General features: G+C 34.3%; 2 protein-coding genes across 3 annotated transcripts; both read left to right on the forward strand.

The window, feature by feature from the left end:
* Positions 1–31,205: 31,205 nt before the first annotated feature.
* LOC128986888 (neurexin-3) lies at positions 31,206–109,097 on the forward strand. The gene is made up of 23 exons (XM_054407487.1): positions 31,206–31,341; positions 76,726–76,875; positions 87,069–87,229; positions 88,451–88,477; positions 89,663–89,821; positions 90,049–90,201; positions 91,411–91,518; positions 92,740–92,941; positions 93,370–93,555; positions 93,679–93,822; positions 94,228–94,445; positions 94,841–94,949; positions 95,909–96,109; positions 97,941–98,167; positions 98,662–98,878; positions 99,158–99,316; positions 100,025–100,144; positions 101,881–102,059; positions 102,740–102,911; positions 103,825–104,063; positions 104,716–104,830; positions 105,377–105,565; positions 107,327–109,097. Exons 2-23 carry the CDS (start codon positions 76,833–76,835, stop codon positions 107,905–107,907), a joined length of 3,909 nt encoding a protein of 1,302 aa, XP_054263462.1. The 5' UTR covers positions 31,206–31,341; positions 76,726–76,832; the 3' UTR covers positions 107,908–109,097.
* A 4,677-nt stretch (positions 109,098–113,774) lies between these two features.
* LOC128982971 (uncharacterized) lies at positions 113,775–121,556 on the forward strand. Of its 2 annotated transcripts, XM_054402085.1 has the most exons (4): positions 113,775–113,912; positions 116,835–116,923; positions 118,214–118,344; positions 119,425–121,556. In XM_054402085.1, exons 3-4 carry the CDS (start codon positions 118,244–118,246, stop codon positions 121,490–121,492), a joined length of 2,169 nt encoding a protein of 722 aa, XP_054258060.1. In that variant the 5' UTR covers positions 113,775–113,912; positions 116,835–116,923; positions 118,214–118,243; the 3' UTR covers positions 121,493–121,556. The 2 variants fall into 2 exon arrangements, with proteins under 2 accessions (XP_054258060.1, XP_054258061.1); XM_054402086.1 differs by lacking the exons at positions 113,775–113,912; positions 116,835–116,923 and adding an exon at positions 117,224–117,243.
* The last annotated feature ends 2,185 nt before the right edge of the window (positions 121,557–123,741 follow it).

Here is a 123,741-nt window from a genome sequence, read left to right on the forward strand (position 1 = left end):
CACAGAAGGAGAAGAACCTTCTTGGACTTAATGAATAACAGATTATACTGTATTATTTGTATAGTCCAAGAAGGTTCTTAGAAGTATCTTCGAATAAAAATGTACATAATTTACAGTTCATAGCCGATTCATATGAACCAGTTACACAAAATATGCATTTGTTTATCAAGGGATTTATTTACTAACAATAGGCCTACATCCTATCTATTAATAGGCAAGCATGTGTCTTAAAGAACTTTTTCCAGGTCGTTTGCATCGCAGGGAAAATCTACGCATACTGTTAGAAACATATTTCCCTGTATATGTACAAAATCACTTTATAAATTAAAATAGGCTCAAAAATAAGAACAAAAAATTAATTTAAAACTAAAGAAACTATCATGAGTTTTACGGGTTGCCATCCTGATGACAAAATAACAACGAACCCCAAAAAGAAGATAAAAACAAATGGAAGAAATTCCAATCACATGTTTTATTTACAGCGTGGTGTGAAAATATCTGTACATTACATATTTCTGACAAATAAATAAAAGGTTGAAATACCTGGTTGTCGCCTTGTGGTCCAAATTATTGTCCTAGTGGATTACAGGATTATGTACATTTCAGTGCGAGCGCCATAGTCAGATCCGTATAAGAACTAGTAATTTAAACGGATCCGACTATGGCGCACGCACCGAAATATACATAATCCTGTAATCCACTAGGACAATACTTTGGACCACAAAGCGACAATCAGGTATTTTAATCTTTTATTTATTTGTCAATGTGTTGGTCCGGAAACACCACAACAAACAATGAATACATAATTTTTTTCGAGTTTTCATATTTAAATATTTATACTGGACCACCTCTAGTCTATAAGTATAAAAGAGGATGTTTGTATATTTGTTTGGCAGTGATAAACTCAGACACCGCTGAACCGATTGCCACGAAACTTGGTACATACGTGTAGAATTTCATGGAATAGGTTTATACACCATCAATTTCGTGATCCGTCCAATCGGCTCCGCCCCAGTAGCTCTGGAGTTTCCCATGTTAACCTTATGAGAAATGGAATTAATGAATCTTAACAGCTGTTTCAATTAAACAAGTTGGTTCTGTTCTATGATGCTCAATACCATTAAAGTTACAAGGATTACCAACAGGGTGCAGCACTATTATTTCTTTTACATTTATGACAACAGCTAATTTGCAACCAAAAGGTGAGTGAGCGTAGCGAACGAACTTCAACCTGGAGGCGAGTTAGCGTAGTGAACGAGCTAACCTGAAGGCAAGTGAGCGTAGCGAACGAGCTAACCTGAAGGCAAGTGAGCGCAGCGAACGAGCTCCAACCTAAAGGTGAGTGAGCGTAGCGAACGAACTTCAACCAGGACGTGATTGAGCCGAATAGAAAGACCAAAAATATTGTCTACCCACTAGCATTAATATAAGAGCAATAATAAAGAATCAGTTATCCTTTGTACTACATATATGTGTTTCATTAGTTGTCGTACGTATTTTAATTTAGTTATAAGCACTTCATATACAATAAGACAATTAAATGTTACGGTACTTAAATTATAAATAGTCAAAGGCAAGACAACGTCTGCCGGGTTCAGCTAGTACTTTATAAACGAATTGACTTAAGTGACAAAAAACAGTGTAAATCTCCCAACAATTTATAAGACTATATTATTTATGAAAGAAGATGAGAAAACATATATTTTATTTCAAAGAATAACAAGCTGTGGCTAAAATATGTACAATACTGTACATAAATTAATTTAACAATATAACATATATTGGTAGAGGCTGATATTGGTTGGCTCTCAAGGCGTCCGTACATATTTTCAATTAACGACAAGATGCGCCTCGGCCGTCTGGCTCCTTTATTGAGCAGAAAGCTACGAGGGCGATGACTAATTTCCAGCCCGCCAATATCCCGGCTCATTGGAAGCAGGGGATTTCTCACTAGCAGAATACAAAGTAGATGTAATAATCTTGGAAGCACAATTTGGGTTCAATCAAATTTTATTGAGCGACCCAATTTAATTTTATAACGCAATAATCTTCTTACCGAGCTATCCCTTTCCGGAACCGTGCTTTTATAACCTTCAATCATAATTATTGCTTAAAGCTCACACAAGTATTATATGGTGGATCTTTGAAAACTAGTCTATTACATTAAAGATACTTTTTTATCAATGCATACTCTTAGTTAAATGTGGTAAAAGTGTTTGACAGTAACAAGGTAATTTAAGCCACTATACTGTATATAAATAAAAGTGGTAGATAAACTATTAACTGTTATGTTGTTGAGATATTTATCGTTACTTACTACTCAATATTTTGTCATTATTAGTGTTTCATCCACTGCTGAAAATACAATAATTCATTTTATGTCAAACAAATACATAACTGTCTTGATTTATTAATTCTGAGTATAACGCTGCCTATTATAAAGATGAATTTACAATGAATCTCAAATGTTAAATGATTAACACAGACTTTAAAAAGTAGTTTTACACTTACTATAAGGGTTGGCAATAAAACAGAAAAGTGTTAAAATGGAAGAAGTGCAGTTGATTGTTCTACAAGTGTTGTAATAATCCCAGCATGGCTTATCCTACTCAGTAACTAACACCAACAAGTAAAGCATTTCTTCATACTCCTTGCTTGTCTCTTAAAATGTGTAAACTAAACCTGTGCGAATTTATTGAAGTAAGTTATATTTGTAAACTAGAACCGTTTTGGTGTTTATATTTTTTTTAACAATTTATAAATGTACAGTAATACAGTAAGGGGTTTCTTTGTAACATACTTTATCACCCGTCTTCGTCCTACTTAACCGATTTTTACTATCAAGGTGTCATTGTAAAGCTTATGATCTAACAGAGTGTCGAATGGTAAAGAAGAAGGCCATTTATGGCTTCGCCCCCTAAAGTGTGATGTTTTTTTTTAAGATTCAGAGTTTGCTTTCAAAACTTCAGTGATGCTGACCAACTTTCTTTTTAACAGTTTGAATGTGAATTGAAATTTGAACAAATGATCCTTTATTTGAATTTTTAACCACAGTCAAAAAGTAAACAAGAGAAAAAACAGTTCATGAAAATTAAAATACTTTTTTATAACTGCAACCTGATTGAGATAGGTAAATCAATCGTAGTATATCAAAGATAGAAACTTAATTTAGTGTAAATTAGTGGTTTAATTCACCTAATAACTAACTCAAACAAACACAATCCTTGACCAGTAAAATGTTATTGCAATATTCGTTTTGCCTCTGAGTCGAACCCTATAAAAAAGCTCAATTCGCGCACGGCTTCCCTTGTGTTTATTGTAAATATGCTTTATGATAACAAAAATATCTCACATTCAATACTAATTCCGAATATGACGCAGTTTATAAAAAGAGTGTACAGAAACGACGGTGGTAACATCGGCAGTGGTCCATGTGGTGATGTGGTAGTTGAATCTGAACTGCCCACTCAAGGATATTGGAACGGTCCAGAGCCCCATAGTCCGGTCATTATAGCTTTTACAACATCGAGGGAAACAGCTATTGTCCGTGTAATATCAATTACCTGAAGTGAGGCCACACAAATGCAATTATTTTTATCAAATCTCACAAAGTTATTAAAATTAGTTCGAAGTATATTTGTTCTTTTTTAACACTTTACAATCATGGAGGAAAGTTTCCTATTGGGGTGTAGTTGTTTGTATGGTGTAACTATTCTAAAAATATTGTTTAAGTTTTTATGTTCATACTGTTATTACAGTAAAATTAATTATTATAGACAATCTAAAACCAGTTAATTATTTAAAGGTTCTTATTTTATTTATATCTAAATCCAGTTTATGGCTCGCATTAATATCTAAAGGTTGCTTGTTCAACTCAGGTGAATCCCTATTAATTCTACCTCGTTTCCATTAGTCCTACAAATATTTTAAATAATTGTTCAATTCCGCATTTACAAAAATAATAACCATTTCTGTCAAATAATTAATGGCGCTAAGTAACAGCAGAGTGATAATGGATGGTAAAATTCATGTTTTAACCGGATCTTCACCAAAATCCTATGGAAAGTAACGATTGAACAACAAAAATTCACAAAAAAAACTAAATGTATTTTTTACTGTTTGGTTGGATTGCTGAAGGCTATAAACGCGATGGAAGGACCCGCTTGAAAAATAAACACCAATCTGTTATACACATGATAATGTTTTTCTAAACTCGCAGCATAACATAAAATATTATAAAGTCATTGCTCTAAAAATAAAACTTGTTATTTCAGTAATAAAATAATACAACATCCGCTAAACCGTGTTTATTCGTGGTTTTTCTGTATAAAAACATTTACCCATAGAGTTGTTTTGTTTATATAGAATTCAAAGCACTCTCATCAATAAAGCCATAATTTAGTTTTCAATGTGAAAATATTCAAACAATTTTGTCCATTAAAACAGTTTAACGTTGAATCTTGACATGTTGGCAGAATTGCAAGACCATGCAATGATTCTAGATAGCTTAAATTTCCCATCCGTCAAAATGAGTTATCTTTGTGATCGTTGATAGTTGTTTAGAAAAATTAGGTGTTTAAGAAGATGTTGAAGCTTCTGCGCGAGTTTCTATTTACCTACGTCGATGGACAAAAACAATCTTCGATTAGCATTTTGGGACAGTTAGTTAATAGTATTTAATCGGAAAATTATTAAACAGCTTGATTCTTTAACGGCTGGTTTTGTTGGATCTTACTAGATGTGAAGGTAACATCACCTTTAGGGAAGTAGGGTTGGAGAGAGTCATAAAAGTGTAATATATCTCGTAGAAAGGGGCCGGTGCGAGTGTTTCTATGATATATGGAGCCACATATTAGTTCCGATAATGTTAAGTTAACTTTCTACACCGTTCCTTCCATTGGAAAATTAACAACTCACAAATAACACTCAGTAGATTTGCTTTTTTGTAAATATCTTATAATAAAAATCATTAAATGACTGTAATTCTAATCACGTTAACTTATATTTCATTGTAACATAAACAAATAAACAGCGTACACTATTTTATTCGGTTTTTGTTGAAGGATCTAAGCATACAGTAGTTTTTTTCCGCACTTATTGTGACATTTTACATAGAAATTAGTGGACTTTTATTATTGATGTGTTTACAGTCAGTGTGCTGTATGATCTTTAATTTTTAATCTTGAAATTGGGTGAGTGTTGGAATACTGAGCATCAGTAGAGTAAAAACATTGACTATTGGATAGTCAAAGGTAAAATGTAGCCCTCTGTAAAAATGACTTAAAATGAAATATTTCCCATAATATACCAACGTAAAAACAAATCCGCATTTTATTTGAACCGCTTTCTGTATAGGTATTGATAAAAAAAAATAATGTTTAACTTATACCCGCTAGTTGTGTACACGAATTTTAAAATGTTCAAAAGCATCTTCGTCGACTACAATGTAAGATGGCGCTGTTGCAGCGTGCGAGTCTTTGAACATGTTATCTACAGTCGGTCTCTGGGGAAATAACCACAAAACTCCATCTGCATTTATCTCCCGCCATGTCCTGCGATTTGTATGCCTGAAACGCTCTGTTAGGAGATGATGGTTTAACATGATTGGTGTTGGAGCAAGTCTTCCAAGAAGAATGGGTTTCAGGAAATCCATTTCAGTTTCACTTTACAACAAAGTTAAGTTTATACGTTCAAGGATATTTGATTTCTGTAATATAGATATTTTGAATGGTTCAAAATCTGAACAATACGAAACATAATTTTACAGATTGATTAGTGTTTGATAGTGCAAGATACTAAAACACTAAAGCATTGATAAAAATGCATTAAAGAATTAAGAAGAATATTTATTCAAATATGGGTTGGATAGAAAAAATTACTACACATGACTTATCATTCATGCTTAACACTTTTTGAATAATGTTTAATTTTTTTTGCATGTTAAATTCGGTGTTTTTTTTATAAACTAAAAAAAAAACTGGGGAATCATGTTTAATAAACTTTGAAATAGATATATGCGTTAATTTAAACGTCGTTTAATATCCTCAAATGAAGAAGGATTTTACACATATCGTCTGTAAATCATCTTGTGAATATTTATAGCCAAAAAGCAATTTCGATATTGTATAATATATGACGGACTACGGAATATATGAAGGTCCAAAGGGTCGGACTACCTCCTCCTATAAATCACCTCTATCTAATATAATAGTAAGTTGTTTATTGAGATATGGTTGTTCCTTTTTAGCCTTACTTTTTACACTTCAACAAACAATCAACCTATCCAACAACGGAAAATTAATGTAATCTAAATAAGAATATAAAATACCAAAAGTTATAAAACTGTAAACCAAGATTATACCTATGTAATATTTTTTGGAGGAGGTGTTAGAACAATGTAAGTTAGTTCACGAGTAGTCATAATCAAGTATTAAACTTGATCAGTTAACTTGTTTGAAATATATTGTTTTGTGTTCAGGAAGGGATCTACCACAGTTTTAATTGGTTGGTGATAGCTACCCTTTAATAATATTGTACATATCTATGTTTGTAAAGAGCATAAATACTTTTTCGTCATACTGCAGCAAAAACAACCTTTATTAATGCATGCGTTGCGGGTCTAAAGTAGTATTTTTACTCTTTAGGGAGTAAAAATCATTTTTATTCTCTAGGGAGTAAAAATCATTTTAAGTCTCTAGGGAGTAAAAATCATTTTTAGTCTCTAGGGAGTAAACTTCAGATCACTATTAATATTCAGATCGTTATTAATCAAGTAAATGTAGGTAATCAGGTAAATGTAGCATAAATTATAATCGTAAATGTCCAATTTCGTGATTTGCCAAATGCCCAACTCATCCTACTACTCCAATTCATTTGTAAATTGATCAGTATCAAGACCAATATCATTACAGTTAGTTGAAAACCCACACAAATCGGAACTCTTGTGAAAGCCAATGTCGGAGACTCTGTGAAAGGTAACCGAAGGCGTGAAATAAACTGCTCCAAGACGAGAGCACTCTTGCTGATTGATAGAGAACAATAGAGGCTCCACTGTGCAGACAACAAATAAGAACCGACAAATGCTACTTCTTTCAACAGATAATTAATATGATTAAACCTTTGAGGAGCTGCTCTCTCATTCTAAATGGTACTCAAGTCCGAGGAAAAAATAAGTAAATACAGTTTTTGCAGTTCATCACGCCGTGGTTCATTTAGAAATTGAAAAACAGTAAAATGTTGCTTTCGCTGCTACTGTTTACATTGAAGATTGACATTAACGTATTGAATTGTCTCAGATTTTCTTTGAGTTTGTTATTAAAAATGAACAAAATATAAAAATTAAGATAACAATTGAAAAAGGTCTAAAATATAAATAACGCATATATATATATATATTACTATACAATAATTATGTACATATATATAAATAAACAATTGTCTATATATACAAATAAATATTGTAATTATATAAAATACAAAATTGATAATTTATTTCCAAATTAATTCCAAAATAATAAACCGAAAATTTATTGTTCACATACATGACTGGATTTGGACTGGATTGTAACTGGAATTACGTGGACGTAACTTGATTCAAGTATACACGTAAATACGATTCATACGGAAAACATCCAAAATATGAGAAGGAATATGTTGTATTTTTCACTTAATAGTGTAATGACTCAAAATTCAATGTTTATAAATATAGTCCTTATTTAAATTCCAAACTCAATCTTGTTATATTTTCAATATTTATTCATGTTCATTGTTAATATTAATAAAACCATATTGTCTCAACATATAAATAATTTATAATCAAAATTTATTCATTGGCTTATCCAAAATTATTATTCAAAACAATTCCTCCATTTAAAATACAGTGCATCTGGGTTTAAGATTACAAGTAAATTTCAACCATGTTTTTATTGATGTGAACCCCATAACTTGAAATGATTTACAACAATGAATAAGACAGAGCAGTTAAGGTATCCAAGAAGAACACACAGAATCTATTATTTGTGAAATAATTTGTGAAATTATAAAATAAAGTATTGGCAAAATATCCAAATTAGCCGAAGAAAGAAGAATTTAGGCCTACCTTATTAAGAAGAAAATTATTATTACAGAAGATTGGTGAGAACATTCCATTTATTCATTTATTAACCCAGACTATAGACTCCTCAAGCATCCATTTGGACCCAACTTACCTCCATTCATCAAAATCAAAATCCTTCCCATTTATTGTTTCTAAAAGATTATTAAGTTCATAACTTACCGTACTTATTGAAAATTTAAATTGGGCATAAACAAAATCTTTTAATTCAGCCAGCACGAATCCCCACCCCTGAACAATTTTTGTAACCTTATTTTAATCATTTATGTAAATTACCATTAAACGTTGTACTTTAAAACCTCTGTCCTCGTAATTATTATTGTTTAAACTGAGATAAGATTAGAATAACACAATATTTAGAGGTTTATTTCAATAGATATTTCAATTGATGTCTCATGTGCATCTTTACTGTGCTGCTAAGGTTGCTATAACCTTTGACAACAATATACAAGTATTAATATACTTCTGTATCCAATAGTCAATGGTTCAACCAAACGGATATTTCAAATTTCAGCATATTGTGTAGAAAATACTCGACCGCCTACTACAAGCTGACATAAAACTTTAACTACCAAACCTATAACACATGATAAACTTTAAAAGTTTTTGTATCACACCATGTCACATAAAAGGCAATGTACAATGGCGACGAGCAAGTTTAGGAAGCCCCGCCATCCTAGTGTTGACAAGGCAGTCATAAATCTGCACTATGCTGAAGATAATCTAATGTTTTGATCTTACGGGATATTGGGTTTGAACAACGTTTCAAGTCTAAAGCGCTCAACGTCAAGTTCTTATAAGAATGTCAAAACTTATTGAAGGTGTTATATTGAATATATTGCAGCATGAAGAGTGGAAGGAACTGTAACATTTATCTTGGATGATTCCTAGAGATTAGGTACTACAATGTAACCAATGTATTGTGCGCGTTGGAACACTGTGTAGTTCGAAGATAATAGATCGTTCGTGTCATTTTAGTTTTTAAATACATAAGTAGTAAACTTAAAATGGTTTAAAATACCTGCATATAGTAATCCTTTGTTGCTGATTTAGGCAACAAAGGATAATCAATTTGCCTAAATCAGCAACAAAGGATTACTATATGCAGGTATTTTAAACCATTTTAAGTATAATACAGTAATCCGGAGGCTAAACAACTATTTTTTAAAATAAGTAGTAAGTGTCTGTAGTATATATTTTAATTTAATTTTAGGGTACTAAATTTATCCTAAATTGAGAGTGCAGTTAGAATCAACTCAGATAATCAAGATTTGTTTCAGTTTTTTATTGGATTTCTGTTTTATCAATTGGTCTCAACACTAAACTGAAATATATGAAACAAAATGAGATTTTAACTTTAATGCACTTTTTGTTAGTAGACTCAGTTTTATTTTTCTTGTTTCTAGTGAATATGTGTTTTAATACAAAAAGATCCAATTTTGTAATGTACAATTTTATTTTTACCAAAATTTACATACAGTGACTACGCTATTATCATAGTTCTCATGGTAAGACCTGGGACCGGAACCGATTTACTTTTTCGTTGTAACTATCCCATTTTTACCCTTAAAATTTTATTTTTAAATTTCTTTCTAAACCATTTTGTATAGCCTAAAACAAAAAATTAGTATCCTATATTGAAGTGTTGTTTTATGATAAATTAATAAACATGATGAAAAGTAAAAAAAAAACTTAAAAAAATAAAAATTCCCACGTTATTCTTATGGAGAGTAAGTAAACTGTTGTAGTTTGATTGTTTAAGCATCTATTTTGATCACATTTGATTTTTTTTTTCATTTTATACGATTCATTTCATACATTGATCTATTGACAAGAACCCACTTTATTACCTTCCCAGTAGCAGCAAACCAAATTACTCATTAAACCTAATCTTATAAAAAAAATACTACATCTGACAATTTATAGGTAATATTTTAGTGCAAATCAAATCAGGTAAATAAATGGAAATTCACACAGTCTGCAGTTTGCTGCGGCGGGGTCATTATCGATTATTTTAAATCTGTTATACGACATATATCTTGAATAGCGTACCTAAGTGGCAATTTTGGACGGAACTTCACTCATGAAGTGAAGGTTTTATGTGTACATGAAATACTTTATGTGTGATTGTATTGTAATAAAATTTCCAGATTGTATTTTTGGATTGTAGGAAATAATGAAGACGGTTATAAATATTAAGTAAGTATATAACCATATATAGACACACGTAGTCATTTGGGTGACAACTTTCTTAGTTTTAGCCCTACAATAAGCTACAAAAGGAAGAAGTAAAGCCAATACTGTATTAGTTTGGCAAAGTAGCTGTAGAGTAATGGCACTCGACAGAAGGACCGCGACAGTTGGATCAACCATTAAATTCGCCACTACAACTGTGACCAATCAAAGTTGTCCAAGTTTGTCTGCGCGGAGTATAGAGTCATGTTGTACCTCAACTGACAAAACGTAGCCAACTTATGGCTCAAATTATTTCACAGACACATTTTCTAAACCGTTTTTATGTCAATTATAAACACGCTTTTTGTAATTTTGAGTGGATTGGAGTAAAGTTTATAAGATTTTACCAATTTATGTGCCACTAAACTAGAGGGTATAAATTGTAAATGTGCTTTATTTATGTTGCGCTTTTTTATTAATTTGACTTAATCGTTTGGTATGAGTAATAATACCACTAATTGTAATAAATGTTCCAAAATGGTAAAGTTGTAATAATACGTTGAACTGTATATTACTAACCAATCGTGACCCGTGAAATTAAACGATATTGGATTTGAAAGTACTCTGATCACTTGAATTCTGTGAACTGTTATCATTCACATCTTAATAAAGTAATCTTTAGACAACTTTTACATCTACTCGTTACATTTCCAAAAAAGATAATCTATAGCTATAGTTAAGGATAATCATCATATTATATTTGTTCTGTAGTTTATGTATTAGAACATTCATTCGTTGTATTCATTATACATTGCAAGCACCGTGAATGCAAAACAAAGTACTCTGGTACATAAATATACTCTTGACTCCTGAGCAAAACTGTGCTGAACTGAACTTGCAACGCTTTATACAGATTTGTGACTCCCAAAAGAGTTGTATACAAGTCCTAGTCCAGCCCCTAGAACCTACTGAGATATAGTTTACATTCTTTGTCATTATAAATCTTGTTACAATTATTCTTTATACTAAAAAATAAACGCTAGTAAAAGTTAAATTAACTAAATAGATTTTAATGGATATTTCGAGGTTATATAGTTCTTTAAGATTGATATCTTAGCAGAGGATTGCAGATTCGAAGTTAAAATGGTTGTATAGTTTGGTTTTACACAAGTAACATTTTGCCCTATATTTATTTCACAATTTAATTGTTGATTTCAATTTAATAAAATTGGGCTGTTAATATTAAATATAATTTGGAATTATTCCGTACAAAAATATAATGTTTGTTGATAATCACTAAACTATACAACTTAAATAAAAATACACTCATTAAAAGATTTCTATTTTCATTCATATTTCAAGTCGAAAGTACTAGCTACTAACCTAATGCATATAACCTATTCCTATACTAACCTATTCCTTAGAAATAATATCTTAAACCATTGCGTTTGTTTCTTGTTGTCACATCGATGTTTGATCCAGATTGTAAATTATATTAGACCCCAAATCTTAACTTTTCTAAGTTTAAGTTTTTTTTTTAGTTATTAAAACAATCTCACGAGCAATAAACATGAATAACATTAATATGTAACGAGATTGAGATGAGTGCAGCGATGTTGTCGCGACTTGACAACATTCAATATCTGAGTTGTGACGTGTTTATGTAATCATAGATAAAAGGAGTATAGACACAGATACCCCACGAGATAGGGAAGTCGCGTACGCTGTATTTGAGCAAGTGCAGTCGCTGTTTCGGCGCTTCAGGCCCGCAGCGTTGCCAATTCGTGCAGCGCAGGGACGGCGGAAACTCCCAGATTCCCACGGAGTGAGAGAGACAGAATGAATGTGGCGGCGCATCGTACGTAGCGGCCACAGCGGCCCTCTCTACAGTTGACACTACACCTGATACGACTTATGTCCATAGCATCTCAACTACTCACTCCGAATATTAATATGAAATCGATTAAGTTCATTGTTTAATTTATATTTCAACCTGCATACGAGAAATATGACTTTGTTACTTTAAGTACCAGGGGAGTTTATGTTGATTGTAAAAGCAATATAAAGAAAACTCAAGTATTTAACAACTAATTTTGGATTTCATTATTCAAGTTCCAGTGTAATTTCAATTAATTATTAATACAGCTGTCCCCACTATAAATCAAACTGTATCATTCGGTTAGTGAAAAATCTATATGAAATATAAATATTGATAAGAATTTAACCCATTTTAGAATTTGAGCATTAAAACCAGAGCTTAATCATGAATATTTGTAATTTTGTTTGCGATATCAAAACATTTGGGTATAAACAACAAACAAAATACAAAGTTTTCAATTTAATTTCAATTTTACTTTAACCGTACCATTAATGGAACAGTTTAGACAGACTTCTTTACAGTATATATATGAGCAACAACAAAAGATGAGTATTTAAGAAAAAATCACGTCAAAGTACAAGAAAATGTACAAACAAATAACAAACAAAATAATTGAAAACCAAACCATTAATAACAATTTATGTACAAATAAAATATGAAGTAAACAATAAACAATGAAAAATATTTGTTACAGTCTTAACAACGAGTCATTTAAATGAACTATGAATTCTAACATATATTTACATAAAAATTGCGTAGAATCTGTACCCGCATTGAAACAGCTTAATTTGTATGACTTATTTACAGGATATTATAGACAACAAAGAAAATAATTGTTAAATTAATAAAGTAAAAATACTTTAAAACATAATAACAAGTAAAATAACTGAAAATTAAACACGCAATAATTGTAAAACAATAGTGGGCCTATTTACAAATTAGCAACAAAGTAAACAATGTGAAACATTTAAAATATTGAATTCAATGAAAATGGTGTACCTACTTTCATAATATTACATGATTTTTTTATTTTTAATAATAAAACTTGACATGTTATATTAAAAAAAACATACACTATGAAGAAACTGCTAACATTAAACTGATTTTGTTGTTACGAGGCATACAATTATATACATTACAGTCACAAATACACTATACATTAGATAACACCTTTACCTTGCTCAAAGCACTTGTCTTAAATTCTGTAGATATCCACTTGCACTGTTTGTGGATAAGGACACGAAACATATGGTAGAGGATGAAATCTTCTCGCCCGATGCAGTTTGAACAAGTGAGAGAATCTAATGAAACCATCGATTTTGACAATCGAACGAGCCTCTTGACAAGATGGAGTTTGTGACCTATTTTATGGAACCTTTTTTTGTAGAGTTTCAAACATGGGTCTACAACGTATTGTAGACTTTCGGAAGGTGAAAAGAGGCCGCTGGAAATGTCAATTTTCACATTAGAAAATGAACGGTTCAGCAACAACAGTTCTCTTTTATTTTTTAATTCCGAATCTACGTCGCACATTTTCTTAAGACAATCGTTGCACTTGAACTTTTTGTAGTAACAGTGAGCGAGATAACCGGTGAAATATACTTGAGAGCACTTTTCCAAAGTAACTATGTTGTTTTCAATCAATGCTGGACCCTCATCTCTTGAATCAAATGAATCTGCCGAACTTGCATCGATGTTGCTTTCCTCGGACATAATGGAGGGGTTTCCTTGAACTGCTTCACCTGAAATAGACAAATTTTTAAATTTATGCTTAAAATCAGTCGTTAATACTACTTCATAATCAGTCATTTATGAATCAGTCAGTTTCATTTAAACAGTCGTTAAAATAGTGTGTGATTATCCTTGGTACTCACTAGGCTTTCAACTTTAAAACCTGTATTACTATGTATCAACTTTAAATACAGGTTGTTCCAGAACTGTCCACAAATAGTTTTATGATTGTTTAATGGAAGATTCTGAACAAAATTCTCTATTGCCTATAAGTAGCTTATAAGTTGCTATCTTTTACGTGCTTATAACGCAACGTGGGAAAGCAAAGTGGTATTTAAGGTGTAGTTTCAACATGGCTTTGCAAGGTCTTGGTTCAAAGCTCACCACAACTAATTTAATTTTCTCTGCTCTTCTGCTTTTTAATAAAGGTTACAATAAGTGGACCAAACACATTGCAATTCATCTTAAATAACTAACATAGAACTGGAAGTGATTGACATGAAATACAAAAAAGTTAAGTTCCCGAAGCTAGATGAGCCTTTTAAGTAATTCTCATGTTATTATATTATTAGTGTGAATTCAGTACGCACGTTTTTAAATTTTAATTTTTTATTTAAAACCCATAATCGAAAAGCAGTTAAATGGTCTAAATGCTTTAAGGTAGTAACTTAATCCTCAGAGATTAAAAATTACAAACAATTTTCTACATTTTTACAACGTTTAATATAGGGTCTATTTATGGTTTCTAATTATAATAATATTTCTAAAAATGGTCTTACCTTCATTTACAACTGCATTGCCAATTTCAAGTAGCTCGTCAAGATCGGGGTCGTAAGATGTGCTTTTTGGTGGTTCCATCAGTTGTTTGAGTGTCGATATTCTTATTGACCCTCTGAAAACTCTAACGGTGGGGTTTTTATTGAATCCCCCCCTCTGTCTGATACTTGAAAACAAGTTCTCCAGAGGATCCTGATTTAGTCTTGATGTCAGGAGGAACTGACAATCCTCGTACTCAAAAAGTTGCAAAATAGCTTGTATTGTTAATCTAAATCCTCGAAAGCAAGGAGGTTCAGGATGAGTTGATTTAATCTTCTTTAGGCTCTTGAAGATTTTCATCCCTCCTTCTAAGACGTCTCTTATATATGGGTCATTTTTGTTCAAAGCACATGTAGCGGGATTTGGAGTTTTGCGTTTTTTGCTGTTCAATGCATCAAACAAATTGTTTATATCTGAAATAAAATCTGCAGTGTTCGAAGCTGTTGATGATCTTATTTCTCCGGTGGCAACAGCAGTTTTCAGAGCGGCGCTTGTCGTGTGGCTGAAAACTTGTGCTGCCAGGGAAACTGATAGTTTTTGAAAACTGTTTGGCCAAATGTGAGCAGCGGATAGTTGGTGAGCAGCTCTAGTAGTTCCGCTTGATGTCTCGATCTTGTATAGTTCTCTGATGTCTGAAAATGATATCTGCTTGCCATCTAAAATGAAGTCATGAGTGATGAGGTTGTTCCGGAGTGATTTTAATAAATGAGGAGAGTCATAGAGTGCAAAAATCTTTTCACCTTTACTGTTGAGGAAAAACGGCTTGTTTTCTGTTATATGTAATTTTTGATAGGCGGATACGTTTGAAGAACATTGGTCACATACAACGGCCTTAACATTTAAATCTGCTTTCTGTAAATAGTCAACTGTTTGTAAAATCAGGTCCTTTATCTCTCCAGCTGCCAGCCCTCGTTCGGTGACGAAGTACGCAACGGGCAATTTCCAGTGATAGTACAGTCCTCGCACCATAAAAACAGCTGCCTGTTTTGCGATTTCTGGCCCACGATTTAAACGCCCTGTGTCTTGAAAACCTTCAATGAAGTCATATTTTCGGGAATACTCTAAGCCCTTTTTGATGTACATCTCATCGAACATTAAAACTACGTCTCGTTCCATACTAGTCATAGTGGAAGCCTTTATCTGTATTTGGCCAAGAACAGTCGAGTTGAATCCCGGCCGAAATAGTTCGTTGCTACCAAGCCAACGTTGAATTGTGGATTGTCCTGGAAGGACTATTCTTTGTCTTAAGAATTTATAAGTGGACGGGGACTTTAAATAAAGAGCTGTGCTTAGTTTTCTTTCTTCTTTGCTCCACGATTGCCTGTTTTTGTGTAGTTGCATATTACACAGCACAGCAGCATCTTTAGTTTTGAACATATTAGTTTTCAATAGCCATGTTCTTTTTCTTGAATCAATAAATCTTTTTTTAAGTCTAGATAGTTCTGATGTTTTTGAAGCTAACTTACGTCTACATTGTTTATATTTACTTTCAAATTTTCGAGTCGGAGTCAAATTTGAAAATAGACTTCTCTTTAGCCGTACCAATCTGGTGCGATCCGGCCGATTAGTTGGCGACGCCTGATCAATCCAGTTTCTTACGGATGGAGATTGCTGCACTGTAAATTTGGAAGAAGATGTGCTAACATCAGGTGAAGCACGTGGCTCGATTGCCCTCCGATTCTCATACGTCTGCATTCTCCCTCTGTGTACTAATCGATTGACTGATTCATTTGGTTCTTGGACACTGTCACCAGTGTTTTCTCTTGTGCTTGCACATGATGGCGTTGAGCATTCTGAAGCAGAGTACTGCAATGGAATTGCGTTTCTCACTAATCTACCACTAGGCAAAATGTCTTCTTTTCGAAAATGTTCCTCACATATTTTTTTGTTTTTATACAATCTAGAAGGTGACAGTCCGATAAGATTTATATTTCCTGAAAATAAATACAATATTTGTGCAATATAAATGACCACTAAGACGCGCTAACATCCAGAGTGTAAATTAAATATGAAAGTTATTATTGTATTATTGTTTATTTACTGATTATATTTATTGTTACACTGTAATAAGCAATCTAAATTTGTTGGCGATTTTTTTAGAATAAAACTATTTTAGTTTATACACTTTCTCCTGTTATTGTGAACTTGTTTACCTTTTTCACCTATAAATAAATGTATGCAAGTCTCTCCTTTATGTGTTGCCAAACCATTCATCCGTTCGCCAACATTCGATTGTTTCATCAGAACAACAACATATATTTTTATATAGACAACAACAGTCACGCTTTTAAAGTAGAGTCAACATTGATATAAAAAACAATAAATACAACAAATATTCACGTGGGAACAATAGAAAAGTGATAGAATGTACCATAGGTATTGTAATAAGATAAATTTGTTAATATTTAATATTTATAGACAAGAGTAGCAATAAAATAATTTAAACAATAATGCTAACAACCAAAGGTACACAAATGTTTATTGAAAACTTGCTTAAAGAAATCGTGCGTGGTTTGGTCTAGTTTTTTTATGTAATTTTAAGTACAATTTAAATTTATGAACCGTATGGATAAAAATTACAAATTTGAAAATTATAGTTGGTATATAAAAGAACCGATGAAGAACTACTATTGGACATTTTCCAACGGCGGTCTCGTTCTCGCACCTCTCAGCTCATAAGGGTAAGTGTGCGTGAAGGGGGTGACTGACCGGGTGTCCAGGGACTGATATACAGTTGTCGCAGTTAGTCTGGGCGCGCTGACCCTTGTGTACTAAACCGTCCCTTACGCCAAAGCCATGAGACAGCGCTGAGGCGCTGAACAACCCTAGAGAGCCGTGTGGGCCAGATGTTTTTTGGAAATGAGCAATAAACACCCCTCTACACCCCCCGCCATAGCGCGGCCGCGCGCCCAGGCTGGCTGCGACTACTGTACTTTGCTAAATAAAATAGATTAATTGTACTGTCATTTCACCTGACCTTGAGTCACTAGCCTCACCACTATACTATTATGCTTTCGCTTTCATCATTCATGCCCACCTACATAAGGGTGTCCCTTCATGCGTCTTCATTCATACCAAAGATAATTAACAACTGCAATAGCTCTATCACCAGGTTAGGAGTGTTATGACCCTACTTGGAGGGTAGGGATGGATGACAAACACAGAGCAGTTTACGTTTGAAAGCAAAATGCATATATTAAACTAAACATACAATATTATAACACCCAACATGTAATATTAGGTTAAGCTGTTGGATATATAACAATAGTGGTTTTCATTACTAGTCTTGAAAGTGACTTATTGCGGTGAGTGTTTTCGCAGTGATGAAAATAACATTAATTACCTATATACAAACTATACTATCTTAATTGAAAGTAGATAAATCCCTTATTACATTCACTCAAACATGTTCTACGGATAATATCAATAGAAGTATTTTAAATACAAAACTATTGATATTACGAAATAGCCTTGCAAACTATATAATTAAAACATAAAACCAAATACAGAAGGTATCAAAAAGAAAAGAACATGTAGGACAAAGAAAATTGATACCCAATAATTATGCTTTGAGTTCGTAAACTATATCCAAACTATGATTTGCTTAATTATTTATTTGGCTAAAATAATTTACTTACCGCAACTTCTTACCCACTCTTGAGAGAGGTGTTTAGGAAATCTGAACATTCGCAAGTCCTTTTTCTTCTTATACGAATTCTTGCACTTTCTGTAACTACAAACTGTCGTAGTCGTTCTCTCCATGTCGACGTTAACTGAATTACTGAATGGCACAACTGACGAAGAAAGTGTACAGCAGCGCGGCGGTGGTCGTGCCAATAAACATTTTTTGTCTAAGGGTAGAGTTGGAGCTTGTCGGCAAGACTGTGGCGATAAACACTCGTTTCTACCAAGAAAATCCTAATACATTTTTAGGAAGTTAGCAATGTTTGTTTTTCAGTATTTTTACCAAATTCTATTTGGCATGTGCACTAGTAATGTCAGCTATAACACAAATTACCACCCTTAATGTAATTTGGTGTATAGCTTTAACTATACTGCAAATTTAACGGCAAATTTACATAATTTGAGTAGATGCTAATTTTGATTTCCACAGGACATTCCAGTTCATAAATATATAACATTTCCTATAACTTGTTATATAAAGTAATTATTCTGCATATTTTCTAACGCATATAGGCTACAATGTTAAATTAATTATTGTAAGCGTAAAATAATTCCCTTAATAATCTCATGATTATCACACAATGGCTAAATTTTTATAAATTATTTAGCTATGAAGAGAAAACTCATTTCATTTAAGCTCTAGGACGCAGAGTGAAGTGTTCGTGCACTGTATACTGTAGCGTATAGCCTGTGACGGGTGCGAGGGCAGGGAATCTCTCCCAGCCGGCTGAGTTGGCCGGTCGACCGACTGAGTTGCACGACATGGCAACCGCGCTTAGTCGGTTTCGAGACTAGCGCCGCCTAGGATCTAGTCGGTTTTTGGGCGAAAAATTGTTAACACATATTAGCATTGCGTGGGGTATCTGTGTCTATACTCCTTTTATCTATGATGTAATCTAATCCTCGCTGTCAAACATGATATTGGTTTCAGACTGTATCCCTCTGCTGCTTTGTGCCTGTTGCAACGTCTTCCGACTAAACGATTTGAAGAAAATACACTCCAGCAAAACTTCCTCATTTTAAATTCTTTAAAATACAAAAAATAGTAATGCTAGTCTTTTTAAAGTAGCCACAAATGTCAATAGGCGTGAAACATTCATAGTAGTGCTAAAAGTGAAGAATTTCTGTATTTTCTTTTTGATGTTTTTACTTTGCGAGGAAATAAGGAAGATGGACAGAACGTTATGTTTCTAAATTTTTTTATGAACTAGAGATGAAACTGCTATCACATCTGATATAATTATGAAATATTTCACTTTCTAATGGAACAAATCTGCTGACCTAAGATATTTCAACTACCAGTTTAATGAGTACTAAACTATACATAAATCCTATATGAATAATACTTAGTAAATTAATTAAGTATCAATCATTGTTTATAAATACGAATAGAGTAAAGAATAGTGTAATTCATGTTCTAAAAAATTTCTAAGATATAAACTTTGCAATGACATGCCTTGTCTCGCATCTATATAAACAAAAAACATATGAATATAAAATATAAGTGGATTTTACTAGCTTCAGAACCGTAATATTCATACATTCAATACAAATGGTAATCATATTCAGAACAGATAGCTGTGTTTTGAAAACTATTTGTGTACTACGTTACAATTTTAACGTTGCTATTTTACAGGTACCAAGAAAGATGGGTTTTGTAAATTAATTAATGTAATTAATTAATCTGAAGTTTTCAACAGACAAATCAATAATTCAACTTGATGGAGTTTTTATTTTTTATAGTAATATTGATTAACACTGTCTTAGTTCGTCAATTGAAGCAGAAACCCCTCTGCCAAAGATTGGGGTTTCACGTTTCAGTGTGAACGTTCAGTTTGTTCTACGTATTCACCTCTCGACAAACCGCGCAGGTTCGTTCACCAACCAAACTGCTTGAGTTCGCCTCCTGAATACTAAGGAGCCTCATGTCTGGAACGCTTACAACTGATTTTCAATTCTGTACCTCTCAATATTATCAGAAACTAAGTAGAAAAATGAAACAGTTAGTTGTATTGTATATGCAAGACAATAATATACCACTAATAATATCCAAGCAAGTTGTTGACTCGAAACAGCCTTTAAGAGAACGCTCTGTTGGATATAAAGGAGGACTTATCATACTTTGTAAGGAAATTAAAATATGTATATTTTCATCGTATAGTTCTTAATATTACCCAAACTTTCAATAGTTTAATGAGCTCTTCAAATTTGATGAAGTGCTCTTCAAAAATATTCCTTCACAAAATATATCTTAATTAATCTCAATGTATCTTAATTATACATCTTAATGCTCAGCAAAATACTCATCTTATTTTTTACATTTTACTGCAAAGAATTAACCTCTTTAACACTGAATTGGGTAAAGAAATAATTGGTATATCTTGAAGTGGTGTTCACGATAAGGTAAATGCCAATGCAAAACGCTTCTTAAATGCAATTCTATAAAATGCGTTCTCGGTATACTGGTTACTAAACAGAATTTAAAATCCATGTATTACAATGCTAAAGTGGTTCTTCTGCTTGATCTAAAAAAAATAAAAAATCTAATTGGTGTGAAGTGACTCCACTGTTGACTTACTTGTGGTTAAGATACGAGCATTGCGTTAGAGCTCAAACATTGGCTACGACTAATGAAAAATTTTAATATAAACCCAAAATAATCAGCCATATCACTCATCGTGACTGGTGGTTGCACTGATTTTGTTTCATTGTAGTTGATCGTAAATGCAAATCCGTTAAGAAGGACGAATGACGTATCCTCAGCATGACAAAAACTACTCTTACATAGTGTTGGAAAAGCACCATGTTCATAATATATAAAGTCAAATTGTAACTGTTACAAGTCAACAATGTTTGATAAGTCGCGGTCTGACATATTGTCAAATGGGATTGTTGAATAAAAGTTGTTTTATTGACATAAAGATAGAATCCGAATTTTAGGTAAACAAGTCATTGAATGTTAGAGTATAAATCAATAACATTATATGACACCTAATGTACAATCTAATACAACAGCTAGTAGAATATAAATTAGTTTGTGCAGTATGTTTGACATTTCAGTCCATACCGAAACTTTAAAGTGGACTATCGATATTCGATAAATTTTCGGCTTTGCCTCGCCAATGCTAATGCTTATGATACCACTGATCTATACATACATGATTGTTCACAATAGGCTTAACTCAACCGGAAATTCAATTAGACAAAGAGGGGTTATTTTACAGGAAATTGGTTACAAACAATTTACAGTCTTTGCAAAAAATTAGATTGTATGATAGAAAGTGAATTTTCTAACATATAGAATAGAATATAGAATAGTCCTAACAAATAATTGCCGGTTAAAAACTTGATTAAATGATAATCTTGAACAAATGATAATATATTAGAATCAATTCAGATTTGTATACTTTATTATTATTAATTCAATTAATAATAAACTATTGGTATTAGAAAACATATTTGCTAATGTTTGCAGAATATTGCTGATGCCAAACTCAAATCTAATAGTCTCTTGGTCTAATATTCCAATATATTGGAATCTAATATTCCAAGTGATTCTGATCCGTACACTGTACAGTCATGTATAACTCCACAGCCTTGTGAATGGTTGTATATGGTTTATAACTAGGCGTATCCTCCCATTATAAACAAGATGATTGCACTCTGTAGTCTCTATTCACACTGTAAGAGTGTGCAGTAATGCCAGTAATTGGTCCGGTAGTTAGTGTTGAAGGTGAGATAAAGAGCAAAGCCATTGTTGATCGACCTGCAATGCGGAGTGCACCATTGTAAGATAAAACCTGCTAGAGGAACACTTATTACATTACAATTATCCTATCTGCCCACAAAACACAATACACACAACACTACACACTATATACACTACACACTATACACTACACACGGGTGTACTATGGATGGTCATGATGTTACCTAGCTTCGGCTGTTTGTTTTCAATCATCGGACGTATGAATAATAAGTAATAATATAGTCAATACCCATGCACGTAACTACTGTCTCTCATATTTCTTTTTTTGTCCTAGGACGTTAGGCACGAGCCCAGAATTGTTTTTCACATTACTTCAGGCTAGACCTAGGGGTTACGGCATTATCACTTATAATCTTAAAATCCAATGTTGAATTGGTGGGATTTGAACCCGGGGCCCCAGGAACCGGAGTCCCGCGCTCTAACCACTAGACCAGCTCACTCCCCCACCACTCGTAAATAGTTTAAGTGCTTTCACGATATTTATATTAAAAAATTAACTTTCGATTCAATGAAATAAATTTTTACATTTTTAGAATTAATAAGCTTAAAACTCCATTATACTTATAATCTTAAAATTTAAAAAGATAAAATAAACACAATTGTCTATATTTAAATCACAGATATTTTAGTCTTAACCTAACATAAAACTTAGCAGACTATTTGATCACGTTTAAAGAACTCATTAGTCCTTTAACAAGTTTGAGATTAAAGCCACAAGGTTCTTTCAAAGTCATTTAACGGTACAAGGATTTGACTTGAGGATGGATCCTAATTATTTATTTAGTACTTGAGTTAGTTATTTAATATTTGTTTTGAAACAAAATTACTGTTTGACGTTTACTGTATCCTACTTTGAGGTACATACCTTTTTCGTGTGTTATGAATACGCATGTATGTTTTTTTCTCAAAACAAAACCATTTTTATTTTACTTAAGATTAATCAGACAATGATAAAATCATTTTCGACTGTTAAAAGACTCAGTGTCTGCAAACAAAGGTTTTAAATAGTGAGATAAGCCTCACACTTGATATTTGTCTGAAATAGTATATAAAACAACACGACTTGGTTACATGATGAAATAGCATTCAGAGTGAATATTTTACATGGCGTTTGTAGACATTGTTGAATATGATAACTATGATAAGGGATTCTTACGTAATAATATTTTTTTCCGGTTCGGTGGCATATTTTAGTGGTTGTGGATGTGCCGGTAATCGAACCCTGCCCTCCTGCACCGGAGTCCTTTACGCTAATTACTAGGCAAACAAGTTATCAACACACCCATATTATCTCCTGCTGCATGTATCGTTCTGAAGTTAAATGTCGGACAAGAGAATGGAGCGTGGCTCTATTTGAAGGGAAATCAATATTTAATCTTTCCTAGAATCGTAGATGAAATAAAATAGCTTTTCCAAGCATAGAAAAGCTATTTTATTACTTCAATACTATTTTATTACTTCAATTTCATAGAAAATTCTAGTTATTACTTCTAGCAAGAAGTATAACTTTGAATTGGTCTACTACTTGATTCTTTTTATACTTAGTGATCAATGTTATAGGATTAAAATGCAAAATTCTTATCTTCAATTCATACAATTTTCAATTCATGTTAACTTCAAAAAATATTTGACTTAAATTAACCTTTTACTCTTAAACCCCCCTACTCTTACTCTTTCACAGTTCATTCCCGTTGCAGAACATTAAAATGCCACTTTTACTTATCAATGTATAAGTAAGTTCTGGACTTAGCAGATTGGTTTGATACTCTGTGTTAACATAATTATGCCGTGAGTTTAGTCACGTTTTCTGTGGTTTAGTATAGTTGAATTCTACACTTCATAAACTGTAAAAGAAGTTATTATTGGTCCTCCTTGGTTTACATTGGCAGAAATGATTGGGAGATTTAAAGTTAATACCATAGTTGGAAATGTAATGCAGAATATTCCATATGTTTCCATATGACGTAAATATTAATGCCCAAGCTCATGAAGAAGAGAAGTCTGCAGTCGACGGCTTCAAAGTAATTAGCCCTGGTAAATATTCAATTGAAGCCCAGCGGCCCTGCTGTTCCACGGCAAACCACCTTTTGTGACGTACCTTTCATCCCACTGCATTCACTCTTTCTTCCTAAAATATAGCCTTATAATCAAGTAAATGTAAAGGTTGACCTTGTATTGTTGCTGTTATGTGTATTTTTAGACAATACACATTATGATGACCGCTTTATATTAGGACAATTATTTTTAAACGTAAACTAATTTAACACATGGTGAGCTTGGAGGATATCCTATTCAGTACATATCAATTTGAAATCTGCAAGTAAACGCTTAGCTATATCTTAGATAATATTGCATCCTAAATACAAATTGATCTGATAAAGGTATTATTTTCATGGAAGTTATGGGTAAAGATGGTAACTAATATAATTGTATAACATCTTTACATACCCATAGTAAAGAATGAATCTGTTTCTCTTAACACACAGCTTTATTCATACACTTCACCTTATATTTTCCGTTTTAACTAGCCATACTAACACTGTCTGGTAAAGACGTTTCAAACCGCGGTGCGTAAATGAGATCCTTCGTCAAGTTCCTCACCTCATTCAGAGCTCAGGCGTGATTTAAAGCTTTACATTATATTTAAGGTTTCCCGTTGAAAAGTTCTGCGTCTACAATCTATAGCCTCCTCACCTGCTCGTACCGTGGTGAACACAATAGCAATTGATGGTATGAGTGGTTTGATGGTTATTGATATCATTATAACCGTGCGAATTCCTAAATAGCAAAACCTTGTATTGGAAGCAAATACGAGGAGTGAAAATGTGATTTTTTTCTGGAAAACAATGACCTTCAACCGCAATTCTAATATTCTGCGAGAAGAGACAAGTAAAATAACGATAAACAGGATCAAAAGATCCTGCTTGTTGTGTATCCTGGAGTCGTGGCACTACGCCAGCCACTAGTCGTCAGACATTCATGTTATTCATGACAATAAATGTTTTATTGAACACAACGAATTTATCTAACGTAAAGATTTTCAAATCGTTAACTACTACGAAACTTCAAAGATTCTTAGAGTAGGTCGGATATTTTTTGAAACAAATGTTCAAAAACGTATTTTCCTAGTAATCCGACAAAGTTGGCTTCCTTGCACAGAAGTACAGAAAGCCTTATTTTGGCGCATAGTTTTTACTTTGGCGCACATCGGTATTCCAACCGGCGAGTTGGGGTCTCAGTTGGTAGCGTCACGGTCTTTGGGCCTAAGGCAGCGATGTCGTGGGTTCGAATTCTGGCCACTGCCGTAAAAATTTTATCAGTACAGCCACAGCCACCTCTAATACACACAGCTCACCTTTGTACTGTACCGGCTCACCCCTTGCTTTGCTGGATACGTTCCGCACGAGAAGTTAGTCTATATGGACGGGCAAATGCAAGGTTAAAAGAGGAAAAAACAAACAACATAAAACAGCATGCCTTTATTATGCACGTAATCCGTGAACGCTTGAAAATGATTTGGCAACAATTAAAGATATTAAGACTACGATCAGCTGGCGGAGCGTTTCCCATTTCGCTCAATGTCTGGATTTAACCTACCTAAAAACGTTTTGGACAGTGTTTGAAATACTAATTATTTATATGATTTATAGTAACTGTAGGGAAAATATAATTTGTAACACAAGTGCAAGTGCCACTTCGCCCACTTTCACAAATACACTTCACACCAACACAAATAACTATACTTAACTTTTCTCTGATGTTAAAATAAAAAATAATAACAATAAAAAAAACACGCGTTAACGTTATGTATCGGTTTTAACGGATTGATAATGCTCAGACATACGAGGAAAGTATATATTAGATAAACGTCAGATCACAACGTGAACCACACGTTTGAAGGTACCTACAGTAATCGTAATCTGAGACCGAACTGATGGGAATTTCAGCCAGACAATCGCGCCGAGCCTCGGGCAAGCCTGATATTGTGTTTCTAGATTACTCTCAGATCACTAGCCTCTCAAATCCCAGCGTAGAAGTCTCATGACCTGTTAGCCTTACCGTTATCATCAACTGGATAATGCTACCATTAAACTAATGGAAATATTTGTATTTAATCCAGTAAGATAAGTAGCCTAATGGATTAAGCAAATTAATCGCATTCTTTGTCAACAAAGACGACGAAAGTATATCATGTTCAAACTTCATGCGCCAATCTTTGACAGTAATACAATCTGTTTCTTATTTCGGGTGTTTAAACTTTAACATATTTCTTTCAGTAATGTAATAGGGATTTATTTTATGAATCTTGATTTTACTGTAAAATTGAACGTTTAGTCATACAAAAGTGATTATGGGTTTTGAAGTTGGCCAAAACTGATTGCACAGTGATTCTTTGGTACTATTTTTATAAAGCTTAAGTCCCACTCAAACAAATATAACCAAGAACAGATGAGCACCCATTAAAAGGGGAATAAAATGCTTCCAGTCTATAAGGTTACTAACTGGCTCTTGTTCATGGATAAACTAAATAAACCATTAGGATTTGTATTTTTCGAAAATCTAAGATATAAATCAAATGAATGTGTATTATATGTACTCTATGAGAAAATGCTTCTTATACTTTTGAGTTAGATCCTCACTAAGACTGTTTGATATGTCATGCATTATCTTAACTCAGTAGCACACGAATTTCTTCTTCTAAAAATATGATTTATATTAAAATTGTGTACGAAATACGCGCAAACGTGTGTATGTAAACACTGTATTACTGTTTCATTATATCTGTTTTTAGGCAAAGGAGTTTTAAGTAGCCAAAGGTGTTATTTTCACGCTCAACTTGCTAATGCCTTTGACTACGCGGAGGTTGGGGTCAGGATATGTTGCTTATCCGGAGCCGGCTCTAACGCCTGTCCAAGCTTTCAACCCCGTCCTTCTATGATGCTAATACAACAGTTTGATACGTATCCAAACACTTAAAATAATGTATTAATCCATTAAGATTCATGCAAATATTTCTAATTGTTAGAATTAGCTTGGTTTTACTTTGACTCAGCCTGTGTTTTATTTTTAATTATCAGTAAAAAACGTGACAAACTTACAGATAAACGTATTTATCTTTAACCTTGGAAAAAATAAGGATAATATGTCAGTACTCATTTACTTAACATTGCTGTTAACCACTATTTATTTACACTGTTTGTTATTTCTAACTGCCAAATTTTTATACTTAAAGAAACCAAATTTAACATTTTTTCAACATTTTATTTTTTTTTTTCATGAAAAATTATCTTTTGTCTACTTTGCGTTACAGTAATAATAATTATTTTGCTGCTATTCAATTCACGTTGTCAACGATAACATTTAATGTGTAAGAATAGGAAAAGCATAATACTAAATAAATAGCAAAATAAATAAATAGCATAGGAATGGGTGCATTTGAATTTTTATCTAGTTATTGTATAAAGTGTCTAAAATGATCACTTTACTTCAGTCTAAAAGTTTACTTTATTTTTCATTAAGTTTTCTATTACAGATCCGTTTAGAATTCACACACTACAAAATAATACGTTTCTAGAATGCATATATCTGCCCTCAACACGAGATTATTCAAATGCAATTTGTAAATGCAAATATCGATTGAGAAATACATGTGATGCTACTGACACATATGTGGTAGAATTTCAAAAGCCAAGAATTTTATTGAAAACACTTTGTATCTCGCTATTGTTACAGATGAATAATATAAAATGTGTTCAAACATATAGTGATAATATTTACAGTGAGTTGTATTCTGAACTTACTAAACGTTCAATTTGTTTGTTCATCGAACAATATAATTACAATCTTAGACTAGTGTCTAACCACTCGTAACAGTAGCTGGTGATTTTGTGAAGAGCAAAATTTTCTCTGCTAATTGATCATTCCTAACAAACTTACAATACAGTTTGGGAACATCAAAACTGAAATGATCGTTACTGATTAGCTTTAACTTTTAGGTAAAAACTCTTATGAACTAATTTTTTTAACATATGTTATATGACCAAGCCCCCGTTACTCGTAACCTTCCTTTTACTCTCATTTATAACACGTTTATTTCCTCAAATAGTTTAATTATCCTAGAATATTCGCGTTCCTAAACGTTGTAAGATATTAGCCGTTACAGTATAATACGCTTTAAAATTACCATAAAATTTAATTAACCGCATGCCCCATCTGACAGTTTTAAAACGATTTAGCAAAGGTTTAACTCTCAGAATCAAAGGAATCAGAGTGTTGAGTAATCTAATGAAAAGTCAATGTTTTAATAATAGGCTTTTGTTAGTAGGCGTGAAATTAATGGAACAATAAAAGTAGTGAGGATTTAAAGGAAGAATATTTTCGCCTCTGAAGCAATAGAACGAGTCTTGAATACAAAGATCTCCGGTCTGGCCTAGATTCTCGGAGTTCCAAGGTGACTATAACTTGAATAATAAATACCTCAATCGCTCCTAAACTTCAGGAACCTTTTGTTGACTTCCATGCAAATATTTAAATAAAACACCTCCACGCCTGTATAAAATGTTCTTGGAGGTCAAGTGTCAAATTATTTGAGTTTAGCGTTGTACTTTTTCTTGTCATGAGCCCAAACCATTAGGCCTACTTCAAATTTATGATCAAATTTATACAGTGTGTAAATTAAGTCTTGGAACAAATTGTATTTTTTAAACCGAAATAGATAGAAATATTCTGTTTGTGGCGAAGATTGTTAAAAAGGTTCCGCAATTTTGTATATAAAAAAAAATTTACCCCCTTTAACAGGATAGGGGGCAGGAGCTGACTTATTTTTTTCAAATAGCAACCCCTATTGAGTGACCCCTCATTTTGAAGGATTTGTCAAAGAAACACAATGACGCAAACCCGAGGAAAATATCTCACCCCTAGCCAAAATGGCAGGTATTCCAAAATTTGATTTAACGTATGTGAAAAAGCACCAATTTCAAATATGGAAAGAAATCTGTATTTTTAAAACCGAATAGATAGAAATATTATGTTTGTGGAATAGATTGTTAACATAGGCTCCACAATTTTTAACATCAACAATATTTTTTAACCCCTATAACAGGGTAGGGGGTGGGGGTGATTTATTATTTTTTATGACAACCCCTATTGAGTGACCCATCATTTTGAAGGTTTTGTCAAAAGAAACACAATGACGCAAACCCAAAATAGGTTTTTCATCCCTAGCCTAAATGACGGGTATTCAAAAATTAGATTTATGTGAAAAATCGCCCATTTTGAAATACCTATCATTTTGGCTAGGGGTAATATGTCCACCTCGGGTTTGCGTCATTGTGTTTCTTTTGACAAGCCCTTCAAAATGAGGGGGTCACTCAATCGGGGTTGCTATTTAAACCCCTGAGCATGAATCTTCGCCACAAACAGAATATTTCTATCTATTACGGTTTAAAAAATACAGATTTGTTTCAAGACTTAATTTACACACTGTATATCGAATTCATTGTGTTCGTGTTTGTCTGCAAGCACGATAGCTGGGTTTAAGATAATCAGAATTTGAATTTCATGAGATTTTAAATAAGTATGCAAACCTATATTATTCGAAGGAGCTGTTGACGTTGGGAATAGCCTTTATTTTTATTTTTGGCCATCTTATAAATACAATTTAACAAGATACTTTTTACCAATACAACCAGTTTAAGTGGAGAAGTTAATTATTGAATTACATTTTTATTCTGTATCCGTTAGTTATTAAGATATTACAAAATGACACCTTCGTTGGTCAAACGAAGAAAAAATGTATTGCTATACCTTATATTAATTTTTTTATGATGTCCGACGAAATACAGAAGACCTACCTACTAGATTAGCATTAACCTTATCAACATGGAGGCATCTGCACCGACAGTGTTCCGATCTGTCTCATGGTACTGGAGATTATTGATAGATTTATCATGTTGCAGGGTATCCGAGGTAACAAAACGGACGCATGTGAAAAGCATGACCCTTGTCAACATGGCGGCATCTGCATCTCCACAAACAGTGGGCTGATCAGTCTCATGGTACTGGAGTTTATTGAGAGATTTATCATGTTGCAGGGTATCCGAGGAAACACAACGGACGCATGTGAAGAGCATGACCCTTGTCAACATGGCGGCATCTGCATCTCCACAAACAGTGGGCTGATCAGTCTCATGGTACTGGAGATTATTGAGAGATTTATCATGTTGCAGGGTATCCGAGGAAACACAACGGACGCATGTGAAGAGCATGACCCTTGTCAACATAGCGGCATCTGCATCTCCACAAACAGTGGGCTGACCAGTCTCATGGTACTGGAGATTATTGAGAGATTTATCATGTTGCAGGGTATCCGAGGAAACACAACGGACGCATGTGAAGAGCATGACCCTTGTCAACATGGCGGCATCTGCATCTCCACAAACAGTGGGCTGATCAGTCTCATGGTACTGGAGTTTATTGAGAGATTTATCATGTTGCAGGGTATCCGAGGAAACACAACGGACGCATGTGAAGAGCATGACCCTTGTCAACATCGCAGCATCTGCATCTCCACAAACAGTGGGCTGATCAGTCTCATGGTACTGGAGATTATTGAGAGATTTATCATGTTGCAGGGTATCCGAGGAAACACAACGGACGCATGTGAAGAGCATGACCCTTGTCAACATAGCGGCATCTGCATCTCCACAAACAGTGGGCTGATCAGTCTCATGGTACTGGAGATTATTGAGAGATTTATCATGTTGCAGGGTATCCGAGGAAACACAACGGACGCATGTGAAGAGCATGACCCTTGTCAACATGGCGGCATCTGCATCTCCACAAACAGTGGGCTGATCAGTCTCATGGTACTGGAGATTATTGAGAGATTTATCATGTTGCAGGGTATCCGAGGAAACACAACGGACGCATGTGAAGAGCATGACCCTTGTCAACATGGCGGCATCTGCATCTCCACAAACAGTGGGCTGATCAGTCTCATGGTACTGGAGATTATTGAGAGATTTATCATGTTGCAGGGTATCCGAGGAAACACAACGGACGCATGTGAAGAGCATGACCCTTGTCAACATGGTGGCATCTGCATCTCCACAGACAGTGGGCCGATCTGCGAGTGTCGAAACCTAGACTACGAGGGAATCTTTTGTGAAAAAGGTAACACTGCGTTTCATTTGTATAAAAAACTTACATACTTATGTAAAAATTGCATACATACTAAACACATTAAATGTGTCTAGTAAGTATTATGATGCTGTGCGTTTAGGTCTAGAAACCGTTGTTGCCTCGTTTAACCATTATAGTCTCGTATTCAATGAGAACTGTCTCAGTGTTTGATGAATCTTGACAACAGCTAAAAGGTTAACCACTTGCGTAGATTTGTGTAATTTGAACGAAATTATAAGTCAGAAATGTTCTTTTGCTGTCTGATTTTAAGAGATGGCACATAATTCTTCATTCTATTTTAAGATCTTTAAACTATCAAAGAAAGTTGTTTGTAACCAAAATGTTTGATACCCACTACCTTAAATTCATCCTTTACGGATAAGTAGTTTTACTGTCAATAAAACAAGTGCAGTAAAATACTGTACTGACTTAAAAGTGTTAGATTTTAGTTAAGTTCTCCTGAGAGTTTAAATGCCCATTAACTTTCAACATTTTCTAATCCAACTACTGTAGGCCGACTGTCACTGCACTTAACACTTTATGGACTATAGAATGCAAATAGTTGCAATCTTCGGGGATTATCTGGGAGCTCGTTTGCAACGAAAAAATTAAATCATCTTTACAAGAGCGTAAAGCCATTACGCTGGCGTTCGATAGCTTAAATTAACTGAAACAATCCGATTAACAGATGAGATTAATTTAGCTTACAACCCTGGTTGGTAACACAATGTCTGCGTTTTGAACTGCCTCGTGATTCTAGAAATAGTTTGATTTTAATACATTTTCTATTTAATTTGAATATCTTGATAAGTAGTATTTCTTTACTTTAAATAGCTATGGACAGTTTGTTTTTAATGTTCATTACTACAATTTTCATTACTAATAGACCGTAATAATGAAGAATATTTAAATCCAATCGGAAATTTTACCCGGATAGCTCAGCATGTATTATCCAAACACTAAAATATCCATGAAGATTTTAAGCCTTGAGGCAGTCATGAATATGAACTGTGAAACAACAGTGGGAAATGTGTTTTAACTATACCTCCTTTAAACTCAAGAGTTTTCCAGGAAATAATATGGTGTGGTTCAAAACGAATTCACGTTCTGAATAAGAAAACTGGGAGATTAATTTATTATTCACCGAATGAACGTGCTATACGTATGTACAAGTTTAAATAAATGGGATGAAATGATAGTTATATATAAACCCAACCACTTAACGCAATTTTTCCTGGTCAGAGGCTGTTATTCATAATTATCTGTTTCCATATCTAAAAAAAATAATTGTTATTATATTTTTCAACATCAAGCTTCATTAAACAAGTTTATTGTATTTAAACGCAATTTAAGTTTGTTGAAGTTGATTTAAATTTAAATACTCCCGGCTTATCAATGCAAACGTGACAGCGCCTCGCGGGACCATCAACTGAAGAAGAAAACTCGACGTCTCCATCAGTTGATAAGTGATCTTCTGGGGAATTGCAGTGTTAATTCAGTTAATTGATTTTTAATATCAGGAATCTGTAATGTAGTAACAAATATTTTGAATTCGATTGAGTTATTACGTTTTAATAAAATAAGTAAAAAATCTGTTAGCATAAAAAGGTGTGATGAAACCATAATAGTGTAAGGATTTCATAAACTGAACTGAGAAGGACATAATGTGAAAGGACTAAGAAATGGTTTAGGTAATGTAACGTTAGTAAGTTAAGTTAGTACCACACGAAAGTTTCTTCTTCCATAATATCGAGTAACATTATGTTAAATGTTAAATTACAAAACTAAAATTAGCTTAAAATTGTTACTAAAATATTTAAGAATAATGGGAGATAATGAGTAAAAAATGTACAGTAAAAGATAACTTAGTTGGAAAGAATAATAACAAAAAGAAGAATGGATAAAACAAAAGGTATGTGAGAGGTACAAGGTGGTGAAAATAGAGGGGTGTGGTGGAAGTAGCGAAATGTTACGTTATAATAAAACTGAGGTGAAGCCGTTGAGGTTTCTTGTGATAATTATATTTATGTCAGGGTGGATTAACTTTTCCACATCATTGTATCCTGTATCCAATATTAAAGTAAGTTTGACGTTTTAGATAGATATTTTATTTTATTTTGATACTTAATAATATTTTTTAATTTTCATTCTTTTTAACTAGTGAACCCGTGCGGCTCAACGCGCCGCAAAATAAGACATGAATTTAGAAAACAAATTGGTCGTGTTATATATTGACTCTATGTCGAAAATAGAATACAGTACAACTTTTTCCATACAGCCTTAGAAAAAAGCAGTCCAGCCATATTCTAGCTGTATGTATCTTATATTGAGTAAATTTATACTTCGGTGTCATACCGACCACACCAACAAATCGACTTCCAAACAATTAGTTTAAACAACAAAATCTTCCTAACCTAACCTAACCTAATCTGAACAAACCCCTTTTTAAAAATAAACACTAAAACAAACAATTTAATCACAAAACTACTTGCTTGAATATTACGTTTTTAGTAGTAAAGCCATCTTCAGGAATATTACCAGTTTACCGGTTTACCGGTAAAGGTAAGCCGTTTTACCAAATTACCGGATTATCAGTTATACCATTTTACTGGTTTACCGGTTCACCGGGTTACCGGGCTACCAAATTACCGGGTTGCCGGTTTACTGGTTTATCGGTATACCGGGTTACCCGTTTACCAGATTACCAGTTTACCGGTAAAGTTTCTATCTATCTAGTTCTATAAAGAAATAAAACAACTGTAATGTATTTTGTTAAGTATTATATTTGAAAGCCGTCTAAGCTTTTTATTGGTGAAATTAAACTACAAAAACAAGTAGGGCAACTTAAATTTTTATTTAAAATTTTCAGCTTTTTCAAATTCTTTATCGTAACTCACCTACTAACCATATCGTTCTTAAAGTAAAAAAATAAAAATGTTCGCCTGGTTTTTGCAAAAAAGTTAATACTAAAACCTAAATTTCTAGAAATTATATTATAACAATAATTAAAGGTCTTAATGAAAAAATGTTTCCGAGATGATCTTTCAGCCACAGTGGTGTTCTTCTCTCCCTGGGGGACAATCAATCGTCTGCTGCTGCGTATGATCTGCTAAATATATTCACATTACTGTACTTGGTGATAAACTTAACAGATACATCATCTGGTGTTATAAAATTATTATGTACTACTAATGTAAAAAAAACAACATATAATGTTCTAGTAAAAAATATATGAACATTTAATAATTACTAAGATTATGGTGGTATTTTGTAATACAAACATTACATAAAGCGGAAAGAACTTGATCTAAGGAACAAGTTACCCAATATATACCATACGGACCAGTTGAAAATATATTTTTACCACACTACGATGTTTTAGCTGTTTTACAAATGATAATTGGAGGCTGAAAGCTACGTATTGCTGTCCATGCCACTTGATATCGTCTTTTAGGGACCGAGCAGGTTTTTGCGGCCCTAGGGCCGAAAATTAGCTGTTTGCTTGGTTATTTAAAACATTAATTTTCTATATTTAATAAACAAGCTATATCCATGCATTGCAATGTAAAATACATGTTTTATTGTCACCGCTGCTTAGCAACTATTTACTATTTTTACTGATTCATCTAAATACTTCACATAACCTGAAAGTTGCAGTTGTATTGACTGTTAGAGTGCATGTGCATATTGTATATATTTTCTCAATTTTGTATAGTGTAGGGAAAGATAGCGTTCGTACCACGGGCCGGAAGGGTAGGCAGATCTCGATCTTTTCAAAAAAAGAAGCTCTCGTCTCGAACTTAAACAATTTTCTCGAACCGGCAAAACGCAATTTTTGGCCCTAGGTACGAAATATACTATTATAAACATTAGATTTATGACGTTAAATTATCGCTAATAGTATATTTAGTTTTAATCACTGATTTCAATTTAAAAGGCCACAATCATTTAAAAAATAAGTGTTTCAATTGCTAAATCATATTTTTGTAGGATGGTTTAGCTTCAAATGTTGCAGGTTATCCACACAGTCTTTTTATTTACAAATACCTCGCCTTTATTTCCGTAATTTCCTTGCTAGAAAATATTCAAACTAAGCGAAAAATTTTTATTTCTTATCATATATTTTTCTATAATTAAACATGGAATCCTATAAATTCATATTGGAACACAAACAAAGAAATCGTACTGTACAGTATATTTATATTCAATGGTGTTGATATAATAATCAACACTGGCACCGACAGTGACATTTGGTTTAACACCTCCCTGATCATTTTTACTTGTAATCTTCACTTTTAAAACGCCTTTATAAAGCGTTCATAGCCGTCCTTTACGACAGCCATTAGCCGTTACAATCCAACGAAGCCCATTAGAGGCTGCTTATTACATTATTCATATCCGAAGCTTCTCGCAAAACGATACGTTTGTAAAACGATATTTTGAAAATGTTCTGTTTGTATTTTTGGTCTAAACGATACAATTTAAGTAGGCTATTTCCTATGTTTTACTAAGGAGAAATAAAACTCTAAATTTTTTCTACATTTTAAACATAAAAAATTCTCAAAACATAAATATTTGTTATACATCTTTTTTGGAGCAGGAAATCCAAGAGAATGCTACCAGTAGAAACCAGTTAACCTTCTCTACGAACTTTCCAATTCACCAGTAATGTCATATATGTTTCAATCATGACAGCAATTTGATTAAGTCTAGTTTTAGGTTTGCAAATTAATCGTGTTCAAATTATACAATTTACATTGATATTCAAACCTGAATATACCGCACACCGTATTTCACCATTGTCCACAATGCATTCCTCCTTGTTAGTTTTAATTACTCTGGAATGTAACTTTTATAGAAAAAGCTCCCTAAAACTAAATGGAACCTAATCTATTGGTAAATTGGAAAACAAGAAATTGTAACTTACTTAGACTCAAGTTGTTTAAAATATCATTAGATGTTGATATTTCCCACTTTACAATCATTATTATTTATTGAGTATTTTTTCACTGCTACAATCCATTGAGTTTACTTATTTGTTGTTTTGGTTTATGAAGTGGTAAAATTCGCTTCCAATGTTTTTCAGCTTTATCGGAATCAACACTACTTGGATTGAAAAAAAAAAATCAAAAAATAATAATATTATTTTAACGTGTCTTTGTATTTGTAAATTGATTATTTTGACTGTAAACTAAAATGTTTCAAAGAAAATTGGTTTGGACATGTTTTAAGTAAGGCATATTTGAGATAAATCAGTGTTTAAACACAAACTAGCGATAAGCCATCGAACTCAGCGCGAACAGCAAAGGTCACAGGTAGGAGATCGATTAGGGAGACTTCGCCTTGGGGCTCCTTCAACTTTAAAATCATGCTTGGTGCCTTGGAAACGTTGCATGTATTGACTCCTCTCTTTAACAGGTTATGGAAATGGAAATGGTGTTAACAGGGTTTAGAAATTGACTAGAAAACACATGGCTTCATATAAAATTCCAAAACCAGTAAATTTTTCCCATTTCTAAAACCAGCTATGTCCAACAGTTAAATATTTGTTATAAAAAAAACTAATTACCTGTGATTATAAAGCACTATATAAATCTAAAAACGTGATTTTTTAAATGATTTTAGAAGAAAAAATCATAAGAATATCTTTATTACTATACCTATAATTTATCAGTTTTTTATGAATACTGGAAAGTTGTGAAAATAGAAATAACAGGTTTTGGAATTTGGCTAGATCTTTGACTGTGAAGTCTAGAAATAGATCAAACGCCAGGGGGACGAGGCCTTGAAGGAAATTACATTATATATTACAATTCGCAGGTGCGCTAGATCATTAAGCTTTAAAATTATACATCTTAAACTGTAATACGAGCTATGTGTGTTTGAATGTCTGTCTGCAATATATCTCGAAATCCAGCGGCTAGGATTTCGACTAAATTTCGAAAATAAGGACTTATGGCCCTAAAAACGTGATTAAACAGGCACTATCTCAGGAAAATTCTTATTTCGCTACACAGCTTATTTGAAAAACTAAACCTTTAAGATTGACCTTATAGGTTGTCAAGTAACTGTGTTAATTGAACAAAATAACAAGGGAAAAGTAAACAAAAGACTACTATGTTACAAGTGTTACAGTAACAAGCCATCCACAGTATACTAGCAAATTACAAAATACATTACAAAGAGGAAAACATCAGTTGTTACTATTGACCATAGATTACTAATAGCCATTATTTGTTGTGTTAAGTTGACTGACTTTTTAGCATGATGTAGAATTTCTCATTGTAAATCATACGGAATCTAACTCAATAAAACAACTAATTAAAAAAACACATTTAAATAAAGAGTAGAATTGATACGAATGTAGAAATGGCAAAAGTTAAACGAAAGTGTTAACGATCAGCATTAGGCGCCATCTTGGAGGTGGTATTTGAGGTAAGCGGATACGTTTAATTAACAATAAACAGAGTAAGACATAACTTTGGATAGCTCTGCTTGTTTATCTGTTAAAGTTACTTTCATTTTGACTTTTTATCTGATCAAATGTAAAAACCTAAACTTTCTTTATCTATCTGATACTTAACTACACGGAAATATTTACAATTAATTTCAAAATATTAAAATCATAAAGAAAGATGTTTATAATACATGAATAAAATAGTATATTTCGTACCTAGGGCCGAAAATGAGGTTTTGCTGGCTCGAGATAGTTTTTAAGTTCGAGACGAAGTCGAGAACTTAAATCGATCGAGGGCTGCAAAACCATTTCGGTCCGTGGTACGAACGCTATTTTTCACCACACTATACCCTATTACCACTATTCACCACTATAATAATGCACACTGATAGTCAACACAACTACAACTTTAAGGTTATGTGAAGAAATAATTTGAGGAGTCAGCAAAAATAAAAATAAATAGTTGCTAGGCAACGGTGACAATAACACAATTATATTGCAATGCTATGGATTTTGATTGTGTATTTAAAAAGCATTCATAAGTAAGCGGACAGCTGATTTTGCGGCCCCGGCCTGTAAAAACCTGCTCGGTCCCCAAATTACGATGACAGCTGGCATGGCCAGCAAAACGTAACTTTCAGCCATCAATCAACGTATGCAATACAGCCAAAAACATCATAGTGTGGTGAAAAATCTATATACGTAATACATTACCTCCGCTTTTCAGTTATCCAATTCAATCGATTTTTAAGGTGGCATTGTAAAGCTTATGATCTAGCAAAGTGATGAACGGTAACTAAAATCGCTGTTTCCACTAGGGCATCGTCCCATTAGAGTTTGATTTTTTTAGAGTTTGCTAAAAAATATTCAGTAATACCATTGACTATACACAGAAATACTTACTAACTTTTTTTATAACAGCTTGAATGTAAATTAAAATGTGAACAGCTTATCTTTCAGTTGAATGTTTAACCACGGTCATATTTGAAACAAGAGACAAACCACTTTATGAAAATGAATTTTAAATAGGCTATGTTTCTTACTATAATAATCTGATAGAGGTATGTATATCACTACGCCAGAGTTTGCTTAGTAGACCGCTTTACTCCTGGCAAGAAATCTTTGACGAGCCTCTGATTTTTGTAAATAATACCGCCATACCCGCCATTGTTGCTTAGTTGTATATATATGTTTTGTGTTTAAATGTTTTTAATGTAAATAAGACGCAATCAATCCAACTTTGTTGGTCAAAGATGAAGCAACCAAGTATCAAGTATCAAGTATCACTCTTTATTATTGAAGATCTAAAAGCAATTATTTTTTTTTACATCAACAGTTTTATTTGCCTAATTAAATTGGTTTTCGATTTTCGTTTTGCTTAGAAATGGAACCCTGTAGGGGTTCCAAAAAATCCAAAAATATATATACAAGATGCTATTTGTGCGCAAAATTCGCTTTATTATAATCGCATCTTTTATATATATATTAATAAAGGAAATAAAGACATTAATTCCAATATTTTATAGTTATAGTCTTAGTAATTTAATCTCTGAATAGTTACAATTGTTACAATTATACATCAGTTGTCAATTATAAAAAATAATAACATTTCATAAAAACATACACAATATATCTTACAAAACCTTTATTCTCTTTAAATCTTCTGGCAGTAAAACTAAATCATCAATTACATGATGGTAAGAAAATGTAATGCAGTAAAAGTTTAAAGTGAAGCTGAAACCAGAACATTCTTGAGTTACCCGTCAAAACACAGACGTAATACATTTCGAAAATTCTTACTATCTTAGCCCTGTGGACTAAAATACTCCCACATTATTTGTGCATGGTAGAAACTATCCATTCCAGTTTAAGTAGAGCAAATTTCCTTCTGCCAGATTCTGGTTTTTAACCAAAGACTAAACGTTAAAGCATAGGTCTTTAACTATACAAACAGAAGATTCCACAAATACATCTGCTTGTATTTTATATACATTGCTGCAATGTGTTCAATCTTATGAAATGTTTTTAAGAGTGTCCTTGGAACTGAGGCAGTGGAAAACTGGCTCGAAGCACAAGTTGCATTAGAGTGTCATCCAATGAAAGGCTAACTAATGACCCTTGATCCGTGATTCGCTGTCAATGCCCTGCTCTTGCTGCTTCTTTGCTGTGTCCTCTGACAAACTTCACTTACACTCTAGTCAACTATTTCTTCATAAAAAGAAAACTGTTTTGATATTTATCAAGAATTGCTTACATTGATTTAAAGCCAACCTGTTGCAATTTGATAGTGCAATTCTTGGTATAGATTCTTAAGATGGATTTTTACTTTGTTCAGGCACAATAGATGTAAACATTATTTTTAACTAATCTCTTAAAAGAAGGTAAACAAATTAAAATTATTGGTCTTTTACAATAATAGCTGTGCAGGGATGTTGTCGTAAGTGTCCAGGAATAGTATGGAATTCTTGATGGTACTATGTTTTATTGAGGGAGCGAGCTGGTTTAATTGTAGAGCTCGGGGCTTCAGAGCCCAAGGTCCTGGGTCAAATCCCGCCAATCACTAATGGGTTTTATCTATGTGATGAAGCCACGACCCTCTAGGACTAGTCTAAAGTAATGTGTAAAACAGTTCCAGGCTAGAACCTGGCCTATAAAATGGACCTATATTAAATAGTTAGCAACAGTTTCGTATTCTTTTTGTAACCTAGTACGGCAGGTATTATAAAAATTGTTGGGAACACACTTTGTACCTACATCAAGTTATGTACAACAAATTCTACATAAGTTTGGTACAAATTTGGGGTCGTTAATTGTGGAATTTAAATCCATCATTCAATTAAGTTATGTCAAATTTTATAAAAGCACGTTCGTCGATTCCAATTCGTGACTATGGACCGTTCTCGTAGTATTGGTTATTTACTGTCTCGCTGGAGAGTTTGTCCTTTATGGATCTGTGAAAGAGATTAGATTAATTCCTTGAAATAAGATATTTCTGTTTAATTGACTGAAAGTTACTTTAATTGAGTTTAGCCTATGTTTTCTTACTAATGAATTTAACATGAGGTTTAACGTAATATGACCATGACATAATTGTACAAAACAAGTTGATGAAATGGAAAATACATTTAATAGGATTAGCTAGGAATGTGTCGAGGTGGTATTTAAGACTAAGCTACACAGTATGATTTACTTAAGTGTCACGAGCATTGCTATGAAAGGCCATATAATTCTCTGTGCGGTTTCTTGAGCTAAAAGCAGCTTCAGGCAGTTTGTCCTAACAAGATACAGGGACGGGTTCGTTTGTCCTTGTCAACCCTAATAAGGGGATGACTCTGCAAGAAATAGCCAACATTTCCTACCACATCTGACATGCCAACTGTTAAACTGTTGATTTCCCTCCAACTTAAATCTGTTGTCAATAATGATCCAAACATTATGTAAAAATCCAGCAGCATGCAAAACTGAGAGCTTCAATAAGCTATCGTGTGACAAAAGTATGGCGACTGTGACAACAAGTCTATTAGTAAAATAAACCTGTAAAACTTGTTTAAAAATTCCAATGTAATCTTGTTGTTGGAAATTGACAGCGATAATTGCTGTAAAGGGGGAGGATAAACTTGGTTTGTTTCGGGGATCGTATTTGAATCCTCTTAGTCATTCTCTCTGAGCACCAATTTGAGTTATCAAAGATGTTTGCTCTGCATGTATAGGATTAGTCTTTACAACAATCAAATCCAATTAATTGTTACTTTCACAAATGCCACAACTATTAATTAATATGTTAATCAAATAACTTCTTTGTTACAAAACGCTGCGCTCTTTTATGTGAGCATTGATTAAAAGCCTTTCAAAAGCCCCATTGTGTATAATATTCTAATCTTATTCAAAGACACATTCAATATATTAGTAGTGGTTGGTGCAGCTTGTTAGGATCATATTATTTGGACTATTGAATGAGAACTGATAAATTTGTGTAAACGTTCACCAAATACTTACTCAAAGTTTACTTTCATGCATGTATGACTACTGATTAACCAGAACGTTTTCAAACTATTCTTTCTTTTATTTTGCGTTCCACTACCACAATAATGCTGCACAACCTATTAAACACACAATATTAAACACAGTAAAAATTACACTGTTAAACATACATTTATCATTGTTTTGATATAAAAAATATTTATTTTTTCATTACACTAATTTGTGTTCATTTTTCTTGGATGTAGTCTTGTAAAACGGCTTACAACTACCACACTATACTCCAGTTTGTTTTGGTGAAAAAAACATGGATTCACACATATACTTCAGTACATAAGTGAAGGCCTTCAAGCAAGCTCGTACTGACAAGAGATCTCGACAGATAATTAACAAACTGTTCGAGATATATAGAGCAATCTTGGTCATCGTGATATTGATCAGGCTTGCCGAGCACTTCGTCAGCGCTAATATCCTTAGTCCGACTCAACTTGGTTTGGTAAACACAATCTAACAAAACATCTGGGCTTTGTAACTAACTTTCAGTGAAAATAATGTTGAATCGCCGTTGTAGCTTTTGCGAAATAAATAAACATCAGTACCCGTGATCAATTATCAGAAACAATGTCCTTGGGTACTGTCAATAATGATTGGTAAAATTGATCAGAGTTAAATAAATAACAGGATAATATACAATTGATGGTTAATTGAATATGCTTATAAAACAGATTACTGTATTAAGAATAAATTTACAATATATGAGATATGGTGATTTTAGTGATACGTGACCGCTTTCAGCATGCGCTCCACCTAACCTCCAGAGGTCACGTATCCCTAAAATCGCCATATCTTAAGTTAACACTCATCCAATCTTAAAAACTAAGGTGTCAATCGATTTGTATTTAAATTGCCTTAAAAAAGTTATCTTTGTAAAATTTTTGTAAAATCAACGGTTTTCGAGTTATTTAAGAAACAAAATTTTAAAAGGCCGCCATTTTGTTTTATGAATTGGAAAAATCGTCATAATTTGTTGGTAGTCGTCATAATCTAGTTGTCATAAATGTTAGTGCAAAGTTTCAATTTAGTATAATTAACCATTCTTTAGAAACAAATTAATAACTGAAAAAAACTAAATGGCAGCTGTGTGAGTAACTAAGGACTTCCGGACAATTTAAATATGATATTTAGGTATGTTTCTTACCCAGGAGCAATGCCCTAAAATAATGGTAGAGAGTTCCGGGACACCCTGTATAATTGTATACAGGGTGTCCCGGAACTCTCTACCAATATTTTAGGGCATTGTTCCTGGGTAAGAAACATGTCTAAATATCATATTTAAATTGTCCGGAAGTCCTTATTTACTCAGATAGCCACCATTTTGTTTTTTTTCACTTATTAATTTTTTTCTGAAGATTGGTTAAACATACGAAGTTGAAACTTTGCAGAAACATTTATGACAACTAGACAAAGCTACCAACAAATTATGACGATTTTTCAAATTCATAAAACAAAATGGCGGCTGTTTAAAATTTTGTTTCTTAAATTACTCGAAAACCGTTGATGTTACAAAAGTTTTACAAGAATAACTTTTTTAAGGCAATCATATTACAAATCGATCGACACCTTAACCTTTAAGATCGGACAAGTATTAACTGAGATATGGCAGTTTTAGTGATACGTGACCGCCGGATATTAGTTGCAGCGCATGCTGAAAGCGGTCACGTATCACTAAAACTGCCATATCTAATTTATAAATCATTAAAGGTGGCATCTGAATTAGTGGAGCAAAGTAACCCCTGTTGACGGTAATTTAAGAAACAAAATTTTAAACAGCCGCCATTTTGTTTTATGAATTTGAAAAATCGTCATAATTTTTTTGTAGCTTTGTCTAGTTGTCATAAATGTTTGTGCAAAGTTTCAACTTCGTATGTTTAACCAATCTTCAGAAACAAATTAATAAGTGAAAAAAACAAAATGGCGGCTATCTGAGTAAATAAGGACTTCCGGACAATTTAAATATGATATTTGGATATGTTTCTTACCCAGGAACAATGCCCTAAAATATTGGTAGAGAGTTCCGGGACACCATGTATACAAATGGCAGAAATTAGATATTAGACATACTATTTATAACAGATACACCAAGTAAAATGTGTACTTTTAGATGATTTATTCTGTATAATTGTCGTGATAATAACTTGATAAGGCATGATATGAATTAAGATTGACTCGTGATAAGATATGATGATGCAAATAATGCATCATAGTTTGCTCTGAAGCAGAACCAATCAGTAAACAGGCCAGGAAGACATCAGAAACAGTTTAAGGAAAGCCATGTTTCGTAGTTATCCTTGAGTCGTGGCTGTTTTATTCAACCCTTATTTCTCCCATAAGCCCTTGCAACAATTTTCATTTAAAAATATAACCTTCAATCATAGAACAAATCATTTGAAAATGGGTGTACAGAGTCTAGGTACGTTTTTTTTAAGACTGTATGTTTTAAAATAAATTAATGAAATACAATTTTTTATCTGCTGTATCCTTTAGTTTAGACTTGTTATATCGATACGGACATTTTGAACACATTTAAATAACATTACTGATAAAATGGGAAGTAGAGTAATGTAGCTGCTTGACTAAAAACAAAACTAATATTTGTAGCATATAACAAAATATTTAATTAAAGTGTTCAATTTTCTACCAAAATATCATGATTCTAAAATACATATTTTTTATTTTACAAGGAAAATACAGAAATTAGTTGAAATGCGGATAGCTTGGCATATTCCAGAAAGCGGCAGTCTCCAATCGTATCCTGTAGCTAGAGCTGGAGATTTTGCTGTGACGAGTGTGGTAAGAATATTTAACAAACACCAGGCAACTAAAATCTTTGACTAAAATGATTATTCTTGTCAAATATATCCCTTCATTTATCAAAGCCTTTACCGTCCTCCGTGTGTATTCGCCCTCGTAGAATTTATTCGCCTTAAATTTATATTTCAATTGCTGATATTACAGTTCATAAAGATAAATTATAATTGACTAGCTGTACCCGCGGGCTTCGCCCCGTTTAACTTCATAAGTATTCGCATGGCTCATTCACGTCCTGGTTGAAGTTCGTTCGCTACGCTCACTCACCTTTAGGTTGGAGCTCGTTCGCTGCGCTCACTTGCCTTCAGGTTAGCTCGTTCGCTACGCTAACTCGCCTCCAGGTTGAAGTTCGTTCGCTACGCTCACTCACCTTTTGGTTGGAAATTAGCTGTTGTCATATATTTAAAAAAAATTAATAGTGCTGCACCCTGTTGGTAATCCTTTTAACTTTTATGCTATTGAATATCATAGAACAGAACCAACTTGTTTAATTGAAACAGCTGTTAAGATTCATTAATTCATTTTAAATATGAAAAATCATAAGATTAACATGGGGAACTACAGAGCCACTGGGGCGGAGCCCGAAAGGGTTTTTGAGATAAGAATATGCTTTAATGTTAATCGGGAATGTGAGCTATCATCATGCCAAATTTCAGCCCAATCCGTCCAGTAGTTTATGCGTGATTGAGCAACACACACACAAACACACACACAAACATACACACAAACATACACACAAACTCACAAACTTTCAGATTTATAATATTAGTAAGATGTTCCACTAGTCACAAAATGAGTCTACAGTAATCCAAATCTGAGAGTTCCTGTGATACATAATATACTTTAATAAACATTGCTCGAACGAATAATCAGCAAGAATCGTGTCTACCTGTATCATCAGTATTTTAATAACGGGTTTATTTCGGTGGAAAGAGGAATGTAATAACATGAAAGAATGCTAGATATTCTCTTTTTATAATGATTAATATCCAAACTGAACTTCTTGAATAATCATATCTGACAAGAATTTAATGTAAATATCGTAAAATTAAGTTTGAATATGTAAGCATACAATTGAAATATATCATGTCGTTCTAGTTACCGGTTAACAATGATTTTGGAAAATGTTAGGAAATAGAAAAGAAAAAGAAGGAGAAATCGAACAGATCGTCGACTCAACTCACGTTTACCAGCAGAGCTCAGCTTCCGACGCACAGACACAGATTGCAGTATCATTGATCCGTTTACAGCATGTAACCTATCTAAACCCACATTCTTGTAAAGTAAAACACGGAGAACAAATAGAAAGATAAAAGTCGAGATATTCTCAGAACAGCTCACGTAAAAAAGAGAAACTCAGCTTTTGACAAAAGGGACTCACACTGTTTTAAAACTGATATTACAACGTTTAAAATATAAATGTTTGTATGTAGCGTGCGTTACCTTGCGAAATGAAGTTTACTGTAAGAATAAAGGGATACAACCAACAGTATATCGACAACACAGCTGATGTTATGATATGCAGTGCTCAGCTTTTGACTCACGGACACTGATCAATTAGGTAGAGTCCAACGTATCAATACACCTGTACACTAGACATAGAGAATTAAAAGGACGAGTAAAAAGCATGTATCGTCAACGGAGCTTAGATTTTTACACAGAGGCAAACATTTCTAACAATTACAGCGTATACCATTTAATAAAGCTTAGACCCAGAAAAAATGAAGAGGAAGGAAGATAACACATGGACAGAATTTTCGTTTCATTTATTCGGCGAATAATATTTAACAGTGGAAAAAATATTTCTAAGCGAAAAATGGTTTCAAACGTTAATTGCTACTTCAAACGTGCTAATTAATTTACTACGGTATGTATGAGTAATATAAAATATTACAATATATTTTAGGTATAAAAACTTAAAACAAAACGTTTGTAAAATGTTTTTGTTACATTTTTAGCTGGATCAAACAATGAAATAGTTCAGAATGGCATGCAAAACAATAAACGATTATTTATTCAGAACTTAAACCCACACGAATCACATAACCAAAGCCACCAGCGTTTACAGATTTGAACTACCTACGCGAACGATATATCTCCTACGCGATGAACAAATATCATCATGGCACTGGTTTATATATGCAACACCACTTGTATATCGAAAATATCCACTTTTTCAGATTGACCAAGACGTCAGCAAACATTTTTGTATCTTATACATAAATGTTGAATACGATAAAATAAGAATATGCTTTTAATTGGTATTACAACGGAAATACTCTACATTGAATAAATTTCCATCTAGAAGGAGATAATGTTGATCAGTATTTTCTTTTATAACGTTGATGACAAGGAAAGCATTTTGAATAATTTCTATTGGAATGAGAATGCCTAAGGTTTAACCACTTTTCAATTTCAATAACTTTTTATTTCACAGCATATCATTGTTTGGATTCTATTCAGGATTGAACAACTTATAATGGAAACAATTTTTCCATAGATTGGCCCCAAAAAGAAAACACGCCAGTTTATCAAAAGGGGCAGGTTTAAAAGATTATTAAAAGATACAGCTTAGATTATATTCCTTTATAAAGTATACGTGCGACTTATTATGTAGCTCGCAGAACAGCTATGCAACAGCTGGTACTGGATACAAAGGCACTAACTTGCCTCTCTGGTCTGTAATTTGACAGTTCCTTACCAGAGACTTGTGTGATTAAGGTTATTAAACTTGCCAAAGTAGATTTTCAAATTGATGACCTAATTAAAGACTACACGCATTGTTCAGTTAATTGGTTTACTGTATGTATCGGTTAACTTGATCTTTTGATCTCGCCAGCATAGCAAGTATTGCGTTACTAACCTTGGTTGAGGGCTAGATCGTATATTTAATTGGTTGTTGTTAATTGGTTTGACGGTTCAGCTATCACTTGATATCGCCAACACTCCACAGTTAGTTGACCTTAACTAAATACTGTTAATTAGTTGTTCTTAATTGGATTGACGGTTCAGCTATCACTTGATATCGCCAACACTCCACAGTTAGTTGACCTTAACTAAATACTGTTAATTAGTTGTTCTTAATTGGTTTGACGGTTCAGCTATCACTTGATATCGCCAACACTCCACAGTTAGTTGACCTTAACTAAATACAGTTAATTAGTTGTTCTTAATTGGATTGCCGGTTCAACTATGACTCGATACATCCAACACTCCACAATTATACGACTAATTTTAGTTAGCCTAGACTAGATCATTAAAAGGTAATTGGCTGTTGATAATTGGATTGTCATTTCAGCTATCACTCGATTTATCCAACACTCCTCAACTATATGACTAGTTTTAGTTGGTCTAGACTAGATCATATAGTTAATTAGTTGTCGTTAATTGGATTGGCGGTTCACTCTCATTCGATCTATCCAACACTCCTCAACTTTACAACTAGTTTTATTTGGACTGGACTAGATCATATGGTTAATTAGTAGTAGTTAATTAGTTGTTGTTAATTGGTTTGAAGGTTCACTCTCATTCGATATATCCAAAACTCCTGAACTTTACAACTAGTTTTAGTTGGCCTGGACTAGATTACATAGGTAGTTAATTAGTTGTTGTTTATTGGTTTAACGGTTCACTCTCACTCGTTTTATCCAACACTCCTCAACTTTACAACTAGTTTTAGTTGGCCTAGACTGGATCATATAGTTAATTAGTTGTTGTTTATTGGTTTGGCGGTTCACTCTCATTCGATATATCCAAAACTCCTGAACTTTACAACTAGTTTTAGTTGGCCTGGACTAGATCACATAGGTAGTTAATTAGTTGTTGTTTATTGGCTTAACGGTTCACTCTCACTCGTTTTATCCAACACTCCTCAACTTTACAACTAGTTTTAGTTGGCCTAGACTGGATCATATAGTTAATTAGTTGTTGTTTATTGGTTTGGCGGTTCACTCTCATTTGACACACCTATATATCCAACACCCCTCAACTTAAAATAGTTTTAGTTGGCCTGGACTAGATCATATATTTAATAAGTTGTTGTTAATTGGTTTGACTGTTCGGCTATCACTCGATATATACAAAACTCCACGTATTACGTTTATATCCTTGTAGATATTTACACTCGATGATTAACTTCATTGTGGTAGATTCGTTGTGTTTAAATATGGATAAAATAAATTAATATATTGTATCTTACAGATAAATCTTTTATTGCATCGTAATTTCACAAAAAAATGATGTTCCATTCTTAAGTTGTTTGGTGAGCTTCTCATCTGACCGGTGTTCTGAATGCAGTTTGAAGATAATATGATAATATTATTAGCTTAGTAGACATTATTTTTGTTACTCCTATGAACATATTAACTTGTTTAAACCCCATTTGTTAACATGTTTCATAAAATAAAATACATAATATCATACAACATGTTAAATCTATGGCTACTTGTCTCTAGTATAGCTTATCCCTAAACTACCAAACCACTAAACTTCCAAATAATAAATTTCAACAAATCATGCTCTAATATTAACTTTAATGTTATATATCTCTGTAAAAGTTGACTCCAGGCATGAGAAACGCTTAAAAAGATAAGAAAGATCTAATTTTCCCCTTAGCTGTTGTGATCTACCTTTAATCAGCATCTAGATAAAATGTAATTTCCGTTGTGACCTGTACATAACTACAGCTCTTTAAAACGTCAGGTTTTTTTAGAAGAGATGTAAATTATAATATTTAAGAAGCAAGTATAAATGTTTTATGTAGTTTAGGTTACGAACCATTGTCGATTTATAATTAATATTAGAGTATAGGATAGAAGTCTGGGGATTATAAAAGGAACAACATTCTAAATTATAGTAGTCAGTGTAAGAAAATTACAGCAGCCTTGCACTATGACAAGCACTTTAATATCAGCTCAGTTTAAATTAAAAATAATAGTTTATTTTTTTATTGATCCGTCCGAATTACGTTTATTTTTAATATCCTATCCTATGCTTTAATATGAGCTATGTCTGTCTGTCTGTCTGTCTGTAATAAATCACGAAATCCAGGAAGGATTTTCACTGAATGTTGGAATTAGGGACTGATAGCCCTAAAAACGTGATTTTTGAGAGCCACTACCTCAGCAAAATTCTTATTTCACTACACAATTCATTTGAAAATTTAAAAACTTAACATTGGCCTTATGTGTTGCTAAGTAACTATGTTTGTTGAACAAAATAACAAGGAAAAGTAAACAAAAGAAGTCACTACTCACATGTGTTTATAACAAGCCACCCGGGCTTATCCCAACTCCGCGCGGTGGTCAAAAATATGTCAAAAACCGACTGTCCAACTCCGCACGGTGGTCACTTCGGGTCCCTCGTGACACATGTCCAACTCCGCGCAGTGGTCAATTTTGGGTGACGCTGTGAGTTTGTATTTGAAATTTGAAATGGTTATACATGTACATAATTTAGAACTGTACGAAAACACAGTAACTAATATAATAAAGTTAATTACTACAAAATAGAATACTTATGTTTCATTTGAATTTACCTATCATTAACAAGGTAACCTAACCTAGCCTAACCTAACCTAACCTAGCCTAACCAAACTTAACATGTCACATGAATAAAGTAGCTATGAACAAATAAAAGTGAAACATCACTTTAGTGACAAACGGTATGTATATAGAATAATTTATAATAAACATCATATGTCATACGAAAGCACAACAAGGTAGCGTAGAGATTAGATGTGGCCACCGCGCGGAGTTATACACTAAAGTGACCACCACGCGGAGTTGGACTGGACCCTTCAGGGGCCATAAAACTTTTCCTCTCCTTAGTTTTGACCACCGTGTGGAGTTGGGCAATCCCCAGCCACCCACATTATACTAGCAAATTACAAAATGCAGTAAAAAGGGAAACACATCAGTTGTAACTATTAAGCAAAGATTAAGATTTCACTGAAGATTACTCGATATAGGGGAAAATAGTTCCGATCAAATAGTGATTATTTTACTTATGCATCTCCCACCAAAACTTAATCCCAGAAATACTGAGGCATTCCGAGTAAACTAAATACATCTGGGGGTTTTAATTGGTATACAAAAACTATTACAGTATGCTAAATCCCAAGGAAAAAGTAGTATTGAAAAAGCAAAAAATCTTTGTTACAAGTCATTTTAAAATTAATATGATTTTTTATCCTATTTTCATCTGCTGACTTAAGTGAGGGTAAAAGTTGAACAACGGGTTTCAATGACTAGAGGGGAGAAACATTCTGTTCGAGTAGCACTTAAAATTAAGCTAGATCAAAAAATGTATCTTATTTTTGTTTACAGTAATTGTATGCTTTTACATTACAAAGTTGTTATTATTTCAGTGATTGCCAACATTTGTTCATTTTGTTTTAAATATCTGGCTATGGTTTGTATCAAAAATGTTTTCAGTAAATTATAAAGTGTTTGTTTACAATGTTGTTTTATTTTAACTGTTAAACCCAATTAACTACAACCGAGCTCGGTCCCCCGGTACTTATGTTCTTACTAAACTATGAAACTACACAATTTACTCCTCGAGTAATAAGACTCATTTTAATCGCGACTTCCGTCGCTGATTGTATCGGTTTTTTCCCATTTTAAAGTGTGGCCGGCCTAGCACGTATTATAAATGTTTCTTGTGCTTTTAAATATTAACTTTAGGCTACATGTCTACGTTTGTTCATTGATGAAGACGTCAGTCAGATTCTACAAACTATTATTTTGATGAAATAAAACTGTTGTGCTACTTCCCAACTTAAAGTTATATCTTGTATAATCTACCTGAAGTAATTGAACTATTGAAACTAATTCCAAATTAATCCAACTATGCGCATTCTAGACGGAATGAAGCAACTCCTAAAACTTGTCGCCAACTTGTAGCCGATTAATAGAATCAACAGTCAATAGCAGCATCCAAGCTAAGTTGTTAAACTACTCGACTTGTAGCTTATAGGTTTTAGTACAATAAAAAAATCATAGATTTAAATTGGGCCTAAAAAAAGAATCTTCCAGTCGTAGTAAAAGAAATATCGCCATCTGCTTCGTTCTACACAATTCATTTTCGCCATTGTATGTTGTTGGAATGTTTGAATGAATACATTTCTGAAAACACATTTAAGGCACTTATCATAAGAATCTTTCTGGAGAAGCTCTATATATCCATCTATGTGATCTATATTCTACATATTACAAATATGGGTTTCCTTGTAACATCCCTTTCTAGCCGTCCTACTTAATCGGTTTTTACGATTGAAATCTTATTATGTAGCGCACCTGAGATAGTAATTAAACAGTTAATTTCCTTTAGGGCTTCGCCCCTTCACGTTTAATTTATTTCTAGAGTCTAGAGTCGATTTTCAGAGATGAAGTTTTTCTGACCGACTTTCTTTATAACGGGTTGAATTTATAGTATTTAGAGTTTAGAGTTATTTAGAATTTAAAGTTGATAATATAGTATTTTAAAGTGTAGGGCCGTTTATGTATCAACTTGATATCTGAATTATCTTAATGGGTTTCAGTTTCAATGTTCAAATAGATTCATAAGTTGAACAAACGGTAACTGTTCAACAATGCAAGTGTTCACCTTTTCACGCTGTTTATTGTTGATTTATTAATGACAGTTGAAGGTAAAAATCAATATGGACTATATTCCGGCCTAGCCCGGTGTTCGAGGGCACCAAAAATAGACACGTGGTGAAATGAGATGTATAATTTGTCTAATCACCACTCTACCAGACACAGTTAGGCGTGGAGAGGCCCAGTGACAATAATAGTTGCTGAGATATTTATGCAAGCAACGGCAAATTAAGATAATTCCACGGAATAAATGTTGTAGCTCCTGTTAGTTATCTGCACGCTAACATCTCAACCGCAGCACGCTACTGTACAATATACCCAGTATACCCACTATACCTAGTATACCCACTATACCTAGTATACCCATCGTCAATGAGACCTACCAACAGTGAACCGTTCTCCTCATAGCATCGGTCGGGACAAACAGTTCTTGCTGGTTTTATTTATTAACCTTTATTAAATTAAATAGTGTAATTTACAATTACATGTATTTATTTTTGCATGTAAAATAAACTCATGGCAAATAACTGTATTACTTTTCCAATGAACAAAGAGCAGTTTAAGGGTTTTCTTTGGAAAAATTATTATAAACAACACAGAGACTTGGCGAATGTCGTGCGGGGAAGCCCCTTGAATGGATGGACTCTTTTTTACACAACAAAAGCTTCAACTAAATATCAAGAAGTCTTCTAAAAATAAGCTACGAGCTCGTATTGGTTAAACTATTTTAGAACCAGCAGTACTATTAACTTGATTTTACTTTTATAAAAACAAATATGGTGACGAAATATATATAGATTCTACTGAGGTTGGTTTGTTTGAGAACGTACAGTAACATTTGGGTAAAATTGTATAATACTTTAAAAAAAACTCACAGAAATCCTTACAAAATTGTTCATAATTAATTATCCAAAACGAATTAATTTTCAAAAGTTGTGCCGTATAAACATATTTATAACATGGTATATATATTTTGGGGAATTCCGTGAATTGAGTTAAACTTCAGGCCTCGGCACTCATGTCACGTCATAATTGTAATAATCCTCTTTTGTGCCCCCAACAATCGCTTGATATTGCCCACATAAAAGATGTGGTTAAGCAAAATATTTTATACTATTTAGTGTTCTGTTTCAGCGCTAAAAAGTGCAAATACATTTTGTTAAATATTTTTAACCCAACTTCAGAATTTGGCATGTTATATTTTGACATATAACACCATTATATGGTGGAACTAACTGGATTCAGAGTTTAAGACTGGATGATATTAATATTCCTGAGCCCAGATAAATTAGTGTTAGTGCTCCGCCCACTTTTCAATGAACTGGTACTTATAAGATATTCAGAATAATCTTTTCGAAATATTTTTTCCTTGAAATAAAACGCTCACACAATTAATTAGGCCTACACACAAAGTAAAAACACAAAGACAAAACACGCCACGATGGCTTTCATGAGGAAGTAAGAAGGTTATCACAGTTGCTGGATCAGCAAAACTTATATCTTTTCGTCATAACATGCATATAACATTTTTAATCCACTTAAATATTTTTGGTATATAGCGTTTGTTTTAAAATATCTCATTTAAAGTCATACTAAGAACACGTTTTATTGTCAATATTAATATTTAATTTATCATAATCAAAATTTACTACCCACAGAATTGCTTATACAAGTACGTAGTTTGATTTATCTATAGTGATCCCATACAACACACAATAGAAATATAACAAAGATAATATTCTATTAAAGTGAAGTCGTGAGTTTGAGTAAAAAAACCTCAAAGATATCTATTAATCTTTCCATTAACATGTAATCGTATTGAGAGGAAATTGAATGCAACAATCACAGATTTTGGAAGAGACGAAGTTGGTTTGTTCCGGCGTTTGCCGGGTAAATCCTCTTAGCAGTTCGCGGTGCAGTAATTTAGTCCTAAATGTTTTTAATTTTGCGTTAATAGCTTTTAAATCGTTTTTAATGTCGTTTGAATGTCTTTTGAAATGAAGATCTTAAACATTGTATTTTCAGCTAAAGAGATGTAAAACATGTTATGACAAGTTACGAATTATTTGAATAATTAAATGGCATATTGATTAAGGTGTGTATATTTTTGAATACTATTATTATACTATTATTATACTTAACAACTTGACTCACTTTAAGTAATACAAATTAATAGACAATTTGTTTAAAAGATTGTAAATTACTGTTAAATGTGTAAACTAAAAAGTTTATCTAATGTCAAAGTTTGTCAACAGCACTAGAAATTGTACATAAAAGTTACTATAGTGTTCTGTATTGGTGTTCAATAACAATGCAACTTGAACTTGTAACAAGACTTGTGGCGACACTTCAGCGCTTGTTGGGCACGACCTCACAAACTTACCTGCGACCTCTTGTTAGCTATGTTCTGTCATGAACAAAACGTGAACACATGCTACCTCACAAATACCTATATGTGCTGGTATGACCCCACAAACTTACCTGCGACCTCTTGTTAGCTATGTTCTGACATGAACAAAACGTGAACACATACTACCTCACAAATACCTATATGTGCAGGTATGACCCCACAAACTTACCTGCGACCTCTTGTTAGATATGTTCTGACATGAACAAAACGTGAACACATACTACCTCACAAATACCTATATGTGCAGGTATGACCCCACAAACTTACCTGCGACCTCTTGTTAGATATGTTCTCATATGAACAAAACGTGAACACATACTACCTCACAAATACCTATATGTACCTGTATGTAGTTATGACCCCACAAACTTACCTGCGACCTCTTGTTAGCTATATTGTGGGGTCTTGACTGGAATTAACCCAGCTAGATCCACATTTAATAAATATCGTGCTGATTCCACTACCCAATAGCACTCACGTAAACCCTGCCCAGCGTAAGCCAGCTTTGATAAGTCGTGAATAAATTCATTAACTACATTTTTATTTAATTTTAACTACCCCTCGCCATTGAAACTCGCCTGCAGCAACTTGCCCTAAACATGATATCGATAATTGTAAAGTTAATTTAGTTACATCAGTTAATTTATTGTTGGTTGAACCTGCCCTAATTTAGAAAAGATACCCCTTACCCCCTTTATCCCCCAAAAGATTACAATTAATTAGACATTATCGGTACTTTACCAACTGTTGACCAAGGATCAGGACCTCCTTCTTCTTCGGCAACGGATCTCAGACAAACCTGCTTGCCGGCGGTTCGTCTTTTCCGGTTGGAGCGCTAGTCTCGGTCCGACTAGAGCTGTCTGCCTGCCTTTGGATCAGCCGATGGGGTTGACTCTTACCTCAATATATATAATTATTGGCGGTGATGTGGGTTACTCCCACAGCTCTCCCCCGCTCCCCAAAAAAAGGAGCTGGAGCTAGCATGCTGGACCTGGAACTTCTGGTTAAAAGGGGGCAAAAAATTAGTGTTTGGGGTTTTGGTAGGCAAGGCTGCTGCCATGGCTACACTAGACTGCAGTTCCAGTGTTGGCAATTTACTTAGTTGGCGGGGCTTAAACAGTTTATTATAAATATACAAATAGGATAGTAATCCATAAACAAGTAAATAAATATCAATAACAAATAACAATGAATAAATAGTTTGAATTATAACAATGCGATGAAACATATAATTCTTAAAGGTGTATGATCCTGTAGGGCGCTTTTATGTAGGTTCGCTGCCCTAAGGTTAGCATGTTGATCGCATAACTGACTTAATCTACTTAAAACTACCGGTTTGAAGATGAGAGATGTGTTTGTGTAAGGATTGGTGTGTTAGTGTTGGTGAGCGTGTATCCTCAAACTATTTCGAAGTAGGTTGAGGGGAACAATCCGCTCTTCCCCACGGTCATTAGCCCCTGAACTGCGCTAAAAGATGAAAAAAGTTAAAAAAAAAAACTAGGCACAGTTCACGGTCTAAAAGAAAATAAAATAATTTTAAATATGCGCAAAAAATGAATTTACTCTAAAACCAATGACGTGGAGGAGAGCTGCAGCTCAGGTTGTAATGGGCGATCGCTAAACCCTGCCGCCTTCTGAAGGGCGTGCCTACGCGAAACACGACCTTAGTCACAGTTGGCGACAGGTGCAGGCTCCATCACAACCCTGTGTGTGTATGTGTGTGCTACGGAGTGAAAAATTGTACAGTATGGACTAACCTAACTTAATCTAATATCACCAGCTGAGAGGGTTCATGAGATGCGTGAGTTTTTGATTTAACGGGTGGGTGGGGGTTTAATTGATGTGGTCGTTCGTGGAAGTCCCTGATTCGGGTGAAAATAGTGCTTGAGCTGAGAGACATGAGCTCGCCTCACAACCTTTCCTGTCTTTGGATCCATTAAAATTACTGTGACAGGTGACGTGTATGCCTGTATAATAGCGGGTTGTGACCAGAGTGGAAGCAATTTAGCATTGATTTTGTTGATTGCCTTGCTCTGGTGGTGTAGTCTAAACATGACCCAATCGCCTATCTTGAAGGATGGGGGGTGTCTTCCCTGATTGTATTGTCTTTCGCGGGCTTCTCGTGCTTTAGTTAAATTTTGGTGCGCTTGTACCCATTTGTCCCTGGTTGTTTGGGGGTTTGTGTTGTAATTTAGTAATTGGTCCAAATCCCAGTTTAGTTCTAATGGATGATTGATCTGAAAACTTAAAAAAAGGTCTGCTGGGGAATATCCGGTGCTTGAGTGTTTGGCTGAATTAAAGGCTATCTGGAAAAGATGGATATTTTGGTCCCAATCAGTTTGATGATCTGAGTGATAAATTCGAATGGCTATTTTGATATTCTTGTTCACTCGCTCGGCATGGCTTGGGTTTGGATAGTATGGAGTGGTGGTTATGTGGCGGATCCCTAACTGAAGACACATGTCTGAAAATTCTTTAGATGTAAAAGACGAAACGTTGTCTGACACCAGATATTTTGGGAAGCCGAAGTAAGCAAAGAGGCCTGAGCGTAGAAGTGAAACTGTGGTTGCTGACGTTGTGTTCTTGGCCGGAAGAAAAATTGCAAATTTTGAAAATGAATCGACAATTGTGAGAAGGTATTTATTTCCTTTCTTGGAACGTGGTAATGGACCAATGTGATCTATGAAAATTTTTTCAAATGGTCTTGTCGGTACTTCGGAGGATAAGAGTCCTGCTCTAGAATTTAGGGCTTGCTTAGATCGTTGGCAGAAGGTGCAGGTTTTGACCATGTCGGTTATGGTTTCCTTAAGGGTTGGGGACCAAAAATGCTGCTCGATTCGAGACCAAGTCTTTTTGATGCCTAAGTGAGCTGTGGTTGGGGCTAGATGATAATATTTAAAGAGAAGTGGTATTAATCGGTCTGGAATAACTACTCTGGGTTTGGTTTGGCTTGGAAATTTGTGTGTCAGTACGTTGTCTACCATTGAATAGTTTGGTGGTGGTTTTTTTCCTTTCAATGACTTAATGATTTGTTGTGTAACTGTGTCTTCTGACTGATGTTCCCTAATATCTTTAAAAGCGTCTGGTATTTTAAATAAAACATTGATTTGATGTGGGTGATCTGATGTGGGTGAACAAGCTACGGGTGATGTGATTGGGGGTGGACAAGCTACGGGTGATGTGATTGAGGGTGGGCCTTCCTCGAACATGCGAGAGAGACAGTCGGCTACTACGTTGTCTTTTCCCTTAATATGATAAACTGTGAATTGGAATGAATTGATTAGTGTGATCCAACGTGCGATCTTGCCTACCTGTCTAGGATGGTTCAAAAGCCAGGTTAGTGCGTTAGAATCTGTATATAACTCAAAATGTCTGTGTTCTAAATATACACGGAATTTCTCGAGGAAGTGAGTTATGGCAAGCGCCTCTAACTCGAAGGCACTATAATTTTTCTCGTGTATGTTTGTGGGACGTGAACCATATACCACTGGCAGAAGTGCATCGTCGTACCTTTGGGACACTATTCCACTAATGCTAGTTCTACTGGCATCTGTATGCAAGACAAAGGGCAGATCAAAATTTGGCATCTTAAGGACTGTAGCCGAAGTTAAAGATTGTTTCAATGAATTGAAGGCCGTTTCCTGCTCTTTTCCCCAAGTGAACTTTTCACCCTTCTTTTTGAGTTTGTTTAAAGGAGCTGATATTTCGGAGTAATTGGGGATAAATTTAGAATAGAAGGCGGTCATACCTAAAAATCTGGACAACTGTTTGAGTGTTCTAGGGGTTGGAAATTCATCTATGGGTTTGGTTCTAGTGTTGCTAATTGATAGGGAGTTGTTTTTGATTTGATGACCTAAAAATTCGATTTCCTGCGAAGCTATCACCATTTTTCCGGGATTGACTGTGAGACCTGCTCGTTCGAGGCGACGAAGTACCTCTTGGATGTGCTGAACATGTTGTTCAAAGGAGTCTGAATAGATTACTAAATCATCGAAAAAAGAAAAAACATATTTAAATTTGATATCACCTAATACTTTGTTCATCAAATCGTTGAGTACCATAGAACCGTTGGCCAGTCCAAAAGGGACATAATTAAATTCATATTGGGCCCAAGGGACCACAAAAGCTGTCAAGGGCTTTGACTCTTCATCGAGGGGTATTTGGTTGTACGCTGAATTGAGGTCTAAAAGAGTAAACCATTTGGCCTTACCTAAATACTGGAATGCCGTTTCAACTGTGGGGGTAGGGACTGCTTCTAGGGATAACCCATTATTTAAGGCTTTGTAATTGACGACCATTCTCGTTTTCCCTCCTTTTTTGGGAACTGTAAATGCGGGAGCTGCGAAAGGTGAAGTGGATTCCCTAATAACGTTGTTTTTTAAAAGCTCGTCGATATGTTGTCTTAAAATTTCTGCTTTTGGTGGTGAAAATTGGTATGGGCGGGACTTGGCTTGATGACCTGGTTTCATGTTTATATGGTAATTGATGAGATTGGTTCTTCCTAATTTCTTGGTTACCGTATTGGGGAACTGCTCAATTAAATTCTTAAGTTTGCGAATTTGATCGTTTGTGAGATTGTCACCAAAGGTTGGGCCTATTGGTTGTTGTTTGATTTCCTGTGGTGAATCCTCGCCGAGTGTTAATATAAGAGGTTGGGTGTATGGGAAAATGATGGTTTGCTTTGCTATGTTTATTACTGCTTTTGTATATTTCAAAAAATCTACGCCTAAAATAACTTTGACTGGTAATGTTTCGGCGATGTAAAAGGGAAATGTCCATGAGAGGTATTGAATTTTAAAGTGAAGATTGACCTTGAATTGAAATTTTAAAGAGCTTGACGACGCTGTTGTGGCTGAAGTGGAAACTTTAATTGGCGGACCTGTAACCACTCCTTTTATTGCCTTAATGATGTCAAAAAATTCTTTAGAGATAATTGAGCATGATGCTCCGGTGTCTACTAAAGCCTGTGATATTTGATGCTGAAATTTTAGAGAGACAAAGGCTGATTTATTTAATTTGGCTTTGAGGTTGTTGTTACTATTGTTGGGTTGGGTGGTTTTTTGTTGTTGGGGTGTGCTAGTGTTGGTAGAGGTTGAGGCCTGAAGGGCTTTAGTTTGTGGTATGGCAGACTGAATGGTCCGGAGAGATGCGCTGCCTAATGACCTCCCCTGGTGGAGTTTAAATTCCGCTTACTATCAGAGGAAGATGGTTGATTTTCACGATTGGGCTAACAGGCTTGCTGACAGGGGGGCCACATCAAGTAAATCCTGAATTGAAGTGATAGGCTTAAGGCCTGCAAAGGTTGTTCGTGTTTGCTGATTAATACCTCTAAAAATGGTTTGAAAAATTTCCTGTTCAGGGGTGCTAGGAGACAAAATGGTGTGCAGGGTTTGAATGTCTTTAACAAAATCGGCTAAGTGTTCCCGTTGGTGCTGACGCCTATATAAATTTTGGTTCTTGAGTTCTCTCAGAGTGTCCGAGGTGAAAAAATTCTCCCTAATGCTATGTAGTGTTTGGGGCCATGAAAGATTTTGTGCGATCGCTGTCATCCAGAATTCTCTGAAACGGTTCGACGTATAAGGCATTATGTTCATTATGATGTATCTATCTTTGACGAGATTTAATTGTATGATTTGGTGTAGCTTCTTAAGGAAAGTGACCAATTCGCGAGTATCAGCGCCGGAAATTCTGGGAAGCTCCTTTAGCAACTCCGTGACGTATGGCGGACAACTAAAATTTTCTGTCTGGCTCTGACTTGGCGTATGAATTACTTTAAATTGTTCTGTGAATGTGTTTGCCGTTTGAGCGACCGCGTTCAAGGTCATTGTTTGCAAGGACTGAATGAGGACTTGTATGTTTGGGTCTAGGATTGGTGAAGGACTGTGAAGGGTGTTGGTACTGGTTGTAGCTGTAGTTAGTGGAGTAGTCGTAGTAAATGTTGTGGTTGTCATGGGGGCAGTGGGAGGTGAAGTTCCAGTGATTGTCGTGACAACAGCGGTAGGTGACATTTCAGTGTTTGTTGTGACCGGTTGCTCAGCGTTGGGTGCTGGCGATTGAAGGTTGGCTTCATTTGAGCCATTATGCTGAAGATTTTCTCCATTGAGACTTCTCACGAAATTCTTCAGAATTGACCTATTTTCCTCTAAGGTCGGGGCTGAGTTAATATTCCAAGCAGCGCATTGAGCTACTGCTTGTTGAGCGTTAAGCGCATTAATCCATGTTACCGTGCTCGGTACATTCTCAAGAGTATAAATTGGCATATTATTCAATACGAAGACTGGGGGCTTAGAGGGGGGTGGGGGCATCGACTTAAAAAAGGTGAAAGGTGTTGGCGATCCTAAAACTGTATGATTGGTTCTAAAAAAAAATTATTATGTGTGTGTTTTATGTACCTATACAAAATTATAAAATTGTTTAATCTATATAAAAAAAAAAATTATTATTTGAGCGTATTGCACCGGACGCATTGTCGGGCCACAATCCCTATTTTCCCATACCCAATTACTTTCCCTGAAAATCTGCTTATCGTTTGATTTTTTTTGTTAGGAGGTAATTACAAGTGGAGAGTTAATATGGGATTGCAGGATTGTTTTGTCATGGAACCACCCTATTCTATTGGACACCATACATAAAAAGTTTGGAACAACCAGCAAACTCTTGTCTCATAATGCACTGTCCCTATACAGCGACAATAAGTCAACGGTGAGCCTCCAAGGCGTTCGGTTTCCCGGATACCTTATGGTGAATGGAGGAGAAGCGAACCACGCTCTGCTACCAACTGTGGGGTCTTGACTGGAATTAACCCAGCTAGATCCACATTTAATAAATATCGTGCTGATTCCACTACCCAATAGCACTCACGTAAACCCTGCCCAGCGTAAGCCAGCTTTGATAAGTCGTGAATAAATTCATTAACTACATTTTTATTTAATTTTAACTACCCCTCGCCATTGAAACTCGCCTGCAGCAACTTGCCCTAAACATGATATCGATAATTGTAAAGTTAATTTAGTTACATCAGTTAATTTATTGTTGGTTGAACCTGCCCTAATTTAGAAAAGATACCCCTTACCCCCTTTATCCCCCAAAAGATTACAATTAATTAGACATTATCGGTACTTTACCAACTGTTGACCAAGGATCAGGACCTCCTTCTTCTTCGGCGACGGATCTCAGACAAACCTGCTTGCCGGCGGTTCGTCTTTTCCGGTTGGAGCGCTAGTCTCGGTCCGACTAGAGCTGTCTGCCTGCCTTTGGATCAGCCGATGGGGTTGACTCTTACCTCAATATATATAATTATTGGCGGTGATGTGGGTTACTCCCACAATATTCTGTCATGAACAAAACGTGAACACATGCTACCTCACAAATACCTATCTATATGTACAGGTATGACCCCACAAACTTACCTGCGACCTCTTGTTAGCTATGTTCTGACATGAACAAAACGTAAACACATACTACCTCACAAATACCTATATGTGCAGGTATGACCCCACAAACTTACCTGCGACCTCTTGTTAGCTATGTTCTGTCATGAACAAAACGTGAACACATACTGCCTTACAAATACCTATATGTACATGTATGACCTCACAAACTTACCTGCGACCTCTTGTTAGCTATGTTCTGTCATGAACAAAACGTGAACACATACTGCCTTACAAATACCTATATGTACATGTATGACCTCACAAACTTACCTGCGACCTCTTGTTAGCTATGTTCTGACATGAACAAAACGTGAACACATACTACCTTACAAATACCTATATGTACATGTATGACCTCACAAACTTACCTGCGACCTCTTGTTAGCTATGTTCTGTCATGAACAAAATGTGAACACATACTACCTTAAAAATACCTATATGTACATGTATGACCCCACAAACTTACCTGCGACCTCTTGTTAGCTATGTTCTGTCATGAACAAAATGTGAACACATACTACCGGTACCTTACAAATACCTATATGTACATGTATGACCTCACAAACTTACCTGCGACCTCTTGTTAGCTATGTTCTGTCATGAACAAAATGTGAACACATACTACCTTATAAAATACCTATATGTACATGTATGACCTCACAAACTTACCTGCGACCTCTTGTTAGCTATGTTCTGACATGAAAAAACGTGAACACATACTACCTTACAAAATACCTATCTATATGTACAGGCATGACCTCAAAAACTTACCTGCGACCTCTTGTTAGCTATGTTCTGACATGAAAAAACGTGAACACATACTACCTCACAAATACCTATCTATATGTGCAGGTATGACCTCACAAACTTACCTGCGACCTCTTGTTAGCTATGTGCTGACATGAACAAAACGTGAACACATACTGCCTCACAAATACCTATCTATATGTGCAGGCACGACCTCACAAACTTACCTGCGACCTCTTGTTAGCTATGTTCTGTCATGAACAAAACGTGAACACATACTGCCTCACAAATACTTATCTATATGTGCAGGTATGATCTCACAAACTTACCTGCGACCTCTTGTTAGCTATGTTCTGACATGAAAAAACGTGAACACATACTACCTTACAAAATACCTATCTATATGTACAGGCATGACCTCAAAAACTTACCTGCGACCTCTTGTTAGCTATGTTCTGACATGAAAAAACGTGAACACATACTACCTCACAAATACCTATCTATATGTGCAGGTATGACCTCACAAACTTACCTGCGACCTCTTGTTAGCTATGTGCTGACATGAACAAAACGTGAACACATACTGCCTCACAAATACCTATCTATATGTGCAGGCACGACCTCACAAACTTACCTGCGACCTCTTGTTAGCTATGTTCTGACATGAACAAAACGTGAACACATACTACCTCACAAATACCTATATGTATAGGTATGACCCCACAAACTTACCTGCGACCTCTTGTTAGCTATGTTCTGTCATGAACAAAACGTGAACACATGCTATCTCACAAATACCTATCTATATGTGCAGGTATGACCCCACAAACTTACCTGCGACCTCTTGTTAGCTATGTTCTGACGTGAACAAAACGTGAACACATTCTACCTTACGAATACCTATCTATCTGTACATGTATGACCCCACAAACTTACCTGCGACCTCTTGTTAGCTATGTTCTGTCATGAACAAAACGTGAACACACACTACCTTACAAATACCTATCTATATGTACAGGTATGACCCCACAAACTTACCTGCGACCTCTTGTTAGTTTTGTTCTGTCATGAACAAAACGTGAACACATACTACCTCTCAAATACCTATCTATATGTGCAGGTATGACCTCACAAACTTACCTGCGACCTCTTGTTAGCTATGTTCTGACATGAAAAAAACGTGAAGACATACTGCCTCACAAATACCTATCTATATAAGCAGGTATGACCCCACAAACTTACCTGCAACCTCTTGTTAGTTTTGTTCCAAAATGACCATATGTGCAGGTATGACCCCACAAACTTACCTGCGACCTCTTGTTAGTTTTGTTCCAAAATGACCATATGTGCAGGTATGACCTCACAAACTTACCTGCGACCTCTTGTTAGTTTTGTTCCGAAATTACCAAATGTGCAGGTATGATCTCACAAACTTACTCGTGAAATCTTGTTAGTTTTGCCCCGAAATGAACATCTGTAAAAGAGAGGAAATTAATTTGAAGCCTTATTATGAGGACTATTTAATACCAATTATCCAGTTGAAATTTCTATATAAAACCGGAAACCTAAAAGTATAAAAGCAGTAAGAAAAGATTTGAAAATATTTTAACAACGGAAATAATTCCTTCATGAAGAATACTGATATAAAGCTTGAATTTGTTCATGAGTTAAATTATAAGTTTAATTATAAGTTACAAGCTATAAATCTATAACATTTCAAAATAATCAATATGTTGGGTAAATAATCACGAACTAGTTGAATTGTTCATCCATTAATTTTTTCTTTCAGGTTCTTCATTCAAAGATTTGCAAGACTCTACTTTGCGTTTAAATTATACTTGTTTTAGCACACTAATTGATTTTATTTCACTTATTATTGATTTTATTCACTTATATTTTAATATATTAACGCCCAAACCAATTTAGCCAGGTGTTAGTTGATTAATATTTCAAGTGAAGTTCTTATAAAGTCCAATAATGGTTGGCTCCAGCGCTGAGCGAAGAGGACTTGAGAAGATAAGGCAAAGCCAATTTCATTTCAGGCCCTATTATTGCATCTGTCTCGTCTTGATACTAATCGCATTGTGAATCTGATGGCATCATTTCTCTTTCACAGAGTAAAATGCTTCCAGTAATCTTTTACAATGATCCTCTCTGGCCTTTGTACTGGAGAGGTTCTAGACTACTTAACATTCGTCGCACTCTATTGTAGTTTTGCCTCATCTGGGATGAATAAATACATGATAGTGTAGCAATAACTATATCCCGTTAGGATGGAACATTGATACTTCTCGTTAGGATGGCACATTGATAACTGACTGGGATTATAATACATAGTGATTCAAAATTATTGTTACACTTTTGAAACTCTATAAATGAAAAACCATAGAACCTATCATCACGTGTTGAGGATCAATTGGTAGAGGAGATTATATGTTTTTTGACACAACTTTGGTAAACATAGCTGCAAAATTAGGTTCTACAGACATTTTAGCGAATTTTCTTACAGGGAAGTAGATTATCGTAGGGGGCATGGTAATACCTAGGCCCGGGACTAATTTACTTTTTCATTTTGATGTCCCAAGTGGCAAAAAACAACATTCGTTCAAATTATATATATATATAATATATATACAAACACACACACAGGGTGTCCCACGAAGAAGTTTAAACGTTTGTTTTTATAATACCTGCCCATTTATACACCTAACATTTTGAAACTTCACATAATTTTTAAAGTAGGCTGCAAATATATTTTGGGAATATTTCAGCTCCCTAACCCCTGCAGAAACAATATGGTGGCATATTGAAAAATAATAGGTACTTTAAAAACGTTAAAAATTGTGCTTTTGGTTTTGTAAAATATTTTATATTCACATACTAGGGTAATAAGGCTTTTAAATGAGGAAACTAGAACATAGCCTGATGAAAACCCTTCGAGTAGAGTCCAAAATTATTCAAACTGTTCCATCCATATCGACACACTGATAACAGTGCTAAACAAGTTAATTGTAAGCTCTTACAAAGAAATTCTGCTATATCTTACCAGTTATTCTCTTTCATTATTAAATCCTCTAGAGTACTTTTTGACAACACCACCAGTTTCTAACAAAATATTTTTCCACTTGGCTTTTGCTTGATTACTAGGTGGTTCAACTTTTGAATAGGCAACCTGAAATTGACTAATTGCTTCAGTGACGTTGCCAAAAGCAATAGCCCACTCATAGCAATAACTGTTAATTTTGTTTCAAAGACATTCCTCAACTTATGTTTCAGTAAAACTGTACAGGAGAAAGTTAGGTTATGTTTTTGTGGCTCAGGCGTCATTCTTTAATCAAACAGCTCTTCTTCAACAATAGCGTCAAATCTGCAACGTAGCAAACAAATCAGATAAAAATTCAAGAAAGTGATTTTTATTGGAAGCAAATTGTTAAAATCTTCATACTCCACCATTTTGTGTCTTCAAGGGTTAGGAAACTGAAATATTCCCAGAATATTTTTAAAAGCTACTTAATAACTTGTGTAAAGGTTCAAAAATGTTCGGTCCTTAAATGGGCGAGAAATATTAAATCAAACGTTGTAATTAAATGTATTCTCGTGTGTGTCATATCCGTATTTGTCATCCGTATATGTCATCTCCCGTTTATTTATTTATTTATATTTTTTTACGAACTCCACATGAGGGGTAAGCAAGATATTCTCGACCTGAAGATGTACTACTTTTTAAAAAGCACGAAACAGCTCTAATCATCATACTACCAAGTTGGTCGTTTTGACAGATTTAAACCTATGTTAGTTTAAAAAAAGTTTCAAACTTAACTTTAGAATCTCCTCTTTCAATTGATTCTCACCCCGTAATGATAGGTTGTATAGTTTTCATTTATAGATTTTTAAAAGTTTAACAATAATTTAGAATCAACCTGTAGTTCTTGCCTCAAAACCTGAAGGTCACTGGTTCAATTATTCCAAGTGGGGAAATTATGGACTCAGATGTCATTTGTCACTAGGCTATCATTTGAACACTGAACAGCTCCCTTACAAATAAACCCTAAAAATGCCAATAACGAAATAATAAAACAACTGTCTTCAAACCTAGAGACACTACGTAGTGCAAGAAAAAAAATAGATTGGTATATTCAAATTATAGCAGTGATTGAGAGAATTCCCCGAACACACACAATAGTATATTTCGTACCTAAGGTCGAAAATGAGGTTTTGCTGGATCGAGATAATTTTTTAGGAACTTGAAACAATCGAGAGCAGCAAAAACCATTCGGTCCGTGGTATGAACGCTATTTTCACCACAATATACAAAGTTGAGAAACATATACACTAACAGTCAACACAACTGCAACTTAAACGTTACGTGAAGAAATATTTAGAGGAACCAGTAAAAATAATAATAAATAGTTGCTAAGCAGAACGACAATAAAACAAGTCTATTGCAATGTATATGGATACATCTTCTGAATCAAATATACATTAATGTTATAAGTATAAGTAAATAAGCGAACAGCAGATTTTCGGCCCTAGGGCCGCAAAAACCTGCTCGGTCCCCAAATTACAATCACAGCTGGCATGGACAGCAATCTGTGTGGTGAAAATTAATTTATAGCTTTTAAATGATCAGCTGTTGAACTCAACCAAAAACATTTACCAGCATCTTTGCAATGATTTACCGAAGTAAAATAGCCTATTTTTGTTCACTAATGTATCTTGTTTTATCAATGGTAAAAAGAACAAAAACTATGTTTGTAGCAGCTACCTAGTTGGTATTTTTCTAAGATGTTTCGCATGACAATCCACAAACATATGGAGAGGGAGACGCCACAAAGTCCCTCTGACAATGACAAACGAGATAGAAAGTGAGTAATAGATTGGACGGTCTTCCCAATCTGACTGTCTCTTGTCTGACAAAACCAACCTATTATGCTAAAGTGAATTTAAACTAAATTTGTAAATAAATAACTTTAGGAAACAATTTGTGCTTAGTTGTTTATTTGACTTAAGGGTTAAGTTTGCACCCGTATAAGTGATGACAATGTAATGTATAACCTGCTATGCACTTTCCGGCCAATTGTGATGTAGGCTTCGTTATGTTTTATACTGCATGCTGCTGTGTTACCGTTAGGAAATTATATGTATAAGTGTTGTTTCAATTTATAAGTTAAAAGTTAGTAAGGACGCATGTACATATGATCAAGGATAACTGATGTTAGGGATAAATAAAGTCTCAATACCCAAGGGGAACATTTTTACGGCTGTAAACACTTTAAATTTGTAACGCTTGAAATGTAATTTTCACTTCTGTAAATATAAATAGGTAAGATATTTGTTGGTTTGACTATTAGTTAGAGAATTAGTCTAACTAACTCTCGTTATAATTGGATAAATGATTACATATTAAACTGTTATACAAAGTATGTGTTCTCTACAGCATCGAGAAATAAAATATTTGAAATCGGTTATAGCCTAGGTCAGGTTAAATATGGAGCTAAATATCGCACTATTGTAATATTTCAGATTCAGTATCCTGTATGGATCGTTGTGTAATAAATACATTTTCAACAGCAATAAATAATGCTATCTACCACCACCGATAGTGGATGGTCGCCTTTGACCACAACAGCCATGTATCAATTAGCTCCATGAATACCAACACACCACTTGCTAGCTCTAATCATATACAATAGCTCGGCTAATAGCAATTCCTCAGGTACTGGGAGTGTTATATACCTATAAGCTTACGTTAATACAAACAAGCGCCGTCAAGCTGTTACTCTTAAAACTTTGCTCGTGATTACATTGGTCTACGTCAAAAGTGTTTCTAATATTTGTCCTTGATTAACCATTAAAATATTATGCATTTAAAATGTTTGTTTGTGTTTAAATCAGCTTAGCACTGCATAAACTTTAAATATATAATACTGAGGATGTGTCTATATATGCCTGTCTCCGATTCTATGGTTTAATAGATTTCCGTCTGATGAATTTTTATTGTGTAACACCGACTAACCTACGCTCTTTTCGTTTGACCACTCAAAAACAATACGTTTGTTTAGGACATGTTTCGGTGTTAGAACTCCTTGTACTTGTGAAGTTACTCGGTTGGAACCTTGTCATTTCATTAAAGATAAACATATAACCAACATGTACAAACGACAAACGATAAGCGTTTGGAAAAAAATTTACTGTTGTTCCTGTTGGCCTGTTGTCTTACTAATATTATAAATGTGAAAGTTTGTGTGTTTGTTTGTGTGTTTGAAGGTCAATCACGCATAAACCACTGGATGGATTGGGCTGAAATTTGGCATGATGATAGCTCACATTCCCGATTAACATATAGGCATATGCTTATCTCAAAAATACCTTCGGGCTCCGCCCCAGTGGCTCTGTAGTTCCCCATGTTAACCTTATGAGTATTCATATTTAAAGGGAATTAAAGAATTTAGTCAGCTGTTTCAACTAAAAAAGTTGGTTCTATGATATACAAAAGCATTAAAAAGTTATAAGATTTACCAACAGGGTGCAGCACTATATTTTTTTGCATTTATGTAAACAGCTAATTTGAACTAAGCAGCAACAAAAAACTGTGATGCGCAATGAGAACTGTCAAATTAGGATTGTTTACAGTTATGTTTATGTTTTTAATGTCATGAATAATTTGTGATTTTTTTAAATTTGTAATACTTTATTTTTATTTATTGTTTAGGTGAAGAGGTAGAACATTATGGCTATGGTAGATGTGTAATACAGTACCATAGTATACCGTCAATTTAAAGAAGCTAATTTTATCAAACTTTGTCCTCCCCCAATGCAAACGCAAAGCTTGAGTATAACTGCAATAAGCAATTCAAACTTATATGTCAACCCCGTACGAAGGACGGGTACTCTGCTAGTTACAAATAAGATGGACTGCATTGATAGTATAATGGTACCGTTTTCTATAGCTAGTTGTAGGTCAGAATAACCAGGAATTATTTTATTGTTCTATCCTTAATCATTCCAGTTGCAAAGCACAGTTAAAAATACCTGTCTTCTTATGTTTTCAGTCTATTATGTAATTTATCCATGTTTATTATCTATTATGTAAAGTGAATCAAAACTTTTTCACCTTCAGCTAGGTCAAGGTATTAAATGTATAGCCTATTAACTGTGACCGTAATACCATTAACTGTGACCAGATGCTCATACTATGGCCGGATCGATAATCATTTTACAAATAATCGTCAGATATTTGTTCACCGGTACTGATGGTCTGAAAAAGGACCAGAATTGGTTTCTCACACTGTAAGGTTACAAAAAAGTCCGAGATTTAGATGCACATAAATCTAAAGTTTCATTTTTGTTTTAGACTATAATTTGTTATTTAGGATATATTTATACATCCAATAAATAATATATATCAGCCCAGTGAGTTGCAGCATGTGTGATTGTGAATGTTGAGTGCCCATTACCTGGCGTGTTGTTACAGTAATTGCAGCAATATTGTACAACCTGTACACACTCGATCATGTAAACGTATTCCCCTGGAAACTATGTTTATTGCTCCATGTACTAGTATTCTTGGAATTCATTCCTTTAGCGTGTATAAACTGATTAGTTTGTAGTTTGTTATTTGTACGGTGCATGGTTGCATCTTCTCTTTACAGATTGTCAAAATAGTTTGACGATGTTATTCAAAGTTAAAAGTCAAATAAATGTCAAAACTGCAACGCAGTAAGAAATCAGGTAAAAACTCAAGAAAGTAAGAAGAAGAAGAAGAAGAAGAAGAAGAAGAAGTAAGAAGAAAGTAAGTAACTCAAAAAGTGTTATATGAAGCAAATTTGGAACATTTTTGACGTGTCGCCATTTTGTTTCTACAAAAGGTAGCTGAAATATTAACGAAGTATTTTCAGCTATTTTATACATTTTGTAGCTTAGCTTTTGGTGCATACGTAGGCTATAACGGAGATTGGCCAAACCTCTTCATGGGACCCCCTATACAGCAACTGTGTTATCGAGTTTGAACACAACAAGGACACTGAGCCTCAGCAGGGTGGTCAGCCCCGGGCTGATCTGTTTGCTGATATCTCCACGAGATTGTTTTTGCAATCAGCTGCACTGGACGTTGCCCGCGGTGCGCAAGAAACTGCTTTAATCCGGAGAAGTTTCCTCCACGACAACTTTCCAGTTTTCATCCATTAAACTGTGGTTACGACTAAATCACATCGTCGTCGACAGTTGTAACGAATATAACAAGCGATTTGCTTGCATAGGCTCATGAAGTGGTGGATAAAAATGTACATATTTAACTTATTTCGTTTAATCTGTTAAAATGGCAATTTTAATCGGAGAATTATTAAAGTATCGTTTTGTTGGCTTTAGAAAACTAAAATCGCCGACGTCAATGTCTATTATGTTATGTCTATATTATGACTGTTATGTCTATATTTAATGTTATTTAATACAACTCTTTCTAAAAAAAAATTGTTCATACCTATTAAGATTTAAGCAATATGAATACTATACCAGTACGATCGAAAGTTACTATTATGTTATTTTTCATAGCGATTTTTAAAAATTCGTCATTAACATTTTTATTTTAACACATAATCACATTTCACCATTAACTTATATTACATTAGTTTACTTCCATATCTTGAGTTTAAGAAAAGTAGATATGCAAGTATAAACAAATGATAAACATAGATTCTTTCCTGTCCTTGTTTGCAAAATACTGGTCTACATTATGACTTTGTTCAGTGTTACAGGAATATTGCAAGAGAAGTAGCTTGATGTGTGTTATGACCTATATATGTTATAATATAAGCATTATACGTTGCTAGTGTTATAGTTTACTATATTTCCTTTCTCATCTCCGAGGTATATGATATATATTTTTTTAATACTTTTAAAAGGTGGTAGATTATATATTTGTCTCTATAGAACCTAGATAATACACTAAAAAGTTATTTCCAAAATAAAAGTACCCAGTAGCTTATATTGTATCGAGTAATACTGCAAGGGTAATGACTTGTTTTGGCTCAAAGGATGGAGTTCCTTATTATGACAATCTCAAAGTGTACAGTTAATTTTTAATGTTTGTATTTTGTTTCCTATTCGTATTTCAGCACAATGCTTTCTTAAGTATTGTTGCAATACGAATAGGACCACTACTAGGTGGGTTCCACCCGCCGGCTGGTTACCACGTATACGTGGTCCTTCAAAAAAGAACCTCGTGTCTTTATTAAAGTGAAATAAGTTTAAATAAACGTTAAAATATTCACAAAAATCCAAACTAATGCACTGTATGAACTGATACTTCGTAATGGTTGCTTTAAGTATTTACAAAATCGTTTTGAAAATCCGTAAGTTAGTCTTTTTCACATGTGATTTTAACTTCTAAATAATAGTTACATTTAATATTTCTCCATTCATTGCAAGTTAAGAGCACACGATCATTGGAAACGAACTAGTTTTACAATGTCGAGAGCTTGTACAATAGAGGCATGCTCAATTCCGAACTATATTTCAATCCATATAATCCGCCATCTTGGATTGAAATTCAGGCTGTCAAGTAGAACCCTCTTAAGTTGTAATTATGTATCATTAACCTAACTGATGAACTACTCATCGCTAGATTATTAGCAATATCTCTTGTATTCCCTTAACAGGTTAGAATTCCTTACTACAACTCATTGTATATAGTTTTTTTTTTTTTTTTTAAACACCAAAGGCATTTTTCTATTCGCAAAATGTTTAGAAGACTTCACCTGGTGTCCCTTGGAAGTTCCTCAAAGTAAAATCTGGTAGATCGATTCATCGACCGCCCATTGTGGCCTCTGAGGTACAATAGACTGACAATGACAGACGACCCTGTAGACTGGGGTTGTGGGGGTAGCATGTGCCGGCCGAATCTTCAACGTTGCTATGTACACATCTTCTTAATGATGTTTACTTCTAAGCAGCCTTAATTGACATATTTTACCATAACTAATCAATTATACGTTATGGTATAATTGCATATTTAGTAACAACAAATAAAAATGTAACCCAGGTTGTGAGATGAAACGGGTTTAAAATCCTTAGATCAGCGATTATTGATAAACATCGCTCTGTCATCACACCGACGTAAATTAGTGGACATTTTTGGTCTTCATTAAGGGGTGATTCAGAACAGATTCTAATTAACAGGTCGTGCAATGATTTATCATAATTTCAATACATTTAAACTAATAATTATGCTATTTAAACTGTTTAAGAATCAAATTATGAAAAATAAATAACAAATTACAGAAGAAATATTATTTATAAAAAGATTGTCGATATGAAAAAAAAACTTAGAGCTATGATTGATATTTTTTGAACCGGTAAAAAGAAAAAAAAAATTATTGAAACCTGAATAAAATTATGCTAAAAGTTACAATGTTTACTTACAACTAATTTATAATTTAGGATAACATACGCAATAGCGGCTACCTAGTATTTCCTGTGTACCTAGTATGTACCTGTGGGCTACGGGGAGTAGAGGCCATCCCCCACGCAAAGCGGATAAAACTGGATGTTTCAAGCGACCCAATTGTCTACCTGTCAGATTTATGGATCAGTTTGGATTTTGAAGAACTACCCTCTGACCGTGGATCAGTTCGAACACACGTCGTGTGCATTCATTCCACGTTAACTGTTCCAATCGTGAACATCCAAAATCCGCTGGCATGGCGACTTAAGAGGTTGGAGGAATTGCAGTGCGCTGACGTTCTTCCAAACGTCGAGCAGCGATTCGTTGTCACTCCTGCTTAAGATGACCCACCTTCATTATCGGTTCATTATTTTACACTACCATAATATCTTAAATTATTTATATACTTTTATTCTTCAATGCGTGACTTGACCGAGGTTTTGAGACGTTTGTATGAGTTGGTTGGAACTGGCTCGGTTGTAGACGAAGAGGTGAAATTATTTCCTGACGATTGATTGTAGCTTCTCTCCCTTTCGGATTATGTATATTCGCTTCGGAGATCTTCCGCGTTTCATTCTTAATTTTTTATCGTGGTCCAAACTAATTAATACAGTTATTTTGTTTACACGTAAATCAAAATGACAGTAAAATAATCTGTATCAGCTGTTTTTGTTTTCTTCTGCTACAAAAAGGTATTGACGATAACATAGGCACTTTCAAGAGCCGTAGGGCGGAAACTGGATTTTTCCAACCTTGTGACCAACTTCAATTGATTTATCGTGGCCCAATACCCCATATTAAAGAAAAAAATCCAAAATCCTCGGATAGGAAAAAACGTTTGCCCGTACGTTTTTTGCTTGTTTTAGATTATAGGATATAGGATTTGTAAACACTTAACCTGTTATTAATTACAATACAGTTGTCATTTATCTAAATAATCTCTTTCTTAAAAAAAAACTTAGTTTAGTTATGTCACCAATAGTCTGAAATAAATGTTTTACTCGTTATTGAAAATTGAATTTACAGGTGCCAGCAAAGTCCGTTTCCAAACGTATTGTCATTTAGGTAATTTAGGGTGTAAAACGAGGTTCCACAAAATGTATAAGTAACAAATTACATGATAGTATGTTTATTTGAAGATTAAAAACAGACAACACACTCTTGCTGCTATATAGTACAATCATAACTAAAACTGATTCATCTTGCTTGACGATGGCAATTGCTGAAATCCTGACATGAAATGACATCAGAACAAGAATGAAAAATATACTTTCACAAACATATGATAGCCTATAGCAAAACCAAGTAGATAACATTCTTACAACAACTAGATAACAATTAAATAAATATTACAATGAAATAACAATGATGAAACAAAAATATTTAACACACAAGACTTTAAAAACAAGGACAGTAAAAATAACAGCGGCGTAAATTTTTGTGTAGAAAAGGAAAAACAAACAAGACAGCAAATTCACTTTGGTATGCTTGATTTCCAATAAATAAAGTATCAGAGCTTACTCTTCACGCTTAGTTTACATTTACAAAATATTCACGTTTTCAAACTTAGACAGTACATTGTATAATAGAGTAGAGGTAGACGCTGTAAACCCCTTACCTACCTCAGTGAACATTAACATGGAGCATATTATGCATTGTATGTAACCGTTTGGAAGCTTTAATCCTATCATAAAGTCGTTACGTTTTAAGGTTAAAAATATAAAAACATATGTTCACCTGCTGGTTCACCAACTTGTTTCGTAAGTGTACACGTTTGTGCTAAATGTCATCAAAATCAGGTGATTATTTCTTGAGTTATCGTGCTAACGCACACACAAATACGATTTTAAATTTGAATTAATCAACGAATGGTAGTTTTTAGACTCTGGAAAATCAAAACGAAAACGTAAATCGATCCTGGGTTCAGGTCTTGCCATGAGATCTACAATAGCTTATTCCATAATATTGGTAATTTGCTAAAACAGCTCCAATAAAATTGTCGATCGAAAACTCGCTTGATAGACTTGTAAAAGGTGGAGCCAAAGTGATGTTTAGTATGAGCAGCCGTTGAAGGCTAGTGTGTTTGGGCCTAGGGTTAAATAATGCAGTCAACCTCCCCTGTCCTGTCCGCGCAATGACGTCATCACAAAGTCTCGGCTACAAAACAGCTGTTTTGTTCTCTGGGGACTTGCAAATCTGACTTTCAGAGTCTCAACTGCTTTACTTCACAACGTCACACCAAAAAAGGCTAACGAATTTGGACTATTGATAAAAGGTTTCATGCATATGAGAAAACTGTTTAAGTTATTGAATTAACATTTAAAGTTAATAAGAGGCTACACTTCACACGCGTTATTTGTGTATTATTTACAAATTATTAAAATCAAATGTTTGAGATCAACAATAAAAACGTTTTTAACAGGTAACTTAAACAATTCAAACATGTCAGAAACAACAACTTTTATAAGTTCCAGACGTTGATTTCTTGATGTCAAATAAATAAACAAGGGTTGACATTTTAGTCTCTATGTGGAATAATAGTTTAACTCGAACGGTATTGACTAAATGTCAACTCCTGAACAGTTGTAGTGATCTAAGGATTTTCCACTTTGCTGTATACACACACTACAGCTAATCCAAACCTTACTGTTATTTATTCATGTGCAAACTTAAAACACATTAGGCACTATGCTTACATTGTAAGGTAAAATTTGACAAACAGTCTCACTTGTATTGGTTTTTTTTATTGCGTTTTTATCCTAGGAATTGGAATACAACTCTGTCAAATATTTAGTCAAACACAATAACAAATTCTAATATTATTATTATTATTATTATTATTATTATTATTATTATTATGAAATGAGATGGGGACGCCACCTAGGTATGTATTTTAACCCAAATAATATGAGTGAAGGATGAGTGTAGAATAATAGAGTGAGATTATCTGTGTAGCTTTGTTACTGACCAAGACCAGCTGTTTCAAAAGCACAATGATCAAAGACAGCCCGTCCAGTTTTGTACCTTCAAAAAGCTACACACTTTTCTAAGGATCGAACCGGGACCTATTGATTACTAGGCGAGCACTGTAACCCACATGTTTTCTTGGATGTTTTCATTTTTTTTTACAGTGAAATACAGTCAATCAATAACATTATTGTGTGACTTTTAGTCTCCCTTACAGATAACTTACAGTTCTCCTCGCCAAGGATACCTTTATTTTTATTTTCGAAAGTAAAGCTTAAGGCTGGATCTTAACCACTAGGATCATTATCAAATACCTAATAAATATGTTAGCCAACATTCTAAATAGTTAATATAGCCTATATATTTAACTTGACATTATGGGTCAGAAATCCTGCGCTCTACTGACTACCCCAGCAGAGTTTATCGTACAGTCTAAATCTTGTATTTTTACCTTTGTGTTATTTTTGTTTCAGACAAAGCACCATCGGAAGCCACATTCCGAGGATTGGAGTTCCTGTGGTACGACCTGAGTAGGACGGGAGGAGAACCCATCGTCAGTGCTCAGGACTCTATATCTCTCATGTTCAAGACCAGACACCCCACGGGCTTGCTGTTTCATACAGGTAGCTTGATTAAAAACTGATCTAAAAACACAATTAAATATGTATATATTATAAAGACAAACATTTTAACACACCAAAGTCTCTGAGTCGAGATAGTTTGTTTGTTTTGTGAAACCAACAAACATAAAGTTTAAAGAACAAAAGTAGATTGTGTGTGATAGAGAGAAGCAGTGCACACAGCACACAGCCTCTAAGGAGCTTATATCCTCCTAATATGCTGCAATATTTACATAATGTATCAACTACACCTGCAATGCTCCTTCCCCTTCGCCACATCATCAGGAGAAGGTTAATGTTTAAACTTTATCGTCGTGGTTCGTTGTATTTAGTTAAATGGTTTTTGAGACAGAAAATATTTTTGATAATATTAATGCACAACACATTTTTAGGTACTAGAATTGACTATTAGTACCTAAGGTACTAGTTAGGACGTATGCCACATAAAAAAATGTCTTGTTCATCTTTGTACGTGTTTTATATGTTTACAGAACATAAATGAAAATATGTCTAGAACACATAAACACCATAAAAAAATAAATTGGTTGTCTGGTATTTGTATAGGATATAAGTAGGGACGCCATCGAGTTTCTTGTCAATCGTCTATTAGGTCTAATGATGATTTGAGTGTCCAATCGAAATCGATCACCACTTACCATCTTGGGAGTTAACGATATAGTTGTGGATATATGTTTGAAGAGTGCTATGGAATGTATTTTTATTCACTGTTTGTACTTTACAAACAAAAATGTACTTCCAACCTATCAGGTGTGTATGGAAATGTAAAATAAAACAAATTCTGTGCCTCTGAGGTGTAAAAGGTCGTATATGTTTTCAGCATATGAGTGCACTTCTGGTCAAAATTAAATACCAATTAGTAAAAACCAATTCATTTATTTAACTTTATGTCACGTCACTTATAATATGAGTCCAGTATATCCAGCTTTGTTCCTCAGTTTATTAGAAGCTGGACATAAGTCTTTGTGTGAGCTCGGTTGGCCAATCATTGATGATTGGATATCTCACCAATCTCCGTTGAATCGCAAAAGATGACTGGTTTGAAGAACGTCTTGAAGTTTATTTTATTTATTCCAATATCGTCCCTCTATAAAAATACAATTTATGATATTGTATTTTCTAGCAGATATTTAAAAAGCACATGTTGGTTTAATATTGTGCCGACTGCCGAATAAAGTTGTAGTATTACATTCAACACTATATTATCTATTTTACACGCGGTATAAAAAATGTATTAAATTAAGTGCAATAATACAGCAATTAGACAGTAAATTCTTTGCAAAAGATAACATTTGATTATTAGTAAAAAAAGAATACCCTTCAATAGGCCTACTTTGAACGCGATAATACAAATTGATTTTCCACAAAATATATTTAAAACGTTTGTTGACAATAATGGCCGACAACCTTTGTAAACTTTTTATTGTAAACATGGCTTGAAACAAATTCTGAAAACATATTATGATTTGAACTTTGTTAAGTTTTTGTAAATCAAATACCTTTTTTCCTTCTTAATAACAATTAATTGTGTTTTATATAGTTTTATATCAATTAAAATCAAACTTCATTTGGCCATTATTACAGCAACAATCTCCCCAACAATTTCCAACAATACACTTAGGACCAATCACCAAAATTCACTATTCAAAGTTTGTGAACAATAAGTCTTGTATGTTCACAAAAACCTTTAAAAGGTTGTGAATAATGAACGAGCTTTTCAAGTTAAACTTCAATGCCTTACTTGAGCTGCGACTTTGGTGTTCCTTTAAAATTCTCTTACACAACTACATGACATTTCTATTATCAACTCAATATGTTTATTTTAGAAGATAAATATTTACGAGGGGACCCGTAAACAAATTGCACATTTACGAGGGGATCCGTGCACAAATTGGACATTTACGATGGGGCCCGTGCACAAATTGCATATTAACAATGGGACCCGTGCACAAATTGCACATTTACGAGGAGATCCGTGCACAAATTGGTCATTTACGATGGGGCCCGTGCACAAATTGCATATTAACAATGGGACCCGTGCACAAATTGCATATTAACAATGGGACCCGTGCATACATTGCACATTTACGATGGGACCCGTGCACAAATTACACATTTACGATGGGACCCGTGCACAAATTACACATTTACGATGGGACCCGTGCACAAATTACACATTTACGATGGGACCCGTGCACAAATTGCACATTTACGATGGGACCAACTCATCACTGTAATTTACAAATTAGTTTTAGTTGGTGTTGCACCTTTTTTTTAGAGCCGTATTCAATTTAATTGATGTCTTAACTTTATAAGTTTTGCTTTTTCTATCTGGATTCCAAAGCTTACCCGGTATGCTAAGAAAATTATAACCCATTTGAGTAAAACATTTGTTGAGCAAACCATCATGAATTGTTTACGCCTTTACGTTGTTTATGTATCAATAGTTCGTGGCCTATTTTGGTAATTTTTATTCTTAATTACCAATATAAATCGTCTATATGTACTTCATTTCATATAGTAAGCCGTCATTTCAACACCATTTCGGCTCATCTTCGGTCTAAGCAAATATAAATTGTTATGATAAAGTTTGATAACATTAACAAAGATTTCAAATACTAATATTATATGTAGCATACTTTGTTATGCTTAAAGCGTAGCAAATTCCCTAATTAAGTTCTGTATTTTTGTGTGAATTTCTGTTGGTAACGCATTCATGTCCTTATTTCTCAGTGTTTCACGGAATGGACAAGATCGCCTTTGATAATGTAAATGTCAACCGGAATAAAGTGTTAAATTGTGAGGTCGAGGTATTACTTTAAATACGTTTAACCATTGTGGAAAGTAACTTTCAATTATAGGCCTACCTTAGGGCTATGCCTCATGGATCTATAAAGAATATTTTTGTTTAATTATTGGATTTAACATATGTACCAACACGATCTGGGTGACATTTAATTGACAAGCATTTATTTTGCCTTGAACTGTTGGATATTGTATTTGCGAAGGTTTATATATAATAGTTTTTCCAGCATATCTGCAAATATGCAAACCAACTGCTGTTCTTAATATAAGAAGGTTTCAACTGACTACTGTAAGATCCCCGTGCGTAGAACGGGCACACAGCTAGTTTACAATAAATTTGTTGGTTCTAGATGTAGATCCATACCATTTAGAGTGATTTACGTACCTCAATCATAAGTTACAGTTATAAAAAGTCGCCTATCCATTAAAATCCATTTCCTTAACTGTTTTGTCCCTGATTTACTGATCTGACTGATTTTTAAACCTTCAACCATTTGTTCTTTGTGTCATTAAATTAAATTGAATTAAATTACATAAAATACCAGTTCAACGGGTGCTAGGTCTATGATTCAACTGAAAGATCAGCTGCTCACCAAAGAAAGACGTTAATTCCCAATTCTAATAATAACTCCCAATAAGTAATCCATAGCTAAAATAACAGTCAATACTTTGACGAATTATTTAAGACTATAAAGAGTTTTTGGAGTTATTAAGGATTGGATGTATTTGACCTTAAGACAAGTTTTCAAAATAAAAATAATTTAATTTTAAATAAAGGTCCATGAGACAATTTAAATTTGTCTGATTTTGTTCAGTGATTAATAAAATCAAAGCCAAACATTTACCGAATAATTTAAGACCAGAAATAACTTGGTGGCGTATGAACAACCCGAGATATAAATCGTTTAATAAAAACTTATTTCTAAACAATTCAATTTAATATTGTGTTGGGGTTCGTAGCTCGTCTCTAACTCGTCCGATTTTAATGATCAATAGCTCAAATGAAAGCCCTTACATCTCTGAACATCGTAAGGCTAGAACGAACTGCAAGCGTTAATAATAACTGGAGATGTAAGAAAGATAATCTTTAAAATGTTCAAAGTACGAAACGTCCATTAGAAATGTATAGGGTAGAGTTTTCGATTAATTATATTTTCTGATTGAAAAAGGATTTTTTTAAATGGATTTCAGAATTGAACTCAGCGTGAAAATCTAGTTTATAATGATGTGTCACAACACTATTATTACATTTAAAATATTTTATTTATATCCAATATGGCGATCCAAGATGGCGACCAAAAACGCGTTACCTATCGAAATGAAGTACTGACCCCCGAATAAATATCAGCAGTAGTACCAAGTCAATTTCTCGAAAGATGTTCATAAAAATGCATGGTATATTTTTTTCGAAATGTGTTCAATGTTGGGAAAAGCCGCCATTTTTAATAGTGATTAAAGGTTTTCCCGTAGACCTATTTTTAACAACTTTTAGTATATTTAAATGGTATAAAAGTTGTTATTATCTTAAAGTAGACTTAATGAGGAAGCTATTAAGACAATTAATAAAATCAAACTCTAGGGGGTGGAACGCTAAAGGAAATTACCTTTTCAGTTAACATTCTTTACTTCGCTAGATACAAGGTTAAGGTGGTGTTAGCTTTGCAATAACACCTCAATCGTAAAAATCCGTTAACTATGACGGTTGAAAAGGGATGATACAGAGAAAACATTAAGTAGGCCTATATGTAATATATAGATTTAGTATTAAATTAAAATAATTTACCATTTACCTTTTCTTGAGTTCTTTGATGATTTGTTTACAATCCAAACTCTAGAAAGGGTAATTAATATGTTAATATAATGTATAGTTCTTGAAATTGTGAAGTAAAGTCATCGCTTACAGTCTAAATAAGGCAAATAAATACACAAGTATAAAACAAATACACATTTGCAAAGATAAAACAAAAGCCTTGTGTGTCCCTTGAGCGACACTGCGCATTTCTTTGCTCAAACACAAATGTTTTAGTCTTCAGAAGCGTGTAACGTATTTTTTTTACTTTTCTAGTTTTTAATGATTTTATTTTAAGACTTGTGTTGATATGACTAGTGTTGATCAGACTAGTGTTAATCTATTATTGAAATTTAACTATAACCTTTTATTGTTATTTTATGTTTATTACTATTAATCAATAAGTTACTTATGAATATCATTGAATGGATAAATTAATTGATAAACTCTCCAAAAACAAACATCTGTTTCAAGATGGTTACGTCCAAAATCGGTACTTTCCTGTTAAAGGGAACATTCATTATTATCGATGATTTTTTTCTCGATATATCGATATTTTTGTTTTCCGATTGTCACAAGTTGACAACTGATCTTGTTTAGGCTAAAATAGTCCATTATATGGATTAAGAAATTAAACTGTTCTAAGCTAACCTAACATAACAACCAAACTTGCTGTACCAATTAAAAATTCCGTTTGATAACAGAATAGGCAAGTTAAACACGAAATTTTTAAATGTTACACAGCAAGTTTGGTTAGTTATGTTAGGTTATTTTTTTATAACAGTTTCATTTCATTATTGTTTGTTGATACTGAACAATATTTATCGTAGTTGTCAGCTGATATGTTTCAATTTGTTAAAATTGATATATCGAGAAAAAAAATCATCGATAATAATGAATGTTCCCTTTAACAGGAAAGTACCCCAAAATCCCATTATAAATTTTGAAGCTCGTTTTTTGTGTCTAGTCTTTTTCATGTCCGGTGACACTGATCGCTAGTGTCGATGAAATTTTGTTTATATTATTTTAGGGTTAATGATATTTGTGGTTTACTGTTTGGTGACATGGTGGAAGGAAAATACAGTTTGGTTATAGGGGACGAAACGAGTGTTTAAATGACTGAAGTGACAAGAAACAGATTGTAAACAAAATACGACCTCTACAGTGCACCGGACAGAACTAACAATAAAACTGGCTTCAGCTGTCCCATATGGTTGACAAATTTACCAAGGGAATGTGTTTTATCTAAGGTTCAAACCTGTGAAAACTATAAAATTTTTTTTTTTTTTTGTTAATTTTATGTTTATAAACTACAATTATGAAAGAAAATCTTGCTGAATCGGATCAGATCAACATTTCAGTAAATTTCAAATAGCAATTACCTTAAAACTATACGAACTATAGGCTATCCTAGGTATAACGAACGATGCCAAGAGACGCTTTAGACCGTAGACTTTTAACTGTCCTTTCTTCTATGTTTTTATGTGAGAGTAAAGCTGACTTGTTTATTCTTCAATAGAACAGATTTAACTCGCTACAACCTATACCGATATCTTTATGATGCTAGAGGCGCGCAGCGAGATGAGAATTGGTTTCCATTTTTTCTGGAACTGTCTACAAGTTCATTGTACAATTGACACAAAAATAAAAATTAAATTGCATTTAATTAACCTAGTACAGGTAAAATAGGGTTTTATAAACAACAAAATTTGTACATTCATGAAATTTTACCTGTGAGTTACTAATAATATGAGAAATGAGGATTCGATGAGTCCCCAAAATTTTGGGTGTCCTAAGGCCCTTTTTGGGGCCTTTTTTGTTCCGAAGGGCCCTTGTTCCTGAATAATTTTATTTTAACGTTTAAGGTCGAGTGAGGTGTGGTTTTCGATGGTTTTAGTTATTTTAAATCGATTGGGACTAGTTTTAAGTGAATCAAACCACTCCATACAGAGTGTTTCGAAATATTATTACTTTTTACGATATTTAAACATTTATTCATAAAGTGATAAAATTAGTTACCTCCATGCTCTATATAAAAAGGGGTTTATTGAAAATAACTGTAATTGTTTACTATATAAGAGGGAAGGATCACAAGGAGTAAGAGAAAATATTAAATACCCCCGTCACAGCAAACCTGCAGACTAAGCGAATTTTCATTTGCCCGATTTTCAATTAAATCTAAAATAGCATTGTGTTTAACCAACAAAAACAACAAACAACAAAATATACCTAGGTTTGCTGCTACAAGGAGGCTAATAAAGTGTGTTTATAGTAAAAAATGTATAGCCTATTATAAAACAAATAAATTTTACAAGTTTGATCAAAATATATCTATAAACAAACAAACAAAATCATTTTACACTATTATTCTACATAAGAATAACATGGGAATTTTAAATTTACAATTTTAGCATTTTTATCCGAAACTAATAACCATACAAAAACACGTTAATATACTAAACTAGAGGACCCATGCTGCTCCGCAGCGCTAAAATAAATACAATATCCGAGAAATAATCAAATTTATGATTTTTGATTGAGTAATACAGTATCTTGAGCTTAACTGATTCAAACGATCATTAGCTCAAATTAAAGCCTATAATTTATTGATTTGTTTGAGTTTAAAACATATAGAAAAGTATGAATAATAATGGAGCTATTGATTTTTAATCATATACAAACCTTATGAAAAGTAATTTAATGTTGGTTGTTCACCTTGCGTTTGCTTGAAACTCGTGCGATTTGAATAACTAACAGCTTAAATAAAAACCAGTATTTAACTGATGGTTCTTAGACTAAAATATATAGAATTATAAAACTACTAGCTGTACCCGCGGGCTTTGCCCCGTTTCACTTCATAAGTGAGCTCGTTCGCATGGCTCAATCACGTCCTGGTTGAAGTTCGTTCGCTACGCTCACTCACCTTTAGGTTGGAGCTCGTTCGCTGCGCTCACTTGCCTTCAGGTTAGCTCGTTCGCTACGCTAACTCGCCTCCAGGTTGAAGTTCGTTCGCTACGCTCACTCACCTTTTGGTTGCAAATTTGCTGTTGTTAAGATTCATTAATTCTATTTAAATATGAGTACTCATAAGGTTAACATGGGAAACTCCAGAGCCACTGAGGCGGAGCCCGAGAGTCCGATCAAAATAAAAACAACTTAGTTTTCCTATTTAATGCCTAAAGAATCAGCCTCCTAGGTAAATGGGAAGTGGGAAAATTAGTGATGAGTGAGTGAGTGAGTGAGTCAGTCAGTGAGGGCTTTGCCTTTTATATATTTAGATAACTTGTGAAGGTACATCTTAAATTAAAGTAAGAATTATAAAATAAATCAAATTATGAGTTTTGGTCGAGTAATACTGTACATAAATATTTGCCGATGCTTTGTGTGAAAGCTTGGCGTGCATGCCTTCCATTTAAGACCTCAATCATGAAAATCGGTCGGGTAGAAGAGCCAAACGAAATCGGAAAAGAAAACCCAAATTTTTTAAATACATAAGATTATTTGTTTCTAAGCTATTTAAAATGTTCTAGAGAAAAATTGGGAACCTTTGTGTTTTGAGGGTAAAGTAAAATAAGAAAACCCAATTTTTACTCCACAAACCTCGTTCCCATTGTTCAGGACAAAAATGCTTGTACCGACAATGCTGCTCTGATGTCTTCGTGCTGTCCTGGTCGTTATAACAACGAAAGATAACCGTACTTGTATGGATTGAAAATAAGTTTGAGGAACTTAAGATACAAGTTGCAAACGTCAGTATGTGTGAAAAGTGTTTTTGCACCACATTGTTTGTGCTTTAAGATTGGTGTTGCCTGTTCTGCAATATGCAAGGTTTTAGGTTTGTAAAGGGGAATCCTGCTTGAACACCAACTTGGACAAAATCAGTAAAGATGGACAAGTAGCTAAGAATAATAAAATTGTTAATGAGTCGTCTGAGATTAATTATTGTGATGATGAAATTGTAAAGAGAGATACTACGGAAATTGTAGAAAAATGGCTTTAGTTTAAGTACTTCGTTTTAATATGTAATGTAAGGTTTTATACAAATACAATTGTTTTAATTTTTTTTAAATGTAAGAAAAATAGCTTAAATAACTACCTTAGAAAAATACATATCAATTTGAAATTGGTCTTAATAGATTTGCATAAAAAAACACGTTAAAAGATTATTCACACCACCTTAAAAGTTGAAATTTTTCTTAGTAACCTATGTTATAGTGTAAAACTTAATCCATCCCCTTTTAGCGAACATCCCATATAGGCTATTACCGATAAGCTATTACCGAAGGTCTTATGGTAAAACATAGACCCGAAACCGATTTACGTTTTCATTTCGATGCACCCAGAAGCCTAAAGCACCATCCACTCAAAATATTATATATGTGTTTATATACGTATATATAATATAATATATCCATGTTATATACGTGTCCGTAAACATGATAACTCGAGTAATTTTGGGTCAATTTTAACGAAACCGGCATAATCGGTCCATGGAACCGATATGTTTTATATTTCGTGGTAAAAATTTTTAATCTTTGACCCTCAAAAGACAAAGTCTCCCAATTTTTCTCTAGAGTATTTTAAAGAGCTTAAAGAAAACAAATAATTTAGTATATTAACGTGTTTTGTAAGTGTTTTAGTTACGAATAAAATTCAAAAATTGTAATTTTAAAATTCCATGTTATTCTTAAGGAGAATAGTGTAAAATGATTTTGTTTGTTTGTTTATAGATATGTCTTAATAAAACTTATCAAATTTATTTGTTTTATACTAGGCTATTAATATTTTACTATAAACACACTTTATTAGCCTCCTTGTAGCAGCAAACCTAGGTAATCGTTAAACGCAATGCTATTTTAGATTTAATTGAAAATCGGGCAAATGAAAATTCGCTTAGTCTGCAGGTTTGCTGTGACGGGGGTATTTAATATTTTTTTTCGGACTCCTTGTGATCCTTCCCTCTTATATAGTAAAGAATTACAGTTATTTTCAATAAACCCCTTTTTATATAGAGCATGGAGGTAACTAATTTTATCACTTTATGACTAGATGATTAAATATCGTAAAAAGTAATAATATTTCGAAACACCCTGTATGGAGTGGTTTAATTAACTTAAAACTAGTCCCAATCGATTTAAAATAACTAAAACCATCGAAAACCACACCTCACTCGACCTTAAACGTAAAAACAAAATTATTCAGGAACAAGGGCCCTTCGGAACAAAAAGGGCCCCAAAAAGGGCCTTAGGACGCCCAAAATTTTGGGAACTCATCGGATCTTCATTTCTCATATTATTAGTAACTCACAGGTAAAATTTCATGAATGTAGTCTACAAATTTTGTTGTTTATATGGAGTGTTTTTGTATTATTTTACCTGTACTAACCCTTACGCTCTTATACTGGAAAAATATCAGTAATGTTTAAGGCTTCAGATTATACAGGAGAAAGAGAAATCTACTTGCATATCCCAAGTCATTGCTGAAATGGAGTGGTAACTTGGTTTCTGTTCCTATTTATCTTGCAGGTTTTAAATTTTCGCTCTAAATAAGATCACTTTTAAACTTCTGTTTTGTTTTTCAACAGGAGATGGGGACGATTATCTGAACCTGGCACTCAAGGACGGAGGAGTGATCTTGACGATGAGTCTGGGCAGTGGCAAACTGGACGTGCAGATCAAGCCCAACAGAGTGCGGTTTGACGACAACCAGTGGCACAAAGTCACCATACACCGCAGAGTGCAGGAGGTAGGCTACAGCCTTCAGATCTTCACCATTGTCAATCTTAAGCTCTGATTACGTGTGCTATGCAATACGGTATTGAAATTACATGGCTTACAGTTTAACTTTACAGAGACACTTTATATGTCGTAATAGAAAAAAATAAAAATATAGCCATTTGGTTATTTGGTCTATTATGTAAGTTACGGTGAGTTGTTTATACTTTGGTTACAGCTAGTATGCAGAGTATCTACTTATATATATACAGTGTGTCCCGTAACTCTCTGGACACATGTATATAGCGTTATTGCTTAGGTCAAGACCACATTTCACCATATCAACATGGGTCTGTGGTGCCTAGTTTTTCGTCCGTCTGTTTTTACAAAAAAATAATAACTATTAATTGGTTTGAGATACAGCGTTCAGTTTTTACAAAAGATTTTTATATTATTAAGATCTATCTTTGTGCAAAATTATACTAAAAACTCATTAACCGTTTCAAAGTGGCACCCATTTAAAATATTTGATGCCAAATTTCACAAAAACCTAACAAAAAAATTGTAATAGACAAAAAAGTTAGTAAATTTTATTTAGTTTTCTATGATACCTTATTTGTTAAGAATGGATAAATAATAACAGAGAAATGTCTTCTTTACCAAATGCATGAGTATTTCCAAGAAGTGCATCGTATCAATTTGTAGGAAATTTTATTCTCTTTCAGAATATCATCTTCCACTTTGGTCGATTTCCTCACCATTTAAAAGTTATTTGCAAAAAAGCTAAGCAGCCTCCGAATTTATAGTTGTTAGAAATACTGAATTAGAGATATTTTTTTTTTAAATTGTGTAGAATTAAATCTACAGTTTTAGGCTACTAGGCAGTTTTTATTAAATAATATGTCAATGGAAAGCTTCATCCATGTAGATTTGCAAATAATTATGAAAGTGTGATCTTTTTTAGATTTATGGCAGTAATGGGTTTGCCGGAATGCATCATCTAATCCTCATTATACGAAAACAGTTTCTAAAGTTGTGTTTTATCTGTACCATTAATATTAGTGAGCAAAGTGGTGCATGTATTTCATAACTGTTATTTTCCTAGAGACTGTTGCATTTAACCGGCTCTGTTGCTAGTTCTATAATAAAATAGTGATCAATTAGGGATCATTAAAATTGTCTTTTAACTACTTAGGCCTAGTATGGTTAAATTTACTACAGAAGAAATTATCAATTTGTTATTTTGTTTCAGATATCAGCTGTAACCAGTTTTTGCAGGGTAAGCTTTTTATAGCCTCCTTATCAATTTATTTACTAAAATAGAGTGCATAAAATGCATGTTGATATATAGATAATTGTTTTATGAAATAGAAGAAACAATCCTCAAAATTACTCCAAGCAAACTTAAAAACATACACAGGGATTGTTAAATTGAAAGAAAACGTTTTGTGGTTTTATTTTGTAGCGTTGGGTGTGCATATTGACAAACTTTAAGTTGGCCATAATGGTCCACAGGAAAACCTCTAAAATCACGATAAAAAATTACGGCTTTTCCCAACATTGGACAAATTTTAAACAGTTACCTCATGCATTTTTATGCACATTTTTTGAGAAATTAATTTGGGACCGCCGCCGATATTTATTGGGAGGTTAGTACTTCATTTTGATAGGGAATGCGTTTTCGGCTGCTATCTTGGATCCGCATAGTTGGGTATGATTTTAAATGTAATGATAGTGTTCTGACACATAATCATTAGCCTACAAACTAGATTTTCACACAGATTTCAATACCGAAATTTGTTTTTAAATATATTTTTTGTTTTAAAGATACAGTATATTGAAACGAAAACCGTGTCCATACATTTCTTATGGACGTTTTGTACTTTGAAAATTTTTTATGATTATTTTTAAGATATCTCCAGTTCTTATTAATGCTTGCAATTCGTTTTAGCTTTAAAATATTCAGTGATGTAAGGGCTTTAATTTAAATGATTAATTATTAAACAAAAAATATGGTTGAATGAGCCATATACAGAGTGTACTTCAGTCTAAAATATTAATGTTTCCTTACTTTCTGTTACTGGGATAGTTCGTTGATAGTCTTGATGAAAAAAAGTTGGAGTTAACAACCGAAATTAGTAAATGACATCAACACACTCGAATGGTGGTTCAATTCTACTATATTTAATTTAATTCTAAAGTTGTCTAGAACTTTAACATGGGAATGGAATATTTCATTCCATCGGTATCGTAGTCTAATCTATTATTTCAATACTGATGTTTGTTGTCAGCTGTCAGCTGTGGTGGACGGTGTGTACTCTGAACACTCCAACACAGCAGGGACGTTCACTATGTTGTCCTCCAGCAGAGTGTATGTGGGAGGTAGTGAGAACACCATCGCCCTGCCTGGCTCTCTCGCTATTGTAGTCTAATCTATTATTTCAATACTGATGTTTGTTGTCAGCTGTCAGCTGTGGTGGACGGTGTGTACTCTGAACACTCCAACACAGCAGGAACGTTCACTATGTTGTCCTCCAGCAGAGTGTATGTGGGAGGTAGTGAGAACACCATCGCCCTGCCTGGCTCTCGGATACACGCTAACTTCATCGGCTGCCTCAGGAAGGTCTGTATCACAAGTTAACAATAAAATGTTAATAAGTTATAAAATGTTACAATGATTTTCAATTCTCGTAGAGTCCATGACCTCTCATTTCATTTCTACACAAATAAATATTAATTTGATTACAGCCTAAAATCATACTGAGCAACAAGATTTGTATTAGTTGTAACTTTTGTAAAAAACTTTTTCTCTTGCAATATGTTTTAATTTATTAAATTTCTCTACAACAGGTGGAGTACTCTGCAGACACCCTGAAGCTAAACCTGATAGAGCTGGGCCGCACAGGCAGCAGGTTGATAGCAGTGGCCGGACACATAGACTTCATGTGTCAGGAGGTAGAGGCTGCAGACCCCATCACCTTCACCACCCAGGCATCTCATCTGGTCAGTAGAAACTCTAACAGGAGAGTCAGGGGTTGGGGTTTCTGAATTTAAATAAAACCCCAAAATACAAACAAAAGTTTCCATGGGCACAAAAATGATGGGTTTAGTAACAACAATAACTAGGGATGAGGCTTTTAGTGCTTAGGGACTTATGCCCAGGAGGCAGTGGCTCAGCGTGGAACCAGTGGAGCTGTCATTCCAGGGATCCACTTACTTATTGTTACTTATTATTTACTTATTGGAGAAAATACAACTTATTTGGTAGCTACACAAAATTAAAGTTTGGCTATCTCTGGCCAGGAAAATAATATAACTTAATTTGAAAATAAACATTAAAAAAATTTCTCTGAATTTAATATGATTTGTACGGTATTAAAATGTAATATTTTTTAGATATATTGTAGTTTGTCACCGCGGCCAATTATGCTGAGTACCTTTATGATAGTATTTGTAAAGGTGCACTCAATGTTTCCTTATTACATCAAATCTGCACTCAATGTTTCCTTAATACATCACAATATATAATAAATAAAAGCTAGATTTTTTCCTTTTACAATCCATTGGTGTAATTTCAACAGACACACTTGATAAAAAAAGTATTAGTTTCTTCAACTGTCTCCAAATTACATTAGAGTGAGCTGCATGATTTGATCAGAAGCCATTGATGGAGATTTGTTGATCACCAGAAGTAATCCACTTGAGACAAGCTGCTTATGTCACTTCGACAACCAGCTTTGCTAAAGCTTATTTTATAAAGTTTACTTTTGCTTTTGACATTTAATAGCTGTTGTTCCTCTACAACTTTTTAAACCCAATATTATAACTTTTCAGTAATTACTTTATTTATAACAAAGTGATTTGAAATTCCAGTTTAGAACAGTAGCTCTGCCCATTTAATTAGAGATAAATATGGCTGAGAACTTGTTGGCACATGTATCAGCTAAAAGGTATAGCAGTAATTTTGATTTCCAAAAGTAAAGAAAATCATTGAACTTAATGATAGTAAGTTTTATATTATTACTATTTTAGGAGATAATACATTTCTTCTACAAAACATCAAAATTTGCACTGTAAAGCTTTTATGGAATTATGTTTCTTTTCAACACTCTTTATAAAATTTGATCCTAGCTATCTTTCTTTTTCAATGAAGGCAGTGCAGGCAGCAGGATCATTTATGTATTTATGGTGACATGTGATGTTGCTTGACAGGTTGTGCCTGCATGGGATGCTACGAGGAGTGGGTCTATCTCCCTCAAGATCAGAACTGTGGAGGCCGACGGACTTATCATTTACAGCAGCGGTCCTCGTACCTCTCATGTAAGAAACGCTACTCTATAATTACTCTATAAGAATATCGTACGACACAGTGTCGTGCGACTGAGGTCGTATAGTGGGCGAGAGGCCTAACCAACTGATAACTGGACTATCTATTGTACTTTCTACAGCACTCTTACTTGACGGAATCTACGCCTCAGTAAAATTGGGAATTGAAAAAAAGTTAATTTGTTCATCAGATGTAATCAAGCAATGTGTTCCCCAAGTTATTGAGTTGCACATTGTATATGATTGTTAGGTTGTTATAATTATAATTGTATATTAAATTAAATTGTATGCTTATTTTACCAAGTTATTGTTTTTTTTTATTCTTTTTTTTATGTGTAGTGAAGTGTGAAGAGCTTTTATTTTGATGAAGCAGCCAGTAAGGACTCTATCACGCACAGGTCATTGTGACCCATGTGATATTTTTATTTCTTAATGTATTTGCTGCAAAATAATGTGTATAAATAAAGAATTTCTCTCTCTCTCTCTACTCTTGGTCAGTTGAATGAGTTAAATATTTGTGAAAGATAGCCACGTTCTGATTATTTTAGGAGACTCAAGCAATTTCCTATTTATTGCTTTTCTGGCAACTTTTGGTAATAATTTACACAGCTACTCAAAAAAGAAAATTTGGAGGGAAATTAAATCTCAAAGAAATTATTTTAATGAGCCAATTGTGTTGTAAAACGTAGTGAGAAAATAACTATTTAATTTTAAGCTATATAAATTCCAAGCCCGTCAAACAACCATCTTTATGTTGGATTGGCCTATCCAAAAGACCTCACCTGATTGAGCACTAGTTCAGAGATCATTCCTCAAAATTATAGATACATAAAATTAAACTTTGACTTTTAGAAATTAAATCAAAGAATATGCAATCCTGCATTTGGACCCACAGTGAATGTGTACTGTATTGCAGTTATATGTAGGCTACTTATTTATTTATTACAGTACTCACAGTAGGGAAGACAAAAATCATCAATCAATAAGAATGCTGTGCAATTGAATGAACGCTACGCTATAATTTAGAGAGAGGAGAGTAGATAACCCTATACTTATCCACCAAAGCATCAAAAAATTCAAAACAGGTTGGAGAAAAATCAGTGGCACAAAAGATGAGTTGGACTGTACAATTATCCTGACTTTTTGGTGTATTTTATCTACCAGAAGCTGTACTCATCAATTACAGCAATAATTTAATGATGTTGACTGTTGTAGCTGGCACAAGCAGATCTGTTTGCCCTGGAAATGGTTGGAGGACATCTGTACCTTCACCTGGATCTAGGGTCAGGTGCTGTCAAAGTGAAGGCAACCACTCGGCGAGTGGACGATGGAATGTGGCATGAGATCATGTTGAAGCGCAATGGACGGGAGGGACGACTCACCGTAGACGAGAACGCTGCAGACTTCAGCACTCCAGGTATGTAACTCGATAATCACAAATGAACTGATAAAAATTATGTGAAGTTTTACCTTTTTTTCCAAGTGCTAAATAGATTATACCTTTTTTATATCATTGCGCATTAGATACTGAAGACTACATAATATGTTTGATATGTTGACGCACATTATGTTGAAGTTTACAGTAAGCTGCGTTTTCAATTCGGCTTAATGAGAAGTTGGGGTAATTTAGAGAAATCAGTGGTTAACAGCTACAGACTCTGTCACTGACTTCATCAAACGATGATCATGTTTATCCTACAGCTGGCACTAGGGCTTCTTAAAGTGACTCTTTTTGACACAAGCCCATAAGGAGAAATGAGCAAGGGTTTCCTTTTTAGTGCAGTATGACAAAAATCATGTGTACAGAAAAAATTAATGTGTATTATGATATTCTTGTTATTTTAGGGGAATCAAACCAGCTGGACCTGGAAGGTGGGATGTACATCGGTGGCCTTGGTCCCATGACCTTCCCCCTCCCTCCAGCTCTTTGGTCTGCTGTACTCAATGTTGGCTACGTTGGCTGCATGAGGGACTTTGTAGTCAATGGGAAAGCTCTTGACATCGCTGAATATGCAAGACAACAAGACTTCAGTAAGTATATCACAGGATCATTGTATTTTGCCAATAGAAGACTAAAAGGTAGTCTATTAAGACTAGAATTAAAGGCAAAGCAAACAAAAAAAAAACTCATAGATTGTTTGACACATCTTTCAGGCTCCATCCAACCATCCTGTCACTCTCTGGGAACCCAGTGTGACTCCCAGCCTTGCATGAACTCTGGCCTCTGCTCCGAGGGCTGGAACCGGTTTATCTGTGACTGTTCAGCCACCAGTTTTGCTGGACCAACTTGCGGAAAAGGTATTTCAGAGTTAAGAATTTTCACAAATAAATTTGTTGGATGAAAGGATAAAAATGCAGAGCAAACTCACTTTTAGAATATAGGCAGGATGGTAGTAAGGTTAAACTCCAAACCAGAAAATAATAAAATCTTGAAAATTTTGATTTTAGTTATAGAGTTAAACACTAAATTACACTCATCTGAAAGGGGTTAAAATACTTATAAATCTTCATCTAAAAGGTTTTCAAAGAACTCATGTACAACTCATAGTGTGCTGCTACTCAAAGGAGGATTTTTTAAATGGAAAGGTAGTAATTAAAAAACAGTTTTCTTCATTTTCTGATGTTTCACACAAATAAAAACCAGTAAAAAAATGTAAGATACAAAAAATAAAGAATGAAGTTTTGTTTGTTTTGTGTTTGCAGAGGCAACCACTCTGAGTTTCAATGGGTCTCAGCACATGGTTGTGATTCTACCGCAGGAGCTGAGGTCTCAAACAGAGGACGTGACTCTCAGGTTCCGCACGACTCGTCCTCTCGGTCTGCTGCTGGTCACCAGCACGGACCAATCAGCTGACAGACTACAGCTGGCGATATCCGCTGGCCGTGTGAAGCTCACTATCCGTATCGGGGACAAGGAAAAGGTACACTTGGACCTTCAAATATTAATATTGTCTACTATTAATTAGTTCTTTCTTTAATATTCAAGAAATTTGTTACTTTTGACAAAAAAATATCAACTTCGTTGAATGAAAGTGCTTAATTTTTCAACTACAACAATATACTGTAGTAAAAGCTACAAAGTCAACCATGTGTCCTGTGCAAGAGTTTATAGTGTGGAATCCATTCCATACACTCATGTTTATAAATCTGTTGAGTTTGAAGGTATAGTTGGAAATTAAAAACTTGATTTTAAATCTGCAGATGTTTCCTCTAGTTTTGATTGATGTTATTTGCTTGAGGAAATCCATAAATTGCAAGTAGAATCCATAAATCAATGATATTGAGCTGGTTAATATTGTTATTGTTGACTGCATAGACGATGCTATCTGGTCAAGGGCTGAATGACAACCAGTGGCACTCAGTCAGTTACTCTCGTAGAGCCAGCAGCTTGAACCTGCAGGTGGATGACGAGGCTCCCATCAGAGGTAATATACTGCAGATTGCATGTTCAGGTTCTGTGGTCGGTAACTAGGCTCATTTAGTTCTTATGTTTTCTATTGTAATAAATGTTACCTTTAATAAGGACGGAACTAGTCAAATTTTACTCAATCAGAATAATTTATTCATTTAACCCAGTCATACCTCCAAACTTAAGTTTATCAATGTAATATTAAATATGTGGAAAAGGGCCATTTTGCCTAATGGTGGAGATGTTAGCCACTGGGGACTCAGCCTAGAGGAGTCATCAATGACCAATATTTTTTTCCTGGAAAAAGAATTTTACCAGTTAAATCTGTGTAGAGAGTACGATTTTCAAGCCAAAAGCTGTTATTCTTACGATCGCCAAGAATGTCTACAAAGATTGTGCTGTTGAAAATCCCGATTGTGGGAGAAGATGATGAAGTGTCCGTAAGCGTGAAAAATGCTCACAATTTCTTCCCCAATGTAGAAGATTTTCACAATTTTGTCAGTATTGCAGGAGTCTTTCAAATTGTGTTGTTAATTTGTTTTTTTTATACTTTTAAGTTACCAATTTTTAACCAACAAGATTTTGCCTGGATCTGAGGGTCAACATTTTTTACTCGAACTCGCAGATCCCTGGTATTACTATTAAAAAACCAAATTAAATTATTTATTAGCTTGCTTCCTAGCTAGGATAACTATGTTCATTTTTCAAACAAATTGTAGGAAAAAAGCCAATTTCGTCAATTAAAGAAATACTACATGTAATTTTAACCCCCTAAGCTCCAACCATTGCAGAATCAGAATAGAGAATAAAGGGGCCACACACCATCTGGAGTGAGCCGGTGGGGAGCCACAGTTTCGTGAAATAAGGCCCTGATGTAGACGGTTTCTGTTTAATAATTATTTCCATTGCTTGAATAGAAAAATAAAAATATTGAAATAGGATTATTTCACATCGTGGTTTATTACTCTGTTACAGTAGAGACAGTGTTGGGCAAGCAGAGTACTCTGGAGCTGAGGTCAGTACACGTCGGAGGAGTCTACCACATGGAGGAAGATGTCCAAGTTAGCAGCTCCGTGCCTGTGCCAAGCTTTGTGGGATCCATGCAACAGTTCAAGTTCAACGGCCAGAACTACTTTGAAATTGCTCGATCTGCTGGTGGTTCGTCGACCCAAAAAGGTAATTACATCTCTAAAAACTATTTCTTCTTGATAAGAAATTGTTTTTGTTGTTTGTGATGTTACATTTTTTAATTTTCTAAAATGAAAGGATCCATTATCTTCAATTAGAAATTTGTTTTTTTAACTATGCATTATGTACAGCTCTAGATATTTAACTATTAGACTTCAATTACTCTTATTGTATTCAATCCTAATGTAGGATATTTTCAACTTGGAGTACAATTAAAACTTAATGAACTTAATGTTTTTCCATTGATAATCCAGATAATCTTTAACAGAAGTAGTACTAATACGGGGGTTCAGCCCCACAACTTGTATTACCGAAATTCAAATGTTCCGCCAAGAAGGCACTCTCTAACCCAGGACCTTGCTCGCGCATGCGTAGCATGCACATCGCGTGGGTAAAGTCAACCACCAATTGGTCTTGCCGCGGTCTCCGAAGGAACAACATGGCCCAAGAGTAGAGAACGAGATATGGGGCAAGGCCTCACGTGAGGTACGGTGGTAAATGTTTAATCAGTCTAAATTTCCAAACAAATTAATTATTCTTTGCAGGTTCAACAATTAATAATGTTTAGGTTTATTTCCAATGTCATCCACTGATATCAATATGAAATTCAATTAATAGTTCAAGCTGTGTCCAGTCGTTTGATTTGTAACGGTAACATTCATTGTCTCCTATGATTAAATTTAAGGGTTCAGTCAACACTTCCAACATCATCGATTATGTCAAACTGCCAGCTAGTTTACACATAATCTCCCCTATGTGGCACCAATCACCACACTAACAGTAAGCAAGTACTAAGACATGAGTTACATCCTATGAGCTACAGTATCAACTAATACAATAAAAAAAAGGATTTAACCTTTTTATGATTTTAAAAGTGTATACCGGTAAGGTACATAATAATATATACTAGTGTACATGTTGCTCGAAATCGAGCAATTGCAAAGAAGTACAGGAGTTATTTCAAAACGAATAACAGTCATATTTAAAATTAATTTAAAAGAGTCAATTCAAAGATTACCGGTGTGCAACTCAGACCATGTTTATATTCATTATTATTCGTTTATATTTGTCTGTTCTGTAGCTGCACGATAACGCCTGCGCCGCCTCCTGTCTGTTTCGTTGTCGTCGCGTCGCAGGCATTTAAAAGAAAAAAACAACAAATAAACAAATCATAACTACATAAAACAACGATAAATGCACAAATTTAAGTTACAATCATGCTAACACGATCCGTAATAGCGACATAAAACAACGATAAATACACAAATTTAAGATAACAACCATACTAACACGATCCGTCTTGGGGGTTATGTTTACACAAACTCAAATAGTAAATAAATGTACTCAATGTGTTTCATTGAATTGAAAAATAAATAACATCAATTAAATTATACAGCTGATCAAAATGTAAACAATTATGTTCTCCATAAGGATAACATGGGAACTATCAAAGCCATTGGGGCAGAGCCCAAGGTACTTTTTCAAAAATGTAAGGCCAGTTTGCAAATCTACGCGACACGCTCTTTCCAATAAGACGTCAATGGATAAAATCGGTTAAGAAATGGCGAAGGAGTTCAACCGACAAAGTTTCATGTAGCGTATTAATTATATAGATTTATTTTTTGATGTAGTAGTTCTTTACTATACCAAGAGTAGGCCTAAGGCTTGAGTTAGGCCAAGAAAGAGTTTGGCTGATTAGGTGAGAACTTAAGGTACTTTATTTCACTCCACCACCTATAAAATCCATTGATACAATAAGATTTTTTGAAATTATGAAGCTAGTACCGGTGCTCTTAAAATATATAAGCTCCATTTACAGGAACACGGTATAATCCTGAAATCCACGTAACAGCGAACTTCAGTAAGAGGGACCACCAACTTGTTCATCATCCTGTCACCTTCAAGTCCAAGCACACCTTTGTTGGTCTGCCAGTGTTGAAGGCTTACTCCGCCACAAACATATACTTTCAGTTCAAAACCAGAGAGTCAAGTGGTCTCATACTGTACAATGCTGGGAGAGAGCAGGACTTCATTGCTGTTGAACTGGTAAGCATGGTCAACTTTGTCAAGGTATATCATATCACAAAGCTGTCTGACTAGTGAATACAGCACTGTTGTAACAACACGTACTATAAAAAATGGTACATAGACAAGAGTTCATTTTAGAGTTACAAATTGACCGAGTTACCTTATTTTATCATGACGATTACAATGAATGTATTTCTATGATGCAAGCCATAAAGACATTATTCATTTCATTGACAACTTATATAAGCAAATATACTAGTGGACAGACATTGAAAACTAAATATATTGGAAAATCACATCACCAAAAGATGAGACATTCAGAACTGCCATGCACTCAACTGGAGTTTTGTATATTTATTAAACAAACATTGTTTCTGGTCCTCCTCCCTACCACATGGGTGGAAAGAAAGGATCAAGCAGGTGTCACAAATTAGAACATGCTTTGTCCATCTTTACACAAACTGTTTATTACAAAACTTTTCCAAACCTAATGTAATGACAAATAATTACAGGTGAGTGGGCATCTGCACTACATCTTCAACCTGGGGGATGGGCCAGTGCGGGTGAGGGACAATGCTCGGGCCAGTCTCAACGATAACAAGTGGCACACAGTGACCATCGGGCGGCCGAGTCCCAAACAGCACACTCTCATGGTGGACGACACCTTCGCCATCGTCACCAGTCTGGGCATGAATGAGAAACTAGACCTGGCGGGAATCCTCTACTTAGGTCAGTACTCAGAGACCTTACACTGAGCAGTGTTTTAAAACTATGTGACCCTATTGGGTGACTGCTAAAAATTAGGCTTATTAGGTACTGTTAGTAGCTCGAATTTCCAACCTCCAATCTTCAAGGCAATAAATTACAGAGGAAATTCAACCTTGCATCAGGATTTCCCACTATCTGAGTACCAACCTAGGGTTATGTTCAGGAAAAGTACATCATTATAAATACTGGAATGTATTTAGTTTGATAGATACAATAAAGCTTTATCTTCTGATGTTTCAGGTGGTTATCCCAAAGACATAAACCCTCCTCTACCCAAACAGATCCAATCAAGACACGGTTTCGAAGGTTGTTTGGCCAGTTTAGACCTTAACGGGGAGAGTCCAAACTTGATAGTGGATGCTGTGATTCCCAGCTCTCTGGTTTCTGCTGGTTGTGAAGGTAATGACTATTTAAGTGTACATGTGTATACGATTTTTAAAACAATTTATAAACATTTGTTTAGCCTCAGGATCACATTTTTTACAAATAAAAAGGTTAAATACCTGTTGTAGTGTCCATGAACTGGTTTTTAGTTTGTGACCAAGGTTTCGAACCTAAAAGGTAAATTTTCAAGCTGATGAGTTTGGTTCACAGTGGTGAATCTAGAACAGTCACAAGGTGGCGAGCCGGGAGTCTGGGGGGCTTGGGGGTACCCCCCCCCTCCCCCCCCCCCGAAAAATTTGTGTAAACCAAGTCTCCAAAACGGCAGCTTTATACTATTTCTTTGTCCAAAGTTAGTGTGACAAATTATTTTACGCAATGTGTATGCACTACTGTATTACATGCAGTAAAAAATTATACATATGTATGCCCAAGAGAGGGGCGGTCACCCCCTTCGTCCCCCCTCTGGATCCGCCACTGGGTTGGAAAGAGGATTTTTTCAACCACTTGGTAGACAGCTTCAAAATTAACCTTTAGGTTCGAAACCTTCGGTTATTCATATTTAAAAAATATACATAATAAAATCTTAAGTGCATTTTTTGTACATTTTAACAAAACTTGAATGTACAAACTTGCCTCTCAAATAGTTAACTACATGGACTTTTTCAATCTACGAAGATTATAAACTTGTTTAGAAGAGATAATATTTTGTTGTGTTTGTGACAGGTCAGAGCACCAAGTGCAGCCATAACGTGTGTGCCAATAGAGGCGTGTGTGTGCAGCAGTGGAACTCCTACACTTGCGACTGTGACATGACCTCGTACACTGGGCCTACGTGTTCCGATGGTAGGTAGTGAAGAGATAATCGTAGAAATTGTTAACATTTGAATAGTTGAATATAGTTTTTGCAATGGATTGGGTTATACGAGTATAGTGAGGCATAGCTTCTAATTTTATGGTCATGTTATTCTTCCCTTGCATGATTGCAGCTGAGAAAATAGCTTTGTTTGGGAAAAGGCACATGTGGATCTGCGCCTCTCCTATAAGATTTCTATCTGATTTTGCGCTTTTTGTAGCTTCAGCTTTTGTATTGTTTAAGGTTCTTGATAAAAGTGTTGTAAGCAAATAATTGAAAATTGTTTTCACAGTATCATTCTAGAGTATGGAAAAATTGTTAGATTTGAACAGAAGATATTAATAACCTAGTGTTAAACATTATTAAAATATACAAGCAACATTAGCAGCATAGCTTATGAAATTGTTTAACTTACTCAGTTCCCATTAAGAATTGTTTCTGGAACGTTTATTTAGTCATGATACACCCTTTGAGATGTTTAATTCCTTTGGATCTGCATTTGGAAAGTGGGTGGATAATTTTATGTATGCCTGATGGTTCAGTTATTGAGCTTGACTCTTGTTTAAGCTGGGAGATCAAGCCAGATGTGTTTGTGGCTATAGCAACCTTTAACTCTGAATGCACTTTTTTGCTGTCTTCTTTTCTATGCCTTCAATTTCATTCTCTTCTTTTGCTGACTGATTTTTGCATATTAAATACATTTCTAGTGTTTTAACAGATTTTTTGAGGTCTAAACTTACTCTTATTAGCATTAGGCATTAAGCCATTCATGTAACATGATATTTGATTAAATTAAATAAAAAAATTACTTTATATATGATGTAATAGTATATTTCGTGCCTAGGGCCGAAAATGAGGTTTTGCTGGCTCGAGATAGTTTGACGAAGTCGAGAACTTAAATCGATCGAGAGCTGCAAAACCATTTCGGTCCGTGGTACGAACGCTATTTTTCACCACACTATACCCTATTACCACTATTCACCACTATAATAATGGACACTGATAGTCAACACAACACTACAACTTTAAGGTTATGTAAAGAAATAATTTGAGGAATCAGCAAAAATAAAAATAAATAGTTGCTAGGCAACAGTGACAATAACACAATTCTATTGCAATGCTATGGATTTTGATTTTGTATTAAATTTAAAATGCATTCATGTTATGCAAGTAAGCGGACAGCTGATTTTGCGGCCCCGGCCTGTAAAAACCTGCTCGGTCCCCAAATTACGATGACAGCTGGCATGGCCAGCAAAACGTAACTTTCAGCCACCAATTAACGTATGTAATACAGCCAAAAACATCATAGTGTGGTGAAAAGTAATTAACGTGACTTTGATGTAGGGTCAAAAATATTTTGAAATCTAAAAGTTTTGATGGTTATTATAATCTCTTATTATTTTTGTAATCTCTCATCATTAATATAACATTTTCATTGAATTTACAGTATTTTGTCTTACTTTAGTGGCATGAACTGCTATATATTAACCATACCATGTAAAAAATGTCATATAAAAAATACAAAATGGCGGATATCTAGTTAACAAAGTGATTTTGGAAAAACATTTTATTCTTGATTTTCTCTTATTTTGACCCAAGGAATCACAATGTAAATTATGTCCCCACCTTTTTGAACACCGTGTACATTTCATGAGCCAAGCTTGAATTATTTATGGACACTCAAAAACAAATGTTAACTTAACAATAATGATGATTGTGGTTTCAGAGTCGATTGCTTACGAGTTTGGACCCAACAGAGGTATCATCACTTATGTTTTTCCCGAGGATCGCAGACCTGAAATGAAGAGTGACGTGTTGGCTCTTGGCTTTGTGACGACCAAGGAAGATGCAGTTATTCTTAGGATTGACAGCGGCACCTCCAATGATTACATGGAACTGGAAATAGTTAGTATGGTGTAGCTGTTTCATGAAATGACGGTGAAATGGTTTTTATCTAATTGATACTTATGTCATGAAATAAATATTAAAATATTTAGTTAAGTTTTAAATAAATATTTAATTATATTATCTAATTAATAGCTTATGGCAATCCCAAGCATATTTTCACTCAACCACAAAGATTGATTGTGCATTTAATTCATTAAGATATACCATTTTATAAAAAAATATATACTATTATGCAACAACCTAACAAATTTTAGTATTTTATGTACAAAATGTATTTTGAAATTTCAACTATATATATATTTTAAAGTTCCACCTCTCCTAATTTTCAAGACTCAAGGCCTTCACTTGAAATCACCTGGGACTGGGACGGTGGCGTCGTCGTGTAATCCAGCTACTAGGAGGTCACAAATTGAGGATTTATAGGCATGCACTGTGGATGCGATACTCCCTGGTGTGGATTAACATCCACACTAGTGAGTACTGCAACTATACGCAGTAATATCCTGATAATTGGACCAATTTGTTAATACCAAGGCAATACCTTTGTCTGTCAAAGACCAATCACCATGATTACTGTGAAAAAAACACAACAGCTTAACTTAACTGCTAGGAAATACAATGTGCACAGGGTTGGGTCAGACAATCAAGCCTATACCTAGTGTTGATCTTTGTTCAAGGTGGACGGTAACATATACATGGTGTACAACATGGGAACCAACGACCACCCTATCGGGGACATCAGTGTGAAGGTCAGTGACAACACATATCACGTGGTGAGGTTTACAAGGTCTGGAGCCAACTCTACCATCCAGGTGGACGATTACAACGTGCAGACCAACCATCCTAAAGGTAAGAGTTGATAGATAGACGCTTGTAAAACTAATTTAATAAAAAGTAGGGTTGGGAAATAGTAAATTGATAGAGAATTCCATCGAAAATGTAATAATGATTGCCTGCGTATATAGACGAGGTTTATTATACTATAAACTTTAGCAAGGAAATGTTATTCAGGCTGTTCTCCTTGGTGTTCTCCAGTTGGGGATACTACTTATAGCTGTGAGATGTGGATTTGTTGTCATGAAAATTAAATTTAAGTTACATGAACAACTTGGTATAAAAATCCATCCAATGCTTGTGCATATTATAACAGCTAGTGGTTGGTTTTTAAATCTCAGAACAATATGAACTTCTAATACCATTTTCAAAAATAAGAAGAATGCAGCATCATAAGTCTTGCCACCTACGGTGATAGCTACTTCCCTATAGGGAAATTCTCTAAAAGAAAATCTGTGTCCTAAGCTCCCTCTTCTATTAATTTTAAAACAAGCAAAACATGTCCTATGCTATCCCAAACTCATTAATACTGTAAACTTCCACCCAAGATAGCCAGGCTTTCCCACCGTTAATATGGATTGCACACATATATGGGATATTAATAATAAGGAAAACAAACCTACACATGTGGAAAGGCCTCTCAGTAGTAAATTATTTGTGAGTGCGCTTTGGCCAACTGATCCACCATGTCACCGTCAGCCAACAGTTAATATATAAGCACCAAAAGCACGTGCGACACTACACTTGCAGATGAGATTCTATGAACCAAGCACCAAAGCACCAGTGGATTAACAGTACAGCTACCTCGCTGAAAAATGGTGTGACAAGCTATACACTCATTGAACTATCAAAAAGGTTTCAATTAGGATTGATTGGAGTTTGCATAATTTTTATGTCAAAGATTTATTTTCATTTTGGTTTGTTGCAGGCCACCAGCTAAATGTGTTCAACAGTCAAGCTCAGATACAAGTCGGTGGAAAGTGGAACCGAGGAAAGCAGCGTGTGGAGCGAGCGTTTGCAGGGGTAATGGCAGGACTAGTACTCAACGGGCTGCGTATCCTGGACCTGGCCGCTGAGAGTGATCCTCGCACTGAGGTCCGTGGAGACGTCACACTACTGACGGGGATACGCGACAGACTCCACGAGCCACTGCAGCGCATGCAGCAGGTCTGTACATCCATGTTGAGAATTAGATCTCTCAAACTGTCAAAAAGTGGCTATACACTTAAATTGGGTCACTTATCTTCATTGTTTTTCAAATAACAAAATTGTATTCTTTAGTATTTGCAGTTGCAAAAATGATTACTGTAGCCTATACATGTTCCGTGGTAAAGTGTTCAAATTTCTTTAATATTTAAGTATTATATTTATAATGTTCAAAAAGCCCCATTACAGTTAGAACTTTCTTAATAGGGTAAATTGTTTGTTTGTACCACAACTCTTGACGATTTGTTTTTTGCTTTAAAATACTACAGATTTGAAGGCAACAGTGGCGGATCCAGAGGGGGGGCGAAGGGGGCGACCGCCCCCCCCCCTTGGGCATACATATACATATATTTTTTACTACATGTAATACAGAAGTGTATACAAATTGTGTAAAATAATTTGTCACACTAACTTTGGACAAAGAAATCCATTTTAGACTTTAAAAAACTGCCATTTTGGAGACTTAGTTTACACAAATTTTTACCCGAACCCCCCAGACCCCCTGGTTCGCCCCCCCCTTGTGGCTGTTCTAGATCCGCCACTGGAAGGCAATCACTGTAACCAGTACCACTCCGCTACTCAGACATTATAAAACGTTATTTGTGTTTTACAGACCCCTGCGTCTGGCTACCCCGGGGTGCAGGATGACCTGGTGTTCTCAGGGGCCGGGTCAGGCTGCAATGCTGATGATGAAGACCAGTGCACTCCTGTGTTTGAAACTGGATCTGGTAAGCTTCTATACTCTCTTTATGCTGTGACTATCACGTTGAATAGTCCAATAATTTATCCATATGAAGTTTGAGATACATTAATTTTATTCATTACTTTGCTTGCCCTTTCCAATATAAAATAAAAGCAATACTGTGCAGTTTGCTGTGATGTAACTCTAAACACATATGTCTGACGTTTAAAAGTTTACTAAAGTTCATACCCACATAATATCCCTAGAACTTAGAGACACAATTATAAGTATTACGTCACGTGCTATCCTTATACTGTTATGGGAGCTTGGCTTAAGGAAAAGATCTGACTGAATTTCTCAAAACAATCCCAATAATAGTAGTACTATTGCACTGTATCATTTCAATTTTGGCTTTGCTTAATACGTTTCATGCACAGACTCGAGCTCCATGAGGATGGGCAATCGCTAGATTAAAAAGGCTTTCCAACCTTTTTGGGTCTTTTCAAGCTAAGTACTTATTTGATTTTATTTCAAATACACACATCATACATAGCTCCAACATTCCATGAGAGGTAATTAATGTCTGTCGTAGGGGATGATCTGATCACCCCAGTGTACGTACCTCCCACTCGCCCCCCCTCCACTACCAAGGGACCGAAGGATCGCTCGCCCAAGCCAGACTGTGATGACGAGGACTGTGTGGACGGCTCCGGCTCCGGGGAGACAACAACACTGGAGCCTGGAGGTAGCAGTTCCATCGGCAGCTCATCTACTCAGACTGGTCAGTATACTATGACATTACGTGATAAAGAATTAAATCCTTGGTATGGTGAGTGTTACTTTACTCTGCCAACACAAGCCACTGCACAAGTTTTTCATGATTTACACTTGCAAATAAAATTAAAGTTTCCTGTGGTAGGTATGGTGTCAACACCTAACTAACAATAGTACGCGGTAAATATAATATAGAACAACATTTGTTACTTAAAAACATAAATAATAAATGTTTTTTTTTTATAACTTGAGAAAAGATACAGCTTTAACATGTTCCCTCCCTACCGACCGTCACACTCCTATGTAACTGAGGGATGAGTATAGTTGGTTGGTAGCTAATATGTTAAAAAATCACACAGATTATTAAAAAAAACTACCTAAATACCAGAAGAATAGCGCAATTATTCAAAAGTAGAAGATTTTGGTTTGTCTATAAACATTGTTTTTTCTGGATAAAGATAGCATTAGCAGAATAGTATCGTCAACAAACATACTACTAATTTTGAATTTAAGCTCATAGGCAAGTCATTGAAATGTGCAATGAGGCGAATGGTTATCAAATCGTTGGTTGACTTCCTAAAATATTATAATAAGTAAATTATAATAAGTACTACACCTTGGTATAAGTAATGCTGTAGCAGTTTAAAATCAAAATACCCCCACCGCATCAAATCTGCCGTCCAAGCGAATTTCCATTTGCCTGAATTGATTTTCAATTAAATCTATATACTGTAAAAAAACATTATAGGTTTAACTAGTATCTGGGTTTGCTGCTACAGGGAAGCTAGTAAAGTGTGTTTTTTGGTAAAATAATAATAGCTTAGTACAAAATAAATAAATTTCCCAAGTTTGATCAAAATATATCCATAAACAAGCAAACTACAACATTTTACAATATTCTCCATAAGAATAACATGGGAATTCGAAAATTCTAATTTTTAACATTTTCATTCCAACTAATAACTGTACAAAAACACTTTAATATACTGAATTATTTGTTTTTTTAAGCTCTTTAAAAAAGGTCTTAGAGAGAAATTGGGGAATTTAGTGTTTTGAGGGTCAAAAATGAGAAAAATCAATTTTTACCCCATAAAACCAACATGTACGGGCCATGGGAATGGGGTTTTACGGGGGAAAACAATGACCCGTACATGCTGGTTTGATAACTCATTCAAGTTTATCTTGCCTTACACCTTCAAACTGAATTTTGCACAAAAATTACTAATTAATTCATTTTAAATTGGACAAAAATTACTCAAGTTATCGCATTCACGGACACATTTATAACTCTATTTATATATAGGTTTGAATGGAAAGAGCTTATTGCCTGAGGTCTATATTTAAAAAAATTTTAACAAATTTTTTTTGTCCTCTGGGGACATCAAAATGAAAAATTAAATCGATCCCGGGCCTAGGTCTTTCCGTGCCACCTACGGTAATAGCTACTCTAGCTACTCACTATGGGAAATTCGCTAAAAAGGGGTAAAAATTATTGTAGGACAAACAAAACAAGGGGAGCATAATTTTGATTTGAAGTTTAGGTTCATAAAAGAATAGAAGTTTTTTGTCCTAATCTTTTTTTCTAAATGTGATATAAAGTTTAATGAGCTTTGAGCTAATCAAGCTTAGATTATGAAACTCAACCGTTACTTAACCACATTTTACTAAACAAGAATTCTAGTTCAATTAAACAGAATCATCCCCTTGTTTTTGCTATTGTATTGATAGTAGCACAGAGACACAGGTGTATACCGTGTTGGTGTTGCAGGTGGCTCAACAACAGACACTGACTCCTCGTCTGGCTCCACCATCATCTCTGTAGGTCCAGAGTCAGTGAGCCCAGAGGTGGTGACAGTGGTGACCAGTAAAGGCTCCTCTCACTCCCCTCCCCCCTCTACATCAGAGGGCTCCAGCAGTGCCGGGACCAGCACCAGCACGGAGGCTGGCAGTACGTCCACTACCTCGGTACATCGTCCTGAGCCACCTCCGCCTCCACCACCTCCGCCATCGCCATCCCCATACTACCCTGTGTACCCGCCTCGCACCAACCGCCCACACATATCTGCTAGAGCGGCGGAGAACACCGCTATAGTCATCATCATCATCGCAGGCACCATGATAGCCATCATCATCATAATCCTTTTAGTGCTAAAGTTCAAAAACAGATCGGACGGAGTGTACAAGGTGGATGAGACTAAGACTTACCACGCGTCACAGGGCCAGTCTGCGGCTTTGCTGGCCAACACTCAGTCACCTCCCACCCCTCAAGCCATCAACGGCAACATCAAGAACGGCAACGGTAAAACGAAAAAGAGAGAAATCAAAGACATAAAAGAGTGGTACGTGTGAACTCATACCGATTATTAGTGACTTTCCAAAAACATTTGTTTATACAATTTTAACTGTTGAACTTTGAGTAAGTGAATGGACGAATGCGTTGCAAAGCACAATATGAAATAGATAAGTATTATTATTGTTATGAACATTCGTGTTGTTCGATTTTATAAAAGAATAAAATAAGGTCAATGTTTAATGTAAATTAATAAGTATAGTGTATTTTCAACACTTTTTAGTATCGAAGTTAATAATTTCAAGTTGTTACAAGACTGAATTATATATTTTTTTTTATTCTAAATTACAGCAGTATCTACCGGATATTATTTATTTCAGGTAACAGATATTCCTATTTTTAAAGTGAGATATTAGTTTTATTAATATCATAAATGTAAATACACATTAGACAGTCGGACATTTTTACTTAAACACTTAAGGCTTTAGTAGAAAAAGATATGCTCCTCCTTTAATTTCCTGCTTATAAACTTACCAGCAATCAATAACTTGGAAGTATCATTTACCAAACTGCTTATAATCAATAAGTATACGTTTTGATTAAGACATACTTTTTTCTCAATAAACATTACTTATACAGTAATATTATGCAAAAAAGGCAATAAAACTTATGATTTACGAGTACATTGGAACTCGATGGTTGTTATAGTTATTTAAGTAAAATCATCTGTAAATCACAAATTAGCCTTTTAAGTGGAAATGGTTTATTTAACTGTGAGTTATATGTTATGTAATTGTAAGTCGTAAGCGCAAGTAGAAAGGTGTAAAACTAAGGTTAATAAAAAATGAAGGTGGACCCTCAACAAAATTAATGGCTCGTCAACGCCTATGAAAATGAGTAAATTTTGTTACAATTGAATTGATTTAATTACGCTAACTTAGTGTTCCACCTTCAATCGACATTTAACTCAGTTGAACAAACCTCATTACCTATACACTACTAGTTTGCAAAAAAAACTACTTGGTCATGGATTAATACTTTTATTTAGTGTTACCAAATTCAATAATGTTGATTGTTGTGTTATTGTATAACTGTGTATATAGCCGTTGTACAGATGTAAATTTGAAATCATTGCCACTTTTATTTTTCGTTAATGGTACAGCATTTTGCTGAATATTATGTTTGGCATTTCTTGTTTATTACATGTATAAATAGTTTGTCAACTTATTTGAAATTCTCAAATATACAATACCAAAAACAAAATGTTAAGATTTTTATCCTCTTTTACTAGAGTATCTCTTGTAAACAAAAATACATGCAGTGTGTTAAGTGTGCACTCCACACATCTCCAACCAACCATCCTTGCAGCCACAGCCTCCTCTAGCACATGGGTTGGTAGCGTCACGGACTTCGGGCCCAAGGCAGCGATGTTGTGAGTTCAGATCCTGGTCACTGCCGCACATTTTATCAGTACAGTTCACCACCTTCGTACTGTACCGGCTCACCCCTTGCTTTGCTGGATATGTTCCACGCACAGATCTGTAGTCATGTGGACGGGCAAATGCAAGGTTAAAAGAGGTCGCCATCCTCTAAAAAAAAAAAAAACATGGCAATATCACACTGCCGGCTTATTGTCATAGTAATAACAAACATTTAAATATTAACACTCCACAGACACTCTGTATAAATTACTGCTACAGCTGTTTTGGAAGGCTCAGACTGAGGTGTTGTCACTTTTGTCTCGCCATGCAGCCTTGTATTAGGGGCTATGTAATCCTTGATGAGAACTCTAAATACTACTATCACCAATCATATATTTTTTTATCAATTTCAAATCAATGATGTTTTCATTTTGATCTTATAAAAAAAGCAAAACTGTATGTGTGTGTTTAATTTTTTCTTAAAGAATTATGTTTAAAATGTTAGTGTTGACAACCACACATTGGGAGGGAAGAAAATTTAAAGAAGGATTGTTGTGTTTTGATTTGAATATTGAAAGTAAATAAAATATTATGGGTAATAACATTAACATGTGAATCGTATATTTACACTACTGTTAACTTACAAGACCGTAGATAAATTATGGTAATTGGTGATCAATTTCGGTTGGATACTCTAATAATCATCAGACCCAATACGGTAGGCAAATGACTAATTAGATATGAAAGATAAATTAGATCCCCAGCATTATTTACTGAAACTGTAATAACCAAGAAAGGCTTGTTTCTGTTTTGAACCATGAGATAAAACATGAATGTATTTAAATGTGATTTGTAACTAAATTACTTCAATATTTATTGATTACAGTATTTAAAAAAAATATATTTAAATTTATATAAATATAAATTAGGTAGTGAAGAAGAAAAACTGTATTCAAAAATAATATCCTAAAATGAAATGGTGTCTAGGTAGGAAATATTTCTTATGTACTGTCCAGTGTCCAGGTGTGAAGTAGCATTGTTGAAAGAAATCTAAAACAAAGGAAGAAAAATGTGCTTTTGGTGAAAGATATAGATAGAGATGGATGTGAGAGCCAAGTCTCCAGTGATTAAATATTCAAAAGTCTATAAAATTAACATTTAGATCATATAGAAATATCGATTATAAAGAGACATTAAGAAAGAAGATAAGTATTCAACAAAATTGGTAGTATCAAACTCAATAAACATTTAAAAATCATCATTAATTTCCAACCACCATTTTTTATTTTATATTTTAAGTAAATTTATATTTATAAAATCCATTAATAAAGTGGAGTAGGCTGCAACCCCCAAAAAGTACACTTTAATCCTTTCTTCAGGATTGAACTGGTGACCCAAGCCATTACAAAGTGTGTACTTTAATGAGTTACATGGATGCTTGGGCTCAACTCAGGAAGAAGTGCTGTGTATTTATCTAGCTTTAAAAATACATATAACACTCAATTTTCATCATTAACAATCATTAGAGTTATTGCTGAATCCAGCTATACGATGAAATTTGGTAATAAAGTTCGAAGACAAATATTTTAAAAAATAATGTAGATAGAGCTACAATACTTGGTACAAAGTTACAAGGCATAAAACTCTATTTTATTTTAACACATATTCAGTGATCCAATAACTCTTCAGGGGGACGGCCCACAAGGAGTTGGGAGAAAATCTTAAATGGAATGAATACAATGCCGCAAACCACACTTCAGAAGGACCATCTGTTATAAAATAACAGTTGTTTAAAGATTTAAATTAGTGTTTTAATTTAAAGAAATTGGCTAATTTTGGAAATATTTTAACATCTGCCGTTTTGCGCAGGATCAGCCTTTTGAAGTGTGGTTTACGGCATTGTATTCTACTAAAAAATACCTTTCATTTGATTTGCATATTGACCTATGCTTCCATTTAAGATTTTCTTCCGACTCCTTGTGGGCCGCCCCCCTGAAGAGTTGGATCACTGAATATACGTTAAAATAGAGGTTTATGCATTGTAACTTTGTACCAAGTATTGTAGCTCTATCTAGGCCTACATTATTTTTTAAAATATTTCACTGTCTTTGAACTTTATTACCACCCTGTATATGTGATTATTCTGTCTAAATAAAATGTTAGTTTTAGCATAAGATTTCTTATCCTTATGGATCATCTAAAAATAGTTTTATTGTTAGTTCCACCAGTGCACGTAGAGGTCGTGTTTAGTTTATTTACAATTATTTGTTTTTTGTTTTTTCACGTATTTAACCTCCTTTAACTAAATAAGATGATCTATTCATAAACAATAACTCGTCCCATAAATAGACAGGGTGGTCATAAATTATTGAACACATTTTAAGATCAAATTACTAAATAACCCAACAACTTAAAAAACATGGGAATTGTTTCATTAAACAGCAAATTTAAAGCAGTTTTTTACAGTAACTGCTAAAAATATTTTATAGAAATGTCAGTAATTATAACAATTGGTTATAAAAAGTCTGTAAAAACCACCTAAAATATGGTTGTAAGCTATGTTTTCTCCTCAATGACTTGTGTTGTGGCATTGTCAGCTGGCCAACAATGTACCTTTCTAGACCAGCTGAGTATAACATTTAACAAATCAAATGATATAACTAACCTCAGTATCAAAATGACTAGTGTGAAAGAATTAAAAAGCAAATTGTGTTCTTAGGTTTCATGAAAGTAGATCTGTAATAGGGGTTCTAACTGTTTAAAGAAAGCTCCGTTTACAGTATGACCGTAATTTCCGCGTAATAATTCTATAAAATGGTATTACAGGCAGTTTCAACGAATGACAAGTGTCTAAAAGATCCTCACCTCAGAAGAAAACATAACTTAACTTACAATAACAATAACAGTTTAGGTGATTTTTACAGACTTTTTAAAATTACTTTTTATAATTACTGAAATTGTTATACTTATTTGTTGGCAGTTACTGGATAAAACTGCTAAAGATTTGCTATTTAATTAAACAATTCCCATGTTTCTAAGCCGCTTGGTTATTTATTTATTAATCTTAAAATGTGACCAATAATTTATAACCTCCCTGTATAACCAAACAGTATAAAATTTACAAAATACAGTACAGAAACAGAAACAATACACAATACAACAATATACAGTACAATACAATATACAGTACAAAATAATGGAATCAACCCTAAAATAATATAGAGACAAAGTTTTGTCGAAACTAGCGCCCAGTGTCCAACATGGACTCTAGACACAAAAAATGAGGTTCAAATGTTACAATAGGATGGGAAGTCTACTTATGTGTTGGTTAGTCTATGGTTTTAGCATAGACTATAACCAACACAAGTAGACTCCTCAACCATTGTAAAATCTAGAGCTTGATTTTTTATGTCATCAAACTGTAAACAAAAACTCGACTGTAGAAACACCGGATTGAACCGACATTCTTAAGCAGCTGATCCATATAGGGATGAGAAATCTACTAAGGGAAAGGGAGTATGTTTAATCTATGGGTTTAGCCAGTGACACAACTAAAAAAATAGTTTAACATCGACTGTATCCCTCATTTATAATTCATATTAGTGGTTCAATTTATCTATTAGTACTTTATCTCATGATATTACAGTATAACTATTAGTCCATGCTATTATAGTGTTAGTTTTGTTTTAGGCTATTTCTGTGAGATTGTTTTAATCTAAGTACCTATATTATGCAGTCTCATAAAACATTTTTTTATATGGTCATTCAGATTACTAAATCTAAGTGATGAACGGAATGTAATTGCAAGGCTATTTTATTTACCTTTCAATACTTTATTTAAACAAGAATACAAAATAAAAACACATACACATTTAAAAGTGGACGATACTTCATAAGCTGTAGAAGGTTCCGTCGAGCTTGCGTGAGAACCCAGAGTTAGTTTGAGCAATATGGTTAGCACTGATTCCTAGCTTGACACTGTGGATGCTTGGGCGATCCTTTAGTCCACCGTAGGTTATGTGCTGCGACGGCAGGTGGTTAGACAATGAAGTCTTGTTTTGTCTGTAACATGTTGAAGCATCGATTTATACAAAACAATTAAGGGTTGGGTAAATTGTTTATGTTAATTGGCTAAATAAACAATAAAATTAAAAGCTACAACACAAAACCATCATGACTATGAAGTAAATCCACAATCTCCTTATGTTAGGAAGAGTAAATTGTTTAATACTGTTGAGAATAACCTGATGAACAATTAATCATGAATCTCTGTATGAAATAGTTTTAAATTTTTGGTTAAAATATACTTTTTCACATTACAAACTACCTATACCAGTCCCTACATTATTAGTAAATTTAAATTTGACACCAGATTTTTTTTGCAAAATCTTTACATTTTTTAAGTTGTTCAGCCCTTGGTCTGTATTAAAAATTTGAATCTTATGATTAGGGTACATATGGTTGGTATTGCATACTCGTTTTTATTTATATACATGAAATAAAAATAACAATCATTCAAATTAACAAAAATTTTTGTGTTGTAGTATATTTCACAGTTTTGGTATATTGAATTGTATCTATTATAGAGGATTTATTAAAAGAACAAAATATGATATGACAGCTTAGAATATCTTCATTATAAGGTAAATTTTCTTTTCATATTTTTATTTTTCTAAAGAACAAAATAGGACGTTCAGTCTGCTGAAAAGGGATTCTAGATTATCAACAGAAACACTGGTAAGGGACAATCTTTTTGGCTATTTGTATTGTAAGTTTTAATTACAGTTAAACCAGGCAGAATGATTCACGATGGGACTTGTTAATGAGTGCTGAGAGCCTGGAAATGCATTGCAATGATACTCGTTACCTAACCATAATTAATTATGTTTTTTTTTTTTAAACTTTGGCTATGTAAACTATTTTAGTGCTTTAGATGGATAGATAATTTAATTTAAAATAATTGCAATGTCTAAACTGCAGTCTACTTCAATACCGGTACTTAAATTCTAATTAACTTCTAGTTTGGAAGACAACACTTTGAACCCCTCCATCCAGCAATTTAAATTATTTAGAAAAACATTCAATCAGCTCCAAGAGTATCGAGTTCTCTAGATTATTAGTTTAAGTCCTGTAATTCTTTGAATGCGACCATCGTACCAAGAAACCTCAACATGCGCATGCAAGCTTGCTGGTGGAACAGTGGGCTAGAGGCCGTGAGGAGGAAGGTTCGCAGACTGTATAATGTAGCAAAGTGTACAGGAAACTGGAAAAACTACTCGAGGATGCTCACTGTTTAAAATAGGACAACTAGAAGAGCTAAGAAAGAGTCATGATGAGAATTCTGTCAGAACATGGAAAGTGTTTCTGAATGTGCAAAGCTCCACCGAGTCTAGCTCGAGGCCAAACCAATCCTTTAGGCACAATGCTTAAGGAGGATGGCCCAGAAGAAGTGCTGGAGAGCCTTTTGAGCGCTCACTTCCCAGGATCTTGCAACCGCAGAACACAGTCCAAGATGAGGTGTGGAAAGAGAGACTTAGGGTGCGGACGACCAGGGAAGATTGTGTTTGCGCTAGGGCTGTGATCACCTTTACGGGTATAAAATAGGCTCTTAGGGCATTTCAACCATTCAAAGCTCCTGGTACCGATGGCATCTATCCTGAGTTTTTGCAGGAGGGTGGATACCAGTTGATATTCCCCTTGATGTGTCTGTTCAGGACTAGCTTAGCCAGTGGAGTGATTCCAAAAGCATGGAGGACCTCAAGGGTAGTGTTCATACTGAAGCCTGGAAGGGACACATGTGCTGTAAGGCTTTTAGACCTACAAGCCTTACGTCGTTTCTCCTGAAGACCATGGAGAAATTAGTGGATGGACGAATAAAGGATAGGGTCCTTGTAAGCCGTCCTTTGCACCCAAAACAACATGCCTATCAGAAAGGAAAGCCATGCGAAAACGCCCTGCATGCGCCGGTTTGCAAGCTTGAAAATGCTATCTCGAACAAGGAAATAGCGGTGGCTGCATTTCTTGATATAGAAGGAGCTTTTGACAACACTAGTACTCGCTCTATTGTATCAAAGCTGGTATCAAGAAATGTGGAAAGCAATGTTGTGAGGTGGGTAGGCAACATTCTCGAAAGTAGGAGAGCACAAGCATCTGTGGAACAGTGAGAGAGGTCATGGCGCAAAGAGGGTTTCCACAGGGTGGCGTCTTGTCACCGAATCTGTAGAATCTGGTGGTTGACGATCTCCTGTCCAAGATCAATGCACAGGGCATGTACGCTCAAGGATATCCTGACGACATTGTTGTCCTAATAAGAGGAAAATTTATGAACACTTGCCTGGAACTCATCCAGAGAGGGCATTCATTGTCCATAGTGGAAAAGTGGTGTAACCAGGAAGAACAGGTTTCTATAGTCAAAAGGATCTCATGGTTCACTAAGGACCTGGGATTTAACAGAGAATGAGGACCTGTGAATGAGGGTGCACAATAAACTGTTCCAGCTGTGATGCAATCCAATGGTCTACCTTCTGTTTGACAAAATAAAAGGTCACTGTTTTGAAGAAATTATTAAAAGTACTGCAAAGTGAATTTTATTCTATTTGATAGGCTAATTTGTGAAAAATATCAAGTTCGTAAGGAATAGATCTCGAGAAAAGATTATCTTTAAATGTGTGTTCTAAAAATGTATGTAGCCTACAGTGAGAGAAACTCAAGCATGTTATATTGTGGAAGCCAAATCAAACCTCTGAGGGTCCAAGAGCCTTGTAGGATGTCTCTTTGTGTCAGAAGACTCAGCAAACAGCTCTAGGTTATGACTGTAGCAGCTGGAGAAGTGGATATCCAGTGAGTCCCTGGGTCGCAGGGCAGGTACGTGTACACTGTGGTGTAGGGAGGTCACAGTAGGCTTGTTGTGTAGTACAGGCCATCTCACCATCAGGCACTGACAACACACTGTCTCTGTTGAACAGGGGAGCATGATGGAGGCTGTAGTTTATGGACAACCCTCCTTTTAACAACCTAAACCATGTACCTAGGTGTTGTACCACCATTCTATCATGATAGCTTCATTGAGTTCCAAAACATAAAACTCAAAGTTTTTTTTAATTGCAGGCAAAATAAAAATAAAACTATAACAGAACAGAGATGTTTTCCCTTTAGTTAGTTTTCATAGTTAATAGTTTTCACATGAAAAAGTGTTGTCCAGTGATATTGATAATGCTATTTTTAGTGTAGTCTAGCTTTCAAAGTGATATTTATTGATTTTGATAAGTATTCTATCCATTGAATGTCAAGAATGCAAGATAAAAAATCAATGTACACATGACAGCAGCCTCTTATAGGCATTTTACAGAAGAAAATATAATATTCTGGTATAGAATGGTATAACAAATATGATGACAAATATGGTGATAACAAATATTTTATTTTGAAGGTCTAGATCTAAATATTCAAATTAGACTCAAGATCCTCTTAAATAGCTTAATTAAAATCTTCATAAATAAACTTCCAAGACAATATATTCAATTTTTCATATATTTTCTTAGGAGAAATAATGATTCTGTTTTCAGTGAGTATTGAGAAGTGGAACCATAATAAGTTCAAAGCCATAAACCTCCCTGACTTATGTCAATAACATAAAAACTGGTGCAGAGTGCAGGTAGAATATGTTTTGTATTTAATATTTGATAGTTACAACTTTAGGATTTACAAAATAATATTATAGTTTAGCTTATAGTACTAACCTTAAAGGAATGTGCAAGGGTTGAATGTTTGATCAATGCTATGGATTTTCTTGACCAACCAGTGGTGGTTACACCCCTTACGAGCCAGTAGGAACAACAAACAATTAAGTATCTAAGTTGTTGGACTTAACTTTTAACTTAAAGTGAATCTCGTAGCAAAATCTAGAATATACCTCAGTTTTCAGGTGGAACAGAGTAGACATCTTCCCACAACATCTTTTCTATTGAAACAATTGTAAGTTGATTGTAACTAATTATCTTGAAATCAACAATATAATATTTGTAATTTATTTTATGTTGGGGTAAGGTACACTAAAAATTCCTGCACTATGGTGGTACAGTATATAGTGGTATATCACACACACAGAAACAGAATAATACTCCAAATTAATTGTGTTGATGCATATGAAAGGGGGAAAAGTGACGGATGAGTGAGGAGTGGAGGAGGGTTCATAGTTCGTTTTCAGAACCTCAAGTTTTAGAAATCAAGCATTGATAAAGCGGCTCTTCTATCTATTTTTTTAGAGCATTTATTAATCTCTCAACCTAGTGTTTGTTACAGATATATTTTCTCTCTCTGTATTTTGCTATTAGATCTAACCTTTTTCATTTAATTTTAATCCGTTGAAGATACTGCATTTAATATACAGAGGGGTGCAAAAGTAGGTATACAGTAATGAAACATTTTATAGAAAAAATATATTAATTCATACAAAAACCAAACTTTTCCAACTCATTTGAAGAGTATTAAGACACCTAAATCAACTCATAAAAGTGTTGTACTAGACAAAAACACCTATTTCCTTGTGTGTTGAAACTGTTTGCCTGTTTGTACTGTATACCTACTTTTGCACCCCTCTGTATTTATAATAATTGCCACTATTGCCAGAATATGATAACATCTAAACCTTTTCAAGTCTCCAATGTATAAGCTTAAAAAAGTGTGGTTTGATTTTTTAATTGGTACCTAAATAATATAACGATTGCATGCCTTTGTTTGTTCAGTCCGCTTGTCAATTCCGTTTTTTGTCATTTTTGCTGTTTCAGTTAGAAAAGTTGTCAGTTTAAAAGAGATTGTAAACAATTAACCTATTTATACTTTTATAGTCAACTACTTAAATTAATTGCTCACCAGTTACAGTACTTTGAAATCTACCAAATACGTCTCTATTAAAACCTTGACATATTTAATTGATTTATTTCAGTATTTCAATTAGCAAATACATGTTGGCAATATGTGGGAGGAGCCAAAGTATGATGTTGGAAAAGAGGAAAGAAAAGTTACTAATAATCTTAGTAAACTGATTCAGGATTTGCAGAAATTTCCATCTAAAAGGTCAGTTAAATATGTATTTACTGTATTTTTTAATTGTAATACCATATTACATAACATTTGACTAACCTGAAATAGGAAGTTTATTTTGATCTCTATTATTTAGTTAAATACAACGTTAAAGCAATAAAATAAAAACCTGCTGTTCCATTACGGTTTGAGTTTTGAAACCTCGAATAATACTTGTTGAAATTAACTCAATAATTAATTGCAATATTTCAACAAGGCGTTTCTAAATGTTGCTTTCAGATGGGAAACAACCAATCTTCAAAGGAAATATCATCAATAAATATTCAAATCAAGGCAACATACTTTGATGGAAAATTCATCAACCATAATTAGTTAAACCAGGCAGCCAGTTGATATTTACATATTGACTTGTAAAAGCTTTGGCATTCCTAGGAATCTCTATTTATTTTGTCATGGAAAATATCTGTTTAAATTGTACAGTAAAACGTTGTATTGTTATATTGTCGTTATATTGTTTAGAATATAATATATATTTGAGAAACCTTTGATTCAACATGGCTATTACAGGGCGATAAAGTATAAATCAGACAGACATATACTGTACACCATTGATAAAAGGAAATTTCAAAATGTTTACCATAGGTCTGGAAACGGCCAAAAAGGTTATCACAACAATTGGCAGCCGTTTTTTTTTACCATAAGTTGTAAGTAAGATGGCTACCATGCAACATAAAATTTTCTTTGTGACAGAGAGTTTGCAAGCACTGAGTCTCCTATTACAGTGCAGCGGGGCATCGAATTCGGTATTCAACCACCGACTAGAAAAAGCATAACTTGTTCTTGTTGGCTTTGTTGGCAAGAAATTGGTGACACAAGAAAAATAGATGCTGTCTCTTGTTAACTTATTTGGCTATCACTTAGATGTTTGCCGTGCAGCACAGGGGGACAAATTGAGCATTTGTAATCAGTGTAAATAAAACTTGGACATTTTTTCTTTCTAATGGTCTAAAACATATTAGTTTCTGATTTATACTCTTCGAGATACAAAGTCCCAAAACTGGGTACATATTTTTTAATAGCCCTGTATTTTTCAAAGCATGTATATATTTATAGGTCACGACTGAACACCGAGTCCCTCTGGAACCTAATTGATGAGCTGGAATCACTAAAATTAGAAAATAATTCTAAATCAGTAAAAAATATACCATATAATACATACAGTAAAAGGTTGCTGAATGTCAATACTTCAAGTGAAAAAATGAAAATCAATTGCGAACAGAGATATTGTACAACATCAAATCAAAAGTTTAGAAATGGGAAGCCTGAGTGCAAGCAATGTAAGACTATTCCTTGCCCTGACAGAAACTCTAACCAATTTCAGGAGAAAGACTTTATCAAAACCAAAACTACCAATACATATATCTGCCTGTCATGTAAATCCAAAGGCGATTGTTCAAAAAAGGTTGAAATTATAACCAAAAGTAAAGAGGTCAAAACAAACAGACAAGGCTTGAAAAACAACTTGGATGGTAAAGTTGGTAGCAATAGATTGAATAACTTAACTAAGCAGAACGAAAAACAGGGCACAAGTGCAATACAAAACAAAAAAAACTCTCTAAATAACTCAATAAAGAAATCCGATGAAAATAAAACTTTAAGTAAAAAGGGAAGAGAAAATATTGTCAATTCAAAGGAAAAACAATATTGTAATAAATGTTCCACAAAAAACAAAATATTGGCTGGCAGGAATGACACAAAAATAAATAAACAAAACAAAAATAAAATAATTAATTTGAAATGCAAGTCTCACCAGTGTACACCGAATCCTAATACAGATTTACAAAAAATAATTTTAGATAAGGACAGTATAGCCTTGGATAGATGCAGTGTAGTGAGAAAACTAACAAACTATTGGAACAACCTACTAAATAATGATAGTGGAGAGTGTAGTACTGGTGGCATATTGGATAAATCAGGAGAAAAACAGGGAAATATTCTAAATGTTGATCATGTGGCGTACAGAGTTTGTGATATAAATAAAAACATCCGAGCAATAGCAAAGTCAAGGCATTTATCAGAATCAAACATTAACATAATGAAACGAGTTGATGATTTGGATTCCAAAAGATTGTTTGGTGCAGTTCAGAGTTCAATTCATCAGCCTACTAAACTGCTTACTTCTAAACCTGATTCTCTTGAAATTGGAAAAGAGGATACCGATGATACAAACACAAACATTTGGGAGAACAAGGTGCAGGGATGTATAAAAGAAATTGATAATTTGTTGCAATTATATGAACCAGAGATTAAATGTGAACTAAAAAATATATTGGATACATTAACATCATACTACAATCATAATGAGTTATCAGACAACAGTACTCTATTTCAATCGGTTTTCAAAAAGTTATTATTTATAATGGTTTCAATTTTAAAATCTCAAAGTAACTTGCACCTTCAAAATCTCGAAATGTATATTGATGAAGTAGTCAAAGTAATTTTACAGACTACAGACAATGTGGACACTAAAAATTGTAAAGTTTCAACAACAATAGGGAGTAAACAAACAAAAGAAACGTTTGATGGACACACCTTGTCAACAATAAGCAACAATAAGAATATGGAAATAGACCACATCTCCAAGAATGAACTTGAAAGTGTCAAAATTGTAAACGATCACACGATAGCAAAATCTTTAGAATTTATCAGACATAAGAATGATGAGTGTACAGATGACTGTCAGTTACCAGAAAAATATAGCGCTTTTACACCGATAACACCAAGAATTGGTTTGACTCAAGTCCAAAATGCATTACGATTCTACTTGATTTGTAGGGAGATGTTATGGTCAGCATATAACTACCGAAACTCATTCACAAACTGTCATAATCCACAGTTTAACTATTTTTGCTATGGTCAAACGGAGGAATATTTCTTCATCTATGAGGAAGAGATCGTCTTTGAAGGAGAAAGTATGAATGATGATGATGATTCTCAGTTTGATGCGGAAAGTGACTGTGGAGAAAATAATATAGGGTTATTAAGATCTTCTGTAGTTTTGATTGGAAATCTTTTTGAACATTTCAACCTGAACTCCCTTAACATTATTGTTGGAATGATTTGTAAAGCTTTAGTTTACATTTTGATTTGGAGGTTATTCATAAAGGAGATATTTTCTTAAGTTGACTGTCATTCTCTCCTGGGACTTTTTGTAAAAAAATATTTAATTACATACTTGATTATAACTTGGCTTTTTTTATTTTTAATAATAGTCCTTTGAATCAAAGTTTTAATGTCGTCAGTGGGTAACAAGATTTTCTCCTGATATTCATGCAATGTAAACAAGAAGGAGGGTCTTCTAGTGACTCTCTGACTAAAGTTTAGTACTAAGTGCTCGCCTAACAACCAAAAGGTCGCTGGTTTGATCCTATCCTGAGAAAATTCATAGTAGCTTTTTGATGGTTTGAAACTGGACCCTTATCAATGATAAGGGATGGCAGCTGGGGCTGAAAATTTAATAATCGTGACTAATGAAACAGCTAATCTTAGTCAGTAACAAAGCTACATAGAACACTCATTCTTCACTCCTATTTGGGTATATAAATACGCACGTAGGTGGCGTCACCATCTCATTATAATAATACTATCTTTCTAATTTTTATTTCCCCACCCCCATCTTATTATAATAATACTATCTTTCTAATTTTTATTTAAAAAAATTATTGGTTTGATTTAACAATTACTCAAGATGGATTACACATAAAGTTTGAATTTTTTATTGAAAAATCTATGTTACTATGAGATTTATACAGACTATAGTTCGGCTACTTAGAAAGCGACCTCCTCCAGCATTGGTTTAGCATTAGCGCGCAGGTCGTTTTCTAAGTGGCCGAACTATAATAGGAACACTATAGTTTCTAATGAAATTCCTTCGTAATAGCATTAAGTTACTTGGAAACAGTATATAAGAAAATCTCACAATGTATAGGAGAATATTTGGATTGTTTCTAAATAAGTGAATCTCACCATGTTTAATTTACAATCCCATCTTTGTAGGAATCCAAAGTTTTGACCTGTTTGTATTTCATCAAGTTAGCTAGTGTCTACTGTCTATGTTAAACATTGCTAACCATATTAATATATAGATTAAAGAAACTGAAAATTTGGAACTGATTGATACATACAACAGTCACAATACACATTGTAAAAATCTGTTGTAAAAATTTAAATACTTTGTACCAAGTAGCAAATTTTTTCTGAATAGATCATTCATTCATTTGCTCATTCATTCATTTAAACTTAAACAGTGTCCAATAAACAAAGACTGGCAGCCTCTTGAGAGACTAACAACTGTGCAGTGTGAGTGTGCAAGCACTCATGTCCTTACATGCACCTTGTCCTGTATGTGCATGTGTACACATGTACCACTGACACACGGCCTTGGCTCACGGTGTATTGAAATACACACTTCACCACTATATAGTTCAGTAATGTTTTGCTACCGCCATGTAAAATACTTGTGTGTATTGGGACCTCTCTTATACCACCATAAGAGGAATTTTATATGGAAATGGTTTTAAAATCAACTTAATAAATTTAATATAATGATCATTAGTAACTTCTAAATGAAATCACTTCAGGAAAAACCACTATGAATTGAATACAAACATAGTAGTATAAACTGTGTTTCCCCAACAGTATAACAACCAATATCCATCAAAAGTGCATTTGCTATCTTCATGAAGAATTGTGTTGATGAGCCTTAACTCTTTATAATTTGCCAAAATGCCAAAATTAGGAATAATGAATATAGCTGTTTAGCAATCATTTAAGAAGCCTTTACAATACACAAAAGAATTAAATACAGACCAAAAGCAGTGCTGCGGCAAGCATATATTCTGGCGTCCACCGCTAGAAGTGCTGTGTAGTTTTGCCACACACTGGTGCAGCGTCAAGCGCTAGCGAGCGTTGCCATGACGAGTTTACAGTTGGAGCCAGAATTGCCAACTTCTGGAGAATTACCCGGAATCCGGGTGTTAGGGGTTTGTTCTGTTATTTTCCGTGTTTTAAGAATTTGAATTTCTGTGGATTTTTGAAAAAACTGTCTTTTTTGTTATTTAAAGTTACAGGATTTTAGGATACTTAACCCACATTTAAATGAAAAGTGGGTCTGTTATGTTGGTAACATTTAGTTTTCAAGGGTGATAGTGCAGGTAGTAGACGGTGAGTCGACAACAGCAGCAAATCGACGAAAATTGAGCTTGCTCTAGCGGCACATCGCAGGACCTTCCTTTGACAGTCTATATTTACTATACTTGTCTATGCCTTTACCAACGCTTAAAAAGAACTCATTTTTATAAGCTTGATTTATTTATTTTTATTTGAAGAATCGTGTTTTTATTGTATACTTTGTGGACTTACGTACAAAAC

Source organism: Macrosteles quadrilineatus, unplaced genomic scaffold, assembly GCF_028750875.1.
Source record: "Macrosteles quadrilineatus isolate MER2022 unplaced genomic scaffold, UCM_ALF_1.0 Scaffold_1__1_contigs__length_201487025, whole genome shotgun sequence".
Classification (NCBI taxonomy): Eukaryota; Metazoa; Arthropoda; class Insecta; order Hemiptera; family Cicadellidae; genus Macrosteles; species Macrosteles quadrilineatus.

What these genes read in the sequence shown, in the direction of transcription:
- LOC128986888 (XM_054407487.1), top strand. Translation starts at nt 76,833, where the DNA reads ATGTTCAAGACCAGACACCCCACGGGCTTGCTGTTTCATACAG. An exon ending in GGTTTCTGCTGGTTGTGAAG is followed by an intron (nt 99,317 to 100,024) that starts GTAATGACTATT and finishes TGTTTGTGACAG; the next exon opens with GTCAGAGCACCAAGTGCAGC. An exon ending in TGGGCCTACGTGTTCCGATG is followed by an intron (nt 100,145 to 101,880) that starts GTAGGTAGTGAA and finishes TTGTGGTTTCAG; the next exon opens with AGTCGATTGCTTACGAGTTT.
- LOC128982971 (XM_054402085.1), top strand. Translation starts at nt 118,244, where the DNA reads ATGTGGGAGGAGCCAAAGTATGATGTTGGAAAAGAGGAAAGAAAAGTT. An exon ending in CAGAAATTTCCATCTAAAAG is followed by an intron (nt 118,345 to 119,424) that starts GTCAGTTAAATA and finishes ATATATTTATAG; the next exon opens with GTCACGACTGAACACCGAGT.